The 121,334-nt window shown below is 48.0% G+C and overlaps 1 protein-coding gene across 1 annotated transcript; it reads right to left on the reverse strand.

Moving 5' to 3' along the window:
* Positions 1-28,333: 28,333 nt before the first annotated feature.
* LOC119391740 (nose resistant to fluoxetine protein 6) lies at positions 28,334-91,176 on the reverse strand. The gene is made up of 17 exons (XM_049415380.1): positions 91,050-91,176; positions 82,927-82,997; positions 82,682-82,718; positions 79,725-80,060; positions 68,489-68,709; positions 67,523-67,593; positions 65,841-65,950; positions 63,923-64,096; positions 60,333-60,426; positions 58,962-59,057; positions 56,096-56,261; positions 44,118-44,197; positions 39,448-39,570; positions 36,434-36,554; positions 34,369-34,555; positions 30,389-30,531; positions 28,334-28,644 (listed from the first exon to the last, which is right to left on the reverse strand). The coding sequence occupies exons 1-17, from the start codon at positions 91,174-91,176 to the stop codon at positions 28,342-28,344; spliced, it is 2,460 nt and encodes an 819-aa protein (XP_049271337.1). The 3' UTR covers positions 28,334-28,341.
* Between the last annotated feature and the right edge of the window lie 30,158 nt (positions 91,177-121,334).

Here is a 121,334-nt window from a genome sequence, read left to right on the forward strand (position 1 = left end):
TTCGACAACCAGCAAAGAGCGTGGTGGTCCGTTACGACGTCAAAAGGACGACCGTAAAGATAGGGGCGAAATTTCTGAAGAGCCCATATGATAGCCAAGCACTCTTTTTCTGTGACGGAGTAATTGGTCTCAGGTTTTGTGAGCGCACGACTGGCATAGGCGACCACGTATTCGGTGTTGGCGTCCTTGCGTTGTGCGAGCACAGCACCAAGGCCAACACCACTGGCATCAGTGTGAATTTCTGTCCGTCCGCCGGGATCGAAGTGGCGCAAGATTGGCGGAGATGTAAGCAGGCGGCGAAGAGTCGTAAACGCGTGATCACAGGCTTCCGACCAGGTAGACAGTTCATTGTCGCCGTGGAGAAGTGCATTCAAGGGTGCGATGACATTAGCGAAATTGCGAACGAAGCGTCGAAAATATGAGCATAGGCCAATAAAGCTGCGTAGTGCTTTCAGGGTAGTGGGCTTTGGGAAATCGGATACGGCCCGGAGTTTAGCAGGATCGGGGAGAATGCCTTCTTTGGAGACAACGTGGCCTAATATAGTCAGTTTTCGAGCCGCAAACTGGCACTTTTTCAAGTTAAGCTGGAGGCCAGCATTCTGGAGACAGGTCAAAACTTGATGTAAACGGTGCAGATGAGTCGAAAAATCTGGGGAAAAGACGACAATGTCATCAAGATAGCAGAGACAAGTGCGCCACTTCAGGCCGCGCAGGATGCCGTCCATCATGCGTTCAAAGGTCGCGGGCGCGTTGCAGAGACCGAACGGCATTACAGTAAATTCGTACAATCCGTCTGGTGTTACGAACGCCGTTTTCGAACAGTCAGCGTCAGCCATTGGCACTTGCCAGTATCCAGAGCGGAGATCCAAGGAAGAAAAGAACTCCGCACCCTGCAAACAGTCCAGGGCGTCATCGATACGGGGTAACGGATACACATCCTTTCGGGTAATCTTGTTAAGCCGTCGATAATCGACGCAAAATCGTATGGTACCATCTTTTTTCCGAACCAGGACGACTGGCGAGGCCCAGGGACTGTTGGAAGGTTGAATGACACCACGTTGGAGCATGTCTTTCACCTGCTCATCGATAACGTGCCTTTCGCTCACCGATACTCGGTAAGGACGCTGTCGAATGGGCGCATGGCTTCCAGTATCGATGGTGTGCGACACAGCCGTCGTGCGGCCAAGCGACGTTGCGTGGGAGTCAAACGAGGATGAGAAACCTTCGAGCAAGCGAAGAAGCTGGTCGCGCTGCGTCGTCGTAAGGTCGCTTGCAATAGTTGGCGTGAAAGACCGCGGCAGTGACTGAGGAGGCGAGGTCTCAAGGGCGGCCAGGTCAGAGGAGTCTTCCATGATGTCGAAAATTGAACAAGATGGCAGTGGTTCGGCTCTCCCTAGGCTTTCACGGTGGCGCAGGGTGACTGGTGCGGCCGTTGGGTTTGACACGTACGTCACAGAGGTGCCAGAATTGAACTGAAGGACGGCAAACGGCAGTGGTAATGATCGGCGGCGAAGTAGAAGGTCAGAGGGTGCGAAAAGCAAGGTGCCGTCGGTGATAGAAATACAAGAGATGCTGACAAGAGCAGTAGACCAGGCCGGTATAACGGTGTCTTCGGAAACTGCGATTTTACAAGTGTCTGTGTGGTCATTGATAATATCTGGGGAAAACGGAAACAACTCGATTTCGGCGCGGGCGCAATTGATGATCGCATGGTGCGTAGAGAGAAAATCCCAACCTAATATCACGTCGTGAGAACATGATGGCAACACGATGAATTCGATGACATAGACGACATTCTGAATGACGACACGGGCTGTGCAGGCGCCGGACGGCTCGACGTGCTGTGCGTTGGCGGTACGAAGAGATAGTCCAGAAAGTGGTGTCGTCACTTTTCCGATTCGGCGGCAAATGCGGGCATCAAATGCTGAAAGAGCAGCGCCAGTGTCGACGAGGGCTAGCGTCCGTATTCCTTCTATGGCGACATCAATAACGTTCTTCGGGGAAATTTGAGGCCTTAGACATTTCGCTGGCACCGCAGTTCTTGCCTCCTGAACTGCGCTAGTTAGTTTTTCCTGGCGCAGAGGGCTCTGCCGTCGTTGCATGGGTGAAAGGGAACGGCGGTGAGGAGAAGGCGAGCGGCGGGAAGAGAATGGTGTCTCAGCGACAGGAGCAGATTCGCGGTCGTCCGAATAACTACGGCGGGGCTGACGTGGCGCATACGTGACCCATGGTGGACGCATATTGTTGGAGACGTTCGGTACACGAAAGCGACAGTAACGTGCCACATGTCCAGGAAGACCACAATGAAAACAGATAGGACGGTTGTCTTCTGTGCGCCAAGGATCTTCAGCTCGTGCGTACTGTACTGCTGGTCGAGCGGGTGGAGATACAGGCGGGCGCATATGTGGGCGACGTGGGCCGTAACTTTGTAGCACAGGCCTCGAAGCGACTTCAGCGTACGTCAGAGGAGCAGCAGTTGGAGCCTGAAGGAGAGAAGGTGGAACTTGATCGGCTACCTGATCCCTGATGATGTTTTGGAGAGCGGGCGCCAATGGAGGACTCGACTGGCCGTGCATAAGCGGCATCAGCGAGCGACTTCTTCTCGAACGAAATCCTTAATCTGTTGCAGCAGGGATGTGTGATCGGGAGCAACAGCCAAGCCGGACATTGAAGTCGCGGGTGGTAGAGATTGGCGGGTGGCTGCACGTTGTTTGCGCAGTTCATCGAAGCTTTGGCAAAGGCTGACTAGGTCAGAGACTGTTGATGGGTGCCGCGCCAGCAGCATCTGAAAGGCGTCGTCTTCAATTCCTTTCAAGATATGCCTAATCTTCTCGGCATCGGTCATTGCTGCATCAACGCGGTTACATAGGTCAAGAACGTCTTCTATGTAGCTTGTGAAATTCTCACCGCTCTGCTGCGCACGAGCACGCAAACGTTGCTCAGCTCGAAGCTTGCGAACGGCGGGGCGCCCGAATACCTCCGTCACGTGAGTTTTGAAGGCAGCCCATGTCGGGAGGTCACGTTGGTGGTTTCGATGCCACACGCTGGCGACACCGCTCAAGTAAAATGACAGGTAGTTGAGCTTTCCTGCGTCGTCCCAGCGGTTTATCACGCTCACTCGTTCGTATTCAGCGAGCCAGTCTTCCACATCTTGCTCTTCCGCACAGCTGAAGATTGGTGGGTCGCGTTGAGGGAACGGGCCAGGGCAGAGCACGGTAGTCACCGTGGCACCGGGTTGTTGTTGCTGCATTGGTCCCCCTTCCGTCATTGTAGAGGCGGGCTTGAGTTTCCCGTTGCGTAGTTCCAGATTTGCTTACCCCGCAGCTCCACCACTTGTTACGGGGGGTTTATTGAGGATTCTACGAGAGCGACGATCGTAGCAGCAGCGCGCAGGGCGTAGCCAGAGAGCGAATTGTCGGTGTGTGCCAGCCGATGGCGATGGGCCTTCATGCTTGCCGATCTTCTTCCTCACAGTTCAACGACACGGTAGGGGCCTTCGTATTTGGGCAGTAGTTTTGAAGAGAGGCCAGGTGCAGTGGTAGGGACCGAGAGCCATACGAGCGCTCCAGGGAGGGACGTCGGCTCAGAAGTGATTCTGTCACCGCTAATGCTCCTCTGCCGCTCTTGGTCATGCGTAGTGAAGGTCTTGGCGAGTTCGCGACACTCTTCAGCAAGTCGGGCGGTAGAAGAAATGGGCGCACACTCAGACCGATTCGGCTTGTATGGAAGGATTGTGTCGATTGTGTGCGACGGGTGCCTGCCATACAATAAGAAAAAGGGAGAAAAACCAGTGGTGCTTTGAGCGGCGGTATTGTAGGCGTAGGTGAAGAAGGGCAGAATGGCATCCCAGTTGGTGTGATCGGCGGCTACGTACATGGAGAGCATGTCGCCAAGCGTATGGTTAAAGCGTTCGGTGAGGCCATTCGTCTGCGAGTGGTAAGCAGTAGTTTTGCGGTGAACAACGTTGCACTGTTTTAGAATGGCTTCGACGACTTCCGACAAGAAGACACGGCCTCGATCGCTGAGCAGCTCCTGGGGTGGACCGTGGCGCAGCATGGATCGGTGCAGCAGGAAGGAGGCCACATCGCGCGCTGTAGCCGCTGGGAGGGCGGCAGTTTCGGCGTATCGCGTGAGGGGGTCTACAGCGACAATGGCCCGGCGGTTACCAGCAGACGTCAGAGGAAGTGGCCCATACAAATTGATGCCAACACGCCCAAACGGCCGGTCAGGGCAAGGTAGAGGTTGCAGACCTGCCGGCGACAGGTGCGTTGAAGTTTTGCGGCGCTGACAATCGATGCAGGAGCGAACGAACTTCTGCACGTAGCGGCACATCCCTCGCCAAAAGTACCGTTCGCGGATGCGGTGGTAAGTTTTCGATACCCCAGAATGCGCACACTGCGGACCAGAGTGGAACGATTCGCATATGTCAGAACGCAGACTTCGGGGTATTACTAGTAGCCACTGGCGGCCGTCGCCGCTGTAATTGCGTCGGTGGAGGAGATCGTCGCGAACGGCGAAATGGTGGGCTTGACGACGCAACGCGCGAGTGGATGGTGTTGCCGATGGATCAGTCAGCAAGTCTATCAGTGAGGCAATCCAACGATCTTTGCGCTGTTCGGTAGCGATGGTGTGAATGTCGATGGAAGAAACGGAGAGGGGAGATACTGAGCAGGGGGCATTGTCGTCAGGCAAGGGAGAGCGCGACAGGGCGTCGGCGTCAGCATGCTGGCGTCCGTTGCGGTACAGTACGCGGATGTCGTAGTCTTGCAGGCGACGTGCCCAACGGGCGAGACGGCCTGAGGGATCTTTCAATGACGACAACCAGCACAGCGCATGATGGTCGGTGACGACATCAAACGGGCGACCATACAAATAAGGTCGGAACTTCGTAAGGGCCCAGATGATTTCCAGGCATTGTTTTTCCGTGACGGAGTAATTGGTCTCGGCTTTAGTAAGCGTGCGACTTGCATATGCCACGACATATTCCGGGAACCCAGGTTTGCGCTGTGCAAGGACAGCGCCGAGGCCAACACCGCTGGCGTCCGTGTGTATCTCTCTACGGGCCGTAGGGTCGTAGTGGCGTAGTATCGGAGGAGACGTCAACAAACGACGGAGCTTCGCGAAAGCGGCGTCGCACTGTGACGACCACGTATTGAGGGGCCCGTTGCTGCCAAGGAGCTTTGTCAGCGGCTATATGATAGTCGCGAAGTTTCCTATGAAGCTCCGAACGTAGGAGCATAGTCCTACAAAACTGCACAGTTCTTTGACGGACGTAGGTCTGGGGTACTCTGTCACCGCCCGAAGATTGGCTGGATCGGGGAGAATTCCGTCCTTGGACACGACGTAGCCTAGTATTGTCAGCTGCCGTGCTGCAAATCGGCACTTCTTTAGGTTGAGTTGTAGCCTGGCGTCGCTCAAACGCTTCAAAACAAGCCGCAGGCGTTGAAAATGCGTGAAGTCCGGGGCGAAAACGACGAGGTCGTCGAGGTAGCACAGGCACGTGCGCCATTTCACGTTGCGCAGAACGGTATCCAATCCTGTGCTCAAAGGTCGCGGGCGCATTACACAGCCCAAACGGCATGACGTTGAATTCGTACAAGCCGTCGGGTGTGACAAACGCTGTCTTCGGTCGAGCGTCATCAGCCATGGGGACTTGCCAGTACCCTGAGCGCAAATCGAGCGACGAAAAGAATTCTGCTCCTTGCAGGCTGTCAATGGCGTCGTCTATTCGAGGGAGGGGATAAACGTCCTTACGGGTGATCTTATTGAGTCGTAAGTAGTCCACGCAGAACCTCACAGAGCCGTCCTTCTTCGCCACGAAAAGGACAGGAGACGCCCACGGGCTGTTTGAGGGTCGAATAACATCGCGGCGAAGCATGTCTTTGACTTGCTCGTTAATTTCACGACGGTCTGCTGCAGATACGCGATATGGACGTTGCCGCAGTGGTGGTTGGGAGCCAGTGTCGATGCGATGCGTGACAGCAGACGTGCGGCCGAGAGAAGTTTGCGCGACATCGAACAAAGAACGAAATTCTTCCAACAGGCACAGAAGCTGGGAACGCTGGACCGACGTAAGGTTGTCAGCAATGGAGGAAGCAAATACGTCAGCGGGTGACGAATCAGATGTGGAAACAGCACTGAGCGTATGGGAGCTGGCACAGTGCGTGTCACCCGGTGCGTCCATAACTTGTGCGTCTTCGAGGGCTTCCGCTTTGCCGAGACATTGCCCTCGCACCAACGTAACAATGTACGGGGATGGGTTCGTAACGAAAATATCGGTGTCGCCCTGAGTGACTTGCACGGTCGCAAATGGCACCAGCAAACCTTTCCTGGTGAAAACGCGGTCAGAGGGGGAAAGGAGTGCAACGGTGTCGGAGAGACCGGTGGAATAGACGGACACAGCCGTTGACGAGTCGATGGACTGTTCGCCGGCGTCAAATTGGAGAATGGTGAGAGCTCTATTTCGGCTGGTGCGTAACGAATTACGGCGTCGTGGCGAGCGAGAAAATCCCAACCCAGGACGACGTCGTGAGAGCATGAAGAAATTATGATGAATTCGACGGCGTACAGAGCGTCCTGAATGATGACACGGGCTGTACACACCGCTGTCGGGTGAATACTTTGGGCGTTGGCTGTACGGAGGGAGAGCCCGGAAAGCAGCGTCGTCACTTTTCGTAGTAGTCGGCTAAATTTAGCGTCCATAACGGATACGGCAGCTCCAGTGTCCACAAGGGCCAATGTGCGCACGCCATCTACAAACACGTCTACTACGTTCGATGGGCTTTGCTGAGGGCTTTGGCAGTTCGATAGCGTCGCAGCCCTTGCCTCTTGGACTGCGACGACTAGTTTTCCTGGTTTCGGGCGACCGGACGAGGCCGCATCGGTGACAGTGAGCGGCGTCTTGGGGATGGCGAACGGCGGATAGATGGAGACGGGCGTGAAGTCGATGACATAGGCGGCGGCGGCTCGTAATACGGACGGCTGGACTGGCTGGTGACGGTCGATCCGACACGAGGCAGCTGCATGCGATTGCAATAGCAGGCGACGTGACCGGCGCAACCGCACGCAAAGCACACGGGGCGGTTGTCGGAAGTGCGCCATCGGCTTGCCGGGCTAGGTCCCATCCATGTCGCAGGACGTGAGGGACGGAGTGACTGCTGGTATGACTGCATGGTGGGCTGCAGTCGTGGCGTGTGGATGACATCGGCGTACGCAGCCGGCACACTCTCTTCGAAGGTCTGAGGCCTGGCGACGGCGCCGGCGTAAGTAAGTGGGGGAACCACAGGGATCGCTGGGGGCGGCCTGGCTACAGCTTGCGCGTAATTGAGCGGCGCAGTCGCCCGAGGGTGCTGGTGGTATTCCGGCATGACCTCCGCGATTTCATGCTCAATAGCCCGGCGTAGGGGAGGCAGCAGTGTGGTCGACGGCTGTTCAACAGGCTGCGGGTGAGCGAAGGCCAGTAGAGAGAACTGGCGGGCAATCTCCTCGCGCACGAAGGACTTGATTTTGGCGAGCAAGACGGAGTGGTCTGAAATGGCCGACATGCCAGCGAGATCGGCATCGCGTGATGGAGGTCGACGCGTCATCAGCCGCTGCCGACGCAGCTCCTCGTAGCTTTGGCACAGTGTGATGACCTCAGCCACAGTGCAAGGGTTTTTGGAGAGTAGCATGGTGAAGGCATCGTCGTCGATGCCTTTCATGACGTTCCGGATCTTCTCAGCTTCAGACATGGTCGCGTTGGCTTTCTCGCACAAGTCCAGGACGTCTTCAATGTAACTCGTGAAAGACTCGCCGGACTGCTGGGCTCGTTCCCGTAAACGCTGTTCAGCTTGCAGCTTACGAACCGCAGGGCGGCCAAACACGTCGACGATGGCGGTCCTGAAAGCGGACCACGTAGCGAAATCGGATGCGTGGTTGTTGTACCACAGGCTTGCGACACCCGCGAGGTAGAAAACCAGGTTGCTCAGTTTTCCTGCCTCGTCCCATTTATTGGGTGCGCTGACACGTTCGTAAATCGCGAGCCAGTCCTCGACGTCGGTGCCATCCGCGCCGGTGAAAACAGGAGGGTCGCGGATGCAGGGGACACCTGGACAGGATGTCGGTGCAGGGGGAGGCGTTTGCTGGGCGGCATCTTGAGTCATAGTAGAGGGCACGGCACGGGATCGAAGCTCCGAGGGCATTGAATGCTGACCGTAGTTGTCTGAAGGGCACAGCATTCTCCACCAAATTATAAAGATGTTTATTGGCGGACACTCGGCGAAGATGAAAGACAGCGACAGTCAACGCTGGGCCGACTCTGCACGAGCTGCGTTCTGTCCGAAGAGGGCAACCCACTAGAAGGGGCCGGAGAGGACGACCCACTTCAGAGTTCCAATAAGCTTCGCTACAATATATATATATATATATATATATATATATATATATATATATATATATATATATATATATATATATATCATTAGCCTGTCTACGCCCACTGCAGGGCAAGCAAAGGCCTCTCTCATGTTCCGCCAATCAACCCGGTCCTGTGCTTTCTGCTGCCACGTTATACCTGCAAACTTCTTAATCTCATCTACCCACCTAATTTTCTGTCTCCCCCTCACGCGTTTGCCATCTCTTGGAATCCAGTCAGTTACACTTAATGACCACCGGTTATCCTGCCGACGTGCAACGTGCCCGGCCCATATCCATTTCTTCTTCTTAATTTCAACTATGATATCCTTAACCCCCGTTTGTTCCCTGACCCACTCTGCTCTCTTCCTGTCTCTTAAGGTTACACCTATCATTTTCCTTTCCATCGCTCGCTGCGTCGTCCTCAATTTAACTTGAACCCTCTTTGTAAGTCTCCAGGTTTTTGCTCCGTAGCTAAGTACCGGTAAGATTCAGCTGTTATATACCTTCCTCTTGAGGGATAGTGGTAGACTACCATTCATGATATATATATATATATACATATATATATATATATATATATATATATATATATATATATATATATATATATATATATGTATATATATATATATATATATATATATATATATATATATATATATATATATATATATATATATATGTATATATATATATATATATATATATATATATTATTTTAGGTGATTTTTTATATTCATAGAGCTGATCAGATGACCTGCTTTTCAAAGCTGTTTGTTTTAAATCAAGGAAGAATCTGCACACACAGATTGTGCAGGCGCTGGACCGGCCTATACCGCGACAACACAGCAGTGTTTAATAACATTTCGGAAATATTACCGTGAAGTTTAAAAAGTACACCCAAATTTAACCTGATCATCTGCGCACTGCATCAGCAAACTTCCTAGTATTAGTTTGGCGTTGTAGATACGAGTATGAAGAACCTGCTATGACTCCAGTACCTTAAATTCTCACTTATTAAACAAAACATGCCGCTGACAAAGCAAGGTACTTCGCAGAAGTCTTCAGGATAAGCCGAGTGCCAATTTCTTTATTGTTAGAGCCTTCTAATATAAAGACTTTCTTAAGAAGAAGACCAAGTTCAGTTGCTTAATACTTAAGCAAACCACATTGAGATGGTTGTGTGTAGTTATAAGATAATAAGTGACTACGAATTTATAACTAGGTGTCCCTTGCCCCCCACTTTTCCCAGCTTGGGTTGGGGGTGGACGGGAAAGCGGTGAAGGGGCCCTTCACTCCTCCCCTCCGGTTCCTCCAAGTAAACAGCCTACGTAAACTGCGTAAGCTCAAATTTTCCTTGAAAAATGTGCGATTATAACGTTAAACTACCCGAATTCTTTCCTTCCGTATAGGTCGTAAGCTGCTAATGATTGGTCGAGATTTTCTGGGTCATGCTCACAGCAGCTACTCGTAAAACGACGCAACAAACGACGCGTAAGCAATCCACTGCGTAATTACCATTTACGCGTGACTGTGTAAAGATAATAATAATGAAATACTTTCAATACGGCGTATTGTTTATGACAGGCTCTTCGCTATTCGTCAAAATTTTTTAACGTGCCGTAAAATCGCGTCCTTGTTACTCGACGTCACAAGTCTGCGAAAACTCGCAGCGTTAAAATGAAGTGTGCACAATAAGTAGCACATTACTGTGCTGAACAACAACTCATTTTTTTTTTCGGAATAGCCTGACAGTGTCTCTTTCTGACCGTAATTTAAGAAGGCTGCCCACCAGTCACATTGGCAGCGGCTGCTTATAGCAGCGGGCGAGATGGATTCATATGTGTATAATAGATACTTTGAGTTGTAGTATAACGATGTTGAGCTGTTTTTACGCGTGTACAACTCTCTGTGAACTCAACGTTGCTGACAAAGAGGTAGAGAGAAATAAACATTATTAGGAACAGACACAATTCTTTGCAGGTTGGCAGCCCTCTTAGTCCAGAAAACCGCAGACGCACATCATCTCCCTGGTGAGGTATACTCAAGTAACGGGGCAAACTTGAAAGCTGGGCATCTCAATGAACTCGAGTCCACTACCTTGTTACAAGCCGCCACGATCGCTGCAGGCTACCATGTGATAAGCCAAGTGGAGCAGGCTAATCGGAGACTAAAGTGGGAGTCCAGTTTAGCTGTCCTGGCTAGGCACAACTAAAATACTGGCAGTGCCTCCTCTATGTTTCAGTGCCTGGGCGAACGCTCTCCTCGGGCCGTCGAGCGCGCGCTCCGCGTCTGCTCGCCGCTGCCGCATGGTGGCGCTGTGCAAGTAGACTACGAGAAGCTGGCGCTGAACGGCCGCGCGTATCACGAAGCTCACGAATTCGTGTTTGCATCCGAGTTTAATTGCATTTGTGCTTCTTGCAGGCTTTCACAGGTACAGGGGGATGGAAAGAAACGCGAACATAGCGGCGCGCTGTTTTCACCGCGCTCTAACCGTGGTGTCAATATGAAGATGCTAGATGATCTTTTATTGTTTCATGGATGACGTCGTGTTCTCATTCGTCATCGAGGCTATAACTACTTGAAAATAGATGCGAAACAGCAAAGAATGCAGATGCCGCATGTTCGCGTGTCTTTCCATCCCCGCTGTAAGTATTCCGCAGGCAGACTGTCAGGCTGTGCTGCCGGTTCGATACTTGCACTCGAGTTTGATAGTATTCGCGTTTTATTTTCTATTTCAGGCTATTCCAACCGCACCAGTGCCTTAGTATGTCATACTGTTGTGTTCCACTCTGCAAATGGAACCGAAACAAATCACGATTGTATTTTTTTTATTTCCCTTTATTAATAAAAAAAAATCTCACAGGGTTCCTTATGCACTCATCTAAGACGACTGAAAGGCGAAAGCCATCTTCTTCTTTTTCTTCTAGTCAATGTATTGAATATTCCCTGCCTCCCTCCGAGATATTTCTGCGCCTAACGTGGGTTTCGTACAGCCTCAAGGATCGGAGGCACTGCAAGCTTTCTGCACATCAGCGGAGGCATGCACTGCCTCCGTGATCGGCCCATTTTGACCAAGCGAAGATGTGATATGACGACGTCACGTTATGTGACGTCACGACGATGTCACAAAATTTTATGATCTGTGTCGTCATATTATGACATCATCACGTAATTTTTTGCATCACTCGTGCTGACGCCACGGACGCTCAATTTTCGCGTTTGATGAGGCATCCAAGGCTTTCGCCTTAATACACTGTTCGGCTGTCGTTCCATGAAATTCCAGCTGCCGCTGGTGTTCGGTAGAGGTGGCTTGCAGTAATTTGGCGGGATAATTGGTCTCCTAATACATCTTCAAACTACATTAGAGTATGCAGCCGTCGTTTACGACGCGAAGATTTCATAGAATATAAGAAGCGGCGGCTTAGGAAGGATGCAGTAGCGTCACTCATTACAGACTACCCTTCACGTTTGCAGCCCAAGGTAACAACTGAACCAAGCATGGCAAGTATCCCTCAACGTGACCGTGTTGCGTCCGAACAGTCAACCAATGCATGTAGTACCAGTAGCAACGCTGCCTCGCGATGGCCGCCATGTGCATGCAGCGCTGACATTAGGTCCCGAAGCTGAAGAATCGGAGCCCATGGACAATACGTGCGCTACCGGCGAAACAACCGACAATCATTATGTACATTGTCACTGGAAGCAGCTTAGTGACATTTCATGCTATTTAGAGCATGAACTCATGGCTTGCGTGTAGTGTGCTGCACCAGTAGATGGTAGCATGCATCGGGGAACTTTAAGCGCCCAAGCTTTCAGTATCAGCTCTCGGCAAATGCTGCTTTCGAAAATCGACTTTCAGACAGTCAATAACCAACTCTCAGTCAAGCGAACGTAACGGTGACAAAACAATTTTCCGCGCATCACTGGCATGCGCTCTCTGGAATCGGGCTAGCAGACGACGCGCGAGCGTCTCGATCAAATAGCCGCGAAAGACACATGCCTTCAAAATGGGCTGGTTGCCCAGAACAAGTGCTTCATGATTCCAGTTTACAAGTTTTCATTATACTTTAAACAACGCGAATACAGCCGAAAAGTGAACCATATAGCTGCTTCAAATGCGGCCACGGCATTCATTTCCGCGAGCGACGACGCGACGGCTAGTCTACTACCGTGGCGGCGCCCGGCGGCTAAAAGCCGCACTAAGGCCGACGGTCGGTTCCCATTGCGCTCCGCTCCAACGTTACTAGAACAAACTCAGTTTAAAAGCTCCGCCGGAGAGGCGGTCCGCATGGCGGTCGTGAGAACTAGTGGCGCTGCAGTCACGTCTAGCTCCCGCGGCTGGCGCTTGTTGCGATCGGCGCCGCCGATGTACGAGCGCACGTGGGTTACAGCGACGCCTGCGCTTTGTTAGCTCGTGATTTTTGCGACTGTTCTTGACCAGGCTTAGCGTCCTGTACGAAGACACGTGCATGATGTACGAAGCGTAACGAGGGCGAATAGATTCACAGTGCGGTATGCCGACTTGCTTTGCGGCGGGCTGCTAGAGCGGCTACCGCAACGACGACTCCGCTTCACGACACTTCTTCGGACCTGCAAAAGACCCTACGCCATTCAAGCTTTGTATCGCAAAGACAGAAAGCTTACTGCGAAATGCAAGGTCTGTGACGTTCATTTTGAGAGTGACGACATTGTAAAGCACTATGGTCGTGTCGTTGCGGGACAAGAAGTTTTGATCCCACGTGGAAAGTGGGAACTCGCGCCAGGTGCCGTGCCGCGCTTGTTCCCAGCACTTCCACCCCACATTTCAAAGCCAAAATGTTCGGGGTTTAGGCGCAAATCTCCCCCAAAACGCACGGCGTCCCGCGAAAGCCCAGTGCCCAATTTGGAGGAGCCGCCAGAAATAGAACAGCAAAACAAAAGGCAGGCGATTGCATATATACGCTACCGAGAATGAGAGTTGCATCACACTGACATTCGATCAGTTGTCAGCTGTCGCTATGCCTTCAAAGCAGTGGATTTTCGCGAGATTTTACGACGAGGTATTGAACAAGATGTGCAGAATATTTTACACTCGCCGGCTCGGGAACGGGCAGCTAAGCGCAAGAATTTGACACGGTACACATAGAAAAGACGAGGACCAGCGCTGGTCCTCGTCTTTTTATGTGTACCGTGTCAAATCGTAAACTGTTGCGCGGAAAGACGTAGACGGGGAACACAAAAGACACACACGGAGCGCACACTGTCAACAAATTTTATTAGCAGAGCGACGTGACCTTATACACCTGGCAAAACTCAATGCGCATGGCAGCAAGTACATACTAACAACACGGTCCAATCAATATAGACGTGTTGTGCCACACAGATACGCGATTTCCTTGTCGGAAAGTGAGATGGACGCTTGGCTGACGCATTTTTCTTTTAAGTCCGAGATCTTGTGAGCCTCGATAATGAGACGCGACATTTCGTTGTTGCTATTTGCGATTATGTTGCACTTGTGAAATTCCGGAATACAGCCACAACTATTGCAATGAATTGCAAGCCATCCCCCCGTTTTGTTTTTTACATTGTTGGCGTGCTCACGAAGCCTGTCGTTTATACAACGGCCCGTTTGTCCTACGTAAGAACGGCTGCATGTTAAAGGAATTTCATAGACGAGGCCTTCATTGCATTTCACATATTCAGTTTTATGATTCTTAGTGCAGGTTTTCTTATCTTTACGATTTCGGTTTGTCATCTTGCACACCTTTGCAAGTTTCTGCGGAGCGGAAAACACTAATTTAACATCTGCTCTTTGGGCGATCTTTTTAATGTTGTGGGAAACCTGGTGGACATACGGAATAACCGCGAACTTCTTCCTTTCTTGTCCATCCTCTCGGGAAGTGGGTAGGTTGCACGTGCTAGACGCCCTGAGATTCCTCAGGAGATTCCTTTCCGCGCAACAGTTTACGATTATGACAAACCAACAAGCCCAAGTCGACACCCTCCTCAAGTTCGTGTCAAATGTTTTGCGCTGAGCAGTTTAATAATGGAATACCAACTAGCCCAATCCCACACTTTGCTTCGGGAAGGGAGACTTAATTGTGCAAAAGATAATTGCTGCGTAGTGAACGGCTACAGCACGAAACGCAAACGGCTGTCGTACAGTGTAAAGTGCTGCGGGCATGGAACATCTGCTGGGTGAAGTTGAAAAATTGAAGTTGGATACTGACGACTCTTCTAGTGACAGAGTACGCGCGAATAACTGCTCGGTGCTCACATCACGGCCGATCTGTTCGAATTGTTTAAGGCACCGTAGAAGGATCCGACGTAGAAAGATGAGCCACCGAAAATACAACTATCCGCTGAAAAAATTGCTCAGGGAAGACATCTATTCGATGTAATCGCACACTGAGATTTCATTTACCGAGTTCTCGTAAAATTTTCCGATTTTGGGTCAGTATCCCTTTAACCGTCGCGAAAACGTGTCTTGTAAACATTGCAAAGCATTCGTGATGTTTTTCGAGAAAGTTTTTTTCAATAAATTGTAGAAACATGAGTACTGTTTTTCTAGAACGTTTTTGTATCTCAAGTAAGTACGCTTCTTTGTGCACTAGAAAGGCTTTTACAAATGTGTTGGGTTGTTCTTGGTCTAGATAAGACGGCAGCGGCTAAATGTCAAAGCGTCGTGACGTCGACGAAGGCAGCAGTCAGCAGGTCCGAGATGAAACTCTTTATTTGGCCGAACTTGTGGCCGGGAAACTGAAAGTCGAACTACAGCAATACACTGATAGCGGCGAACAGAGCGTCGACCGTCGATCAACTGACAAGCAGTCAAGCGCGTCGGCTTTTTATACAGGCGCTATCGAACTTTCCAGCGATATCGCTGGTGGCGGCGTTATCTCTCGACAAAGCTGGAACATTCGCGTGCAGCGCGCAATCTTACCAAAACGATCTATTACAATCGCGAAGCTTCTCGAACACTGCTTCACGGACAGCGTCGAGCGTTGATCACCGTCCCTGCCGGTCAAATCCGAATACATCAAAATAAAACAAGAAGTCGGCGTGGCAATATAGACCGAACATCGATTCTTAGCCAATCAATGAACAACGCACGCGGACCAATGCATACAGACGACCTTATGCATATCCACCTAAGCATCCACCTAACTAGTACAAAGAAAGCTGCCGCGAGCAACTGCGCGGCGCACCGCAGCGTTATGCCGTGGCAGCAGACGACGCGCCGATAGTGGCGCAAGACGGAACTGCAGCGCCGCTAGTTCTCGCGACCGCCGTTCGGACCACCCTCCTCCGCTGGCGGAGATACGGAGCTTTGAAACTGAGTTTGTTCTAGTAACGTTGCTCCGCTCCTTCGCCCAGGCACAGAAAAATAGAGGAGGCGCTGATACTGGACACTTCTGCACACTCATCAACTCTCAGCAGCTTGGATATAGAGCATTTTCATAGAAACAAATTGAATTTCCTGAAAAAGGAGAGGGTTTGGTCGGGCTATAAAACTTTTCCTGGCTCCCGCCCATATTTGCGTCGCTGATTACTTAAATTTCAGGCCAGGCAGAGCAACATAAAATCATGACAGATTACTGTATTGTTATAGAGCCCCTGCTGAGCGATAGCCTTCTCTGCAATGCTCGAGCGCAAGGCGCGCAAGCGTGGAATAGCCAGTCCGCACCGCACGTAGCCTACAGTGTGTGGTCACGAGACAAGGAGGACAGTCGTCACAGCAGAATCGTAGGACAAATTTATTACATAAAGCGGTATTGCTGCGCCCACGTAAAACTTTGCCTGAATTGTTACTTTCCCAGTCTGCAGCCGACGATAATCGCTGTCGAAAGTGGGGGGGCTCCGGTCCCCTAAAATTGCTCAATGCGGGTGCTAGCGCCCCCCTTGCCCCACCGGTAGATACGCCTATGTTCACAAGTGTCAACAATGTAAAATGTTACACTTGCCACCAATCGACTAACGTAGTTATTTTTCCGTGAATGTAAAAAAAATGATTAAAATGTCACAAACGTAAACATATTCATTCTAATAATATCTGGGGTTTAACGTCCCAAAACCACGATATGATTATGAGAGACGCCGTAGTGGAGGGCTCCGGAAATTTTGACCACCTGGGGTTCTTTAACGTGCACCTAAATCTAAGTACACGGGCCTCAAACATTTTCGCCTCCATCGAAAATGCAGCCGCCGCGGCCAGGATTCGATCCCGCGACCTTCGGGTCAGCAGTCGAGCTCCATAACCACTAGACCACCGTGGCGGGGCAAACATATTCATTCTATCGGACTATTTATGACAAAAAGACTTTATCAGCGTTACCGAACTCTGCTTTCTTTCGAGTTTTCTTTAATCGTTAGAACGTCATCATTGGTTTAGAGGGTGTTTCACAGCGCATGCAGAGACAAAAAGGACAGGAAGAAGCAAAGAGCGCTGCAGTATAGGCCCGTAATCTACGAATCCTTTTTACTAAGCACGTGTGCGCTGTAGACACCTTCAAAATATATCCACAACTCGACCCCTTGAACTTTTACGTACGAGTCCTTATTTATTATACGCCACTATTTGTGCTTTTGTAACTCTGACGGACTAACGTTTCCGTTGTCATCTGCAAGCTAACAGTTACAGGTAGAAGTGAACTGAAAGCAAATCTGGGTACCAGACTGCAGTTGACCTGGTATTTTATGCTCACATGTGCACGCCTCGTTGACATTCAAAATAGTGTAAAATGTGATATCAAAGGAGTCGCTGCAACACCTTTTGAAGTTATCTTAGAATGAGCTTGGTATTGTACTCTGTTACCTCACGAATATTTTGCCGAAAACTAATAATGGCTTCTTCAAAGATTTCGAATTCATCAAGCGAAGTTATCACACAAACATATGCAGCGATGGTAAAAAGATTACACGTGCTCGGCTGCTGACGCAAACGTCGTGGGTTCGACCCTGGTCGCGGCGGTCGCATTTCGACGGAGGCGAAATGCCAGAGGCCAGTGTACTGTGCGATGTCAGTGCACGTTAAAGAACACCAGATGGTGGAAATTTCCGGAGCCCTCCACTACAGCTCGCCTCATAATCATATTGTCACGGGGTCGTGATGTTGACGAAGGCAGCAGTCGGTGTGTCCAAGAAGAAGCTCTTCATTTGGCCGAACTTGTGGCCGGGAAACAGAAAGTCAAACTACGCCAAAGCACACTGTGTACTGATAGCGGCGAACAGAGCGTCGGCCGTCGTTAATCTGATCTGCGGTAAGGCGCGTCGGCATTTATACATGCGGCATCGAAGGCTGTAGCGTTATTACTGGCCCTTGATAAAGCTCTCGAAAAAACTTCGCTATTCGCGTCCTGCGCGTAATCGTGTCAGAATGATCTCACAATCGTGAGGCTTCACGAACATTGCGACGTGGTCTGTGCCGAGCGTTGCTACCAGCTTTTGTGGGTGAAACTCGAATACATAAAAATAAATCAAGAAGGGGGCGTGGAAATATCGTGGATTTGGCACACAATATTCCATAATTTATTATTACTACGCAAAACAATTGCTTTATGTCTCGTTTCGTCGCAACGAGCGTGCTGAAAGCTGAAAGGGGGAAGGGACGCGGCAAGGAGGCGTGATACGCGGTCACGAAAGTGACGTCGTTGTGCGTCCTCGCCTCGAGCAGTTTTCCTCTTTTTTTTTCTTTTGTTGGACCTAAAGGCTACCCCATCTCGTTGAAACCTGTTTAATGCCGAAATGTGGCCTCACACCACGGGTGGCCATACACGACGCGGATCGTGACCTTCGTGATCGTCCACCGGCGCACGTTCACGAATCCTGCCGATATACCTGTTGCGCTGGCTCGCTCCCGGTTACTGCATATTTAAAAACGGCATTTCCGAGGAGAGCACAAGCGGTTTTCTGTTGTTTTGACAAGATATTGTAAATACCTTGCTAAGTACCGTGCAACAACATTTGGCTCTCACGTTCATAGGAACATCGACTAAAGGTTAGACAGCACTTTATAGCATTCCATGTGGTCTCGAAGGCACCTTAATATAAATAAGTAAATAAATAAATAAATAAATAAATAAGTAAATAAATAAATAAATAAATAAATAAATAAACGCTCAAAAAGTGTTGCAGCGCCCCTTTCGCAATTGCTATTTGAACGCGCAAGGTGCTCTCTGTTTCTGCCCGTCGTGACGCAGGTGAAGGCACATAGTGATCTTCGCTTTGAAAACTACCCTATTGTCCTCACCCCACGTTTCGTGGTCCGCCTCGTGCTCGTCGTAGAAGGTCGTGGGGTAACGGAACCCGATGTCCAGGCCCTTCTTGCCCGGGTTCTCGCCGTCGAAGTAGTGTAGCGTGTATCTCAGCACGGGATCGTGGGCGTGCGTATCGTTGTGGTCTTCCACGTGCACGCACACCGTGAAGTAGACGGACGAGCAAGCGCTCACCAGGCTGGACTCGTCCTCAAACGCATTCCGATCTGCGTCGCCGCCGGTGTGACGTTCAAAGATGAATAGTTATAGGCTTATGGCTTTGCAAATGTGTGTCCCTCCAACAACTAACGAACACTTTGGGCTTCATGCACGTTTAGCGGTTATACACGTATTCAAAGCTACTAGGTTGTGGTAAACGGAGCTTGTATAGCCCAGAGAGAACGTAGATACAAAAGCAGTAAACTCTAACCCTCCAGGTTGCCCGTGTGCCTGCTTAAGATCCACTTTCGAGCGAACGCCTACATTTCAAGTCCTAAGCAGGGCGTAATGTTCAAATTGAACGCAGGGAACGTTTAAATATTTCCTTCGATAAAGAAGGAGGAAAGGAAAGGAATCGTTCACGGACTACGTAAGATATCGGTGGGACGTAACTTGACGCGAATCCTACTAAATATTACGCCTCCTAGCATTACAACGTTATGTGCAAGGTGATGAATTTCGGTAGGGGACACGGGTTTAGAGCATTTATGTTGCTATATTGCGCATACTAGGATATGTTCTTTGAAGAATCTCAGAGCCCACTTTTTGTCTACGATCGTCCCTAGTCCTGCGGGAGGGATCGCAAGGCTTCTCGAATGCGCACGCTCGCCGTGCAATCGGGAACCATGACAAGATTTTACTTTTTTAATTGCGACAGCAATTATATGGACATTGGCGGTGCATTTTTGCCGTCGCCATTGCCGTCGCCGTCATGTCCCGTATAAAGTCCAAATCGATAACATCGCCCCGCGCTTCGTATGTTCTATATGCTAGCGCAAGAGTGCGAGAACTGCTGACGGATGTGGCTCAAGTATAATTAAGCGCCGGCCGCTGCATTGCGCGAAGGAGCATGAAGGGGTGCTGGTGGGAGGGCTGCGTTGCTCGGGCAGCAACTGGTAGCTTTTATCAAACTGGCGCAGTTAGCGCGTTGATGCGCGCACTATATTGACACGGATTAGCAGACGGATAGTACTACTGTAAGTGCTGTACTCTCACCGCTTACTTCGCGTCGTAGCGATAGACAGCACGAAAACCGCTTCGCTCTCTGGAGCGGCCGTATTCCCTTACGCCAGCCTTTTGTAAACTTACACCGGACCGTATCCCAGAGGAATTAGCTGCTAGGCTTACTTCTTAAGACATTCTAATTTTCTGCTCTCGCATTAAATGCGTCGCACTGCGGCGAAACTGAACGTTTTTAAATAGCTGGAATGTGCATATAAAAAACACAGAAAGTTCGTCTCCTTTGAGTGAAGCTGAAAAAATGGACAAAAAAATCACCCTTTCCGTCGGTGGGATCCGAACCCGCAACCTTGGAAATGCGCGTACGATGCCCTGCCAATCCGCCTTTTTCACAGCGCCCCCGCGCATGCGCTATCCCCTAGCGGAAAAGTCGCGAAACGTCTCATCATCTCGGAGCCTTTGCTTCTGGCAATACCGGTTGTCCCGGCCCCTACCAAACCACTACCAAAATGGCAGAGAGCAGCACAGGAAAATAAAAGAGGCGGATTGAGCTACGACTGAAGGTCGTGGGTTCGGACCCCACCGACTGAATAGGTGATTTTTCATCAACTTTAGTTCGCTTAAATTTAAGTGATATTCACTACACTACTGTTAAAGACAACAATTATTGTTCCCAATGTTTTCCCTGGCCTAACAGTGTGTTAGATTCGTTTGGTTATGTCTAACGACGAAGAAACGAGCCCCTGGAGAAAGATTCCTCTTCTTTCGTTCATTCATAGCGAGGGCCTCTCCCCGGCAGGCTTAATGCCTTAAGTTAGCTTGCGAGGGTTTATTGGTCAGCTGCCGCCTCGTGCAAAGATCACGTGCCTTGTGACGTTCTTTGCCAGAAAGGGTGTTCCACACTAGCCGCCTTGGCTACGAGTGGCGCTGGCTAGCACTTCCAGGGAATGGCGCGAACAGAAATAACCAACGAAGTGAACGGTGAAGCTCCTTCCGACGTAGATGAACCCGTAGAGCATCGGTCGCGTAATTCGAAGGTTGTGGTTTCGGATCCCACCGAGAGAAAAAATGATTTTTCGTCCACTGTATTTGATTGAAATTTACGATTGAAAAGAGGCAAATCCAGAAACCGGTACTGGGCAATATTACACGGGAGCGTAAAGCGCGCACAAGTATATTTCACTTTTAAAACAGTTGTAATCAAAATGAGCCATTCCTCAGGGTAACGTGAACCCAAAGAGGCGATTTCGAATAAAAAATGAGCCATACCCCGCACCTGTTTAAGCCAAACTGAGCCAGATCCATTAAACCAACGCTGCGACAACAATCGCAACAACAACAACCAAAATGGCCGCATCCAAACTGTTTCGCTTGTGTCCTAGTTGCTTGTCTACCGTGCTTTTTCCACAATTAGTTTTTCTTACTACTATCTCGGGTTTAACGTACCAAAACCACGATATGATTATGAGTGACGCCGTAGTGGAGGGCTCCGGAAATTTCGACCACATGGGGTTCTTTAACGTGCACGTGAATCTAAGTACACGGGCCTCAAACATTTTCGCCACCATCGAAAATGCAGCCGCCGCGGACGGGATACGATACCGCGACCTTCGGGTCAGCAGTCGAGCGCCATAAACACTAGGCCACCGTGACGGGGCTAATTAGTTCTTCTTGGGTGAGTTGATACTTCAAGACAACCAAAACGAGACGCTGACCACGATCAAAGTAAAAGGCAAGACGTTTCGGCTCGCGTCCGGGAGCCTTGTTCACAAATAAAAATTCAGTGCGTGAGCAGTCCTGTCATGTATGTTTTAAAATGTCACGTAAGCAACGTGTGTACACGTGTGGGAAGTTTCCGTCATTGCGATCGATTGTGTGCGCCGTTGTCTGGACTGTAATAGATTCCAGATGAATCCGAGATGACCAGTTCTTTTCTCGTTCTGTTACCCTGGCATTATCCCAGTCTATTTTGTGTCCAGACGTTTCCGCGTCTTCGGCCAGCGCGTTCGATGAGACCTTCTTCTTTCTTTACGTCATATATATGCTGGTTTAATCTTTGCGGAACATTGCCTGTCTCGCCGATGTAACTGCCACTACAGTCTGCGCACTGAATGCTGTAGACCACGCCTGGAAATTTTCCTTTTGGCAGCTTCTCTTGAGATGGTACTTACCGAAGGACATGATGTTGTAGGGCTAAACTCGACTATAAAAAGTAAGAGGCTGACTTTTGCACTTCTTTCTGCCCTTCGGTGCTTCTTTTCGAGTTTTGCGCTACAGTATCATGGCCTTCTTTCGCTCCAAGACGGTATACTTGAAATAGAAGACAACTAAGATGAAGATATTGGGTGCCGATCTATTCCTTCAAGAAAAAGAGTGATCCGAAACGGCGCGGGCTAAAACGAGCTAACAAGGAGAAGAAGAGCTGGAACATTTTTTGAAGGCTTTCAATAGATGCCAAGAACAAGAAAACGTTGCCGACAGTCCGGAATGGTAAGCCTTTTGCTGGGACGGAACAGGCGCTTTAAAAGTCTAGTCACCGCCACTACGCCCATGCAACGAAGGACGGCACTGGTGGAAGTCCAAGGATGGTGCTAATTTAGTCGCGAAATATTGCTATATCGTTCATTCGTTGCGATTTCGTATTCTATTACGAGCTGACTCGAGCCCGAATGAAATGGTCCAATCAGTAAGAGCCGAATTAAAATTTTACTCCAGAATAACGATGATAGTCAGCTACATAGCTTTTAGCCGCTATATAAATTTGAGGTATTTTGGTGACATAACTACGCAGGCAAAAAATTGCTCGTGCAAGCCCGACTATATTGTCAGTAGCAAAAAAACTGCGTTTTCCTCAGTTTCAGTTAAAGTGGACTTGGCTTTTTTAGAAGAAAAAACAAAGCCACAATCAATGTCCCCTATGTCTTACTTGGTCCTAAGCGTCTGTTGGGCTCAATCGGTTGTGATTCAAGCCGCATCACATACCGCTTTTTGGAAACGCCACATCCATGAGGAGCCCGTTGTAAACGTTGTCGGGGCTGTAAAGCACCACGCTGTGTTCGTAGTCGTCCCCAGCAGAGTCCAGTGCTCTCTGGTAGTCGCCGCTGAAGCCGCTGGGCCGCTGTTCGAGTCCACCGGGCGCCGCGGCAGCGCCGAACCGTAGCCGTTGCGACCGGCTGCCGGTATCGCTGCTCGACAGGGACAGGGTGGCGAGAACTACAACGATAAACAACTCGACGAAGAGTACCACGTATTGCCGCCTGATTCCCTGCACCACCAGCGTCCGCCACAGGACGGCTGCCGTCTGTCGGGACATGTTCTTGTTCACCTCTAACGGTGGCTCACACCCACTGTTGGGGATGGGCCAGGAATTGGGGGGGGGGGGGTATGATGAATTTACATAAAGGTTAAGATAATGGTAACTGACTGAGTAGAAAAATTACTAATTATGGAGGAAATGTTCGCGCACAATCAAATCTACATAAAAACAAACAAGCAAAGCTTTTGTGCGTCGCGGCCTTCCGCCTTCTTGTTCCTCATCGATGGTTCATACCCACCACAGTAAACTGGTCACGAGAGTTTGCAACAAACTTGTAATAAGAATTATACTAACAATAAATCTCGGGGATGCGATAGAAAATGTGTGACGAAATGAAAGGTCTGACTAATTTCAAAGTAAGAACATGAGTTTCCAGGGTGCTCAGACATTTCCGTCCCGGTTGCTGATCAGCGTATTTCCGGTTTCTACGCATTCGATGAAGATTTTTTTCTTTCTTTCCTTTTTATTTTGTGGCCAGCGGCTTTCGGAGTAGACACACATTGCCTCTGTACCACCAGGAAACGAACTTGCAGACAACCTTCACTTCTGGCACTATTAACCACTGTGCTCGGCGATGCGCGTCTTTCTCAGACTCGGCGCGCGTTCCCGATTATTTTGCTTTGCATTGTTTTTGCGGCATCGCGCCCCGCACTCCGAATGAAAAAATTAACGACGTCAACGGGTGAATGTCGCGCAGTGAGTGCGTTGGTGCAGCGACAGAGATGCCAGCGCGAAACGGAACGCCTTCCCGATTTTACGGCTCAAGCTAAGAACTCTGCCTGTAGCGTTCCTGCAAGTCCTGTGTGGTACATGCATGCATGAATGAATTTACACGATCTCCCACGAAAGGGAACCATGTGGGGATGCGAAGCTAGCGCATGGGCGACTTAAAGTTCCGTTCATCACGGGCACCTTGCCCGATGTTAACACGTCCATGCAAGTAGAGCACACCACTGAATTCAGTGTAGTTGCTGTTGCTGTTACTCGTCCCGAACTCTTGTTGGAGCACGCCACGCGGGTGCGTCGCGCGTCTGCAGAATCTCGTTCCCCGAAGCCATCACGTGATTGCCGAAAGAGTGTAAGGGGGAGAGGCCACAGCGTCTTACCTGGTCTTACCCAGCCCCTTACACAGGCACGAACGCGCTAGCACGTGCCAGCACACATGGTTTTGTCTGCGTTACGCCGAGCTAGGACAGCATACGGCAGCCCGGGCCCCTAAAGTGATCTGCACGTATCATCATCAAGGCGGTCGAAGAACAAGAGGAAGAAGACTTCTCCTTGGCGCGAGCGCGCGCTCGGATGCTATAAAAACTAACCGGTTCTTGGCCAATCCCCCAGTGTTTGTATGAGCCACAGCTTCCAGGGTCTACTCTTATCTATTAGGTGGGACGGTCGCCAATGGAACTACGGACACAGCCTGACACAGCCCAGCGCAAAAGCTGCTTCGCATCTAAAATAATAATGAATAATATGAAGACCAGGGAGGGAGAGGTGGAGAAAAGGATAAAAGTAAGGCAGGGAGGTTAACCAAGGCTGATTCTGAGTGACTATCTTACAATGGGGAAGAGGGAAGGGGAGTAAAATATTGATAAGAGAAGAGAAGGGCCACTGATGTTGCCACCGAAGTAACAACTGTTCTGTGTTCGATGTCACAGGCGGTAAATCAATCCCGTAGCCTTTAAAAGTAGTAACAGGCTAGCAGCGCTTTCGTTGCCTTCCGCAGCTGTGATGTGCAGTCCCATTACCCCGAGGTCTTGTCGACGGTGGAGGCGTTTTCATTTAGGTCCTTTATAGTTGCACGTTGTTTACCTGTAGTTCACTATTGCTTAATTCTTTCGTCTTCCAATGTAGATGTCCGATAGTCTCCTCCTCAGCGCAGTCATGACACTCGGCGCTATTGGCCATTTCACCCTTAAATTAAAAATTAAGAATAAGTACGCACGTCTATTCCTATGTTTTCTTGGTAACGATGACTCGAACTATGGCACACACCAGTCAATGGGAATTGGCCAGGAATCCAATGAGCACGCGGGTCAAACTGATTCACTGGAACTGACTTTGTAAACTAAGTAAATTCAATGAAGAATTGCATAGAACGAGGAGCGTAAGCAGTCAGACACGGGTGAGACAGTCATCTGCGCCCTACTTCTTCAACCGCACGTGTTCAGAATTTATGACGGTCGTCATTTACCAAGGATGACCACCTTCACAACTGACCAGTTACTTACCCGCAACTGAGGATGAAGCAACGATCTCGTGGCACGAGCAAGCAGTACATTTCCTCGAGCGCGCAGTTGTCCATCGAAAGAACTGCTTAAGCTGGGAAGTGTGCTTGTAGGGCATGGCTTTTGCTGCAGGGTATGACTCCATGCTGTGGTGTCGAAAGCATGGCTTTCGACTCCGCAACAGTTTTGGCTACGGCACTAGGTAAAGGATGACGCACGCCTTAGGTAAGGATGCTGCATATTTGGCATTTACATCAAAAGACAAGATTGGGATGATAAAGGCTAACATAAATTCTGTCCCAGTGTGACAATTAAGATAAGCGTTATCACGTATTGGTCACTATTTGTTGGCTCATGTGTTTCAAACGGCGTGCATATTCGCCTATCGTTGCCTTTACTTTCTGCTCGCTTCCTGGTTCACTCGTGCATGCATCAGCTCAACTGCAAGTTAGCGCTTTGAAACCTTTGCGGGTTTCTCTTTGCTCAAGCTTGATCCGACTTACTTTATTACGAACGGAGTCGCCAGTCGTGATGAATAGTTACAACGCAGGAAAGACACGGACAAGAACGAAAGGAAGCAACAGCTTTTATTTGGTCAAAGAGGATTTAACAAACACGATTCAGTAACCTGAACTCTAGAAACGCGATACGATAACAAAAAAATACGACACATGTTTCATGCTCATGCGCACACAATGCGGACGGCACTCTGGAATAGGCTCGCTTAAGGACAGGTTTCATCATTCAAAGAAATTTCAAGAAAATGCAATTCTGATAATTATTCACATCTAATAATGACTGACACAGAATCCTTATGCCTTCCATAAATGGCACGCTTTGATTTCTTCCCACCTGAGGCAAAATACTCTGGCGGTGTATGACGGTGCCCTGCTAAAAACGGTGTCATTTGGGTAAACCCACGCCATGTTGTCAGTTCAGCTAAAGGGCCTCTACAAAGTCCCCTTGAAAATTTTGGTTATGCACTGAAAAATGTACGGCACCTTCAACGAAGCGAACCACACATTAATTTTTTTTTAATGCGAATGCCTTGAGTGGCTATGTTAGCGTTTCCCTCAGCAAGATTCCCGCGCGAGACGTTGCGAGGCTTCACGAGACTTCGCGACTTTCGCAAGGACCGTTAAAAAAAAAAAACACGTGATCTTCTGAGAGTGAGCGGCGTGTATAGAGGGAGGGGCTTGTTATGTTGTCATCAAGGGACATTTCATGACGTCATATGGTGACGTCCCTACGTGACATCATCAGGTGACGTGAGCAGTGGTCAGTGGTGGGCCGATCCAGGAGTGCATAAAACTCAATGGGAGAGGGTAAGGGAGGAGAGAGATGCAGGGGACAATTAGAACAATTGAGAACTGTGTCAAGGATATTTTAATGCGTGTCTGATACACTTCGGGTCGTTATATTCTGCAACTCTTCGTGCGAGAGGTCTGGCCTTCATTAATAATAACTGTTGGCGTTGAACGCCCCAAAACCACGATGTGATTATGAGGGACGCCGTAGTGGAGGGCTCCGGATATTTCGACCGCCTGGGGTTCTTTAACGTGCAACTAAATCTCCTAAATCTAAGTACTCAGGCCGCAGGCATTTCCGCCTGCATCGAAAATGCGGCCTCCCCGACCGGGATTTGATCCCGCAACCTTCGTGTCAGCAGTAGAGCACCTTAACCACTAGACCACCGTGGAGGGTAGGTCTGGCCTTTGTCTGTATAACTTAATGCTTTACCGAGTGTACAGCGGGATTTTGCCTTCAAATGTTACAGTGAGCATAACGTGCTGCCTTGTTTAGTATGCGCCAAAACGTTTTCGTCGATTATGACCCCTCTCTTTCTTGCTTTTTTGTCCGATTTTCGCAGCTCAATTCAAGTGGCGCCATTGCACGTTCCCTCATTGGATAATGACTCGAAGTCACGTGCCATGGCCGGTGACTCAGCAAGCTGTGCGCGATGCAAAGGAACGGATCCAACGTCGCTTCAGACAGGTCGAAGGGAGGCCAGACGCAGGGCTGAGCCACGGCGCTGACACGACACTGATTGTTCTCACTTCTTCCTTCCTGAAGCGCTGTTTGGTTCTGTTCAAATAATGTATACCAACCAGCAATGTCCAACGCACGACTGCTGTGTTTCAAAGGTCATTTGTATGCATCACCTTGAATTTCTCGCGAAGCGGGAATTTCGCGAGAAGAGCGCGTGGAATTCTGTTGGAAATTCACAGCGCGTTCGCGACGCCCAGCCGTTTCCCATTTCGCAGGCACGCTTGCCACCGCATCACGAAGCTGCCGTGATTGTTAATTTCAATTGACCAAACGTAGTGAGGAGCTTCTTGATGTCTTCATCCACGCAGGTATTACCTGCAGCAACTTGGCGAATTTTCGCATCAATGTTCGATGACTGCGTTACAAATGTAACCACCTGCAATAATCATGCGCCTGCGCGCAAACTTCCTTGCCTCATTCAATCTAAAAGATGGTTTCTTGGAAAGTTTTAGAAAGATGAAGCGTGACGGACGAAGGCACGATATTGTTTGAAGGCACCAACACAATGACTGCACGAAACCATGCGTTACACGTCGTATCAATAGTATATGGACAGTCGCAGCTCAGAGTTTTCTCAGTGTAGTAATCATGGCAGAAAAAAAATAATTCCGCCCCTTAGCGAAGCTGTGATCATCAAAACCAATCCCGAGTCTCCCATTACGGCGTGCCCCATAATAAAGTCGTGTTTTTTTTTTTTTTTTACTTGGCCGAACCACTACTTGATTGTGAGGCACGCGACTCGGTATTAGTTTTGATCACCATGGAAGGCCTGGTTAAGTGCACCTAAATTGACGTACGCGCGTGTTCTTTGCAGTTCGACCCCATCGAAGTGCGGCCACCATGGGCAAGAATCTAACCCGCGTATTCTAGCTTAGTAGCGTGACATGCACGTTAGCCGATAAGCTGCCGAAGTGGGCGCCAAAAATTCTGAGGACGGGTCCGATTAACGTGTGTTTCGGCAGCAGCCCCCGTAGTCCGTGGCGACGACGCCAGACGCAAGCACCGCTGCGCCTTGTAACTTGCTCGCAGAAGATGCCTCGTCCAGCAGCTCGTTCCTCTGGTTAGCGGTGAGCACCACCATAGACGACGCGCACGAGTCATTGGTTCGTGACTGCTCGCGACCGCGTCGGTTGACGAAGCGGTCGAAGCAGGAACGCTCGATGTTCGAGAAAGGTTTCTCGCAGACCAAGTAGAAGGCCCAGCCAAACAGGTAGCTGAGCACTGCGTTGCCCAGGAAGCCACGGACCTGTACACGCGGGGAAGAAGACACGTGATTGCGATAGCTAGATTACACTTGTTTGCATTACGCAGAAATCGCCAACAAGACTTGGATTGGGAAAATAATAAGAACTTATGTTTCTTTTTACTTTAGTGACATTGCTCGTTTCTAATGCCTGGAATGCAGGGCGCTACGAACGCTATTGCTGCCTATGCTAACCATTGTCAACTTTCAAGAGTTTCTCAACTGGTAGTGAAATTTCAGTAAACTGTCCATTACCTACACAATGCAAATAAGAGTACAGACAAATTATAAAATAGTTTCGAATAGTTATAAATAGTTGTCGAATCGACGATATTGTGCCTGAAATTGAAAGTTTCCATTCGCGCGTAATTTCGTGTGTAATGTACCGATGGCTCACGTCACTAAAGACGTTCTGACGCCACTAAAGACGTCGCATGGTTTGTCGTTCTGCATTAATTGCCTTCGCCTGCGTTTCTTTAACACCAATGTGAAACTCAGTGCAGGAGCATCGCGACTCTCACAGCAGCAGTTCCTCTTGTAGCAAACCAAAAGATCCAGTAGGCGGGGATGTTAGGCATAAGGGTGCGTAGAAGCGCGATTTTGAAAGCGTCGATGACTCGTAACGGTAGAGTACATCGCGAGGAGCCCGCTTCTGCATTTTTTTTTCTCTGTAGGTCCTTGTGGTATGTGCGCCTCCATCGCCGCCGCCGCGTATCCTCTACAAATGGTCGCCTATACATATAGTTAGAGTTGTGGAGCGCAGGCCACACCAAGAAATCGTTTAAAGGCCCTCTTTCAAAATGAGAACTCCCTCCCGCTTCCTCTCTCCCGCGTTGCGTAACTCAGGAAAAAGCCCTAGGCCATCACCACCAACAAGAACAATCAATGGGTTTCCAGCGGCACTGACATTCACATCCCGAACCTCCTGTGTATGAGGCGGATGATCAACGATCCATTATATATCAGCGCTGTTTCGGCATGTAAGTTCCGGCATGTCTTCTGATGCCCCCTGATCCTTATGTCCACCACGCAGGGCTTATCGCAAGCCAAAATTAGTTGGTAATGTGACAATGCGCAGTCACCGTAATTTTCTGCTATAACGCGTTCGCCCATTCATGACGCATGGCAGAAAGATTCACTTCAGAGACACGGACAGTGCATAACCGTCCATAAAAGAAACAATCAAGGCAGATATCCCGGGGAAGACGGAGACTCGAATTGTTAAAGAACTCCGATGAAACTTCGGTTGGGCCTAGTTGGGACATCACTTGTAAAGTGAAGACTCCAGCGCGAACCCGAACTGACCACAAAGTAGAGATGAAACAAGCACTGGCGATGTGCGTGTCTTTCAGTGCGAGAGCTTCTCTTATCTCATCTTTGCGGTACGTCCTGGTTCGGACTGAAGTGTCCACCTTAAAAAATCAAATTGATGAAAAGCCATGAGACAGAGAATGTCGTTGGAGCCGTCCTGACGAAGACAAGTTTCCGTGTCGAAACGTTGCAGCGTCAGGCTCCACTGACATTCTATGTTGTACAGTTTCTCATGACACAAAAAACACGGGTAAGAAAACAGTGTTGACAGAAAACGTTATGTAGGTCAACGGCCTGGAAAAAGACGCGAATAATGTCGCATAAGCTGAGAACACCGTCTCATTCAATTAAGTTCGAGGGAACTTAACGATGCAAGAGGAAATGTAAAATCAAAATGCGGGCGCAGGACCACAGAGCGCTTGTACTTTCGACTTACCAGAAACCAATGCGCGATGTAGATCCTCTCCCGGGCCATTCCGGGCGTAGCGACTAGCACAAAGAAATGCACGAGGTAGACGGAAAAGGTTAATCGTCCAAGCGGCACGAATGCATCCCACGCCAGGAAACGGTTGACCAGGCCTGCGTAAGCGAAAACCCCAACAGATAGTTGCACACAATTGTTGTACAAAGTTGCAAAACAAATACATAGACCTCCCTACTGCTCTGCGTCAGTATTCAGTTCTGTGTGTGTTAATCTAGTAATAATTTCAGTACTATAGCAGCTATAGAAAATACATGTCTCGAAAGTGATTATTTCATGTCATAGTACACCCATGAAGGGTGAAAGTGACTGTCATCGATGTATCACTGCCTTAAGGTAGTCCACAAGACTGCAAGACTGCAAGGGCCCCATTGCAGTCTCATACTTTGGGATCATCGTGTGTATATTTTATGCTCTGTAACCATCCTTTTAAGTCATAATAAAAACTGATTTATTGATTGATTGATTGATTGAAGTCTTGCGCAGTCTTGAATAGAAACGAAAAAAAGAAAGGCGGAAAATGGTTCCCACTACAGTCGCAAGATTTCGGAAGTGTTTGCATGGTTGTATATAACTAACTACATCCATGTAACAAGAGAATAGCTTGCTATCCAAACAAACTCGACTTGGCAAGTTTTGATAGCTTTTTCTCGAGAAAAAATGGTAAAACTACGAAGCAATTTTTCGTGAAGTTCGTAAACTAAGAGTGATGTATCAGCGTTAAGGTGTCGATGCGAATAAATAAGGTTTGTCATTACTACGTTTACCAGTTAATCATGCACTTTTTGCTAGAGGAACACGTCTAGCTTCGAAGCATTATTTACTGGGCTTATCGGTCCCTGCCAGCGGCAAGTTATTTTTTCGTCCACTTTACTTTCTTCACATTTATATCCTAATTACTACAAACAACATACCGTACACTTGCTTTGGCATTATTGTCTGTTAGTTCTCATTAATATGGTGTCTAACAAAGAAAAACGAGCCCTTAAAAGTCATCTTATGGGCTTAATTAGGTGGTTTAACGCAACTTATTCTGTTTCGATAAGGAGGTCATACTAAACTTCTACCCAAATTTGGCAACTTTCGCTAGTAAATTATGGAGAAAGACCACGAAGAACAGTATGGAGGACAAGAAATAACAAATAAATGTGACGCAATAGCTACAATGTAAGTACAGAAAGTTCTTATTTCACTAGCCCATTCTGTCGTTGAGGAACTCGACTCGTGTTGAATTTGTAATAAGAAAGCGCCGCAGCTTTGCCCAATGCAGTTTTCGTTTGAAGTTAATTATAATTTGAGCGAGTACGAAACTGTTTATGGGATTTAACGAAATGATGACTGCACTCCAATTATTTCGTTAAATATTCCCTATTTAACGAAATAATTGGAGTGCAGTGGAAAAAAAGATTCTTCGGTTCATCGAAATCTATAATGCTAACGCAGTGACACCGAAAAGCTACCGGCCGGTTATTGTATTTGCCATTGATTCACGCCAGTACGTGTGAAAAGTTCGCTAAGGTGGCCAGGACAAGGAGGCTCCCACGTAAATCTATCACAGGATGCCGATATGTAAGTACAGGGACAATGAATGCAGTGAATGCGCGACAAGGCCGAGCCAGTAAATTTCGATGTAGCAATCAGCGCCATCTGTCCCATAAGGCATGAATTAACGAAAGCAACCAGCGTAATGTTATTGTGAGAACCCTGACAGGGACTAGTAAAGCACCGCTATCCCTAGCACCATCCGGTTCGTAAGATCCCGACCTAATTAAAACGGCAAGCCTGGCGAGTTGGTAATTGAACATACTTTTCCTATGTGGGCAGCGCGACCCGGACGGAAGACTAAAATGAACGGACACACGCGAGCGCTGCCTAATGAGAAGAAGCCAACCTAGTGTTGAGTTCGTTGTTCCGTGCATGGGCGCGACATGCAGGTCCGTCAAAATAAAACCACAATCGTGACTAGGGCGACCAGATGCTTTACCGCAATAGCGTTAGAGCACACACTCAAAGAAAAGCCCGTCTGTGCCAAAATTAGAAATAACCTCACCAGGTTTTTCTTTTTTCTTTTCTTTTTCAGAAAAAAACTTTGTTAAACCGGGTTGATGACAACATTGAACCCTATGGGTATACCTGACGGGGAATGGAAATTTCTTTGTTACATCAGGCACTTCTTAAAATCGGGTATTGTTAGATCGGGTTTTAACTCTATATGTGCCCTTTAATAATTGTTGGGGTTTAACGTGCCAAAACCACGATGTGAATATGAGAGACGCCGTAGTGGAGGGCTCCGGAAATTTTCGACCACCTGGGTTTCTTTAACGTGCACCTAAGTCTAAGCACACGGGCCCCATGCATTTTCACCTCCATCGAAAATCCGCTCGCCGCGGCCGGGATTCTCTTTATGTGCCTTTACACTGATGTTATTGTGACGACGCGACGATGACCGTAACCGCAGTAAGAAACAAATTAATGGCGGACGAGGTGGAGGAGACGGCAATCGCTATAGCCCCAGGCCAGACCCACGTATGTGCGAAAGTCCCAGCCCGCAACCGTCGTACGGTTCCTGACAAATTATTGGAAAAATTTGCAGTACGAATAAATGATGTCTATAAAAGCTGGTGGAAATTACGAATAATGAAATGAGAACAGCTTCATATGCGCGCTTATTGTCAGTAAGTGTGCCTGCCTAAGCATTTTGCTTAAAGAATGCCGCAAAAATAGTCGGCAACCTTTTTGCCATTTGGAAAAGAAATGGGAAGAGGAAGAATAGCGCGATAACGTTAGACACATACGAAAGAGTCATACCCGAGATCATCTAAGCAAAATCATGCTTATAGTTTTAGCGTACGTGTGCACGTGCTTGTCTGGAAAGTACACATGTTTAATCGAGGAAGGCGAACGACGAAACAAGGGTTGCCTGAAGAGGGAACCTGCGGGGAGAAATCTGTACTTGGCCGGGACAACGTATTGACTGTATTCCAGTGCTAGTTTTTTTGCTGGCCACCTCGGTGGTCCGAACGGCAACCCACCGGCGCCATCAATGAGATTGGGTGGTCATGAGCGGAGGGTGATTGGAAAGGAAATAGGGTTTTGCAAAAAGATCGATACATATGCCAGCCTTCCATGTTAAGCCTCCCACTACAGCATTCGTCATAAACGTACCGTGGTTTTGGCACGTAAAACTCCGTAAATTATTCGAGCGAAACTTGTAACTCAAAGATTTCAGTGGCGGCGTCGCGAAAAACCCTGCGCCGGCATGCATACAGGAATGCGGCCCTCGAAGCTGCGCCCGTTGCATGCCTATTTGTATGCGCCGTTTTCCAGTAATTGACGCTCGCTGGATCATGGACTTCTCGGCGATCACCCATTTGTATAGTATGGCAATGGGATTTTTTTATCGAGGTTAGGTGTCATTAAACGCTGCCATATTTCATTCTTGCCTGGACTCCCGACGTTGTTGCCTGTGGCAACTGAAGTGTTGTGCTGTTAAGTGCGTGTATGACGGTCCAACTCCCGGCATGCAGGAAGGAAACAGCAGGAGGGACCGTTGCCCAATGCAAAAGAAAGAAAGAAAGAAAGAAAGAAAGAAAGAAAGAAAGAAAGAAAGAAAGAAAGAAAGAAAGAAAGAAAGAAAGAAAGAAAGAAAGAAAGAAAGAAAGAAAGAAAGAAAGAAAGAAAGAAAGAAAGAAAGAAAGAAAGAAAGAAAGAAAGAAAGAAAGACAAGCAGTACGTAAGGCATGCACACATCAAAACGTCGCTTGCCCCCATTTTCCCGATGGGGCAAGGATTCCTAAAATATTATTTGTGTCAATCCTTAATGACGTGACGGCACCACACTACATCATTGCTGCTGAGACTCCAATATTTCCGACCACTTAAATCGCACTTGTCCACCATCCGTTACTATATGAGGAATGCGAAAGGAAGCTGACCGGCATGTCCCGACGCGCAGGCGTACAGGACCCAGGCGATGCCCGCTGCGAAGAGCGTCCGGTGAAGCCCGTTGTAGAGCACCACGTCAGCGCCCGTAGGAGGCGCTCCTTTGAGCCACTTGAAGGCACCGAACACTCCGTACACGCAGGCTGCAGTCGAGAACGACCACATGGCCAACTGCGCCACCTGAGAACCAGAATTTTCGGTAAGGTTGAGTCAGCCAAGCTTCATTGACGCAACCTTAAAGGGACACTAGAGTGAGGCAATGAATCGGTTTATATTCTACACTGAGAACTCTAATCTCGGCAATTTCACCTTCGTAACTTTATCAGTAGAAGAGTAAATTAAGGTCAAAGCTTCATTTTTCAAGTTCCCGCCGAAACCTCCGCGTGATGAGTGCTTCGGGGTTGCATGTTAAACAATATTCATAGCGGGCGTTTAATTTTGCGCAAGTAAATATTTCGAGCAACGGAAAACGTCAATGAAGTAATGTTTCCCTCAACAGCTGCGCAAAGTCCACGGCATGGAGGTGCATGTCCGGCTATATCACTCAAGTCCTATACTCCTTGCAAAGCCGCAAGTAAAGCACACAAGGTGAGTGTATTCGAAATTGACATTTCCTTACGATTGATATGATTGCGTTTTACTCCACGAATGCATTTTTGAACTAGAATGCAATGTGTCTATTTTATGTTCATTTTGTCATATGTATAGCACTCTCCTCCCGCGTCCTTTTTTATTTTTGTCGCCTTTTCTCTGTGACATTTTGTCGATGCCGCGCACCGGTCAGCGCCGCCATAAACGTCCTTTTGATTTCTCGACACGTTCAGCATACCAAGAAAATCCGGTACACACGTTCAATTAGTTGAACCGTACTGCTGGTCGTCAAAAGGCTACAGCTAATTTCCAAAATTTTATTTCACTGTTCAGGAGTAATGTCATACAAGCGGCTCTACTAGCTTTGATATGTAGTATTTTAGTACTAGCTTTAGCGTTTTAGTATAAGAGAGTGGCAATTAGGCTTTCACAACTACACGTATTTCATTCCCGTCTTACTGCTCCATCATTGACACAACAAGAGGAGAAGAAAGGCACTTTACTTTTCAAAGTGAGCCTACAGTCGAACCATCCATGCTAAGCGGCATCGCTGGTCCTGGTTGACGCCGATCAGGGCCGATTGTTCGACCCTGTTACCAGAGGGCGCGCCTAAAGTTAACTGATTTTAATGAGGCGTCTGACGACGCGAAGTCACGGCGTTAGACGTACAGCTGATGAACACAAAGACAGGAACTGGAGCGGACACACATGGAGGTGCCTGCTTCTGACCCTGCTAGTCTCGTGCGACCGCGCTGTGCGTCTGATCACAAACGAAGAACTAAGTGAAGAACTGTCCACTCTTTAGAAACACCGCGACACCACTGAGGGTTTGCTCTGTTGTTTCGCGCTACTTCAATGCCAGCGAAAATACTTCGCCATTATACCAATTCGCTTGTACGTACAATAATGCACCTGTGAGGTGTTTGTTACATTGGTGCAAAATGTCTAATGAAACGTGTCTTCGTTGCAACCATATCTCCGACTTCCGTGTGTTAGTGAGAAAACAACAGGGCCCGTATTCACAAAAACGACTTATGCTAAAAATTTTCGTAAGATGATATTTTGACCATTGGCGATGCTGGACATATCATTAGTGAAGCCGGGTGACCGATGAGAAAGCGCAGTTAGAAAAAAAATAGGTTTTTTGAATTTGGCCCCTGCATCCTTGCGTGTCACTGCAACCAACTTTTGGCCCATCTAGTAAGTTTTCAGGAACTCTTGACTTAACATATTCCCTGCAGCGGATTCCTTTGTACGCTTTTGTGAAGCTCTCGCGAAGCCCTTGGTATTCGCGGTTATTCGCTGTCGTCGAAATTGAAGCCAGAGAATTCCCAGGTCTCGCCAGGATTCTATCCAGCATTAAACCCCAGTCTTCCCTAGCTCGCTCGCATGAAGTATCAGTTTTTGGCCTGTTTCATTTCTAATGAGGAAAGTATTCGTTTCTATGACTCCTTGCAACGCACTCACCCTGCCGATGCGCACGTTTCGGAATCGGAGGAAAGCGAATCCCGCCAGGGCTCCGGCGACGTACGATCCAACGTGCGGGTACGGTCGCTGATGGATCAGGTCGAGAGCTTGCATCATCTTCCTACGAGTGAGCCCCGAAAAATTTCATTCAAATCGTGTGAAGTACTTATCGACGCTTGCGACTCAGCAATCCCGTGCAGTAACAGCTACAGTTAACTATTTCCGTCATGATGCTAACGAACTTACAATGTGCATGAATACACACAAACTTTTTCATTCGTTTTTCCAAGGCGTTTGTGGGTTCTCTTGTAAGCTTTCTTCGCGAAGTCATTCCTTCTGTCTTACACGCTTAGCTTCCAATGTTACTACTTGAATACTCTGAGACCTTCAAAGGAATAGTATACCAAGAACATGGGAGAATAATCATATTAAAATGGCAAAGAACTTTGTCCAGAAAGACTGTTACTTCGAATATTCTCGTTATTTTTGGCTAAGCGCAGCGCACACATTAAACGATCCTATATTCTTTGCTAGAGTTAAAATTCTGTGGAAAGCTGAAATAACATTGCGAGTCTTTATTATGAGTTATTGCGAGACGGATGGTTAACCGAAAGCTGAACAAAGTGTGGTTTTAATTCAAGGCCCTGGCTAAAACCGACATCGGGTGCACTAAACGAAGCAGTAAATATGAATGCAGACCTGCAGAATTTACCAATCACAACAACGGTCTTTCTCTTTTACGGTTCACGAACCAATCATGTTTTCTATGTGTAATTATGCCATCATGTGAAATATAAATCGTTCTTGAGGAGACTTCAAAAGTGACACTGACACGCAACAAATCTTCTTTTAGGCCGAACATGAAGCAAACGCCATGCATTAACTACGATTCTAATCGTCATCGAACGGCAGCAGGGTAAGATTTCCTCCTTCTTTTATTCGTTTGATGTTATTCAATTATTTGTTTCTTTTCAGTAAACAACCACATACTGCTAGTAATAACAAAATGAAGAATTCAAGTGGTGCCATTGCTGTAGTGCTAGGGACCGAAGAGGGATAGCAAATATTCTGGCCCAGCCGGTGTGGCTTTTCTCATTCGCCCATTATTTATTCAAAAAGGAGGATGTCCGCTGTTATTAAGACATTGTTGTTCACTCGAACTTGAAGTAGGTTCAATGATAACCTTGCATCAGAAACTGGATCGCTAACTCGCGCTTCTCCACTAAAGGACCCATAATGCGGAGAAGCCGACTTTAAATACCTTCCTTGGTTTCATGGCGGAAACATCTTTCTTACTTGCGCTGGTCTCTCATAGACTAAACTGTGAAATAGTCGCATGAACTAACGCATTCCAAACGGGGCGGTATACTCAACAACCGAAAGTGAAGGTAGCCCAAAGGTTGCTACAAAAGTACACCCTAACAACCAGCTCGCGGCGCGGTAAGCGTTCTTCGTTTCACTGTCACCGCATTTATCTGCCGAGAGTACGTATGAGTATGACGTCGAAAATACATGCGAGTGAGCAAGATAATAACAAATAAAAAGAAGCGTACAAGTGTCGGCGCACGCGCATGATAAATGAAGGAGATTGACAAAGAGAAATGAACACCGTTTTGAAAAAGGCGCGAAATAAGTGAGTTGCGCGTGATCAGCTTAGCATGCGCAGAAAACAAAATAGCAGTTGTTCCGTGTACGAATACAACTGATGAGCCAAGCTCCTTAGAAATGGGACGCACACGGCTGTGCGCCTGATCTCGCTGGTGGCTTTCATAAAGGCGGTAGGGTGGGAAGCGGGTGGGGAGAGCGTCTGCTGTGCTCGGTGGCGGGAACGACTGAGCGATTGAGTGTGCGGCGCGCGTAGCGCAGGGAGAGGGAGACAGGTGGGAGAGGGGTGCGAGCGGTGATGCGACGGGGAGCTTCGACAGCGGCGACGGAACGCCGCGCGCAGCGTTTCATTGTCTTTTTGCGCCGGTGCCGGGTGGGGAGACCGTCTGCTACTACATTCGACAAAGCACCCGTAGTACGCTATAATGATGGTTATCATTTTACAATCCACGATAAAGGTGGTGAAAGTGAAGACGACCATTATAACCAGTTGTGCACAGAGCTTATTTCTTTTAACATTAAATTTATGGTGCGCGAGAACCAAACCGCTCATGGCCTAAACATTTCCTCTGAAACCACCGGCCCCTGCAAACTAAAGCGATGCTTAAGAGAAGGGAGCTTCGACGGCGACGGCGGAGTGCGGGTCGAAGGAGCTTCGCTCCTAAATAATTCTACAGCCTGTTAGACCCTCTCTAACACTTGAAGACGAATGAATGTTGCACACTTGGTAATGCATTAAGTTGTAGAAACGGGGTCCCTACTTATTGCGAGACACAGCGAGTCGCACTGCGAGATAGGATCGAAAGTTGGCCTAGTTGGTAACGTATCACGTTTAGTGCAGCGCAAAACGATTAATACAGAGAAAAACAGCATTGGCGTTTGTACGAATGTTGCATTAAAATTGCAAACAGAGCTAGTTGGCACGAATTTATCTACTTGAGCGAGCAAAACTTGCATTAACAGCATAGGGACCGAAGAAGAAAAGCACAGAGCTAGCTTTGTTCTTTTCTTTATCGGCCCTTGTTTATGTCAGCGTTGCGCAATTAAGATGATGAAACCATAAAGCTTTCTCCATAGTTTCCATCAGGACAAACTGGAAGGCAAAGCACGCGGCTTTCGGGGATAGATTTATAGAAGCACAGCTCTTGGTCTGAGTCTGCAGATAAAGACCGACAGCTCGCTACGTACCACAGGTCGTCCACTATTAATGCATGCTGCGACGCAGTTCACGGAGCATCATAATTTTTGCACAGATCTGGAAGCTTACGCCCCCTAAGCAATCAGCATTGGAGATGTCGCACGACCCCCGTTACTCAGATGCGGAGGTAACGGTCACCAGATCTAAAAAACAACAAAACAAATTTATTCATATCTCCGCTTCGCGAATAAATTACAGAACTTCCACTCACGAAACGTCGCCACCCGAGCTGACACGTGAAGGTCCAATCTGTGCCTTGTGCGTGAAGTAGGCGATGAAGGCGTTGCAGCCAATGGACACGGATACCATGGCGGCGATGCCCAGCCGTGCGTTTCTAAATAACGCAGGAGGAGGAGACAAAGCAAACAAACACTGATATCGTTGGGCGCTTACTACTATTTCGATTGCGTAATATCAGTGCCAACTGACGACCTTATATAGAACGCTACCCTCTAACCGATGCTAGCACAATAAGCGGCATCGTAGCATAATATTAGTACATCGGCCATGGTGTCTTAGTCGCGACAGCATTGATTGAGTACGAGGACGCAAGTGTGATTGCCCGCCGCGGCGATCACATTTAGATGGGGATGAAATAGAAAAAGCACTCATGCATAAGATCAGAAGAAGTACACGTCGCAAAACCCCACAAAGTCAAATTTAATCCGGAGCTCCCCACGACAGCCTTTCTCGTAATCATCGCGGCACGTAAGACTATAGAATTACGTTTCTTTTTGATACAGCCAAGCCGTCACTGCATATGCATAGCTTTAAATTGACGTTGACAGAATTCTTTGCTCTAATGTGCGTGATATGCAAACTGTTACCAGCACAGTTTTTCTGGCGACAGATATACAAACACTGTCTCCTACCTATTACGGCGTTGTGAAACAATTTCCCCATCTGTAACGCACACTTTGTGCCTCACATTTCTTTTTTTAGTCAGCAAATGTCACTATAATTTCAGCACGTGCTCTTACGTGCATGTTCTCACTCTTCGGTGCAGAAGTGTAACCCTTCAAACCGATGTCGTGGGCACCATCAGCCGCGCAGTAACATTCTCGTGTTCACGTCGTTCTCGTCAGCAAATTAGAGCGATTACTAAATGAGTATAGCATTACTAGCTTCCAGCAAATCGCGGCTACACGGCGAGATAGTTCACTGTACATTCATCACATCGTACATTAATCGCCTAGGACAGCTTTTACAAGGCCTGCATTTTATTCCTATTTCTTGCTACATACATTTCTGCCCACATTCTCCTATGGTCTTTTTTTCCCCTCCTCCTCTCTCCCTGCAGGATATGAAGTATTCGAATATATACACTGGCTAATCACTCTCCTTTTCAATAAATAGCTTTCTCCCTCTCTCTCTCGCTTTCGTTCGCTGCGGCAGATGGTCTTAGTTGTTACGTCACCTTGACTGGACGCGACATGGATGCGTCACCACGCAATGCACTGACACTTTTTTAAAGACGATAGCAACGGTCGGAAAGACTGCCGCTCAGGCGTCCCAAAGAATTACGTCATCGCTACATCGTCGCCACCATCCTGAAAATGCGCCTCCAGTCAGAAGTGCGATAACTGAAGGCGAAATTGGCGCTAGAGTCGATGGCGAGTCAAAATGAAAGCAGCCAATGGCAGCCTGCTGCCGTGCCGGCAAAGATGTGCGCCCCGCGCCGGCCGCGGAGGCCGCGCGCGCGCCGCAACGCTAGTTTTGAATTCCGCGATAGTTCCGTTGTAGCATGAAGCGAGCGTTGAGGGCGGGCACCAGGCTGTCCGTGCAGGGAGGCTATGCTTGGGGGACACCCTCAAGTCTCCCGTTGAGGTTGGCGGGTCATTGTTCGCTTTTGAGACTTATTCGAGTGGTCGTTATGGTCAGCCGTGCTCCGCCGCCGCCACATCGGAGCCCTTCCTAGTCGCCGGCCTTGTGAAGTTTCGTGATGCTCCGTTACGTGAAGCGGCCGTTGGCCGCGTGTGCAGTTTTCCGGTGTTTGCGTGTTGTGCGCTCTTGCCGCCGTGATGGTTAACAGCACGCACCATTCGTACATCATGCAGCGGTGCACGGATACTTCAAGACCGAGTTCCGCAAGATTCTTCCATGATCCAAAAAACTATAGGTGAGTATGCGGTTTCCGTTAACAGCCACACATATATAGCTTCATTGCAGTTGCACAACAGTTGTTTTTAAACATGGCTGAATCGTGAAGAGCACGATGTCGCATCGTTGTACCAAGAAGCAACGAAAATAAAGCACTTTAGACTCATAGTTTAACTTTTGCGTCACTGACATGACTGCGTCCTTGGAAGTGCTGTTTGCATCTTTCTGCCTGTTTACCACTCGCCTTCGTTTAAATACGCGTTTCTGAGTCTCTGTGTATCTCAACTTGCACTATACTGACACGACGAAACTACGTTTGCGTGATGCGACTGCGTAGCTTTTCTCGTTGGAATTCACAGTTTGCAACTGCTTTTCTGCAGGACGTAAACGTTTTCTGAATTATGGAGAAGGCCACAAGTCTCGATCCGCAACTTCAAGTGCACCAGCTTTCTACTCTGCCCCCCGTGCTTTCTTTCGGTGCGTAAATGTTCATTATATGTACTTACTGCTGAAAAAGTACTCTTTGTGTTTATGTATTACCTCTGTAATTACCTATAAAAAAACCGTTCGAAGAACCTTCATGTGCAGACATGAGAGTTGTTTTTTTCTGGTGAGCCTTGAGTATTGCAAGTGTCCTATATGCAGAATTTTGTTGTTTGCGTTTATCTCAACGAAGTGCTCAGTGTACACGGCATGACATTCTCACTTCAGTGGCGTTATCTTACAGCTATGCATTGTATTCGCGGTGAAAGAAAAGCTGTGTAGTAGACTTATTTCACCTGGCGATTGGGTAATACGCGTTTATTCGAATGTTATATGTGCTGCTGCATAAACAGACCATCGCCTTCATGCCGTTGCCGCCATCTAACTGTCAAGTTGTGGTCAAGTGCCAAATAATGTGTATTTCCCTTTTTAAAGCGATGTACTGCTTGCTCTGCTAAATCTGCTTTTTCATCTTGTTTATCAGTAGTGGAGGTGTCCAGCATTCCATATATATTTGTGCAACATCTGAGTATATAGATATATATATATATATATATATATATATATATATATATATATATATATATATATATATATAAATATATATATATATATATATATATATATATATATATATATATATATATATATATATATATATATATAGTTGTTTTGTGTTTCGTATTAGTACAGCGGTTATTCAGTAGTTCATTGGATTATTATTTATTATTCCATATTTAGGTACTTTGCACATCTTTATTGTTTCTCCTATGCACTGACATTTCGCCTACATTTCTTTAAATTTCATGACTCTGTCACATCAAAAGCTCCTGTGCACTTTTGTCAGTATTGTACTAAACAAAAATCGTGTTACTTAAATGTGTATACGTCAAAGGGCCCACATATTTAAGTGTGTCCGATTTTTTATTTCCAATTTCTGAACTTTACAATGAACTTTTGTGCTGTTTAATAATGGACACACTGTGCATTTTTTCCTCCTCTTCTTCTACGAAACTTGTATCGTGCCCCATTATGCGTGGATCTTCAGTTTTGGGAACGGAGCAATAAAACAAAGTCACAGATATGTTGTGGGTGGAAGTCATCCCTTATGCTCTGGATCATGCAGGCTGCGTGCATTCAAACGCACTGCGCACCACGAGCGGACAGAAAAACATGAATGCGCGACCAAGCACAGCACGCGCGCACGCGAGAAAAAAAAATCGCGCCACGCACACAAAAAAAGGAAAACGGCGCGCGGCATGAAAGGAGAAAAGGAGGCGCCAAGAAAAAAAAACGGCACCCGGCACAACGAGGCTTAAAAAAAAAACTCCTTGGCCCGGCATGAGAGAGGAGAAAAAGCAAGCGCGCTCCAAAAAAAAAAAGAGAGAAAAAAGAACGGCGCGAGGAGTGCGACGGAGGAAGAGGGGGGATGGGGGCGCGAGAAGAAGCGACCGGCTGTCGTTACTGTTGCCCTGACGGCGTAAACAACGCAATCGTTACGTAACCGCGGCGTCATCGCCGCCATTACAGCGCCGCCGCTCGCCAGGGCCGTAACTCATCGGCTTTCTTGGCGCTCTCGGCGCATGCGTCGGCAGAACGTTTGAATTACGCGCCCCTATGAGAGGTATACGAAGAGACCTACCAGTGACGGTAGTCTTTCTTGGGGTACATAAACGCAGAAGTTTTGGTCTGTCTGTCTGTCTGTCTGTCTGTCTGTCTGTCTGTCTTTCTGTTTGTCTGTCTCTCACCCGATTCAGCGACCTGGCCAAAGTTGAACCACTTGCTTACCGCCCACCCATCTTGGACTGGTGCGGCTGTTCATACTTGTGAACGTTGTCAATCAAAAAGTAAATATTACGCATATCTGAGGCGCAACATCACTAGGTAACTATTAGGTGGTGTGTTCTTTTAATAGTAAATACATAGATACGTAATTCTAAAGACCCTAGTTTCTTAAGCTGCGCTGAACATGCCTATGCGCGCCGACGAACGCCCTCTGCCACGGAGGAAGGAAACCCTCTGCACAAGCTCATGTTTCCCGACGTATTGCCAGATGGCGTCCATATCTCACGCAGCGCCTCCTCTATCGTCTTTACACGGCATTTGCAGCGGAGCACGCAGATACGGGGCCAATTTTTTTATCGAGCCGCCGTGGCACTTACATAAATGTGGAGTGAAAATATTCGTAACGTGCAAATGCACCGATGAGCTGAAAGTTTTCAGGGCAATGAAGAATTATCAAGTGACGTGACCCGATGAATAAGCGTGTAACCTAGAAACGTCCTGCTCAATACTCACATGGAAAGCAGGATGCAGAGGACAGAGACGAGGGTGAATATCTGCATGTCACACGCTATGTACCACAAATGGCCGGAGCACTGCGTGAGAAAGAGCAAGCGAGATGCTTCGTTATTAAATGCGAAGCATTTCTTAGCGAACCTTTGGCACTTTGAGCGTTTCTATCTATCTATCTATCTATCTATCTATCTATCTATCTATCTATCTATCTATCTATCTATCTATCTATCTATCTATCTATCTATCTATCTATCTATCTATCTATCTATCTATCTATCTATCTATCTATCTAGCCGCCTACGTCTGGGTGCTCTCATGACCGCCTCTTTTACTTGGTGTCGACCAAAATTGGCATGGGACGGTAAGAGAATTAGACGAATGTGACTCTCGGGTCATGAAATGAATAACGCGAAAATCCTGTCACGTACGTCGTCAAACCCTTTCCTCCAGACACGTGTGGCACATACCCGTTTACCACGGGCCGCGGTGTACGGATATGTGCCACAGGCGACTGACAGTTTATATCTACCCAGGAGCGGCGAGAACAGACATTGTTAATTTAAGGCTTGTTCACACCGGAGACTAGCAATGGTCGCGCGACCGTTTGCGACTGGCGGTCAAAAAGCGACTCAAGGCGACCGATGTTCACACCTGCGTGCGACCTACGTATGTCGCCACATAAAATTCACGTCTGCTCGTATATAGCTCGCATTGCCATTGCCCCGTAAAATAAGGTGACGTCCTGTTCCTGCGCATCTGATTGGCTCAGAGCATTGCGATTGCAGTCGCGCGACTGAAAAATCGAGCAGCGAACGACTGAGCGACAGCAGTGGCTTTACGACCAAAACGGTCATTTGCGACCATTTGCGACCAGTCGCTTTGCGACTAACTTAGTCGCGCGACCATTTTTAGCCGCCGGTGTGAACGAGCCTTTAAATGAGAGAGCATTAAGAAAAACCGACATCGGCAGAGTTGCTCTGACGAATGGGGAGAATAAGAATTAGGATCCCAGCCAGAATTGAGCCCGAGCATTCTGCGTAGCAGCCAGGTATTCTACCACAGAGCCACGCCAGGTCTATGAACTGGTTTGGAAAAACAGCCTATGTAGGCGTAATGGCGGTGCAACGTCAATTGTGTTTGTGGTGTTGGCTATCTCATTTTACAAGAAACCAATAAACACTACATACATACTCCTACGATACAGGCGTCATGTCAGGTTAACGTTTGTTGTTCCAGTGCTGGCTCTGCTTTTATAGCTGTCTAAAAACATCACATTTTATTGCTATGATTCAGCAAGTTATATTGAAGCATTGCTCGATCCCGGTGGAATACACTAACGAAAGTTACGTGCGATGTTCACATGATTGCACCATGAAGTGCACTTACTTTCGATAATACTGACGTAGGTGCTCTATCGCAAGGCCTGACGTTACGTCGCACCATAAGTTACCTTTACGCGTCATTGTTGTCGACGTGCATTGTAAGCCCACGGTGTGCACATAGCTACTACACTTTCAAAAACTCGTCAATCCACCTCGTAACGCTTGGCTCAAAGCCATAAAGTACAGCATAGAAGTACTCGCTGACTGCTTCGCATTAAAACGATTCCCTCAACGCGTGGGATCTGCCAAACTTTTTAATTACTTATTTTAATGACCAAAAAAAATACTGCTTTTGATAGCTCACCGGACTACGCAATGCGCAACCCTGATATCGTCAGGTGGCAAAATGAAGCAGTTTCGATAAGCTTCAAGTGTTGTGAAAACTTGTTTAATGCTCCTTTATTGTGAAAGTGATTCGGCTCAACCAACAATATAATGACATCATTTGACGCAAATGACATCATGAAGTGATGTCGTTACACGTTTATTTAGTATTATTTTTTTATTGACAACAATAAATCATTACATGTAATTGACGTCGTGACATATGTCATTTCCCTCACGGAAATGAAAATGGAATGTGGAAAATCGCTGCCTAGACAGCGAATTCTTATGTTAACGTCGGTGGAAACGAGCAAGTGGGCGGAAAGAGAGGAATGCCTTAGGAGCTCCCTCAAAATTAGAGAACCATATACGACGTCCCACATCAAGAGGCTTGAAACCAGGACTGGGCAGTATAGCGGATACACATATCTTAGATACTATATTCGATACCATTTGGGTTTCTTGTATCTACATCACACCTTCGGCAGATGTTGCATCAGTATCTGTATTTCTGGTATATCACACGAAGTGTCGTGTATTTTAAGACACAAGATACGCATTTGAACAGGAAACCTCGCAGGAGCCTGCGTTTCGACAAGAGCGCTTCTCTTGGACAAAGCAGCAACTGACGACAGCGAGACAGAAATTGAAAACAGCAACTGAAGACGAAGGCAAGTCCATGATGGCTTCAGCGACATTGCGTGTGAACGATTTCTCATCGCGCCAAGCCTCCATCTTCTGACTTGTTAAGATGCATCTTTGGTTGAAATGACTGATATTATATAGCAAATTGAGACGGTTCAAGTTGAATGCATAAGATCACATATCAGCGCTGAATTCTGTAATGAACAAGTACGACATAAAAATTGGCATATGCGATGGGGCAATAGCAACAACTTTAATAATTGTTAATTATTTTCTTAAGTGCACTTTTTATGTGGAATCTCGAACCTTCAGAAAAATTACCCTCTCCCCCTACGCGCAACAATGGTGGGATGCGAAAGCATCGCGGGGGGTGCGCATCGAGTTTCCGTTTCTCTTATGTGACGTATGAGACGGTGGTTGTCGAGGCGTTTGAATTACCGCTTGCTGACGCTGACGTTTACGTTCGGCTTCCCGGGCCTTCCTCTGCTCCGCGGCGGCGGCGCTGCCACTGCAACTAGCGCCGACGTTGACGTTCTTCATGGCGTTTCGCACACCGTTGCACAGAGAGAAAATGACGGAAGGCCTCGCCGCGGTGGTCTAGTGTTTATGGCGCTCGACGGCTGACCCGAAGGTCGCGGGATCGAATCCCGGCCGCGGCGGCTGCATTTTCGATGGAGGCGAAAATTTTTGAGGCCCGTGTACTTAGCTTTAGGTGCACGTTGAAGAACCCCAAGTGGTCGAAATTTCCGGAGTCCTCCACGACGGCATCTCTCATAATCATATCTTGGCTTTGGGAAGTTAAATCCCTGATATTATTATAATTGTTAAGGTGTTTAATAGACAGCACTGAACGACAATGAGTAATGGCGACAGTCACGGCAAGGCACGAACTCCCTGCGCGAGCGGCGTTCTTCTTCAAGCAACCAAAGAGGACGACCCACTAGAAGGCGCTGGAGAGGGTAACCCATTACCATGTCTCAAGGCTTCTCTACAATTACTCCGGGTACGAAAAGGGAGCCGTCCGGCGACCTAACAGCTCGTCACAATGAGTGGGTCATAGTAGGCCTTGAGGCGCTCCACGTTGACAATGTCGCGCCCTCGACGGCGCATGTCCGAAGCTGGTTCGATGGGTTCGATCAGGTAGTTGACCGGGGATGTGCGCTCGACGACCCGCTATGGGCCTTCGTATTTCGGCAACAGTTTTGAAGAAAGGCCACTTGCAGCGGTAGGGACCGAGAGCCATACGAGCGCTCCAGGGAGGAACGTGGGTTCAGAAGTGGTGGTGCCATCGCGAATGCTCTTCTGCAGCTCTTGTTCCTGCGTTGTAAATGTCTTGGCAAGCTCGCGACACTCTTCAGCGAGCCTGACTGTGTCAGAAATAGGCGCACACTCAGATGGATCCGGCTTGTATGGAAGTATCGTGTCGATGGTGTGCGACGGGTGCCTTCCGTACAGTAAGAAGAAGGGTGAAAAATCAGTAGTTCTCTGAGGGGCGTTGTTATAGGCGTAGGTGACGAAGGGCAGAATGGCATGCCAATTGGTGTGATCGGCGGCGACGTACATTGACAGCATGTCGCCGAGCGTGCGGTTAAAGCGCTCGGTTAGGCCATTCGTCTGCGGGTGGTAAGCAGTAGCTGTGCGGTGAACAGCATGGCACTCTTTCAGAATGGCTTCCACGACTTCCGATAAGAAGACACGGCCTCGATCGCTGAGAAGATCTTGGGGTGGACCGTGACGCAGTATGAAGGAGTAGGAAGGAGGCAACATCGCGCGCTGTAGCCGAAACTGCGCAGTTCTTTGACGGACGTAGGTTTGGGAAATTCGGCCACGGCCCGAAGCTTGGCCGGATCGGGAAGGATTCCGTCTTTGGACACGACGTAGCCGAGGATTGTCAGCTGCCGTGCCGCAAATCGGCACTTCTTCAGATTCGGTTGGAGGCCGGCGTTGCTCAAACGGGTCAAGACATGCCGCAGACGTTGGAGATGCGTGGAGAAGTCCGGAGCGAAGACGACGACGTCGTCCAGGTAACACAGGCACGTGTGCCATTTCAAGTTACGCAGAACGGTGTCCATCATGCGCTCGAAGGTCGCGGGCGCATTACACAGACCGAACGGCATGACGTTGAACTCGTACAAGCCGTCGGGCGTGACAAAGGCTGTCTTTGGTCGAGCGTCATCAGCCATGGGTACTTGCCAGTACCCCGAGCGCAAATCGAGAGATGAAAAGAATTCTGCTCCTTGGAGGCTGTCAATCGCGTCGTCGATTCGCGGCAGTGGATAAACATCCTTGCGGGTGACCTTGTTGAGCCTTCGGTAGTCCACACAGAAGCGCACAGAACCGTCCTTCTTGGCAACGAGAACAACAGGAGACGCCCACGGGCTGTCCGAGGGTCGAATAACGTCGCGTCGAAGCATATCGTCCACTTGCTCATTAATTACCCGACGTTCTGTGGGAGACATGCGATATGGACGTTTACCGCAGTGGTGGTTGGGCGCCGCTATTAGAATGACGGAAGCACAGCGAACGCGCGCTTTCGCAGCCTCGCAGCTTCGATGTTCGCTTGCGGCGTTGCCGTTTACGTTCAGCTTCGCGAGCGTCCATAGCGCCGTTGCGAAGGAGAGTGCAACGGGAGCGAGAGCGCGCCGCATTATATACGAGCGCACAGCTGTGGCGGAAAGAGAGAAATTGGAGAGAGAAACGAAGCGGAGGCAGCGCTCACGCCACCTCCTCCCAACTCCTCGCGCTCACGCGAGGAGAGGGGGGAGAGTTGGCGCATGCGCAGAATGGGTGCGGACGCCGCAGAACGGACACTGCCCCGAGCATAACATGCTCTCGCATCTAAAATCAGAGGAGGCAATTCTCATTGCACACCTCCAGCTTTCCTTGTGCTTCGAAGAATGCGTTGCCAGCCCATGTCACGCAGTGCATTACTGTTGTAGCTAACATACAGGCGTAAAATATATTGCACATTGGAGACACGCCTTATGTGGAACAGCGGTATATATCGCTGCAAATTTGAGTACCTGCATTGAACTTTGCAAGAGCTCTTCCAGTGACTGTTAAAACCCGCTCCCACATATGATACGTAGTACTATTCGAAACACAAAAGCATACGCCTAAAAAGAAGAACGCAATGCATTATTAAATTTATTCGGCTGGCAGCAGCTAACTTGTTGCCGCTTCCCAGATCTGTCTTAGCTCGAGCATGTTGTTTCAAGTCACGTGATTAAAGAAAAGCTATTTGCTAGGTGATGTGATGACAGCTTTCGCTCAACTTTCTGTGCATTAACTTCACGTGCCTAATTGTATTCTACTATATATTTTTATATCGGCAGGTTTCCTGCCTCAATATTACTATTTTTAAACATCAAGGCCTTAGAAAGAGTAACTACATCCTTATTTAAAACTGCAGCAGCGGTTTTGCATAATATAGAAACATGACAAAAGCTTTCTACGCCGTTTGCAGACGCCACAGACAAATAGCCATCGCCGCCAAGTTTTCTACTTTAAAGCCGCATGTCGATAATTAAGCAGCCTTCTGTAGGTTCGAGCAAACTGTATCGTTCGGCGCTTTGAATCATCATAAAGCTTCTCCCCTTGATTTCAGCCTTTGGTGCTTCGTGTTGCTAGATTGCTCCCGATCGCGACTGTGCAGCATGCTTCTTATCTCCGCGTGATATTCACCATTTACACTTTCTTACGCTGTCGCTGACCCATCTGCGAACGTTACGTTAACAGGTTGTTTTATTGCAAGTTTGCACATTTCCTCCACTGCTAACCAGCCTAGCGATTCTGGAGAGTTTGTCAAACTTGGTATCGTAAACGTATGGCACAGGATTGTTTAGAAGAAAGAACTCTTATAAAAACTACCATGTTGAAAGTTACTTTCTTTAACTGTGCATTTACATTTTCACATACTTCGATGTATTGCGCTCTTCTGGCGTCATGTAGCCAATGATCGTCGAAATTTGCTAGTGTTTTTCTATATTTTTTTTCTGATGCTCACACATGAGAATGAGTACGATGCCAAATATGGGTCCTCATCAATATATCCCACACCGTCCTTGAATTTTACCTTTTTGGAAGTTTCTAAGTCGTAGTGGTGAGAGCGGCTAATGATAGCGCTTACTTGGGTCACTTCCTATGGGTAGCGGTATCCGCATTTACGTGTTTGTAGTAAGTCGTTCCCTCTGTAAAGCCTGAGACGATAACAAATAAATAAATAAAAATCGTTTCGTTAATCAGTGCGCTGTGTACACCACTGCGCACTTAAACCTTCAACCACGAAAGGAGGACCGCACTACAATTCTTACGTGGAACGAACACACAAACAGCATACACTGAGACGCCGTTAGTTTGTTATCTGTTGTTCTCTCTGTTCATCCGTTGTTAAAATTCCATTGTGACTTAGCTGTTACGCAAGACTAACTAGTCCGAAATTACATTTTAACGAACCTACAAACATAGCGTGCACATTAAACTATCGCTGTAAACGCAATATACCATATTGTCATAACTATAATACGAGCTCTAGGATCCCCTTTGAGGCTGCCTGGTGGCATATACATTGTGCAGTTTCGTTCTGTAGAATAATATATGTACCATGAGCTGCGTTTAGTGCCGTTTAGTAGTGCCTGTAAATAAAAAGTAAAAAAGAATATGCATTCCATTCATAATGGATTACACAGATGTGGATCTCGTGTCTGCATCTCAAATATTTATCTCGGTATCTTGTACCGTATCTCGATATCTTTGCCCCTGCAGTTCTGCATGCCACCAATAATTTTTTGTCTGCACGGCTTGAATTTAAAGCCGGTCCCTCTAAAGCACATCTGCAACAAAAGCGACTGATACCACTAAACCTTGTAATATTCTTTTGTTCTGTGGTTTATATCCTCTTCTCGGTTTAGCAATGACGTGTCTCCGACTCGAAACAATAAAACTCACGGGGTCCCTTATGTGATTGCCTAAGACGACTCGAAAGCCTTCGAGTCGTCTCAGTCAACGTATCGATCTTCCCCCGCCCCCTTCCGAAGGTTTTCTGCACCAAACGTGGTTTCGCACTGACTCCAGAACCGGATGCATTGCAAGCTTTCTGCATCTCACCTGGCTTTACCCTGCCTCCGTGATCTGCCCACCTTCGACCAAGCGATGTCAGTTGATGACGTCACGTTATGTGACGTCACATAATGGCGTCTCGACGCCACTCTTTGGGCTGTTACCTTTCGGATGTAACCTAGCGCTTCGTATCCTTCCACTTGATTTTCTCCTTCATCTACAACATATAATTGCATTGTGATAGACTATCTACCTAGAGCTTTTATGTGGCTCCAAGATACTCTGGGCGCCACCTTCTTTTTTTTGAAATTGAATGCAGTCAGCGCCTCTGGCGGCGGTGGCACGAAAGAGTGACCTTAAGCCGCCGTCCATTTTCGCAAAGGCGTCGCACTAGCGTTTCGCTGAAGCTCTTCGGCCCGCGTTGCGACTACAAGCGAGGCGCGTGGAACGAAGCACGTGATCAACGCGCTCATACGCTGGGGAAACGTCGGCACGAACTCATCGGCTTAACTTACCTCGAACGCGCCGCTCGGGTCCCTAATCGCCAAACGTGATCCCATGTGGAAAGAGTATTCTTATGAGGGAAAGCCAGCTTCACGGCTGCACGTGCGCTGGGCGAGGGCTGGCAGTATTGCAGGTACATGTATATTAGATACTATTTTAGATACGTCTTCGGTAACCGCCACGGTGGTCTAGTGGTTATAGAGCTCGACTGCTAATCCGAAGGTCGCGGGAACAAATCCTGGGCGCGGCGGCCGCATTTTCGATGGATGCGAAAATGCCTGAGGCCCGTGTACTTAGATTTAGGTGGACGTTAAAGAACCCCAGGTGGTCGAAGCTTCCGAAGCCCTCCACTACGGCGCCCGTCATAATCATATCGTAGGTTTGGGACGTTAAACGCCAACAATTATTAATCATTAGATGCTCCTTGGGTATCTTGTATTTACCTCCTAACACCTTCGGCAGGACGGGTATCAGTATCTGTATTTCCGCTACATCGTACGAAATATCGCTCACAGCATACCCTTTTGCTATCCTTATGATTCGGAAAATACTTTCTCAACCCTTGACATAAAATCTATTGCTCTTCTAGCTAACAGGTTCACATAAAATATATTGCACAGTGGAGACATGTGTGACCGCGAACAGCAACGCACATCGCCGCGAATTGGAGTGCCTAGATTCCACTTACCGCTGAATAGCCGCTCCCACGCTCCGTAGTGCTATTCGAAATGCAAAAGCAGGTGCTAACCAAGAGAGCAATGTTTTATTTAACTTATTCGGCTGACAGCGAGACCTTTGTTGCCACTGCATATCTCTCTTAGCGCCACCATGCTGTTTCAAGTCACGCAACTAAAGAAAACAATTTTGCTGCACTATAATATGACAGCTTTCATTCAAAGTGCCAGCGCATTAGCCTTACGAGTCCAGCCGTTTTCTACAACGTATGTTTTCTGCCACCAGGTTTCTTTCCTTTACTTAAAGATTGTTAAAGCAGGGTTCTTAGAGAGGGTGATTACGTCATGATTTACCCCTGCATGGAAAGCTTGGCGCGATAAGAAAACACGGTGAAAGTTTTCTACGCCATTTGCAGACGCTGCAGACGAATAGTTGTATTTTAAACGCGGATAATAAAACGCCCTTGTGCAGGTTAGAGAATGTAGTACGGCGAAGCGCTTTCAATCAACCTACAACTTCTCTCTCTTTTTTTTTTAAATCTAAGCCTTTGGTGCTTGATGCAGTTGACTTCCCCTCGATCGCGTAACCGGCATGCTCTTTAATCTCTTATTCACATTTGACACTTTAACCCTCCTATGTCGTTGCCGACACATCTGCGAACATTATGCTTGCTGGTTACATATGTGGCAGTTTGCCCTATTTCTGCATACTGCCACGGTCTGACTTTGGTCCCTTGCTTTCCGGAAGTAAGCAGTTATTCGAATGCAACATCAGTGGCACTCGGCTGCAGTTATCGCGCAAGAAGAAGCTATGAATGTCTGAGAAAAAAGATTACGAGCAAACTGCTAACTTGCAACAGTCTCAACAATGAAACAATAACGAATTAGCTAATCTATCGAAGTATCCTAGGATACAAATGGCAACTGAAGAAATTTGACGCAACTCGGCATTCCGTCATTCCATGAGGGTGTAGCGAGAGAGAGAGAGACGTGAAGGCGGCCGACGTGGCCGTGCCGAAGTCTCGCCACTTTATTCGAGGGCCCTAGCACCAGCAGAGCGGCAGCGGCTGCCGGCGTCCAGCCTCCAGGAGCGTGAGCACGTTCTTAACTGCTCGCGCCTCGAGCGCTAGGCATGAGCTGCGCGAGAGGCGCGGCGCGTAAATGGTAAAACGATGATGATGATCGTGAGCGATGATGATGATGCCGCTACAGATTACTCCCCCCCGCAGAAATGAAGCCGAAATGAAAAACTATGGGGGCGTATATACAAGGCTGGTGATGCGAGACAGAATGTCCGTGGGCAGTCCAGGTCGTCAACGGTGAAGGACTATCGGGAACCATTGGGTCTCTGGCGGGCGGCTCTGGGAGAAGCGCAGCGGGCGGAGAACTGGGCGAAAGTACGCTGGGGTCGTGCCCAGGCGGGTCCCACGACGACTTGATTGGGCCTTTCGGTAGCGCACCGGGTGGCGCGAGTGAGCGCGGCTGGCAGAGGTGCCTGCACATGGAGTTGAGGGCGGGTGCACAAGGGCCGGTGTGGGCGATGTGCGCGAAACAATGCGAAATGGCACAGTGAAACCACGACGAGCAACCATCGACGAGTAGCTGCTGCGATGCGTCTTTCCTGTGCGGGCACAGCGCTGACGCGGATGTCGGTACGTGGACATTGTGACCTGAGCGGTGTCCAACTGGTCGACTTCGCCGCTTACGTGGGTAGTGGGGGGGTACTGATGAAGACGTCGGTGGCGGCGCAACGCCGACCTCAGCTTGGTATTGCGGCGGGCGTGTTGGCACGGGTATACAAGTCGACGGACGCGGGCACGTCGTGGTTGCAGAACCATGCCATGCGCAATGCGAGTAGTGATTAGGCGTACGGCACGTGGTAGGTAAGCGCGTCGGGCAGCGGTAGAAGACGCTTGCGCCGTGTCGAAGAGCATGCCTGCACTCAAGGTGCACCGCTGCTGGTTCGCGTCCCCCGTTAAGAACTCCGGAAGAGGGATGTCGTGGAAAACCGCAGGCGTGGGCTCTGCCGGAGGGTCCGACACCGCGCCTGTGCCCGTTGAAGCACCTGGGTTTGGCGGCACACGAGGGCTGCTGCGTAGGTCGGCGTGTAGGATGCCTGCCTTTGCGACAGGCGCGGCATGTGCGGGCTGCTCTGCCATCGGCGAACCACGCAATTCGTCCTCAGACGCTTCCGTCATTGTAGCAGCGTCTCGCAAGTTCGGTAGGTGTTGGTTCGGTGCTCGAACTTCAGCTGCGGTGGACTGCGAGGTCAATGCTGGTCGCTCCTGGCAAGACGCACATAGTGTCGAGGTTGTTGAAACGTGGTGATGATCGATGGACGAGGATGGCGAATCCTCCACAGTTGAGGAGCGAATAGCGGACGGTGCCATGTCCGTGTCCGACTTCAGGGCGTGGTGCAAAGTAGCGGTCGTGGAGTCGGATGGCTCCGAGGAGTTGCGAGCCGTCGAGGTTGGAGCAGACGGGCGGATGGCGGGCATGCCTGATGGACCGTCGGCCGAGGGTGGCGAAGGAACGCACCTCGTGGCGGACTGGTCCAAGGCAGCAGCAACGTTCGCAACCTCGTCGGGCGGGTGGTCGGGCGCAGGAACTGCTGCGCTAGTGGCTGGGCGAGAGCTAGAAAGAGACATGGCCGGGGAAAGTAGGTCGCGGTCATGGGAGGGCTGCGGGCCGGGTGTTACCGCTCGCGTTGGCGGAGGGGAAACCCGGAACTCACGGGTCCCCACGTCCGGGTCACCAATTGTAGCGAGAGAGAGAGAGACGTGAAGGCGGCCGACGTGGCCGTGCCGAAGTCTCGCCACTTTATTCGAGGGCCCTAGTAAAAGCAGAGCGGCAGCGGCTACCGGCGTCCAGCCGCCAGGAGCGTGAGCACGTTCTTAACTGCTCGCGCCTCGAGCGCTAGGCATGAGCTGCGCGAGAGGCGCGGCGCGTAAATGGTAAAACGATGATGATGATCGTGAGCGATGATGATGATGCCGCTACAAGGGAATGCATACCCTTTAGCTTGTTTGTTCTTTCCTATTCCATGAGGGAATGCCAAGTTGCGCCGAGTTTCTTCAATACGATGAGTTACCAGCTAGCCCAACAGCAAGTTCTAATAATACAATGGCAAGTATCGTGTCGGATACATTTCTTCTGCTGGTACCTTGTATCTGTATCTCAGATACTGTACGTCTCTATATATTGTATCGTATGTCTCGACATTAATGCACATGTCCCTGCCCCCTTTTGTGCCTCTATGGTTGCGAGCTCCTATTTCAAGTCACAGTTGCAAAGGGTCTTTGCCCAGACCTGCTTGAAACGTACTGGTGGTTCCGGAGCGTGCGCACGCCCTGGTTCCACCATGTGAAGGCTTAAAGAAGAGTGCACCCACAATGCGAACGTGCGTGAGCCAGTTGTTGTAGTGCAGAATGACGGCTGGCCAACTCTGGTAACAGTTGACCACCTTGCCCGGCAACCACTGGTCGGCAGCGGGACCGCGAACCACCAAGGGCAGGAGGAACACCGAGCCCAACAGGAGGGCCGTGGGCACTGTCAACCTGCGCACCCGCCGGGAGGAAGTGGATGTAGGCTGGTCACGTCAGTATCACTGAGTCAAAATTGTTAAGGCGAAAGCCTTATAAGCCTCATGCAAACGTGACTTTGAACGAAAAGCCGGTGTGAGCGGCGTGACCGAAATAAAGCAAAATGTAAATATGACGTCAGCGCGTGAGCTGCGCGTATACGCTACGTTTCTGCGACGTTCGCGTGATTATGATACAAAAAACAAGGCAGGACAGACAGACAGACAATGAACTTTATTAAGGTAGTCCTGAGGAGCACCGCAGCCGTTTAGGGCGGCAGCGACGCGGGCCGCTCCCACGTGGGGACGGGGAGGCCAAGCCTCACCGCCGCGTCGTGGGCCCTCTGGACGGCCCTTAACTGGTGTAGTAGATTCGAGCTCCTTAGCTCGGAGCACCACTCTTCTTCAGTGAGGCGTTAAGGACACCTTAAGGAGGGATACCGCCAGAGCATGTGATCTAAATTGCTTCTCGCGCCACAATCGGGACAGTCCGGTTCAAAAGCATCCGTGTAAGAACTTAGGATTGATATACTAGGATAAGACCTGGTCTGCAGCATTCGAAGCGTGGCAGCCTGAGGCCTGGAGAGTTTCTCGTGCGGAAGAGGAAGGCAAAAAAAAAGGCAGTTGCAGAAATGTCGGCTCCAGCACATCCCCGTTTACAATTTTTTTATATGAAACAAAAAAAAGCTGTATTCCTCTCAAGCGTTGCCCGAGGCACGTGTTCGCTTCGTCTTCGCGCCGTTCGCGTGACTAAACAAAATTTTAAAAAGCTGCATTCGCGTGATATAATGCGCACGGTAAAATAGCCACACCAGATGGCCTTCGCCTTGCAATCGTCTTAGGCCAATGTTTAAAGGACCCTGTGAGTTTTCAGCCTCTCAGGAGTTATGAACTACAGCGTACTCAAAAAAGCCAATATACTTAAGCTCAGTAAGCGGATATCCGCCATGAAATCTTCACGAGAGGTGACATCAATCTTAAATAAAGCATTATGTATTCTGCTCTTTTGTCCATGTGTATATTATTTCTGCACTATATCAAGCTCCGAGCTGTACTGCACAATAACGAGAGAAACCAATACGCATTACAGCCGCAGACGAACAGCACACACATGACAGCATGGGTGCCACCTTATATGTTGGTTACTCGAGTTTGTTTCGAGCGATTCCTTTATTTTATTGCGATAGCAATCATGTGGACACTCTGGACAGGTTTTTGCCGTCGGCGTCGCCGTTGCCATCGCCGTCATGTTCCGTATAACGCCCACATTGATAACAACCCCCCGCGCATCGTATGTTCTACCCGTGCTAAAAGCGCGCGAGCGGGGGCGACGAAGGCGGCTGACGCAGAGATCGAACTAGCCGTCCCACCTCCGTCGCTCGGAGGGCGCATGCGATAACATGACCCTACGTGCGAGGGGTGATGTTATCGGTTAACCTCCTGCATACAAGACCTGCCATCGAATGCTGGTCAAGAAAAGAGGAAATGTCCCGCCCGTTTTGAAGGAGCATCGAGCAGCAACTGTGAACTTTGACCCTAAGGGCGCGTCGCGATCGCTGGCGCGCGCGCTATCTCGGCAGTCATCAGCAGACGGCTCGTATACCCTTCTACGTGCTGTGTTCTCAACGCAAAGAGAATGCGAAATCCGCTTCTCTCCCAGGAGTGGCCGTAACTCTAAAAAACACCAGCGTTTTGTAGAGTTACGCGAGACCGGATCCAAAAGAGTTAGCTGCCAGCCTCACTTCGTATAACATTTTGTTGCTATCGCATTCGTTGCTTCGCCCTTGCGGTGAAACTGCGATTTTTAGATGCGAAGCAGCTTTTTGCGCTCGGCTGTGTCCGTAGTTCCATTGGCGACCGTCCCACCTAGCATAGCCACCTGAGCGCGCGCTCGCGCCAAGGAGAAGTCTTCTTCCTCTTGTTCTTCGACCACCTTGATGATGATACGCGCAGAGCAATTTAGGGACCTGGGCTGCCGTATGCTGTCCTAGCTTGGCATAGCGCAGACAAAAGCATGTGTGCTGGCACGCGCTAGCGCGTTCGGGCCTCTGTAAGGGTCTGGGTAAGACGCTGTGGCCTAAGGGCCACAGGGCCCTTAAACTCTCTCGGCAATCATGTGATGGCGTCGGGGAACGAGATTCTGCAGACGCGCGATGAACCCGCGCGGCGTGCTCCAACAGGAGTTCTGGACGAGTAACAGCAGCAGCAACTACAGTGAATTCATAGTGTGCTCCACTTGCAAGCGCGCGTTAACATCGGGCAAGGTGCCCGTGATGAACGGAACTTTAAGTCGACCCATGCGCTGCTTCGCATCCCTACATGGTTCCCTTTAGTGGGAGATGGTGTAATTTTTTATAGATGACGCGTCAGTGAGTTGACCTTTTCTTCTTTCCCTCCCCCCTCTCTCATCTTCCTATCCCCCTTTCCCATTCCTCCCGTGCAGTGTACTCAACCAGGTAATTTTCTTCCCTCCCTACCCTTTTGTCTTTCTGTTTCGTTTTCGATTTCAAAATATAGACGCACGGGTCCTCTCTCGACTGTATAGAGGAGCGCATGCAAAGGGACGATATCCTTAAATTGTTCCGCTAGAGCAATTTGGCCCAACGCCGAGGTTACACCATTACTTCATTGAATAGAATAGAGCAAAAAAACAAGAAAGTAATGAGCGCTTACGCACCTGATGTACCGCCTTATCTCAGCCGTCAAGAAAACCATTATTCTTGAGCGAACGTCCTTGAGCTTGGGATACATTTGGTACACTAGAAGAAATCCGCTAGAAGGGAACGCAAAGTAAGAAGACGAGATATTGGTGTTTGTACAAAAACAACCATGCCAGCATCCGTAAGCACGTACGATTATTATAAATGTGTGTTTTTTAAAGGACGCTCGCGAGAAATTTAAACTTCGATTGAAACGGCCTGTAAGTATACAGCGAGAGAGATAGAATGCTGTTTAGTCAAAATCAGAGTTGTTAGGCACTATACATTGTACCTGTAACCGCGGGAATAGGTCACTTTTAAATGTAACCGAGGACAGAAAGGACAAAAACAAACTACAAAAAGTAAAGTGTTTTCTCGTATACTCATTGATTTATACAGCATCTGCTCAACTTCACTGCTAGGCCATAAATATTATTGAAGTGCACAAGAAGTAAGCAAATATCAAAGCGGGCAACTTTTCGTAAGTTTACTTGTAATGTAACAAATTAAACAAGAGAAACTACACCAAAAACTGTGACGTAAACCCCACGTTATCGAAGTCGTTGTCCTAGCTCAATATTGAAATTGAAATTTGACCGTCGTAGTCATCGTTTATGACAAAACTTATCCAAGTAAACGGGTACGTTGAGTTTCGAACAAGAATGCTCGTAGGTTTAGGTACTTTAGTGAGTTTTTTTTTTATTGCGATAGCAATTATATGGACACTCATGGCAAGTTTTTGCCGTTGCCGTCGGCGGCATGCTCCGTATAAAGTCCAAATAGATATCATCGCCCCACGCATCGTAAGTTCTACGCGCTGGTAAAAGAGCACGAGCGCCGGGGGCGAGCGCGGCTGGAGCAGATATGAAAAGAGCCGGCCATCTCCGTCGCACGAAGGGCGCATGTGATAACGTCGCTCCGTGTGCGAGGCGTGGCGTCGATGGCTTGTCAAACAGACAGGAGACACCCCGCCCGTTTTTGGTCGGGCGAAGGAGCGTGAAGGGGCGCCGTTCGGGGGGAGGGGAGGACTGCGTCGCGCGAGCAGCAACTGCGAACTTTGATCATAAGGGCGCGGTGGCGAGCGCTGTCTCGATATACATCACTAGATGGCTTGTATACGTGGTATGCTCTCAGCATTTACATTGTGTTGGGGTGACAGAGCGCACGAAAACCGTTTCGCTCCCTGGAGCGGCCGCAGTTGCTTTAACCAACATTTTGTAAAGTTACTCAGCGTCGCATTGAAAAGAGTTAACTGCTAGCTTTACTTCGTATAGCGTTCCAATTTGTTGCTATCGCATTCATTACTTCGCCCTTGCGGAGAAACTGTAATTTTTTTTCATACATCTCACCTGAGAACGAAGAATGATTCGACACTGGGATAGGCATTCGCGATAATGCAAAAGAAAAATTCGTTCGTCATCTCGAAGATTCCAAGGCCTCTTCCTAAAGGAAGAAATAAAAAAAGCCAGTAGCGTAATGAGGGGCAGTGCTGGCGCCTTGCACAATCACGTACACATGGCATCTACTTGCGTTCAAAGACAACGACAAGGAGGGGATGTAGAAAACAGCAAGAACAAAAAGAGAGAGATAGAGAGGAAAGCGTCAGGCATGATCGTGAAGAATAATTTGAAGATGCATAGGTATGTCCTTGCATTCCTTGCTGCAGAAAGAAGTTTATTACTATTATTATTATTATTATTATTATTATTTTATTATTATTATTATTATTATTATTATTATTATTATTATTATTATTATTATTATTATTATTATTATTATTATTATTATTATTATTATTATTATTACAACAAATCCGCGAACTATATTTAGGCCGAGCTCTGTCGAACGCACACCCGCATTGTGTCCTACCCCCACGAGCAGTGCTGGGCAGTATCGAAGATACATGTATCTTCGATACTATCTTAGATGCTTCTTGGGTATCTTGTATCTGTTCGCGATACGTCTCGCAAAACAAGTATCAGTATCTGTATTTCCGATACAATGAAGAATGTATCGTGTATCTTAAGATACAAGATACTGCGATCGTACCACCACCGTGCGAAGCAATAAACGTTGGCTGACCTCGAGCTTCTCAAGCTTCCACTAAGTCACCGGAATAAAACTAAAGGCAGTGACATTATTTTATCTTTCCGCAAGACTTTTCCATCGAGGATAGGCGATAAGCTCCGAACGTCACTATATATTGGTTGAGCAGAGTTACGAGGTGGCGCTCGCGTCGTCTCGACAGACAAGCGCGCGAACGTGTGCGCCCAGCCGAATTTTTGTTTAATCGTTTCTTTAGTTTTGTCAGTGCCATGACACTCGGCACTTAGCCACTCTCCTGTGCCGCGTACTACAATGCGTGCGGCGTCTTTCGCACGCATGCTGATGCCGCTATAAAGTCATTATTGAAGTTCCTCTTGTGCGGTGCTTCGTTACGAAGTCTGAAGAATGCAATAATGGCGGGTTGCTTTGCCTCTCGTGGCTTTCACACTTCGGCGATTTGAAGGATCTCGTGAATGTAAGTTTGCATTACATGCAGTGAGATTGACTTATATGCAAATAAGATTATAACAGCTATGGCACCAACGGTACCGATGCTGAATTTAACAGAACAAGCATTCACCTAACAGCTAGACACTATCTTGGCGTACGTCTGTTTTTCTTTTATTCAAGTAGTTTTTAAAATCATAATTTGATTGTTTGCAGAAGGTATTTCTTAGCTGTCCTTCTTTTCCATCCCGTACATTACCTATGTCTCTATATTGTTTTTTTTTTCTGCCGGTCTGCTTACTGCAATATGCCTTTAACGTGCTGCCAATGTAAACTCTCTGCTTTATTCCCCCCCCCCCCTAGTTTAACTGTCTGTGTCATTTCTGCTTCTGTTCTTCTTCAAGTGGAATATAAGTTTCTATACTTATGTTCCACTTGAATTTACTGTTATGTAAAGGTGATGTTGAGAACAAATATATAATAATCCGGGCGCTCCTGGAGTGTACAGTAACGATAATTCTGCTTACTGCTAAGTAAATTAGCAAATTTTAGTTTGCATTATAATAACGTAAATTATTAGGCGCCATATTAAATACGTTGGCAAAGATATTCGAGAAACACTGTTATACCATATGCTCCGTTTTTCTCATGAGCGTCCCGAAGAGTCGTTTTACGCCATTTTCCATAGGCACTGAATTTAATTGTCGTAACTATTAGTGGTTACCCGCTGCGGTGGTCCAGTGCACGCTTATGGCGCTTGACTGCTGGCCCGAAGGTCGCGGTAGCCGGATTTCGATGGAGGGAAAATGTTTGAGGCCCGTGTGATTGCATGTAGGTTTTAGAACGCCAGGTGGTCAAAATTTCCGGACCCCTCCATACAGCGTCTTTCATAATCATATCGTGGTTTTTCGACGTAAAACGCAACAATTATTATTAGCTCTTGGGGGTGCCTCCTGTATCGTGCTTCTATACTTATTCGCTGTGTTTGATACGGAACCGCTTTTCTATTTTACTTTTCTATTTTACTTAGATATATTTGTTTTCGTTGTTTAGGCTTCCTTGAATCCTTTTACTGTTGCTAATCACCAGGTAATCGGATCTATAAGTGTCAATAACGTGAATAGCGGCGGTGTCCTGCAGCGCTTTGCGCAACTGTACAATTCGTCTGAAACGTTTCTGGGCTGCACATGTTCTTGGTGACGTAAACCTGTCCGGTGATCCGTTATTGCGAAAATCGTAATATGTTTACCGGCAAGGTAGAACTCCACAGCGGTATTTGCACCATCGTGCGGAGCCTTCTTATTGAAATTCATATGGTTACTTGGCAACCCACTTGCTGGTCAGCAAGCAGAGCAGCGACTAGCTCCCATCAGTTACAAAAGCTACAAGCAAGAACCGCTATCAGCGAAATGTAAAAAGAGCTGTCGTATTAAGCAGCTAAAACAGCACCAATAAGTTGTTTCGGAATGAAACAGATATACCTTGAACAAGAAGTACAAATCTTTTGAGATACTAACAGAGTTTTCATTCAAATGAAACACAATTGGTGGCAGTTAATAAATTTTCAAGCGAACGTCTATGTGCATATATATTAACAAATTTGAGAATGTATCGAAGTATCTTAAGATACAATTGGAATGTATCGTATCGGATACAATCAGTGTTGCAGTATCTTGTATCTGTATCTCAAATACTTCTTGCCTGAGTATCTTGTATCGTATCGCGATACAATTTCAAAGTATCTTTGCCCAGCCCTGCCCACGAGTACAACACGGAAAACAAGCATAAGAGTGCCACGACTAAGCGCCAACCAAATTTTATCTCACACAAAAATTCTTGTTGACATTCAAAGACACTTCTTAAAAGGTATGATGAATACAAAAAAGTAGTAATTTTCATGTTTATCAGAGGAAAGACACACACACACACACACACACACACAATGAGCGCGAATGAAATATCATACGGGCATCAGTCACGTGTTTTTTTGTGAAATAAAAATTCTTTTTTCCGCTAGGTCAAGCTTGCGCGTGTCGGCATATTTACCTTCAGATTTTCATATACTATTCTCTTCGTATAAATTATTTTTCAGTGTTTGTTTCTACTTTGGCTCTTTCAATAATATTTTGCTGTCACTCACCGATTTCCTTGCTGAGCTTTAATATTATTTTTATTGAAATGATGAATAGGAGTGGTTGGTGCCTTTATGGCGGCACCGGCTACTATTTCCCGTTTAGCAAATGAAACATACAATAGTAAAAAATGATAAAAAGGGCACAAAATATGTCATAGAGTAGAACATAAGATGTGCTAGCACAGTACAACCCAACAGTACATGAGCCCCAAGTGCTGGAGCACGATTTGTTTTACGTATTGTCTTCAATCATTGCAGATTTGTCTAATTCTTCGTCCTTTGAAGGTACGTACGGCTTGCAAGTGGACTCACCGAGGATATGCGGGTCCAGTATGTTGTAGCTGTGTCCCAATATGACCCACAGGGCAGTGAAGAAGCGCAGCCCGTTCAGGCACTTCAGGCTCTCGTGCTCGGGAGGGGTCTCCTTGAGCAGCGATTCCGTGTTTTTTGCAGCAGAAAACGCCTTCCACGCTACCGTCCATACCCCTGCAGAAGGCCAAATGGTTTAAGGGATAGTGGAGCGAGAAAGTAGAGAGCTAAACGAGACTTCCGCATTCGCCGGCTTGTAAGAGCTCCGGGTGTCGCTGAATACGCTCTGAGAAAGAAAGAGTCACTTGACTCTCTTTTTGCGAGTCCTGACTTGCCGAGTATGTGACTCTCTTTTAAGAGACTCATGGACTCTCTTTGTAGATCATTGCACTCTCATCGGAGAGTCGGGGCACCCAAACGACATTTAACATGTTTTTGGGTGCCACGTCATATAATACGTGACAGGTCAGAACTCATCGAAAAGAATAACACAGTCTTTCTTTATTTCTTAGGGTGTATTGGTCACTGAGACCATAGGTAAGCAAATAAAAAATTGGAGCTCATTCAGACTCACTCAAGAAATATATTTTGCTCTGAGGACTCACTCGGACTCAGACTCACCAAAATTTTCATCAACCGAATTCACTCGGACTCAGACTCACTAAACTTTTTCCCAACCGGACTCACTCGGGCATGAAACTCACAAGCACATTACTCAGCCGGATTCACTCAGACTCAGACTCATGGCTTGACCTGAGTCTGAGTGAGACTGAGTTAGTCAATTCATGAGTCCATTAGCGTAAAATTTCCTTTTTCGATCACGGTGTCAATGCTCTTTAACGCAAATATCTCACATAATCGGTGGTCTACGATAGCCATTTGATCTTGTACCGTCTTATACGAGTTATCAGTGGTTTCAATCTAGTAAGGACATTTTTTTTTTAAATACGCGACTCACACGAGATATTTATATCATGAAACTTCCCGTAGAAGTGTTTGCGGGGGAAGTCATGCGCCCCCCCCCCCCTCCCACCTCGAATTCATGCCTCTAATCAATAAATATTGGGATGGCGCATGAACGCTATAAGTGTGTTGAGATATATGTGAACAGACTAGAGTATAAACTTAAGCCTGTATATAAGGCTTATAGTAATACTGAACATGAGTAGATATGAGTCTGAGACTGATGGCCCCTATTTTTCTTCCCATGCTCTCTACTTCAATAGACGCGTCACTTAGTCCCGCTTAACTTCTACACAGTCTGTTGGTCAGCAGAGACCTTACGTGATGGCTGGGCGTCGGGTTCAGCTGATTATAAATTTATTAACCTATCAAGGCCTCAGCTTCGTAGCAGTTAAGCCCGGGCGACAAGCCTGTATTCTACTTAAGCTTGTGAATTCACTTTGAGCTAACCACAAACAAGCAAGCAACAAACGAAAAATATTCTGAGAGAATTCGTTGCTGGGCTAATCGGTTCATAATTGTGAACTACACAGCGCAAATTACGTACGGGAGGAGAAGAACACAAACACACGTTCTTCGATGCCCCGTACCTAATTTGCACTCTGCAGTTCACAAATAAATACCGCTGCTTTAAACAGTATCCATTTAGGTTAGACCCGCTGAGACAGGCCCATTAGACAGGTTAGAACACAAATTCATCCACACTGCGGCACTACACTATGTGCGTCCGAACTTCAAGGCGTAATACCCGAGGAACTCCGATATCGAAATAAGTTCGCCTTCGCCGTGACATTCCAGATAAGAGCGAACATATTCGACTGGCGCATTTACGCAAATTATCTTGGAGCTCGTGAACTGCACGAAAATTTGTAGAAAATGTAAACAGCGTTGCGGGAGGCTAGGGGGGGGGGGAAGCTGATTAAACAGCTTTTTAACCAAACTAGCTCGTGTGTCTCACCTGCCTTTTTGTCCTTACGCAATAGAGAAGGCTCGTTCTTCTTAAGCCTTTCTAGCACGTCAAGTATCGTTCCCAGAAGGACGCAGAATGCCAGTGCAGAGTATATGACACTGAAAAAAGACATCAGTGCATCTTGAATGAACACCAACTTGCCCAGTTAACCGTTCTAATGCAAGACATCATTGGACGTTATTTATTTATTTACTTTATAACATCTTTTTTTTTTCGTGAGTAGAAAAAGGGGTATCTTAGGTGCATGGTAATCTAGAAGATTTGAAAGCTAGGCCAGCTGGTGAAAGTCCTTGAACATATTCGAAAACCAACGAAATAATTGACACGGGCACAGGCGCTGTGGTGTGCTCTTTCTACTTGTTTTAGAATATATTCAAGATGGTGACTCTATTTATCTTAACGTCAAACACTGTATACAAGAGGAAATAACGTGACAAATAATATACGAATGAGGTAAAGGAAATATTTAAGTATATTTTCCCAACTCAAGAAATGGGCATCGAGTGTACGCGACATTCAATGTAAACGCTATGAGTACTTACACGAAAGCGATTTGAGTACCATTCAACTCTTTACTCTCATCGGTTCGACAACTGGCCACCGCTGAGGTCAAGCTGACGAGCTGAGTAACTGCGATGGAAAGCGAGAGACGGGAAAGGTTATGTCTTGTTGGTTTCGCTGTTTAGATGTAACGTCCGTTCCAAAAACCAAAGAAATTCGCACTGTCGTTCAAGGAGCGCTACTCTTGCACAAGCGTTTAAGCTGCGACTCAAAGTGGCGGCGCTATATAGAGTATAGAATTTAATCTCTGATAGTTTCTCGCGAAATTCACAGCGTCCTCAGTAAGATAAGCCGACACACGCTGTGGAAGCAAGTCTAGCGTTGTAACACGGAAATTTCGGCCACTTGGTGAAGTATATCTTACGAACTGTCTAAAATAGAAAGAATTGCTCTAGTGTACGATCAGCCTGGGCTTGTTCATGGCTAATTCTCCCTCACGTCTACTAACATTCACTATAGGAGTACACTGCGAGCTACCCAGTTGAGCGTACTAAAAATTGTGAAGTCTTCGATCAAATTTCCATTTCAGTATTGTAATCACGCCTATTCACGCATATATAATCTGCATCAGAATCATCCTCTGCCTACTCTATGTCCACTGCTCACGCATGCAAACTGTGCTAAATGTGGGATGCTGTACTAGTCATTGAGGTCTACCGCGGCATCACGGCAGGCGAGGTAGCGTTTTGAAGATGGATGAATGTACGCTAAATACGGGTGAGTGATGAGAATAGGGAACCTAGATTCAGGCCTGGTGTTTTAATCGGAATTCTCTCGCTTGGCTAAGCGGCTTTGCACCGTGCCAATAAAGGGCTTCTTGGGTACCACCATGTTTCCCTGTGGGGTGTTGTAAATATCCGTGGCCCCCCAAAAAATGCACTGACGAGGCAGCGACTCCCGTGCAACAAACCAGAAATTGCGTGCTCCCTCTCTCCGATGGAAAGCTCTATCTTCCTGACAGTGTCCCTCGATTGACACGTTCCGTTTCTGGGCCCGTGTCTGGGCTGTCTCTAAAAGACCACACACACTTGGAAGTATGATGAGACATGTATTTACGTGATCCGAGGATGGACTCCACTTCGGCGGCCGAGCAGGAGGAGGGAACGCACAGTCCGAAGCGCAGGCCGCGGACACGCCCTTTCCTGATTGCCTTGCGCGCCATGGTCAAGTTGAACCGCTTCTGCATGTAATAACCGCACCAAACAAATTTCTGAGCTCTGATTCCTATGGCTTTCGCACTTCGCAACACTTTTTTGTTAAGAATGAAAATGAAAGTTGGCTTTGCTTCAGGCCCCTAAGTGCAAGCTATGCAGTGGTGACAGAACGGTCAATAAAAGATCATTGTTGTAATAATAATATCTGGGGTTTAACGTCCCAAAACCACCATATGATTATGAGAGACGCCGTAGTGGAGGGCTCCGGAAATTTCGACCACCTGGGGTTCTTTAACGTGCACCTAAAGCTAAGTACACGGGCCTCAGACATTTTCGCCTCCATCGAAAATGCAGCCGCCACGGCCGGGATTCGATCCCGCGACCTTCGGGTCAGCAGTCGAGCGCCATAACCACTAGACCACCGTGGCGGGGCAAGATCATTGTTGTAAGCAGGATCTCTCATGACGTCGTTCCTATGCCACAGCTTAGAAACTGCCTGAGGTGAAACGTATCTTCCCAGCTAGCACAAAAGCGATAGAAAACTGATACGGAGCGGATTGGCCAATCAGAAACGAACGTCTTCCAATGGGTGCTTAAACTCCGTTCATCCGACTGTATTGGTCTTATTTCTCCGCTAATGTCCAGCCAGTATAACATTTTAAGGGGTTCTACAATTCTGTTTTTAAAAGGTCCCAAAAAACCGTTCTTATGCGTGCGAGAAAGGAGATCTTTTGCTGCGCTCGCTCGCTCGGTTGCGGCGGTGAACAACGACGTTCAACCCAGGAACGAGTGCCCGCGAGCTGCGCTCTAAGAAACTATAATTACGGGCCATAAGCAAATCAACGTTCCCAGCTGCACAAGGTGAGGCAAAGTAGTCAGTTGACGCAGCTGTACGTATAGATGCACCGAATGCGTTCGTACCTTGATGACGGGGTAGCGCGTCAGCTGTGAGATGAGCTTGTCCATTGCCCGCGACTGCTTCGGCTTGAGAAACACGCTGCAGTACTGGCCACGGGAGGAGAGTGAGGACTTGACTTCGGAGGCCGGCTCGAGTCTCGAAGCCAGGCATTCGTCGTAAGCACCCAGATCCCCCGTGGTGCCTTCCAGGATGCCGGAAGGAAATTTGCCCGTCGCGTCCAGAACTGCGCACGTGCCGGCAGCAGACCAACACGTGTGACATTAGGTCTTACATTAAGAACCATCTGAACTTGGTCTCTGTATGTGTGATGTGTAGCAGCGGCAATTCTCTTTTTCCCTTTTCCTTGGTCGCTTGTTCAGGCCGCCCTTCTTATCTACCCCACGAAGATAAGAAAGGGTAACCCGCTTGCCTACGGCGGCCCCCCTTCTTTCCTCCCGCTGTTCTTTCCCTCCCTCGTTCTGCAGCCGCTGACGAATGCCCCAGCAAAGCAATTGTCGCTGTTGCTTTCTGCGTTACATCTCTCTTTTTTTTCCTTTTTTTGTAATTCTCGTTTGGCCCCCAAACTGAGTGGGCAGCCTTGTGGTGCGGGTTATACCACGTCATTTCAGTTACATCCTCCGAAGAATCCTGGACCGCCAGCCGAAAGTGTTAGGATAAAATAAATATTTGTTTTCTTTTCTATATTGTAGTACTATGAAGTTTTCACTATATATATATATATATATATATATATATATATATATATATATATTAACTAATTAATGAAGACTTAGTAATGAAAAATATTACGTGTTGTAACTACACACAACTCAAACTAATATAGAGCAGATACGTACAACTTTCCTAGAGGGCACTTTTTTTTAAAGGTTCGTCAGAGCTATAGCAGGGACACCATATATATATATATATATATATATATATATATATATATATATATATATATATATATATATATATATATATATATATATATGGTGTCCCTGCTATAGCTCTGACGAACCTTTAAAAAAAGTGCCCTCTAGGAAAGTTGTATGTATCTGCTCTATATTAGTTTGAGTTGTGTGTAGTTACAACACGTAATATTTTTCATTACTAACTCTTCATTAATTAGTTAACTTTACTTGGACCCGCCACGGTGGTCTAGTGGTTATGGTGCTCGACTACTGACCAGCAGGTCGCGGAATCGAATCCCGGCCGCGGCGGCTGCATTTTCGGTGGAGGCGAAAATGCTTGAGGCCCGTGTGTTTAGATTTATGTGCACGTTAAAGAACCCCAGGTGGTCAAAATTTCCGGAGCCCTCTCCTACGGCGTCTCTCATAATCATATCATGGTTTTTTGGACGTTAAACCCCAACAATTATTACTAACTTTACTTAGTGAACTTTTTAATTCTTGCTTGAATCTGTAAAATATTAACTTCAAGTTGTAGGCCGCCACAAATACCCTCAGAACCAAACATTTATTTTGCTTTGAAATCAACGTGGTTTTTTCTGAGAAAGAACAGCCACGTACATTTTAAAACAAAATAAATGCTTGAGTATTAGGTTATTTGAGACAGTCTACAAATTAAAGGTAATGTTTTACCGATTAGAGCAATACTTTTCAAGAAATGGATCGTTCTAATTAGTTACGTAATTAATACTTCGTAATGAAACACTTAGGACGTAATTACACGACTACCACATGCTGTACGCCGCTACAACTTTTCGAGAGCGCATGTCTTCTCTCTTTTTTTTTTAAATTTTAGTCCGAGTTGGCTGGGATACCCAGTAAATATATTTATTTATTTATACTTTACCTACATCGCCATAAGAGATTTCTTATAGGGGAAGTACACATTGGTCACAGCATAACACAATAAGCAATAGATATAACAAGACATAAGATACTTCAAAGAAAGACGACAACGGGTGCATTTTATTGAATTATACAAAATATAAGAAACATCCCATTCATACATGTTAAATATCAGAACGCTTCGAGATGATAAGCCATTCTTAACGACCGTAATAATTTGGGCGTTGTCACAGGGAAGACAAAAGTTTACTGTCACTTTCGTTGACGATATCGTCTGAGAGACGGTTCCATTCGTGTATTGTTTTTACAAAGAACGAACCGTCAAAATTGTGTGTTTCGTATGGGTATTCTAACATTTTTCGTGAATTATCTCGTCGAATTGAGGCGTACGTCGGTGCTAATATACATTCGTGGCGATGAGTGGCACTTCTGTTATAGTAAATACTGTGAGGAAATTTAAGCCGCAGTTTCTGCCTTCTTACCGTTAGTGGCTCCCCATCCCAATGTTCGTTTTATTTCTGTAATACTTCCAAAGGAATTACAGTTGTTGCTGTTCTACCTGGCTGTTTGATTTCGAACGTTTTCCAATTTCATTATGATGGTAATAAAAGCAAAGTGTTAGAGTTAATCGCTCGGTGATAACGAAATTAAATTAACTGAGTGCTGAGCTAATTAGTGAATGCTGGACGTCGACATACTGTGCGCAAGAACTCACAGGGTCCCTTAAGCATTCACCTAAGACGACTCGAAGGCGACAGCCGTTTCTTTCCCTTCTCAGTCAATGTATTAATCCTCTCCCGCCCCCCTCCGAAAGCTCTCTGTACCTAACGTGGTTTTGCACTGCCTCCGTGATCGGCCCATCCTTTTGGCCAAACGACGATGTCATGCAGTAGCGTTAGACGGTTAGAGTGCACTCGTCAGCGTACCAAGAGTTTTTCTCTTTTTTTCTGGGGGGAGGAGTCCTACCATACTTTATTTATATTTGTGCGTGTGTTTGTATGTGTGCGTGTGTATATTCACACGCAGGAGTGAATTTTTTCTGGGGGGAGGAAGTTTGAACACCCCAATCCCCCTGGCTACGTCAGTGCCATGTCATGGCGTCATCAGGTGAGGTCCCGTTACGTGACGTCACAAATTTAACTGATCTGTGACGTCATCAAATGATGATTTTTTTTCATCACTCCTGTTGACGTCACCGTCGGTTAATTTACGCGTTTGATAAGGCATCTATGACTTTCGCCTTAAAGGGACACTAAAGAGAAACAATGAATAGGTTTAGATTGATAAATTTTACTCGAATGCCGTTATTTCACCATCATAGGTTTATTAATAGAGGAGGAAATCAAGTTCAAAGTTTCATTTTTATATTTCGTGCCGGAATCTACGTGCGTGACGTCACGAATTTCAAAGTGTATTTATCGTATTTTGACGCCATTGGCTCAACAGAATTTCCTCAAATCTGGTATGTTAAGTCTATCGCCCCCTCAGAGGACAATGTACTTAATTTTTACCGATTAGGAACTACGTAGGCCCTAGTAGGCACCGTCAAAATATCTGACGTCACGGCGAATGGTGCGGAAACTTCTAGGTGGCTTCGCCACCCACATTTTTCTTTTGTGCGTTTTCTCGCTTACTAAGCGTCTTCTCGCAGTAAGCGTGGTGTTTTTGTAGCGTTAGCTACACTTGCCTAGCCGGAGCCGATTTCGCGTGGATCGTCATGAGCCGTGCTGCGCATGCGCGAGGATCACTGATGTCACACAGCTGGCTCAACGGAGCCGGCATCTCACGCGCTCTCCGCCACCACCGCGCGCGGCTCACCACTGCTTGTCTGCCCGTTCGGGAGGAGTGGCGTCGTAGCCGCGGCAGACAAACTGGCGCCGGCGCGCGCAAACTCCGCCACCGCCGGTCTGCGCTTTCCAGAGGAGTGACGTCGTAGCCTTGGCAGACGTATTGGCTCCAGCGCGCGCGCAGCTCTTCGCTTTCGCTGTGCAGTCTTCGTCTGACACTGTGCTGGAGCCTCTTGATAGCGCCTCTGACTCGTTTGCAGGTGGGTAACGCCATGGAGAAGGAGAGCGCAAATGCTGCTCAACGGCGCAGAAGATCCGAGAAGCTTATTCCATCGGATCCCGAAGTAGTTGCCTGGCAATTAGCGGTTCAGCGTACGAAGAATGTACAGAAGAAGGCTAATAATCCTGGACAATCTGGAAAGCTAAGAATAATCAGCTGAACGTTTGGCTAACGCTACGTATATCCTGGCATAGCCGAGCTAAACCACTGCAATTTTTTTTTGGTATCCTTAAAGAGTAGTTTACTAATACAAGAAAAATCGTTTTGCTCTTTAGTGTCCCTTTAAAATATAGCCATATAAACCCGCTAGCTAGCTTTCGCCTTCGAGTTGTTATAGGAGAATGCGTAAGGGACCCTTCCCTCATTAGGCCTTACCCGAGCAGGTGTTGCCTTTCTGATATTTGGTTATCACCAAATCCGCGGAAGTGTCCTCACGAGGCAACCTTTAAACAGGTGAATTACGGATAATGCCCAGCGAACAACAGGATAAGAAATGACCGCTGCCAGTTCAGACATACGGTGGCCTTCATTTTGTTGCCGTGAAAATGGTCCTGGTTTATTGGTCAAGGATACACACAGGTTGTGTTAGATTTCGAACTTTAGTCCTCATTGATTTGGTTCTGATAAAAAAAAATGTTGGTTTAGTTTTCTTTCTCACATATACTTTTTAATAAGACAGTATCGAATATTGAAATGTTCTTGTTTACAAACTAGAAATGAATATACAAATTGCGTAACTTCTTTACTCCACATGGCTTCCGTTTTGATGAGTAGCAGTCTCCATCTGATGTAGAACATCGCTTGCTGTAAACATGCCTGTAGGCACGGGTCACCGTGCTGTGCCACTGAAGATGGGCTGGATTATTAAGGCGAAAGACTTATATGGCTCATGAGTAAAAATAATTCTGCAGCTCGTGACACTGTCTACACCACTTGAAGGCGAAAGCCCGCTTAACACTTGGTAACGCATTAAGTGATACAATCGGTGGCCAGACCTCTTGCAGGACATAGCAAGAGCCGCAGTGTGAGAAACACGCACTAAATTACTTTGATCGCTCTGAGTCGTTTGCATTCATCCTCCCCCCCCCCCACCTCCCCCTCCCCCCCTCCCTGAAGCTTTCTGCACCTCACAGTGTTGCACTTCCTCCAGCTTCGTCCCACCTTTAACCACGCGACGATGTCAACTGATGACGTCACATCATGATATCACCTCACGACGTCATATTGATATCGCAACTTTTGAAAATCTGTGATGACGTGATGACGTCACAGCACGGCGTTAATCAGCGACGCAGGTCATGTGGGTTTCTTTGTACCACTTCACTTGCCTGCCGTGTTTGGGTGAACAGCGCTACAACGGGATAAAGAAAGAAGGGACAGGACCAAGCGCTTACTGGCAACAACGAGTTTTTATTTCGCCGCAGCGGAATATAGACTCTCGGAAAAACGAATTCAATGAACAAAAATATATGATGATAGCTCTCTTGCTCGCATAGAGTTTCCTACAATACTTACTAGAGGGAACTCTGGCGCTAGTGTCTATGGGAGCTGCAACGCATGACGCTTCAGCCAGCATGGGAATGATGGGTAGTACACAAATTTGTCTAACTTCGTACTTTCGGCTCCGTTTGGCTCCGCGTCGGCTGCATCCGCTTTGTCGCAAAACGAAGTTCAGCAAAAGTCAGCAGTTTCACTTCGCCACTTTAACTTCTTTTGGCTCAGCGATTCAAACCTGGTCACGAAGTTCACAACGGTCTATTCTTTTATCCGAAACAAACGCCAAAACACAGCAATAAACAAAGCCACAAGTACGTTTGAAGCCGCAAGCACGAAGACTAGGCAAATTTGTGTACTACCCATCATTCCCATGGTAGCTGAACGATCGCAGCGCCAGAGTCCCCTCTAGTTAATTTTAGGAAACTCTATGCTTGCTCGTACATGCGCTCATTTTTCCCGCGCACAATTAATGAGTGGAACTCGCTGCCAATATCATCAGTGCAATGTATAAAAATAACTGAAAGTCTTCAAGATTGATGTTAGGTTATTTTACTTATGTTCCTTTTTCGTGTGAATATTGCTTTTTTTTTTCTCTTTTCTTTTTCTTACACTTTTTGAGATGTTCAAAGTGTTATTACTTCCATGCTTTGCTGTACAAATTAGACAGTGTTTTTCTTTTGTTTTCAATGCACTGTATGTAAATGTGTCTATGTATTGCCTTTTCGAGTACACTTTAGCCCCTCCTGCTAGTGTCCAAATCTGGCCTGCAGTATCTTGTAAATAGAAATAAAAATAAAAATGCTAACAGATGATTCATTGCGCGTGTGGATCACGTGGGCCTCATAGATTTCCCTGGTGCACTGATTCTTGTGTCTTTTTAGACTTGTTTTTTTTTTTGTCGAAGCGTGCCGTGCACCCGCACCCCCAAAGACACAAGAACATCTGTTAATCATCTGTTAGCATGGCTTCTATAGACCTGCTCAAGAAAGCGCATGATTATCTAGACCATTGAATGTAATCTCCAGGCATGTACGAGCAAGCGAGCTATGATCATATGTTTTTGTTCATTGAATTCGTTTTTCCGAGAGTATATATTCCGTTGCGGCGAAAATAAAAACCCGTTGTTGCCAGTCAGCGCTTCGTCCTGTCCCTTATTTCTTTGTCCCGTTGTAGCGCTGTTTAACCGTAGTTCGGCACGTACCAACAAGCTCGCATTAACACTCTGCATCAGTTTACTCAAGGGCCCGCGCAACGAGACACTCGAGGCTTAATATCTGGCGTCCGGCGGCGTGAACGCGAATGATACCAAACGTCAGGTGGGCCGATCCCGAAGTATAGTGCAACACCGGGAGAAGTGCGGAATGCTTCGAGGGCATGCCAAGTAACTAGAAGCGATAATTAGCGCATCAGGTGAATCAAATGTGAGTTAAGGTGAATTAAGGTTAATTATATTAGATTCAGCCGCGAACTGGTATGAATTGAGAGTGTGAAGGGCATGCAAGTTCTAGACATTGCTCCCGAAGAAACTTCAAGCAGAAGCTCTAATTCGCGCGCTGCTCATGTTTGTGAGGAGTACTGGCCCTCGCTTTGACAGTACCGCCTTCCATGGGGCTGTTCAGTGCACGCGGTAACATTGCTTGATGTCAATTCTCTCTCTCACTCTCTTTCTCCTCTTCCAATATATTTCTGTTTCTTCTTGAAGGCAATGCCTTCCCTGCCTTCCTTCACCCGCATACAGAAACAATGTTGAAATTTGCAGCTCAGTTAAGTCTATATAAGTACGCTATATACACAATAACTACTCGACAGAGGTATTCGTATATCCTAAAAGAACATCGCTTTCGTACTAATTTTGCTTTAAATACACTTTTTTTCCCGCTAGCCATGAGGGTCTATATCGACGTCTGTACCTATACCGCTATTACCAAATAAAACCTTGGCGCTAACTCTTTGTCCAAAGTGCGCATAGTTGGGCTTGTTGGTTGTACACATTTCAAGGAAGAGCGCATGAAAAACGACAGGACATGCGGAAGAAGACGCACGCAGATTTCAAGGAACAGTGCAGAAAGCGAGAGGATATACAGAAGACGCGCATAGATGAGTGCGCCTTCTTTTGTATGCCCCGTCGTTTTCTGCGCTGTTCCCTGAAATAACCGTTTGCACCTACTTAAATATTACTCGCAGGATTCACAATTATAAGTTACACACATTGTGCGTATCTTTACATTGTACGTATTATGTATTGTTAGCGCTCACTGGAAGGCTTCTAATACCACTAGAGTTTACATCCCTTTTATTTTATAACGCTCAATTTTATACTGATTGTTAATTGTTCAAAAAGTCTGTATTGATAGTTCGCATAATTCTCTTGGTTTTTCTTTTTCGATCTGTCACGTTACTATATTTACTACTTTACCGTGTTACTAAACTTCTGTCCGTCCTGCAATAATCCCTAATGGGATGGGCAGTATGTCCTGAATAAATAAAATAAACATGGTGCCATATCTGGTTATTTCTGTCCGAAATAAACACCAAGGAAAGAAAAAGAAGTAAACAAACAAAAATGAAAAAAATAAAAACAGAATAAAAATTTAAGAATAAAACTAAATAAATGACAAAGAAACGAAATATGAGCATAGATAATAACACGCGGCAGACAATCTCTCAAAAAGACTGAAGATCGAAACAATGTGTTAGGAGCTGGCTCGCCAGGTTCTTAAGCTGGGGCGAAGTCCCGCGCCGTAACCTGCATCCATCCATTGAAAGCGTCGTGGAACGCAATGGGGAACGCTACGCGCGTCGTGTCTTCCCTCTAGCCTGGACGAGAACAGGGCGAGCGGGGAACGCGGTCGACAGCCAGGCGAGCGTCGGAAAGCTATTTTTAGGGCCACTTTGTCGTGCGCGTCTCGAAGGCAGTTTTCAAATTGAAAGCACATTAGGAGCGTTGCGTCTGCAAGTATCGACAATGGAGAATCAGACGCTCTTAGATACTTCTTGTATATATACTTCATCAATGTGTATATAATTGTAAATTGTGTATATAGTTAATCAAAATTGTAAATTAATAAAACATTGTGTATATATGTATATATAACAACGTGTGTCACGTCTTCATATGATGGTAGAAGACTTGTACGGAAGATTCACTGGTTTTCCCGATCTTCTCCGAGCCAGCTCCTCAATCATCATTCACTTCGTAGATATGGCGTGATTTTGTTTATTCAGAGTCAGGTCATATGACCGAGTTTGCAAAATTTTTCTGTCAGCACGCCTCACCCCCCCCCCCCCGCCCACCCTAAAACCATTGCCGTCCCACCCAGAGAAACTTTGCATAGACGCCCTATCCAATCGCACTTGCTCATTTTCGTGACGTCAAGCACCTTCCCCCGTATATCACATAGGTGATTTTCTTATGCTTACACATGTTCGTGTCGCTGGTTTCCGGTCGGAAACATAAACTTCTTGCCCAATTTCAGCAAACATTGCGACATCACTGGTCAGGCACACTTACTGTTTTAAGTATGCACGACGAACTTTTGTTTCCTAATATGCGCAGTGTTTCGATTGCCAGCGAAAAAGTACTCATGGTTAGAAAGAAAACCACCTAGAACGACTCACTGAATGACAGGCACATCGAAGTACTGGGGACAGAGCTTGCATTTATTCTTAGGCCGTAAACGACTGTACTTCGTTTCACACATCAGGTGCAACCCCGTGAAGGCTAGCGAGACTTCTAGCAGTATACGCGTTGGCATTATAAAATAGTTCAATGTATTCACCACCTAGAATAGACGTTTTTTTCTTTTCGTTTTAAGGGCGTAGCTCCTCTTAGTCTAACCTTGTCACGTCTCCGTTGTCCGGCGTTAAACGGATCTCCTGTATGATGCAATAGATGGCGCTGTCTCATAAAAATACGTAGTGAGTACAAGTACTCACTACGTGCGTACTGAGTACAAGTACCTCGGAGTATGGGTAAATGAGGGGGATAGATATATGGAGGTACAAGAGAAACCATCGGTAGCAAAGGGAAAGAGTAATGCTGCAATTATGAGCACAGAGCTTTATGGAGATACAATACAATTTCTATTGTTACGAGGGTGCTTCGAGGGCTGTGGAAGGGTGTGGTGGTCCCGGGGCTTACATTTGGGAACTCAGTGGTGTGCATGAAGTCTGAGGTACAATCAGGAATGGATGTAAATCAAAGGACGGGCCGGCCGCCTCGCGTTGGGCGCTCACGGGAAGACGACAAATGAGGCTGTAAAGGGTGATATGGGATGGACAGGCTTTGAAGTCAGGGAAGCTCAGAGCAAAATGAGATTCGAAGAGAGCTGAGGAAATGAAGAAGAGTAGATGGGCAGAGAAGGTTTTCAGGTATTTGTATAGAAAAAGCGTTGACACGCAGTGGAGAAAAAGAACTAGGAGGCTCACCAGTAATATACGGCTAGCAGTGCGGGCGATATGGCAACAAGGAGCATTAAGCGGAAGGTCAGAGAGGCGGAGAGGACGTATTGGATGACAGCGATGGAAAAGAAGCCGGCTCTGAGTAACTACCGAAATGGAAAAAACGAAATAAGGAGGGAAAGGTTTTATGATAATTCAAGGGGAAGCGCTTTACTGTTTGAAGCAAGGTCGGGCTGCCTTAGAACGCGTAGTTATAAAGCGAGATTCAGTAACGAAGAACAATGTACCTGCTGCGGGGAACTAAGGAAACGATGGAACATGTACTGATTGAATGTGGCGATATTCACCACAGGATCAACGTGTGGGCATGAGTCTAACAGGACCGCCCCCCCCCCCCCCTTTATGGGTTTTAGGGACAACAATGGAAAGTCTGAACATGTCCGCCGACAGAAATAGTAAGATACGGTTTAGAGTATTGGTGGCAGAAAAGTAGGAAATAAATTACAAAAATAATAATGGGGGAAAAAATAAGGTCATTCTGCCTTAAGAGGCAGAGAGATCAGACCGTGAATTTATAATTTTTTGGTATAATAACATAGCTTTAATCAATGTAGATAAGTTATTAGGCCAGCATGAAACAAGGACGTTTTTTCTTTTTCTTCGAGCATGGTGGCAGACATGTCACCGCCCCTTTATAAAGGGGACGCTCATAGCATCCATCCATCCACCACGTACAAACTGCAGTTCAGGGACGATATTCTAGATGGCGCTATACACAATCTGTGTCGTCATCACCATTTCTCATCTCATTTCCTAGTTGGCGTTGGGCCAATATAATTGTGTGCAATATGGCGCTTGTGTGAATCGACACTAGATGGCGCTGGAAGTGCCGCTGCTCTCCGATTGGCTGCTGCGCGGGCTGCGCGGAGATGCGCGGGGAGCGAGCGCCTCTCTCATTCTCCTGGATCGTCACCGTACGTGTCGGATCATTGGCGAAGCATGGACGATGCGCAGCGGCGGGCGCTCGCTCGGCGGCAGCCAGGCGGATCCCGTGACGGTGCGCGCCAAGGACGCCGCTGCGAAACGGGCTCAACGAGAAGCGAATCCCGAGACCATGATTGCTTCAGGAGCTTCGCCCAAGCTCTTCATCATTCACCCGTGGATATGCTGTAATTTTTAGGCTGAGTAATAATCGAACAGGCTCAGCGCTCTACAAATAACAAAACCTCTTATACAGCTGTCGTTATACGGCTGGATCGCTTAGCGTTTTATGGTTTTTTTTTTTTGGGGGGGGGGGGGGGGGAGTATTTTATTTGCAGCTTGACGCGACGCGTCACGCGGAGGCTCGCGCTCGACTCGTGCGAGCGTTCACAACGACAAAAACCGACCACGAGACACACGCAAGCTCATGTGTTAAACAGAGTATATATGTATTATACCTCTCATCATTGGCTAATAGTTTCGTATGCATGCTTACACCTCCAGGCTGCGATGTCCATCCTGAGTATCCTCCTGGAGAAGTCCATGAGCGCTTCCGTGCACAATGCGGACACGTTGGCACGAGCGAAGGACCGCTGCAGCACGGGAACCACGCTGGCCACGAGGCCCCGGAGTAAGGACGACGTCGCACCTTCGGAAGGGCCGCCTCTCTTGCCGCCTTCGTCCTCCGTCGAGGACAGACCTTGAGACGCGCTTGCCGCGCGCGCGATCACACAGACGCGATCGAGATTCCACAGATCGCGACTCGCGCGGGCCACATCGTTTGGCTTTCGTAGTGACGCTCGTGTCCCGAAATATACTGTTCGTGGAAGAACTGTAACATAAGAAAAAAAAAGGTTAGCCGTAGTCGCACGTTGTCTGTAATATGAAATGGCATACCGCCAGAACTACAGGAAGGTGTGCAACAGTTGCGCAAGACTACATATTCCGTGCCAAAAAACTCATTTTTACCCTTGCTAATAATAATATTTGGTGTTTTACGCGTTAAAATCACGGTATGATTTTGAGACACGCCGTAGTGGAGGGCTCCGGAAATTTCTACGACCTGGTGTTAGCGTGCGCTGGCATCGCGCAGTACACGGGCCTCTAGCATTACGCCTCCGTCTGAAATACAGCCGCTACGGCCGGGATCGAACCCGAGACTTTTGGGTGAGCAGCCGAGCACCGTAACCATTGTTCCACCCAGGCGGACTCATTTCTAACCTTAGTCATGTCTTGCATGTAATGTATTCACTTGTGTAATGATGTTAGCTAATGCTTATAAGCATTTTAGTATTTTGACAGCGTAGCTCTGTAAGCTCGGTGAAACTCCGTGGATACCCCACGAGACGTTAGCATCGTCATGAACGGCGCGCGCTCTTCGTCCTCTCCTTCATCTTCTGGGGAGTTATTCTAGATTTGTCCACCTGGTGGACTATCCGTGTCGGCCGCCGCCGATTGGCTGGAGCTGGGCGAGCAGCGTGTCGCCCGTTTCTCGTCCTTCTTCCGCAACGTTATCTTGACGTCACAAGGCTTTCACGACTCTCGACACAAATGAGGGGGACGGAAAGCGCTTCAACGCAGCGAACGCAGCCTCCAGAGATCCGCTTCTGGGCGCACATGTCGGAGGCCGTGCATGAAATCTTATAACCTTAGCCCTCGAATTAGGTTTAATGCAGCCGCCCGTCTAACGCGCCTGTGAAGTGGTACGCATTCCCTGCATCGTTCTCAAACATCTGACACGTTCATACGCGTTCAGACTTGTCAAGTTTGTTTAAGTGTCCCGTCACTGTGCATTTCGTCCACTTTCTTTTTTCTTACGCTGGGGATGTGCTGGCGGGTTCGGTGCTTCGACGTGGTCAAGAGCACGATGAAGTGGCAGCTCGCCGCTTTTTCGAATAACTGAATGCGCTCCGCCGAATGGACATGTCCACTAGGTGGACACATCGGGGGCAGCACCCCTGCTTCGCTCCCCGTACACGTGCGCCCGGCGCGCGCTCTCCCGCTGCGTCGAATTGTACGGCGTGGGAGGCAATATAACTCGGATGGAAAGAGAATGAGTACAAAGAAAGAGAGAGAAACAAAACGATAGAAAGAAAGAGAAAGAGACATAGAGAGAAACGGAAGAAAGAGAAAAGTATAGAAAGCCAGAGAAAGAAAGACACAAAAAAAGAGATAGAAAAAGCAGAGATCAGACAGAAAGAGAAAGGAAAAGAGAGAGAAAGAAATAGAAAGAAAGGGAAGCGGAACAGAAAGAGCGAGAAATGGAAGAAGAGAAAAAGTAGAAAGAGGAAGAAATAGATAGAGAAAAAAAAGAAATATAAATAAACAGAGAAAAAAAAAATAGGGAAGGCCGCCCATCTCCGCTGTTCCTTCGGGCTCAGGCACCAGTGGTGCGAAAGTGCCTTAATGTTCTCTTTAACAAATATGCGGATCGCACAAGTATATTGCCAGACGTATATGCATTGTCGGTATAGTAGTTACATCAATCTGTTTGTCTCGGCGATGTCGTTTTTTTATTCTCGTATAATGCTCATCAAGGTACAATATAAACGTACTCTTAAACTTCATCAGTTGCCGGTACGTCCGTACGTAAACTAATACTTGTGCTGCAGGTGAACTTTTATGGTTGAGCTTTACCTGCTGGTCTAGATAGCTTTTGCATCTTCTTGATGTCAAGTATTATCATGTCGCTTTCGTCTCCTTGCGACACCATGAATATGGACACCACTAAGATCAGTTTATTACGGGCTCGGCAAGGTTGACATTAGGGTGAGTCGTTGAGTATGGTTTGAAACAAAGGTCATGGTGATACCAGTGGTTTCATATGACCGAGATGTATGCGTCCCTCCGGTCTGAAGTATATGCTATCTAACCTTGCCGTGCTTCATAGCGCAATGAATACGAATCAAGTTAATTAGGCGATGAAAAATGAAAACAGTATGCTCGCTAACGAATACAGTACAAAAAGCTTAAAACGACAGAACGAAGTGAACGGCCTTTTTTTCAAACGCGCAACGAACTGGCTTCTTGATCACAAAATTAAGGTTTAATACTCAAAGCTAAAAAAAAAAACTCTTCGGCTGGAAATAAATGGTTCTGTTACAGCGGAATCTATTGCAATGCGTATTGAATAGGTGTGCCCACCGAGACGCTTGTATCATATGACAACTTCGCTTTTCATCTGTCATAATGGTTCAGCAGAACGTCGTTGCGGTGCCAAGCACGAGGGAGGGCGCGGGTTATATTCTCGGCCATGGCAACCGCATTTCGACGGGGCAAAATGCAAAAATGCCTTTGTACTTAGGTTTCGGTACACGTTAAAGAAACCCAGGTCGACAAAATTAAGCCGAAGACTTCCACTGCGTCGTGCGTCGTGATTATATTAGGTTTTTGGCGCGTAAGACCTTAGAACATTATTCGAATCGAAGGTAACTGAGGCACCGGAACACTCACCTGTTTGGACACACGGTGACGGTTTGAAGCGCAGCTCCTGCAAAACCACCAATGCTGCCGAAACAACTGGAGGTTTACCCCTTTATAACCTAGCGCAGTTACGGACGTCGGCTTCATGCTCCGACTCGCAAGACTGCGCGCTCTGGAAAAATATCAACGCTCTCCGCCTCGGGGCTCACGAGCGTCGTATGGATGGCGCGTCGCAGCTACTCAAACACAGCCGCGTATGACCGATGGTCGCTGACGTGGGAGGCTCGCAGCGCGTCGTACGTGGCAAGGGCCAGCTTCTCGGCCACTCGATGCAAGGTCAGCTCCGCTAAAACACATGAGCAGCATTCGGAAAGTATGCACTGTCAGAATAGCAGTACGTCGCACAAAATAACACGCATGAGAATTTCAGGAGAATTGCCTGAAGAGGTGAAAAAATTGTAGTGGCTTAGCTAGGCTATGCCAGGATATACGTAACGTGAGCTAAGGTTCAGCTCTCCTGGTTGTCTAGGAATAGCTTCATTATCATGCTACTGCTGCTTCAACGACACACACATGTGTACGCATTATGTGACACATGTATTTATTTTTTGCTCAACGCCATTTCTCTATTGCCAAAGACGTCTCGGTGGTAAGCGCAGCAATACGCCGCCGTCTCTATGGCCCCAAAGCCCGGCGCAGCGCCGGCTTAGGGACCGGGTAACGCTGCCACGGCTATGACGTCACTCCTCTGGAATGCGCAGATCGGCGAGGCGCGCGCGGCGGCTCCGGTGCACCAGCTGTGCACCGTGTGACGTCACTGCTCCTCGCGCATGCGCAGTACGGCTCTTGTACGTGCACGCCAAACCGCTCCGGCTCGGCCAGTGTAGCTTACGCTACAATATCCTTGCACGGGGCATTGGCTGTAGTAAACGTTTGGACGAGCGGTCTTGTCTTCTTCAATGCAACGACTACCTACCTTAGCGCGCGTGTATGTTGATCGGGTGTACGAAGCAACACATACACTCGCTAATGTAGGCATTTGCTGCATGCTCTAAAAGACAGACCGCTTGTAGAAACGCTAGCTACAGCGCCACGCCCTGTTCGAGGATTTTGCATCTCCTCAAGAATCGGAATCAGGGATTCCTGACATATAGCGCTGTACAGTCAGTGGCAAATCAGTCCCGCTATGTTCGCAAGGTGGAGAAAGACACGGAAAAAGGAAAAATTGTCATCTGTTCATTTGTAGCACTAATACACCAAGAAATTCTTAAGAACTTTTTCAGAAAGAAATCGTTCTAATTGAAGAATTCCACCTGTTCCTGGTTTTAGAAAGGTTTCTCAGAGTGATCTTCAGTTAAATTTTTCCAAAGAAACTTTTTCAGAAGTCCGTGTGAATGCCTGGACAGAAGGACATTTCGTCGACTATACAAAGATTTATATCTCAAAAAGTTCCTGTGAATTTTCTTGGTATGTAGTGCTACAAACTGACGAATGACAATATTTTCATTTCACGCACAAGGGAGTAGTTTTTAAATGCGAAGGATTTCTTAGCGAACTTCTGCGACTTTGAGCGTATCTATCTATCTATCTATCTATCTATCTATCTATCTATCTATCTATCTATCTATCTATCTATCTCTATCTATCTATCTATCTATCTATCTATCTATCTATCTATCATCTATCTATCTATCTATCTATCTATCTACTATCTATCTAGCCGCCTACGACTTTGAGCTCTCCTGGCCGTTTCATTAATGGGAGCATACCAAATTGGTATGACCCAATAATCCGTATTACGAACATAAATGCCAGGTCAAAGCATGACAATCATGATATGCGTGTCATGAACAGCATTATCTACATGCCACGGTCTTGGGGATCTTGCGGCCGTTTCGTTGATTTTATATACTATACCAAAATTGGTATGGCGTGACAACAGTGTATGACGAACACAAGCGGCAGGTCCTAATGTGCAAATCATGACAAGCATGTCATGTACAGCATGGTTTACATTATGGTCTCGGGCGCCCGTGGCCGTTTAAATCAATGGATACATACCAAAACTGGTATGATGAGACATTTCTGTATCACGAACACAACTGACACATGGTAACATGAAAATCATGATATGCAAATCATGTACGACATGATTTACATTCCACGCTCATGGTGCCCTCGCGGCCATTTCGCTCGCTTGATATACACCAAAATTGATGTTGCGCAACGAGACTGTATGATGAACGTAAGTCAGTAGTGATAACGTGAAAATTATGACATGCAAGTCATGTACGACATGATTTACATTGCACACTCATTGTCCGATCGTTGCCGTTTCGCTAGCGTATATATGCATCAAAATTGGTATTGCGCGACGCGACTGTATGATGAACGTAAATGAGAGGTGGAAACTTGGAAATTATGACAGGCAAGTCATGTACGACGTAATTTACATGCGGCGCTCATGGTGCCCTCGCGGCCATTTCGCTCGCTTGATATACACCAAAATTGATGTTGCGCAACGAGACTGTTGATGAACGTAAGTCAGTAGTGATAACGTGAAAATTAGACATGCAAGTCATGTACGACATGATTTACATTGCACACTCATTGTCCGATCGTTGCCGTTTCGCTAGCGTATTATGCATCAAAATTGGTATTGCGCGACGCGACTGTATGAACGTAAAGAGGTGGAAACTTGGAAATTATGACAGGCAAGTCATGTACGACGTAATTTACATGCGGCGCTCATGGTGCCCTCGCGGCCATTTCGCACGCTTGATATACATCAAAATTGGTATTGCGCGACGGGACTGTATGGCGAACATAAATGAGAGGTGGTAACATGAATTAGAGCACTGCACGGGCCTGATTTTTCGGCCCGGGCCCGGCCCGGGCCCGCTTTATCAAGTCCTAGCACAGCCCGAGCCCGTTGTTCCAAGCCCGGGCCCGGCCCGGGCGTACATGACCGAACCCACCCAAGCCCGGCCGGGGCCCGTGGTTCCAAGCCCGGGCCCGGCCCGCGCGTTCATTACTAAACTTATCCAGGGCGCGCGTGTTCATGACCAGGCCTGGCCCGGGTCCGCTAGAGGATGTTAGTTGTTGATGATGATCAATAATGATGCCTTGCGCTTTGCAGTGGGCGAATGCACGGAAAATCCGGTGTGTACATGCATCGAAATGTTGCTTTGCCCGCGGTGGCAGCTCAGCGTTAAGCTGTTTCGTCGTTAAGGCCTAGGATGCGGGTGCGATTCCCGCGGCCACGGCGGCCGCATTTCGATGGGGGCGAAATGCAAGAACACCCGTGTACTTATCTATAGGTGCACGTTGAAAACTCCAGGTGGTCGAAATTAATCCGGTCCCCATTACGGCGTGCCTCGTAATCATATTATGGTTTTGGCACGTATACCAAGGAATATCAATGAAATGTTGCCTATAGCACATGGCAAGCCATTGCAGTAACACTTAAGTGAAATAAACATCGCAACAAACATGAAAAACGGCGATAAGCAAACCCGGGACATTTTCTTTAATGCTATTTCTACACTCGCGTTGGAAACATTAAACAATTTTTTAAAAGAGGCTCCTGATTAATAATTTGTTGCGCAAGATAAAAAACGTTAACGTTACATATGAAGAACAACCACCAAAGCAGATGAAATATAAATCGTTCATATTCTAACTTCGTCACGGAAACGTATCGCTATGTACAATATAATTATTAACCAAGCTGCTACACAGCATACTTGATGCTATTCCAGATAAAAGGTTTCACCCTTCTAAGCTCTACTAAGACCCAGATCTTGCACGTGTCACTTCAGCTTGGCACAGAATGCCTAAGACCATGCAGTGCACAATGTTCGCTTTTGCTCGAAGGCCCGACTTAGGCCTTATGAGTGGGCCCGAGTCCGGCCCGGCCCGCAGCCTCAAGCCCGGACCCGGCCGGGCCCGCACTTTCAAGCCCGAGCCCAGCCCGGGCCTGCCGGAAAACGCTTCGGACAGCCCGGTCCGGCCGCGGCAGGGCCGGGCCCGTGCAGTGCTCTAACATGAAACATGCATGCATGACATGTACGACATAATTTACATAACACTGTCATGGTGCGCTTCCGGCCGTTTTGTTAACTGGATATATACCAAAATTGGCATGGCGTGACACTAGTGCGTCATGATCATAATGACAGGTCATGCATTGTGTATTCCAGAGCATACGTTTCATTAGCATGGCATATACCGGATTGTATATGCATGCATGCATGTCAAACATGCGATTATATGAACTAGATGCCATGACATGGTTGACTTCGCTTGCCTCCAAGACGAACAAGGCGATGTCGCAGATCTCTGCCGGCTGCTTCGCATTAAATCGATTCCCACAGTGCGTGCGATCTGCCGTATTTTTTTCTGTGTCGGACACCCTGGTTGCAAGTCGTATTATCTATGCATGGAGAGAGAAAATACAGAATACAATAAGAAATGAGACGCATGCTTTTCGACCTCTTTGGGGATGTGCGTGGTGAACTTTTTCATCACCGAAGGTATAAAGCCGTTGTAATTGAGAGGATATTGGGTAGCTCTGTTGTTGAAGAGGACATATCACTCCGATCTCCGTTATTGAGAGCAATCATTCTCCTATGCCATGGAGTACAGGCTGGTTTGCAACGTTTTGCTAGTATTGCTCCTAGAAAAAGTCTTACTCGTCGGTTGAGGACTGCTCGGTGAGAGTTTCTATGTGGAAGGCGAAATTGGTAACATAAAACTATCTGAAAATGTAATTGGGATCTGTAACAACATGTTGCTTGCCAGTCTTGCTGTTCCAGTTTTCTGCCTCTTGAGTGCCATGTGTTAATCTTGAACCACTCCTCGCGGTTGGTAAAAAAACACATCCTGCGGAAAGCAAACAGTGCTATCACAGCTGAGACAAATCTTGCAGTCGTGCGTAGCCAGAGTGTTTAGAAGCAGGGGGTTAATTTGACAGTGGAAGCACATAATAGGTTGCATAAACGGCACTATTTCGCTTTTACCTGCACCTAAAAAGCAGGCTGAAACATTTTAATGAAAAGCGAAATGTTTGCCTGAAGAGCTGCTGTGCAGGTTTGTTTTCAGCCCCATGCAAACAGAAAACTATCTGCAAGGCCACCACTGCTACACGTGAAGAGGGTGAAGCATGCAAAAGCAGTATATATAGAACGCGTTTTGTAGTTTGCAAAGAATCGTTTGTCAACCATTCCTCTGTCTTGTGGTAAGCAGTATGTCAGAAAAAAAAAGCCGTTGCCTCAACGACCGGCTACGATAGTAGAGAAACAACGTAAACGAATGATGCGATGAAACTAGCACTGCACTGCAGCTCGTGTACATGTAACCTTTTCTTTTTCTTCAAAATATGCTCTGTGGTTCGTCACACAAATGCATGAACAAGACATCATAAAGCAGCCAAATAGCAGCTTGGGTACTGTGTAAGCCCCATCCCTCGCCTTAACAGAAAAATAAATGTCATATCTGCGTGTTGCATAACTGCACTTGATTATGCCACTGTCATTCATGTTGGACTGCAGGGCTTTGAATATATATTTGTATGATCAGCAAAACTACCCAGTTACAACCCAGTTAGCACCAGGGCTGCGATGAGGGCTCTGGTGGCGATGTTTTTCGCTGCGCCGCCAGGGGGATGAAACTTCGCGGTTTTTGGGGCGAAACAGAAAAGTTTTATTTCTTCAAAATACATTCTACCGGGTTTCAGGTCGGGCCGAACAGACTCTGAAAAGGCTAGTTTTCTTCACAATACATACAGCCAATACAGAAAAGGCCTGAGGCATACACTACACCAACTGCTTTTATGGGCTAACACAACACATGACCAGCTAGGACAGTTCTCTTTGCTGCCTAGTTCACCTGACCAATTAAATTAACGTATACAGTAACCAGTGACAAAACGTCATAGTGTGCATGCTTCAACGGCGGCCGTGACTCGGCCTGGTAAGTACACAGGCGTCACGTTAAAGGGAACATCGGAGCGTGTGGCGGCAGCTCGGCGCCACCGCCGGCCGTCCGCTGCAACGAGATTCGCGCAAACGCAGTGGGCACCGTGCCCGGTGCTTTTATCGCGTCAGCGGTTCGCTTCGCGACGATTCGCAGCGGCGGAAGCAGGCGGCAGCAGACGACGAAAGAGCACGACTCACAGCGCGCACTGCGCCTGCGCTAAACTCGTTGCAGCCGCTCGCCGCGGTGGCGCCGAGCTGCCGCCCCACACGCTCGATGTTCCCTTAACAGTGGACGCTGTGTAGTCAATACACCTCGAGGTCGGGGAAAGCCACCGTGAGGCGCACTCTTTTGTTTACCACGGTCAAAAACGGACACGACCAGTGTCGCAGGAATTCAGCTTCGCCGTGGTTCCAATTGGGACTCCAGATAGCTCAGCAATGTTTTCCTAAACTGCGCTAACAGCGGCCACTGTAGCCGCAGACGTTGCCGACGGATGCGTGCTCTGCAGCGGTTCCGCCAAAGGACGTACTCGCCCGAGGCGATCACTAACCTACCAATGGCTCCCCGGGGGCACCGGCCCCTTGTGTAGTAGTGAGCGATCCGTAAACCGGGCAAACACCTGTGTATTAGTCTCCAAAAGTCTTAGCGACAACACACGTTGCCACGCATGAGCCGCGGTCTCGGTACTGCCACAGTTGGGGCACCTCGCATACTGCACGATCCCCCAGCTCTGTAAGCGGTCTAGAGTCGGCAAAATTCGCCACGCTCGTTGCCATTGTACGTCGGCTACCTCCTTGGGTAGCCTTCCCGATGTTAGTTCTATCCAGGGGAACGTTGGTGGCGGGCTCCTTTGTGCCGATCTGGCAGACACTAGTAGTTCGCACATCCGTGCTGGCGCTACTTCTTTGGTTCTAAGTCTGGATCCACGGTTGTGAGCTCCCGGAACAGTGCTACGAGCGCTTTGTAGTACGGCGGGGTGTTTTCCGCGCTCGGGTACAGGTTTCCTAGTGCTCGGGGAACCAGTGCTCTACGCAATGGACCTAGAAAAAACATCGCAAGTGGCCTTGCGGGTGCCGCTACGTCATCTAGCACTCCTAGCACTGTCTTCAGAGCGAGAAGCTGCGCCGTCGTTGCTAAACACGGGAGGCCATAGCCTCCGAGACGCCGGGGTAGTCGTAGTACGTCTCTACGAAGCCGCTCCGTGCTCCCGTCCCAAAAGAAAAACGGCTCGGCTGAGAACCTTTAGCACTGGTGCCGAGGGAAAACTAACCGCGCTACATAGAAGAAGCGAGCCAAAAAAATACATTGATCAGATAAGCCTTTTCGACAAACGAAAACTTGCATCTGATCGCCTTCTGCGTCGAGTCAACAACTTCCTGGGTTATCTGGTCCCAGACATCTGCCGCAACTCCCGTACGCTCGAAAACCACCCCGAGTATCTTTATCTTTCTTCTATATTCAGATTGTTCGGCAAGCTAACTTGCTGCTGTGCGCCAAGAACTAGGGCGCTACTTTTGCTCATATTTAATTTCGCTCCCGAGAGCCTGCTGTACTCTTCAAACCGTCTCAAAACATGGAAATACTATCCCCGTCTCGGATAAAACCGTGACGTCGTCCGCATACGCAGACACTTTCACTGTCGCGGACCCCGGTAGGGAAGTCCGCGTATGTTCGTGTCCGCCAAGATCAAACGGATGAATGGGTCGATACACAAGACGAACAGCATGGGGCTCAAGGCGCACCCCTGCCGCACGCCTCTGGTTAGCCTTATCGTCTCCTTAGCAACACCATTTATGACCAAGGTGCTCGTCATACTGCCGTATATGTTTCGAAACAGGTCGATCACACTAGGTTGGAAGCCATAAAGACCTAACACGGCAAAGAGGTATTCATGACGGACCCTGTCGAATGCATGCTCTTGATCGAGCGAAACGCAGAACCCTGATATTTTGGTGTGTTCCGTGTAGGCCAGAAGATCACGGGTGAGCGTTAAAGCGTTAAAAATATTTCTCCCGATGACCGAGCCTGTTTGTTGACTACAAATGATTTCTGGCCACCAGTGCTTGAGTCTGCTGACCAGAACCGCGGCGAGTATTTTGTAGTCAGCGTTTAGTACTGTTATCGGGCGCCATGCCCCAGGTTGTCGGATGTCTTTACCTTCTTTAGGAATCAAGATTAACTTCCCCTCTGCCAATGACTCCGGAATTTTATCAGTTTAGAACACGATTGATCATCCCTACCAGTCCTGTGCCGATTTCCCGCCAGAATTCTTTATAAAATTCAATGGGCAGGCCATCTGGGCCTGGGGCTGAGCCCACTTTCATCGAGCGTAGTGTCACGAATACTTCAGCTGCTGACACTGCCTTCAACAGGTTGCCGCTCGCTTCTGCAGGCAGTTTCGGAACTGTGCCACACAGACGTTCCAACTCCCTAATTGACACATCCGCGCCTGTATCCGGGTCGCCCTCGGAGAACAAGTTCGTGAAGTACTCCGAGAATGTCCTGTCTATGTCTGCGACGTTTTCGGACTCCGACCCGTCTGGCATGTAGACCGACGTAACATATCTGTGGGGACTATCCTGTGTACGCCGCGTACGCAAAAATCGAGTTAGCTCAGGGGCGTCTCGGAGAACCGAGTCCTGGGCATATGTGATCGCCTTTTGCGTACTCCTCAAAAATATACGATCATACCGTGTCCTTAATAATTCTAAATACTCCTCGTGGTAGGGGTCAGGGGGGCACCTGCCTTGACAATCCTTATTCTTCTCAGTGTTTCGTTTAGCTCACATGTGAGCCTCAGTCTTGCGTTCCGACCGCTCTCTCTCGCCCAGTACTGCCACTGCGATTTTAGGCTATCCCATTCCAGGGAGGGATCCCCGCGTTAGCCAGAGTACTACTTATCCCCGCGCGCAGGGTTTCTTTTGCCTCGTTGTCTGCCAGTACTGCGAGGTCCAGTTTCCAAAAACGCCTCCCTTCCAGTCGACGGTCTGGCAAGGCCATGGCTAGAACCACGGGGAAGTGGTCCGATATATGGCCCGCTTCGTCTGGAAACGCGTGCACTTACGTCAGATACCAGCGGAACTAAGGCCTCGCTAACATAGAATCTATCCAGCCTAGTTTCAGATAAACCTCTTTTCCACGTCGGGGTGAAGATTCCGCCTTTCAATAGAACCCAGGCGTCCTGAAGACCGAAGTCGCGGGTCAGGCTGGCTAGTTCCCGTGCTTTCGCTATATTCCTGCCTTGGCCTGGGCCCCGCACGTCGCGACCACTATCAAGGACACAATTAAAGTCCCCGCAAAGGACTGTGGCATAATCATCTAGTAGGTAGGGCGTCAGCGAGCGGAAAAAGCCGTTCGATATCTTTTCCGAGTGGGCGCGTACACTGAAACGAAGCGCATGCGCAAGCCTCCCACCACGCATTTCAGCATCAACACGCGCCCGTCGCTATCTACTGTGTTAAACACGGATGAAAAGGGGGCGGGGTTCACTATCACTACCCCGACCCCGCAGCTGCGTGCGGATGCCAGGGAAAAGAAACACGGTAGATTAAATCGCCTCTGAAAGGCGGCTACCTCCGAAGACGAAACGAAGTTCACTTCTTGTAGGAACAACAGATCAACGAAATGTTCTCTAGCGAAATGAATCACTTCCATCTGTTTATCGGGTTTACAAAAGCCCTGAACATTTAAAGTGAGTAAGTTAAGCATGGCGCTAGTAAAAGAGGGAACCGAGACGGTACCTTCCCGCCGACGAACGACGGGTCCCACCGCGTCCGTTACGAGTCTGGGGCTGCAGACCCGGTTGGGTCCGCGGGGCGCGACTGTTCCGTCGCCTGCTGCTTGCGGGGGTTTCCGAGCTCGTCGGCACTTGACGACGACGAATGGTGTGGCCGCTTCAAGTCCGGTTTCCCTGTTTCCATCTCGTCGTCTTGTCCAAGGCTGTCCGTTAATAGGTACAGAGGGTTGCGGAGGCTGGGGTCACGGGCTTGCTTGACGATCCGAGATATCGGGCTCGATGGCGACTGGTCGTGAGGTGGGCTCGACGTTTCCGCGGCGGCCCGCCTATTTGGGGGGTCCACCGTGTGTTTTCGGTGCCCTCGCCCGGCGGCCACCTGGCTGCCGATTGGCTTCGCGCCCGGGTCTTGCCAGGCGTGCTTTCTGCGCTTGAAGTGGAGGGTGACTGTGGCTCCTTCTCGATGTGACTCGCTGGTGCTCCTGAGTAGTCCGACGCCGTTGAGGTGGCTTGGCTCGCTCCTGACTGTGACTCGGCGTCTGCGGACGGTGAGGTGTCCTTCTCCGCTAGTGGGCCGAAGGATGAGTCTTCGGCCCACGAGCTCCAGTCCTTGTCGGTTGCTTCCTCCCGAAGGTTGTCCGGCCGTCCGGCTTGGGCCACTTCGGCTTCGACTTGTATCCCCGCGGTCTGAGCTCGTGTTTCGTCATCCGCCGCGACAGGGATGGTGCGACCGGGTGCTGGTTTCGCGCTTGCGGCTGCGGCATAGGACCTTGGCTGCAGGCAGTCTGCCGTGGCGTGTACCCCGGCGCAACGGCGGCACGGGGCTGAGCATCCCGTTGTATCGTGGCCAAAAGCCTCGCATCTCGCACATCGTGGCGTGTGGCAGTCTTTACCGACATGGCCTTCTTGCGAGCACCTGGAACAAACCTTTGTGACGCCCCGGTAGTCGCACATGACGCGATGTCCTTGAACTGTCATAAAGTTGGGCACTGGTTTTGACATTTCAAGTCGTACTACTCGCAGACTGTTGCCGACGTGTTGACGTCCTTTGAAAGTCTGCTCGAAGATGTCCAGAACTTTCCCGTATTGCGAAAACGCCGCCGCCAGGGATGCGTCGCCCAGGTACAGGGGGCACCTGAAGACCGTCACTGCTATGACTTGAGGGCCTACCGGGGCTACCGGCACTGCGACTCCATTCAACACAAAGGAGCCACGTGTTGTAAGCTTCGCTGCGGCCGCGGACGAGGTTACCGCGATGCAGAACTTCGTGCCGCCCTGGTGCTGTAGAGACTTCAGTCCTTTCGGTCCGGTGACTTCTTCTATTGCATCGATGATATCGTCCGCAGTTGAATCAGACGGCGCATTAAAACAGAAGCAATGCGCTTTGGGGGGTGGGGCCCGGAACCATCCTCACGCTGCAGGCAACCGGCCGAGCCGATCGCGGCACCGGGGATGACTCGACTTTGATAACTGCAATCGCCTCTTGACTAAAACTTTGATCTTAGCCAAAAGGCCGAGAAGCGATCGGGCGAAGCTCTTAAAGCGGCACCCGTTCGTCCCGTCGTAGTGCGTAACCAGTGTAACGCTAGTACCAGATCTTGACCTCCAAGGTGGTGCCGGTGGGAGATTTTCCTGTGCGTTGTTGAACAATAAAAAATTCGCAGCGTGCGCGTTAACTAAAAGGCCGAATTCTTCTGTATCTCATTCCCCATTAGCAGCCATTCGCATGTTCCAGTAGGAACGTTAGTAGAAGTAGAAGTGTAAGTGTTAGCTAAAAGCCGACTTCTTCTGTCTCTCTTCCCATTAGCAGCCATTGTTTACCTCCAAGGTAGTGCCTGGTGAGATTTATCCTGTGCGGGATTAAACATAAAAATTTTGTTCAAAAACGCCGTTGATTGATGAAATAAACCAACGAAGAAGCAACGAGGTTTTCTAAACAACGAAAAGACGCCAGCTGCTTAACGAAAGACGCCAGTGTTTTCTAAAGCAATGGTTTCTAACAATGAAAATTCACAGCGTACATGTAAAATTAAAGTGAGCTGCAAGTCGTCATAACTCTCATCGAACCTTTAGTATAAACGCGCCCGATCTCACGTGATGATGTACTGGGCAGAATTCACGGAAGATTCACGGTTTACCGATGAACCTCCGCAGCTTCGCCCACTCATCATCATCCTCGTGGATATGCTGTGATTTTTTTTCTGTCCCGTGACCGCCGCGTCCTAATGTTGGGGGCTGTACTACATACGAACATAAATGAGCGTTGTTGTTCCATTTTATATTTATTACCTGGTTACTTAACTCCGGAGTTTTTAATGCAAGTGAACCTAAAGGTTGCAGTTCGAGTTGCGAAAATACGAGCGCCACCCGGAGTGTAAAACGGAACTGCGCCGTCCGATCTCTCACGGCGAAAAAGGGGCGTTTCTTTTCGCGCGCCCATGTGTGCTACGGTCTACGGTGCCCAAAGGCGCCTTTACCACCGTAAGGTTTGTTTCAAGGATACTGGTGAAACCTTTGCAAGCCTCAGCGAAACAGACGCATGAATGGATTCGCGCCGTTATCACAAACCGTGCTCTGCTGAGGTGTCGAAATTCTTCACGCCACACCGGCATAAAATTCTTTAGGATCCCGGCGGACGAAAGGTACGATCTGCAGGCTGCTTTCCTTGTTTTTCTACGCTTGCACGGCATATCAGGATGCGGTTGCAACAGTAGCGTAAAATATTCAAGTTGTGTTTTTACTGCACGAATGGTATGTTTAGGCAATAAATCATTCAAACAAACTCTGCTCTTTATTCTTGTCTAATTTATGTGTACACGTAACAAAAACAAAGTCTTACTTAGAATAAGTGGTGCAAAAATAGGTGGATGGGCAAACGTTCATCCATTAGAACGCAACGATTGCCGTTTTGTTCATGTGGCGGGTTGCGCAACAGGAGAAGGTCGCTCGCTCGCCATCTGCATACCTTCCACTCGCTCAATTTGGCTTGATGGTGCATTCCAATTGAATTTGCCCTCCCCCCTCCCCAACAAGTCGGATCCTCAGTCCTCATCAAGATGGCGTCCCCCAGTTACCCCAGTGCGCGTCTGCAATGAGCCGCCATGTTTTAGTACCGCCCCCAAACACCAGGCGTTCATCCGGCGCTGCGAGCGAATCGCGTTCCATGGATGGTATAGGAAGTTTCACCCCCCTGGCGCCGCCTGCAGTCTGACGTCAGGCCACGACTGCGCGTGTATACGCACCACTGCCGTTACATATGGCCGTTTTTTGGAGCCTTTGTGATGACGCGGGATAAAGATCGTCGTCGGTAAAATAGGTGTCAGGATCGCTAGTTTTCTTAAGGAGTTTCCGTGCTCGTACTTGACGGCGCTTTTGTTGTAGAGCGGGTGCATGTTCTTTGGAACTGGTTAGCTTAAAATGTAAACGAGTGAGAGTACTACGTACTATCCTGCGTTAACTAGGGCAGTAAGCTATTCCTGTATTTCATCATCTGCAACAAAACCTCAAGTCTGTTTAGAATAACTTATACACGTCACCAGTGGCATAGTGGGAACAAACGGCGAATCAGCGACAAATGCAGCGCATCAAGCCCCACTATAGCGCAATGAGGGGTTCAAGTGCAGAAGGAAACAAGTTTGTAAATATTCCCTGAGGTTAACGTTGGTAGTTTCTGAACAGCCATGCCGGTTGTACTTAAAGGGGAAAGCATGGCTTTTATGTTTTCTTTCTCTTTCTCGAAGAGCAGTGCCTGTGTGAGCGCATTCAATTGCCGGGACTTAAACAAGCAAACTCAATCAGTCCCTGTGTTCCTGGTTTTTCAGGAAGAGAGAGAGAGATGAGGTGAGGAAAAGTGTTGACAAATAGAAGCGGCGAGGACGAAGAGGTGGTGTGGAAAATACGCTATTTCTGCAGCTCTATACTCCATCTCACAAGCTGGTTGCAGCAGTGTGGAAGCTACGGGGCTGCTCAGTCAATAGGAAGAGCGAGCACATCTCACGGTGTATTCATCCACGCCGCGCCGAATAGAGCGAGCACACGGGAGCAACCAACGCTCTTAGCGTTGGGCAGCAACGGCAGCGCCGAAAAAAAGAGAAACATGCGTTGGGCAGGCGCTGTGTAGGGCGAGTAAAACGAACAATTGGTAGCAATCAACGCTGTTAGCGTTGAGCAGCAGCGGTAGCGCCGGAAAAAAAAATCACAGCATATCCACGGAGTGAATGATGATGAGTGGGCGAAGCTGCGGAGGTTCATCGGTAAACCGTGAATCTTCCGTGAATTCTGCCCAGTACATCATCACCGACGTGAGATCGGGCGCGTTTATACTAAAGGTTCCATGAGTTATGACGACTTGCAGCGCACTTTAATTTTACATGTACGCTGTGAATTTTCATTGTTTAGAAAACTATTGCTTAGAAAACATCTGGCGTCTTTCGTTAAGCAGCTGGCGTCTTTTCGTTTTGCTTTAGAAACATCTGGCGTTCTTTCGTTTTGCTTTTACAAAACATCGGCGTCTTTTGTTGGTTTATTTCATCAATCAACGGCGTTTTGAACAAAATTTTTATTGTTTAATCACGCACAGGAGAAATCTCACCAGGCACTACCTTGGAGGTAAAGAATGGCTGCTAATGGGAATGAGAGACAGAAGAAGTCGGCTTTTAGCTAACGCTGCGAATTTTTTATTGTTCAACAACGCACAGGAAAAATCTCCCACCGGCACCACCTTGCAGGTCAAAGCGTAAGACTGGTTACATACTACGCTACGAGGGACGAGCGGGTGCCGCTATAAGGAGCTTCGGCCCTTAAAGGGCCCCTCACCAGGTGACATAACGAATTTTAGTTAGACATAGGAAGTTGTTGCGAGACCAATTAAGAACATTATGCTACAAGAATTTTTCTAATCGGTCCGTTAGAAGCTGAGAAAAACAATAATTTATAGCGGCGCGAAACCATGATGCGAGGAGGCGAGCTGCAAACCCTTGCCGCTCGCCCCGTGTAGCCTTCGCAAGCCAAATCCCTTCCCTGCCCTCTTCGGCACGCGAGCGGAAGGATCACATAACGCATACGCATGAACACGTCATACGCACAGAATGTCACGAGCGCATGACGCGCCCGAACCAGCCCGAGCCCCCGAGACGCGAGCGGTGTTGTGGCGGCGTTCTTTGCGCTTCATCTCTGCAAGTTATGCCGAATGCGCCCTCGCCGATCACTTGGCTTTCAACCTATTACTGAGCACGAAAGCTGCAACATTTGTACGGACGCGAGACTAGCGGTGTGCCGCATGAACATCTAGTTAGACGCGGGAGGATAAATGAGCCTAATGAGCGCTGGAACGCAGTAGAATATTAGTTTCGTTGTAAAGGGTGGCGTCTGCACGATGCGCAAAGCGCGAGAACACGAACGCGTGCGAAACGGAGGTAGATTAGTCTCGAATCTCGCTGCGATTCGCAGTAAAAATTAAAAAAAAAACGCACACATTCCGTTTGTGTGTTTTATTATTGCTCTCAAGTTTTTATTCATCCATTCAAGCAACAAATTACAAAAACTACGCGTCGTGTCAATAATTATCGCTGTGTCACGTGCTACTGTTGGCGACGTCAGAGCACACTCGTCTACGTAGAGGAGCGACGTCACAGCGCTACCATCTACGTAGGGCCATTCTCTCATGCACGTCATCCCCTCATTCTCTGGGCGCGTGGACGCGAGAAGGGCAAGCAGCGTTCAGCTTGAAATTTGACCCATTTACGCGGCGCGTAGCGTTGCAAATTTTGGCAGACGTAATGGTGAACGCCTAGTGCATGGATTGCGCTCGTCAGCTCAAAATTGTCAAAACTGGTGAGGGGCCCTTTAAAAGAAAGAAAGAATAACATGGCAGCACACGTCGACGCTGGTTCCTTGCGCCTCGAAATTAAGAATCTCCGTCGAGAGCTGTGCGGCCCGTAAGTTCTAAACCGACGCTTGTGTTTGCGTTGTATTTGCGTCCCGGTGCTTCCACAGCAATGTATTCATCTTAACACCTATAGCGCACCGAAGGGACAGAGACACAAAGAAACGACGTGGACGCAGCGCTAACTTCCAACAAAAGTTTTATTTACGAAGCAGACACATGAAAATATAGGAAAACCAAGCAACGCACGCAGGCGCATAACTACGAGATTTTAAATTATCATGACACATGTTGAAGACGTGTAGACAACGATAACATGAGAGTACAAAAATATATTTACAAGATTACCAGGCCATGTGGACGCAACCATCCCCCTCAGGTCACCCTTCCTATCACCGTTAAGAAATCAAATTCCTTTCTTGTCAGCTCGATTGACGGCGCGCTCATACACATGTCCCCCAAACTCGCGATCGAGCTGACATCGAGCTGACAAGAAAGGAATTTGATTTCTTAACGGTGATAGGAAGGGTGACCTGAGGGGATGGTTGCGTCCCATGGCCTGGTAATCTTGTAAATATTTTTTGTACTCTCATGTTATCGTTGTCTACACGTCTTCAACATGTGTCATGATAATTTAAAATCTCGTAGTTATGCGCCTGCGTGCGTTGCTTGGTTTTCCTATATTTCATGAGTGTGCTTCGTAAATAAACTTTTGTTGGAAGTTAGCGCTGCGTCCACGTCGTATTCATGTCTATTTTCCAACTGTTTCCAAGATACATTCTCAAATTCTCGGCGACAAGGTTTAGCAGGCATGGCTGACAAAACCGCTAATATCGATATCAAGGACAAAACACGCCTGATACTTTGTCCTCAGCCTCAGATGGCTACAAAGCGATAGCAGATTCCACCGTTTACTTGTTGGTGTAAGGACAGTGTGCAAGTAGCAAGCGCCAGTTTGGATCGAAGCGGGCGATCACGTCCGCATGGGCGCGGCCTTGTTGGTTCGTCATCACAATATCGGAAGTTACCGAAGCAATCATTAATGCTCGTGACGTACATGCGAATCCTGCTCAGCGCATCACGTATTGCCGTGACACGTAGCACCTTCTCCAATTATAAAGCATTACAAACGGAAACTACGTTTTGCTGCGCAAGCGTGTGACTTGCTTAACCCTCGTAGCTTCCACCCTGCTGCAACCAGCTTGTGCGATGGACTTAAAGTTGGGAGCATTGCTCATCGTAGGCGCAGACGCTTGCAAACGGTTTAATTAATGGCTTGAGTTGGTGCACACCGCATGTTTAAAGTAATGTCTCCAGTCTATTATAAGGGTAATGAAGACACGTACATATATATTGTCACGGGGGTCGTGACGTTGACGAAGGATAGGCGGTCGGCGTGTCCCAGATGAAACTCTTTACTTGGCAGAACTTGTGGGCCGCGAAAAGGAAAGTCAACTACAATGCGATACACAGCTGTGCACTGGTAGCGGGCGAACAGAGCGTCGGGCCGTCGATAATCTGGCAGCGGTAAAGCGTGTCGGCTTTTTATACGTGTGCTATCGAGATTCCGCGTTATCGCTGGTGGCCGCGTATTCTCTCGAAGAAACCTAGACTATTCGCCTCCTGCACGCCAATCTTAAAAAACCAGTCGTGAAGCTTCTGAAACATCACGGCGCGGTCTGCGCGGAGCGCTGCAGACAGTCTTTGCGGGGACGCCGCCCTAATACATCAAAATAACACGCGTGGCAATATATGTGTGTGTGTGTGTGGGGGGGGCCCGGGGGGGTGGGGGTGTGCGTGGGCGTGTTCTTTTCCCCCTCTTAGCTGTCTTGTGCATATTTTGTTGTATATTACAGCAGAGCTGTTATGGTCGAGGTCGCCGTGCGTCGTACAAATAAAATTATCATCGTCATGAAACGGCCCGCACTCAATCACCGCCCGAACACTATGTACAGATGGTTAACAATAGAAGCTGAAACGTGCAGACCCGAGGTTTATCAGTGATTTAATCCAGTGGTAAATACCAGTGTTCCCACGATCCGAAGGCGAGCGTCGTAACCACATCGGCTATCCAGACACGCTAGCAGAGTATAGTGTAGCCTTGTATAGTATAGTATGGCAAGGGTGGGAAAGGGAAGGGAAGGTGAGCAGGATGGATGTGAGGGTGAGGGGAGAACGAGTACAGAGTGAGAGATAGAAAGAGAGAAATAGAAAGAAATGGAAGAAATAGTGAAAAGGTATAAGTAGAGAGAACGACTACCAAAGAGAGAGAAAAAGAAAAACTTGGAAAGAAAGAGGAAAAAAAGAGAGAAAGAAATGGAAGAAAAGGCAGGAGAACGATAGAAAGGCAGAGAAACAAATAGACATAAGGAGAAATATATAGGAAAGGCACAGACTGAAAAAAAAAAAGACAAAGGAAGAGGGCAAGAATAAGCATTATAGTATAGTATAGCAGGGGTGGCAAACAGACAGGTGAAAGGGAAAAAACCTAGCCCAGACAGGACACGCTAGGTGCCCAACAGCTCTGCTGTGACCCAGCCTCGCGCGACTTAGTGCAAGCTGCGCTAACTTTGTATGGAACTGCCACTAGCCACTTTAGGCTGTCGGTCCAAATAATGCTTAATTGTATGTAATTTTTATTGTTAATGGGAATAATGCTCCACTGATTGATTGATTGAGTTATTGGATTAAACGAATTTTATCTCTGTCTCTCTCTCTCTTGCATGATTTCGCTTGTGACGTCACCCGATTACGTTCTCACGGATGAAAATCATTCCAGAATAACCATTCGCCATCAATTGTAAGGTTAATCAATTTTTGACGCGAAACCCTTAGATGCCTCATCAAACGCGAAAATTGACCGCTATCCCGCGCGGGCGTCCCCCTTCGGCGGCGTCAACATGAGCGATGCAAAAAATCATCATCACATTATGACGTCACCACATGACGTCATCATGACGCCACAGATCCTCAAATTAGTGACGGCATTATGACGTCACGTGACGTAACGTCACATGAAAACGTAGCTTGGTCAAAGGTGAACCGATCACGGAGGCACTACAAAACCAGGTGAGTTGTAGCAAGCTTTCGGAGGGTGGCGGGGCATGATCAATACATCCACCAATAGTCGGATACAACGGAAGAAAGACAGGAGATGCCCTGCCCCAGACGACCGAAGCCAGCAGCAGCCGATCGCCTCCGCGACTAAAGAAATAGTCCCGCTCGTGCACGCGCCGATGTTCTCTGAAGGCGAAGCCACCGGCCGTCCCGCTCATGACGTCAGTCCCGAGTACGCGCCCATTGGCGCAGGCCCATTGGTTCATCCGCCTTTGAGGAGGAAATGCCGCTGCCTTCTAAAGTTGTATCCGACCATAGAAGAAAGAGATGGCTTCCGCCTTCCAGTCGTCTTAGGTGAGTGCACAAGGACCCTGTGAATTTTCGCCCACTCCCTAATGTATAGTGCCACCGCCACATATGTGTCAGCCGCATTTATTGACCATTTCCGTTGTTTTTTTTTTCCTTGCTCCCCCCTCTCTCTGTCTCCTCCCATCTTCCATTCCCCTTCCCTTTCCCCCGGCGTAGGGTAGCCAACCGGACTCTGTCTGGTTAACCTCCCTGCCTTCTCCCTCTTGTATTCCTTCCTTCCTCCCCAGCTAGCGCAAAAGAGATATAATCCGTCTTATTAAGGGATATATCGTCGAAACCGTGAGCACGCCAGATTATAGAAGTCAACTTCAGGACGAATTTAAACAAGACAGGAAATCTCGCTGTAAGGCGGACTTTTAAAGACACTTACAAGCGCCTCCTTCTTTGTAATTTGTATTGTTCAGGAATATAAATTATTTCCTTAGGCGTCAGCAATTAAGGCGGATCGAAGAAGTCAAATTCGGTAAGGAAACTAAGGATATAACTCGAACTTGAAATCCCGCTTTAAGACAGTTTTTTAAGATCCGTTTTCTCGCCAAGCCGCAGATGGCACGTCATTTGATCAGTGCATGCACGTACATGCATAGACCGCCGCAAAGTGAAATTTCAACTCGAGCCTGCCAGTACTCCACGCCCTGTCACCACCGGTCTTCCAGCTTTTCGCTGTGACTGTGGTGCGCTTTCCGCGCAGGCTTGCGCGGAAAGCGCAGCACAGTCACAGCGAAAATCTGGAAGAGCGGCATTCTAGAGCACGTTATAAACTCTCTTGTGTCTAGTAATACAACTACACTAGCATGTACCCACTACGCCACAAATGATAATTTTTGTGAAGTTGGAAGCACCCACCACAACATTACTCGTCATTCTGCGGAGAAGCGATGTACCATATGTAAGGCATTATGCGCAGTTTCTTGATGCGACGGCTGATGACGATGAAGAATTGACTGAGCCTTTTGTAATGGGTTGGAAGCTTTAAATGACCCACTAGTTACGTAATTCGCATTGCGTGACGCCCGGTCGTTGTTTCATTCTCACACCACGCTTTATAACATACGCTATGTGAGAAAGAGAGAGAGAGAGAGGCGAATTAACTTTATTGATACCCTGAGGAAATGGATCATGGGAGCCTTATAGGCTTCCTTGGCAACCAATAGAGGTTGCACTTGCGAGGAACCCACTACGCTTTAATCAATTTTTGTGAAGGAAGGAAGCAGCCACTACGCAATTTTCGTCATTCTGCGCAGAACCGTTTTTTTTTTTAATTAAATGTGCTTAAGGAGAGGTTGGTGCCTATACATGGCTCCGGCTACTCCTTTCTTCTATACTGGATAGATGGACATGGGCACCTTCATGTGCGATTACTTTTCTTTGGAGTTACAGATTTTATATAGACCAAAGGCGTCTGTCATTTTTAAGGTAAGTTAATTTTCGTTGCGTTGCAGTCTGTTTTCGAGAACCATAAAAAAAAATGAACAAAAAAATGTGTTGCGTTGTATCACGAATTACATATGCGCCATATTTCAGCAATTCGTGACTGCGTAATTCATGCAGAATAAATGATTAAGCTGTTCAAACATAAATGTAGGCTATGGTTTTCGTTTATGTTTGAACGCACATGAACGGAACTACTTTTATTACTTGACCTGATTTCAGTAAACTGACCGTATATGCTCTTTATTGGCCGCTTGATGGGGCTAAAGTTTGAAGACATAAATTAGCTGAAGTTGCGTGTGCCACGTAAAAAAACTCGAAGTTACACATGTGTCACTTGCTTTCTCGTGTCACTGCAACAAAGTTGTTGGTAAGACAATCTTCATAATGACAATGTACTAGTTCGTCGTTTTCCGCACGGTACTATATGCACGTGACGAGAGCCTGGGCGCGCTTTTCTATTGATTTCGAATTTCTAATGGCATGATAGTCAAAGGCGCGTTTTAAGGGGAGCAGTTCGGCGTTTTTTTTCTCAGTGCCTGATGACACCTTGCCTTTACTGTTCGACGCGCGCGCTGAAACTTGTGGATTATATTTTCGCTTCTCTGTTAACCACCTCCTTCATCTATAAGCCCGGCACCAGTGGCGTAGCCAGGGGGGGGAGGGGGACACACCGGGCCCGTGTCCCCCCCCCCCCCCCGAAATTTTTCTTTGCCATAGCATACAGAGCAGAAAATGACACTGGACCACATCTGCCTGCCCGGCCCCACTACAGATCAAGGAGGTGGCCTCCCCCCGAAAAAAATTTCTGCCTACGCCCCTGCCCGGCACCTGTTAGCAGAATGATCGAAACGTTCTCTAGCACGTCACTTGCGCCTGCTTAATTATAACATGCTCGCTCTCGGTCGCCGTACAGTGTTAACGAGTTTTCGTCTTTTCACGCCGTCCCCTAAGGTATTGATGCATATAACAAAATTCCCTGCTTTCCTATTTTTTGCAGGTGGTACTTGCCCTAGATGTTTAGCCCTTTCGTGACCGCGGAAAAATCGGTTGTTTTTGGGTAGTCCAGGAAATATTTTCTTTCCTGCCACAGGATATAATTGATCCTAAAGTATAGGGTAGCAAATGATAGAGGAAGAATTGGTATGAATTCCAAACAACGGATTTATTTCGAATCTAATAAAAAATTATCAAAGAAAAATGCATCAAAAAGAAAGAAAGATTAATAAAAACATCAATGCTACTCTGCAAAGGTTAAATATTTAAAAAAAATCGAAATATACGTTTTGAGCGCAAGGCCCTCGTAGAATAATAGTGGAAATATAAGCTCTGTAAGTACAAAGATTATTTACATAAATACAAGAATATAGGCACTAGTGCCTATCATGCCACCGCGCGATGCAGGTTCTCGACGCGGTGACACAAAGGCTGGCTGCGCATGTTTCTGGGAAAAAAAGTTTTTTTTTTCTGTTCAACTTTCATAGCATAGTTTGCAGTTCCGGTATTTTCAATTTTCCTGTGTATTTGTTGAAATGAACAGTGTAGCCTGTTCCAAATCTGCAAAAATCCATAATTGTACCCTTATTGGGCCTCTTACTCGCTCATATACTGCCGAATACCATACCGACCTTCACATTTCACCATTTTCTCATCCACTGAAAGGTTCCGACGGGGTTAAAAGATAGCGTAGAAAAATCGTTCATGTGTTGCAATAGAGAAAACACGTGGTGAAGATTCTCGTGAGATGTGACGGTCGTCTTCTTCAGATCAGAGACACTCAAGAAGCCTTGAACTTTTTCCGTGGCATCACTGACGGTGGACGAAGGCGTGGAAATATGTGTCGTCGACACCAACACCAATGCAAGCGCGGGACTTCAACGATTACCATGTACACATGGAGTGAGACGAACTTGCTCATCTTCTCTTCAGTAACCTCCCTCCGTGCATCCGTCCCTCTCACTGTATGTTGGCTTTTCGATAGTATGCATCCACACATACTTATCTATGTGGTTGCATAACTCTCTGACGATTTCTGCGGTAAAAAGCAACACGAAGACGCTGCCGCGCAGCACACCGCAGCGTTGGGTGAAAGTCCGCTCCGCGCCGTATTCGCGAAGAGAACTGCGCTCTTTCTGCAGCCGGCGCCAAATGCTCCCGCCCGAATGAAGTTAACACCTTGCAGATAAGATCTGTTATTTTTAGAACGCACCGGATACGTTTACATCGACGCGCGGCAGCGATAAAACGACCCAAGAAGAAGACGAAACTTACCGGCGGATAGCTGCTGATGTTCCGGGGAGGTTTGACGCACTTTCGCCTTTTCGCCGTCCGTACTGAAGCCTGGAGAATCGAAGTCGTCTTCCGTGTCTGTGGTGCTACCATCATCCAGAGATTCCCGCTCATATTAATCGGAATCCGCCGAAATTCGACGTTTCTGTGGAGCACCCGCGAGCGGTGTCGACGCGAAGTCTGAAACAACAAGCGCTCACCTAGCCAACTGCGAACGAGCTTTAAAAATCTCCCCGCGGTGGAAAAAACAAACTCGCAAACAAAACTGATAAAAAACATGTTATTTTATGCTTTGTATTGCGTTAGCTGTCCAGAACCGCTCAGAGAGTGCCAAAACTTGATCTTGAAGTCATCGATAACATACTATCGATGGGAATAGGTGCGGTCAGAGCCGTATATTCCCTTTGGGAGAGTTCGGCGCTCTTTTGATCTCGCCGCCAGTCTGGGAACTGCTGCACTACAGTCTGGCAACAGCGCGCTTCCGCGCCGCCGACGCCATTTCGTGCCGAGGTTTCTCGTGATGCTGTGCCCGTGACGTCGCTGTCGGCATTTATGCTTCCTCTGTGACCGACCTGGTGTGTCTTTGCTGCTGTTCATGCACGTGTCCGCTGCGTGGAACATCGTGGACCTGCACGGACGTCGCAATGGGGGCTTGCCGCGCAGTAGGCTGCTCTAAAGGCTCTGTTATACTCCGACGTGCGTTCGCGTCAGCCCGCGGCGGCGGGAGTTGGCGACGCTAGGTTCGTCATGTTACGTTGACGCGAAAACAGAGCACTCTATACTCCCACTTGCGCGACGCACTACGTCGCCTTGACGCATGCGCAATTGAGCGCACTCGGCGTCCCTTCTTCACGTAGAGAGACAGACGCAGTTCAGTCTGGATAACGTCGCCGGCGTGGAATGCAGCATGTCGCAGCCGGCGCGCGTTGACGGACGCTGGGCGCGTCAGTCGCATCGTGCGTTGGCCTATAGACGTCAGACTCTGCCCAGGCGGCGCTGCGAAAAACACCGCCACCAGCGCCCTCATCGTAGCCCTGGCACTAACTGGGTAGTGCAAAGAGAGCCGCCCGCAAGCGAATGTGCATAGGCCGCAATATAACCCTCCTCTTTCGTTGGTGTCGAGGCGCGGTTTCCTGAAAATCAAGGACCTGGAAAGCTTCTTCCGCCAATCCACGCTTCAGAAACAAGGGAAGCTGATCAAAGCGAACTGCGAGTACAATGCAAAATAAGTTTTAGTTATTTCCGCGCGCTGCAACTCGCAAGTACAAGCGAGCATCACACGACACCGAGTTCGAGGCAAGCCCTCCGACATCCGTTCTCTAGAGGCCAAATGCGTTAAAATCGGGTATATACTGTCGCGTAAACCTTGATGTAGCTATTTTCTTTCAACTTTTGGCTCGTTGCAATGTCGCGGGTCAGCCTAAGAGCCGGGTTTGCGGTAGTGTCCTTGAGTGGCTCACCGACTTTGTTGTACGAGCGCATTATCTTCCTTCCTACGAGGGGATCCGGTCCCCATTTAGGAGACCGCAGACGGCTTTGCATCCGCGGCGCCGGAAGGTATGCGGGGTGAGTTGTACGGTGGAAGCCTAACGGATGTCGCGGTAGCTTCCTGTGTGTTTTTACTTTAGTTAGGTCATTATTCTTTAGGATGACGGTGGTCATCGAGTTCAAACTCGGTGGAGACCGCCAGCGATTGGGTGTACCTCTTTGAATTCGTGACACCCGATTGGGTGTCGTCAACGGAGACTTCTGAGTGGCCCTTTTTTGTTTGGTCTCTGCGGTGGCCTCGGGACGCTTCCAGGGGGAGCCGAGAAGGAGTCGCACCGGAGACGCCACGAGAGCAGGATGCAGCGAGCGCTGCTCAGGGTTGTCAAGAGTTATGTAGCGTACAAGTGTGTGCAACCTCTAATTAGGAAACTTAAGCCAAATAAATCAGTTTAGGAGAAAGTATATGGATATGCTGTTTGTACGTGTCATCTCTCCGGCGGCGACCAAGTAGCGACCAGAACACTACGCTACAAAGTGGTGGAGGCTGCGCGGTAGCGAAAACCCCCCGTACGGTGATGCCCACTCTGAGGAGCCAGAACGGCGTGGACGACGTTGCGAGAATGGCCCACCTTCCAGCTGCTGCAACCTCGAGACCCTTCATCGGGCCCCCGATCTTCAAAGGTACACCTGAGGAATCCGTATCGGAGTGGGTGACCTGCTACGAACATGTATCTTCACTCAACTCATGGGACGACGATACAAAGGTGAAATTTCTTTATTTGGCTTTGGAGGGCGACGCAAAAAAATGGTATACTACGAAAGTTATGACCGGCGCTCCTAATACGTGGGAAGAGTGGGCCACGTTGCTTAAGTCTAGCTTCACTGGCCGCCACGCAGCAGAGATAACCCGCCTGAGGCTAGAGAATCGAGTGCAACTGCCGTCTGAGAGCCCGGAGCAGTATTACTACGACGTACTGCAGCTCTGCGCCCGCGTAGACCCAGCTATAAAAGAGGAAGACCGCGTACGTCATCTTTTGCGCGGACTCCGTGCCGATGCTCTAGAGAAAATGGTCCTCGCCAACCCGACAAGTTCTGGAAAATTTTTACAAATTCTGCAGCGGATAAACCATGCCGCGTTGATGGCCCGTGCCCATTTGACTCCTTTGAACAGTTACCTCCCAACCAACGTCACGCAGCCGTGGTTAGCGGCCGTTCCTGGGGAATCAATCACGACACAGCCTTCTCTGGTGAGCGCCCCCGTTCGCGATCAGCGCCAGGACGCTGTGCCAACATGCATTTCGGACGCCCAACAGCACCGACGCGACGCGGCGAGCAATCTGGAATTGAAGGCCCTCACCGAATCGATTAAATCACTTGCCGACAGGTTGAAAGCTGTAGAGGACGAGGTTTGCCGGCCGCCTGCCCAGTGGCCTCCTAGGACATCCCGCGGCGGCGATGGGCGCCCCCGGTGCTACTACTGCCATCGCCTCGGCCACATCGCGCGACAGTGTCACAAGCAGTACGAGGACCAGCAGCGACAGAGAAGGGACGAACAAAGCGGCAACGGTGAGCGGCATTTTGACTCGGGAAACGGGAATGGCCAGGCATAGGGGGCCAGCCTGGCCGTTCAGTCTGCACATTGGCGGTAAACCAATTAATATTTCTACCGGTCAAGGCGAACGGAAGAAGTGACAGACTAATCGTCGACACCGGCTCTTCTGTAAATGTTGTCTCCCTTGATTTCGCGCAGAAGATCACTTCAGTTCGAGAATTGAGAGAAAATAGAAGTTTGACTAGAGGAATTGGAGGAAATATCCTATCGCCCATGGGGGAAGCGGAAATACTTCTTGAATTCGGCACCGTGCAAATAAGTCAGAAATTTCTAATTGTCAAGGAATGCCCTTACGAGCTGCTGGGTGGGCTACCATTTTGCCGAGCAGCTCGGTTAGTTATCGATTTTTCTGCGGAGAAATTGCAGATTGGGGGACAGGCGTTTGATCTTCAAGTAGGGCCGAAGAATGTCACTCATGGCGATGTCCCAGTGAGGTGCCAGGAGCAGATCCGCATAGAGCCACGCACCGAGGCGATTGTGCCTGTACAGGTTCCCATAGACGGCGTCCACATTATCGAGCCAAATGTTAATTTGAGAAACGGGTTGCGTGTGGCACGAACCGTGACGAATGTGTTGAGTGGTGTCGGCATTGTCCGTGTGGCTAACCCTACTATGTCGCCAGTAACTTTGAACTGCGGCACGAAGCTTGGCTGGGCTGCGTCTATTTATGATGCGCAGCTCGGCATCGCCGCGCCGCACTGCACAGCGGGTAGCGGCGACTTCGAAGTGGACACTGGGGACCACTTGCAACCTACCGAAAGAGCTGAGCTGCTCTCACTTTTGAATAAGTTCCGCCATTTGTTTACGGGAGAACATAACCCAATTCAGAGAACTGACGTCGCGGAGCATGTCATAGACACAGGTGATTCGGCTCCCATTCATCAACATCCCTACCGACATTCCACCTTCGAAAGGGAGGTTATTGGCCAGCAGATTGATGAGATGCTTCATGACGGAGTGATCAGAGAGTCCAACAGCCCATGGTCGTCCCCTGTGGTTCTGGTAAAGAAGCCGAACGGCGGCTGGCGCTTCTGCGTAGATTTCAGAAGAGTCAATGCCGTCACAAAGAGAGACGTGCACCCTTTGCCGAGAATCGACGACATTCTTGATGTGCTGCAGGGATCCCGTTACTTCACCACATTGGATTTGACATCAGGCTACTGGCAAATTGGAATTCGAGAGGAGGATAAGCCTAAGACAGCATTTACATGTGGGCGGGGACTCTACGAATTCAACGTTGTCCCATTCGGTCTGTGTAACGCACCCGCCACATTTCAGAGAATGATCAACAAAGTTCTCAGCGGCCTGCTCTGGAGGGTGTGTTTTGCCTACTTGGACGACATTGTGATTTTCTCTAAGACCATGGCAGCCCATTTGAAAGACTTGGAAAGCGTACTAACGGCTTTGGACGCGGCGAACTTAAGACTAAAGCCCGAGAAGTGCAGTTTCGCGCGAAGGGAAATCAAGTATCTCGGACACATTCTTACGGGCGAAAACATCCGGCCGGATCCCGACAAAGTGGCAGCGATCGAAAAATTTCCCCAGCCACGAAACAAGAAAGGTGTGCAGAGCTTTCTGGGAATCTGCAACTACTATCGGCGATTCATTAAGGATTTTTCTAGTATTTCTCGACCCCTGACCAACCTGACCAAAAAAGATGCCCCTTTCGTCTGGGATGCGGCCTGCGAAGTAGCGATGCAATCCCTCAAGGACAAGCTTATCACAGCCCCCGTCCTGCGTCAGTTTGAGCCGGGACGGCCAATAGAGGTGCACACGGATGCTTGCGATTACGGCATTGGAGCCGTGCTCGTTCAGAAAATCGCATCTCAGGAAAGAGTCATCGCATATGCTAGCCGGCACCTTAATAAAGCTGAGATTAATTACAGCACCACTGAGAAGGAATGTCTCGCCGTCGTGTACGCCTGTGCACAGTTTCGGCCGTACGTTTTCGGGGCTAAATTCACAGTCGTGACCGACCAAGCTAGCCTTGCTTGGCTTATGAAAGTCCGGAATCCGAATGGTCGTCTCATGCGGTGGTCTTTGTTGCTGCAGGAATTCGACATAACGCTGAGACACCGCCCAGGCCGGAAGAATGGAAATGCCGATACGCTTTCTCGCCTTCCTCATGATCCTGCGCCGGCAAGCGAAGAAAATCAATTACCGTTGCTGGCTCTGGATCGAGTGGATGTTGGGGAACGGCAGAGGGCAGATCCATGGATGAGAGAAATTATCCAGCACCTCGAGCGGCCGAATGCGCCCGTTGTCAGGAAAACTAAAAGGACGGCACGGAGCTTTCGGTTGATCGATGGTGTTCTGTATCGGAGGGCAAAAGGGTTTCAGGAAGACCGCGCGGCACTTGTTGTCCCCAGGTGTCTGAGACCGGACATCCTAAAGCACTGCCATGAAGACACCACTGCAGGCCACCTTGGTGTCAAGCGCACATGGGAAAAAGTACGCTGCCGGTATTTCTGGCCAAAGATGTTTGCATACGTGAGCAAGTATGTCCTCACCTGCCCAGACTGCCAGACGAGAAAGCCACCACCCGGCAAACCTGTCGGTTTCCTTCAACCTATACCCCCCGTGGGGCGGCCATTCGAGCAAATCGGGATGGATTTTCTCGTACCCTTCGTGAAAAGTAAACGCGGCCATCGCTACGTGCTTGTGATGACTGACTATCACACAAATTGGGTAGAAGCGGTCGCCTGCCCCGCTGCAACGGCCGCTGAGGCAGCCCAAGCTTTTGTGGAGCAAGTGGTTCTACGACATGGAGCCCCGGCGAAGATAATCACTGACCGAGGAAAGCATTTTGTCAGTAACTTCATTGAAGAGGTATTCCGAGCAATGGGGAGCAACCACGTCACAACCACCGCCTACCACCCGCAAACGAATGGCCTGTGCGAGAGGTTCAACCGTACGCTTGCAGACATGCTCAGTATGTATGTTTCGACAAACCACCGGGATTGGGACGAATTCCTCCCTTATGTCGTCTTCGGTTACAACTCTTCGCAGCAAGAGACAACCGGCTTCACGCCATTTTTCTTGTTGCATGGCCGCGAGCCGACCTTGCCGATTGATGCGAGCCTCAACATGCAACGTGACAATGAGGGTGCTTTCAATGCGTATGCAGTGGCGCGCAGGCTTCGCCAAGCTCGGGAGCTCGTGGCTCAGCGCGAGAGGGACCAGCAAACAAAAAACAAGAGAGCGTACGATGCCCGACGACGGGGTGCTGTGTTTCGACCGGGGCAATTCGTGTACGTGTGGACGCCCTCACGAACGAGGGGCAAAACAACAAAGCTCCTCCACCGCTACCATGGACCATTTCGCCTCCTTCGACAAGTAGCGGAGAACAACTGGGAGGTCGTGGACCGCAGCGGAAGGAAGAGGCACATTGTGAATGTAGCGCGTTTGAAACTGTGTCGCCCCCGTTCATGTCTCGACGACGACGCGGATGACGAGAGTGAGAGTGAACGCGAGTGTTCGGTCCGTGTTGACACCACAGTGCCGCAGGGTGGTGCCGCAGTTCCGCCCGCGAGTGATCACGGTCAAAGTGAACATTCGAATAGTGACACCGAGGTCTACTTTGATCCGCGGACACAATATAGGGACCAGTCATCCGACACCGAACCGAAAAGACTATGGGCTTATGAGAGTGACACCGAGATTTACTACACAGCCAGTGATGTTGAGTGAGTGAATTGAAGGACTCCTTTTGTAACTCTCTGTGTCTCCGTGTGTGCTTTCGTACTGAGATGTGTGCGTCAGAACTGTAGTTAGCAATTTATCTTTTCCTTGTTTCACTGTTTTAAACCAAGTTTATTTTTGAGCATGTGTACTTCGTCATCATGTATTAGTGTTTTAGCGTCTTGCAGATGTAAAATGTTTTGTGCATTTATTTGGTCGCGGGTCACCTTTTTCGCATGTTATAGTTATGTGTCGTTTTCTTTTAAATGTACGTGAAATGTTTTTTTCTTTTGGGAGGGCGCGAAGCACATTATGTCCTTGTTTGTGGTTTTTTGTTTACTTGCAGCTCATCCAGAGTGGGGACACTCTTAGTTCGTATAGGGGAGGTGTCGCGTAAACCTTGATGTAGCTATTTTCTTTCAACTTTTGGCTCGTTGCAATGTCGCGGGTCAGCCTAAGAGCCGGGTTTGCGGTAGTGTCCTTGAGTGGCTCACCGGCTTTGTTGTACGAGCGCATTACCTTGCTTCCTACGAGGGGATCCGGTCCCCATTTAGGAGACCGCAGACGGCTTTGCATCCGCGGCGCCGGAAGGTATGCGGGGTGAGTTGTACGGTGGAAGCCTAACGGATGTCGCGGTAGCTTCCTGTGTGTTTTTACTTTAGTTAGGTCATTATTCTTTAGGATGACGGTGGTCATCGAGTTCAAACTCGGTGGAGACCGCCAGCGATTGGGTGTACCTGTTTGAATTCGTGACACCCGATTGGGTGTCGTCAACGGAGACTTCTGAGTGGCCCTTTTTTGTTTGGTCTCTGCGGTGGCCTCGGGACGCTTCCAGGGGGAGCCGAGAAGGAGTCGCACCGGAGACGCCACGAGAGCAGGTTGCAGCGAGCGCTGCTCAGGGTTGTCAAGAGTTATGTAGCGTACAAGTGTGTGCAACCTCTAATTAGGAAACTTAAGCCAAATAAATCAGTTTAGGAGAAAGTATATGGATATGCTGTTTGTACGTGTCATCTCTCCGGCGGCGACCAAGTAGCGACCAGAACACTACGCTACAATACGTATGCCACGGCGAGACGGCGATAAAGTACCTACATACACGATCAATTTACTTAGCTATGCATCTTACGATCAGTGGTGCAAAACTCGGTTCATCAGGGGCGAATGGCTCCGGCGATTTTCGCCTTTTCAGTTGCATTCTCCCTTAATTCATCTCTCGCTTCCTGTGCATTGGAGTGTTTTATTACGCATCCTCAAATGGTCTCTTGATGGTCGTCTTCCGTTTGTATGTACTGCAAATGGGGATACGTGCGCGTCCACTTTCGCGGGGTACAACCAAAGGCAAAACCGTGGCCTCCGAGATAGCTACGGCAACCGCGGAGGACACGGGCGAATAAACAAACCTGAAGGGGGTCACGACCAACATTCTGCGATTTACTTGTATGACGCACGTGGTGTTAGCTAGTTAGAACCAGAACTCTGAGCCTTCAAAACGTACGTACGTCCGCGATGCTGTGTTGTGACGACCAACTCGTCGCGGTGTGCGTATCACGCGTCTCCAGTCTGCCTCTAGCTGCTCACTTCGTGTTACACGACAAGCACCGCGGTCAGAGCCTCTGCTGAGCTTCATAGTCAAGGTTACCATGGTTTTGCCTGAGGGCTACGCAAAACAACAGCAGAGCCACACATTCATGCCACCGGCTGTGGAGAACGCGGGTGCTTCGCTTACCCAACACACTCGCAACGGCCCGTCTCCAGCGCTCTCGCCTTTCTTCTTCGTACGTCAACCATAGGCGGAGAGTACGGGGGGGGGGGGGGGGGGGGGGCTGGGGGGCTTGGGCCCCCCCGGACTGCCTCATGGGGGGGCATAGCCCCCCCTGGCGCCGGCCCAGGGTATTTTTTAAGAGCTTAGCTTAGGTCCCCGGGTCGTCCTGTCTGGCAGCTATTTCACAGGAGGCTGTTTATGCCCGCTTCTTTTTCATTTCCGCCATTTAAAGTTCGCCACATGGGCCAGTGACAAGTCAAACATTCAATGGAAAAGTGTCCCTCAAACGGATTTTTACGTGCAGAATATGTTGTGCTGATAAACAACTGAAATGACGACTTAAGCTATGACAAATTAAAAAATTCACCGGCGATTACGATACTGCCTAATTCGCTGAGCGCAGCCTCGTGTTCGGGCAACGCCAGCTGTGTTTGAAGTTTTGACTATCCGCAGTTGTAGCAATGTAACATTCGTTGCATATTGCCACAAAAACCGCCAGCGCTCGAGTGCTACGCACACTATATACTCTGTGCATTGCAGCTGTCGCGAACCAAGTGAAACGCCCACAGCCCCGTTATGACAAGCGAAGCCAGCCGCAGTGCACGTGCCAGCCCTGCATGCGCACGAGCGACAGAGGAAGAAAGCGAGGTTAGAGGCCAGTATCTCGTGATATCGACAGACTCCGCGTTCGCTCTCTTTCGTCCTCGTTCGCGCTATGGGTTACGCCACTGACGCCAACGGCGATGCCGCTCAACGCAGGAACGGATGCCTAAGGGCTGCGCTCTAATTGTCTTGAACCCCGTAGTGAAGGGTTTTGAGAACACAAAAATGATACTGAGAATACAAAGCAATCCCGACACATTCAGTCAGTGAACGCTTTCGCACAAACTTACTCGCCAATAAAAAAACGGGTAATTTCTTGGTTGCCTATATATTGGTACCCTTCGACATGCCTGCTTATAAAAGTGCCGAGAAAAGATTGTACGCAGTTTTGATTTATCAGTAAAGGGTTTTACTAAAAGTTCGGCCACCAATGAGCAACTCCATTACTCGTCCAGATTCATAACCGCAGCTTCGCACAAGGTGTAGTGGTAGCAAATGGTGTTAGCTACCATAGGCGTGCGCACAGGGGGGGCAGGGGGGGGGGGGGGTGGCGGCTGCCCCCCTAATCATCTAGGAGGGGGGGCGCAAAATCTGCCCTATACATGGACTTAGTAGGGGGGGGGGCGCTGCGATGAACCTTCGCCCTCCCTAATAAGGAACTCTGCGCACGCCTATGTTTGCTACCATCTCAGAATTACTTTCGGTCATCTTGAATTGAACTCACTGGCATATAATTAAAGCTTCCCGTGATAGCGTTGGCCTACTCTCTCCTGTGTGGGGCGCGCATGTTTTAACAAAGTAAAGCCTAACCCCACGCATTGCGTGAATCGATTTTACGCGACGCAGTCATCGAGTCAACGAAAAAGGTCACCTACGCGACCTTTTTCGCTTCGAGCCCAGAGTTACGAAGGTCAATCGATGTCTTTGTGTAAACTGAAAAATATATCTAGGGTCTTCCACTTACATATCTTCATTGTGATATCGCGAGCACCTAAGAGACTAAAGTTACATTAAATTCTTTAATTTGGAAGTTGCAACACTTCTCTCTCGCTATCTTTGTCTTTCTCTCTCTCTCTCTCTCTCTCTCTCTCTCTCTCTATATATATATATATATATATATATATATATATATATATATATATATATATATATATATATATATATATATATATATATATATATATATATATATATATAGGGAGAGTGAGAAAGAAATGTGGAAGAGCAAGTCGGGCCCCCGCCCCCTCCGGTAAAATGAAAACTCTCCGCCTATGACGTCAACTATGGAAATCGGTAAAACTGAACGTTGTTATTCAGTCTTTTACGTCCGTGGCAATTCACAACGCAACAGTGCGTCTTTTGCGGAGTTTCTTCGTAGCGTGCGGAGGGCTCTCGTCTGCTGCTGTTTTCGCCGTCGTTCAGGCGAGTGATCCAGCAAGCACTTCACGACGGCTCGGTGGCGCGTCCGACTAGCGGAGAGCAATTCACAGCTCTCGTTCTGAGTGCTAAATGCGCAAACACACTCGATATTAAGCTCAATCGTTGTTTCGCACTCGCTAGTTGCACCTGGTCCCATAGCAAACTGTGCGAGAGAGTCGCTCTATGCACTACTCAATACTTCTCCGACAGGTGGCGCCACACATCTTGGAAAACAAATAACAAATATAGCCGCAAGAGTCGAGGAAAAAGTAGACGAACTACCAGGCAAAGACTGGAAGTATAGTGAGCTGCTACATGTAATCACGAAAGAAATGGAAATAGAGAAGAAAACTATTTGTTGGAAAGGAAAGAAAAAGCCAAAAAGTTGGTGGAACAAAGAAATCCGGGAAGCGATCGAGATGCGACGTCAGGCATCACGGGAGCACAGACAGGCAAAAAAGGAGAAGCGGCCACAGGACGAAGTCAACCAAATATGGGAAATATATTTAGAGCAAAAATCCATTGTGCAGAAATTAGTCGAGGCAAAAATTAAAGGTGAAAGTGAACGCTGGATGACAGAGATTCGCGAAAAGAAGAAGGCCGCGCCTAGGATTTTTTGGAGCCACCTAAAAGCGCTGGGTAGGAAGTCTGTCACAATGCAACAACATATGGTAGATGAAGGAGGAAATAAATTGGAAGGATATGAAGCGCTAGGTTACATCCGAAAGATAACAGCCGATTCATTTAAAAAGGTCCCCCAGGGGATTCCCCCGGTGAGTAAAAGTACGCAAAGGAGTGCAACCGAAGAAGATGTAGTACTAGAGAATTTCAATTGGAAGAAGGCCGAAGGAAAAATTCCTAAGCGCACTACTCCGGGCTTAGATGGGGTTCCCGTCAGCCTCATTAACGAACTCGGACATAACACTAAAGAAACACTGCTGAAAGCCGTAGAAAAGTGCTTACAGGAGAGGGAAATACCAGACAGTTGGAGAAAAAGTAGAATGAACTTAATCTATAAAGGCAAGGGAGAAAAGGATAACATTCGCTCGTATAGACCGCTAACAATTACATCGGTGCTATACAGGTTGGCGATGCAGGCAGTAAAATTAAAAATAGAAGCGTGGGTAGAACAAAATGATATTTTGGGAGAACTTCAGAATGGATTTCGAATCGACAGGCGGTTAGACGATAATCTGTTTGTTCTTACCCAGTGTATAGAAATATCTAAAATAGAAAACAGGCCCTTATACGTAGCTTATCTAGATATCACCGGGGCGTATGACAACGTTAATCAGGAAATTTTGTGGGATATATTGAAGGAAGTGGGCATAGGTGACGACTGTGTACAGCTTTTGAGGGAAATATACCGAGGAAATACAGTTGTATAGAATGGGAAGGAATAAGTAGCAAGGACAGCGTTGAAATTAGCAAGGGGCTGAGACAGGGATGCCCTTTGTCCCCGCTGTTATTCATGCTGTACATGGCGAGGATGGAAAAAGCGCTAGAAGGTAGCAACATTGGATTTAATTTGTCACACAAACAGGTCGGAGCGATGGTTGAGCAGAAGCTTCCAGGTCTATTTTATGCTGATGATATTGTCTTATTTGCGGACAGTCAAGATGATATACAGCGACTGGCAGATATATGCGGAAGGGAGTGTGAGGCTCTAGGACTAGGATTTAGTGCAACAAAATGTGGATTGATGGTATTCAATGATCACGGAGACCATACGGTATTAATACAGGGCCAAAAAATACCGAGAGTAAGCGAGTACAAGTACCTCGGAGTATGGGTAAATGAGGGGGATAGATATATGGAGGTACAAGAGAAAGCATCGGTAGCAAAGGGAAAGAGGAATGCTGCAATTATGAAGCACAGAGCTTTATGGGGATACAATAGGTACGAGGTGCTTCGAGGGCTGTGGAAGGGTGTGATGGTTCCGGGGCTTACATTTGGGAACTCAGTGGTGTGCATGAAGTCAGAGGTGCAATCAGGAATGGATGTAAATCAAAGGACGGTGGGCCGCCTCGCGTTGGGCGCTCACGGGAAGACGACAAATGAGGCGGTAAAGGGTGATATGGGATGGACAGGCTTTGAAGTGAGGGAAGCGCAGAGCAAAATGAGATTCGAAGAGAGGCTGAGGAAAATGAAGGAGAGTAGATGGGCAGAGAAGGTTTTCAGGTATTTGTATAGAAAAAGCGTTGACACGCAGTGGAGAAAAAGAACTAGGAGGCTCACCAGTAAATATACGGCTAGCAGTGCGGGCGATATGGCAACAAGGAGCATTAAGCGGAAGGTCAGAGAGGCGGAGAAGACTTATTGGATGAGAGCGATGGAAAAGAAGCCGGCTCTGAGTAACTACCGAATAGGAAAAAACGAAATAAGGAGGGAAAGGTTTTATGATAATTCAAGGGGAAGCGCTTTACTGTTTGAAGCAAGGTCGGGCTGCCTTAGAACGCGTAGTTATAAAGCGAGATTTAGTAACGAAGAAGAACAATGTACATGCTGCGGGGGAACTAAGGAAACGATGGAACATGTACTGATTGAATGTGGCGATATTCACCCAGGTATACGTGTGGGCACGAGTCTACATGAAGCCTTGGGTTTTAGGGACAACAATGGAAAGCTGAACACGTCCGCGATAGAAATAAGTAAGAGACGGTTAGAGTATTGGTGGCAGAAAAGTAGAGATAAAGAACAAAAATAAATAATGGGGGAAAAATAAGGTCATTCTGCCTTAAGAGGCAGAGAGATGGACCGTGAATTTATATTTTTTGGTATAATAACATAGATTTAATCAATGTAGATAAGGTATTCGGCCAACATGAAACAAGGAAGTTTTTTTTTTTTTTCTTCTTCGAGCCTGGTGGCAGACATGTCACCGCCCCGTTTTAAAGGGGACGCTCATAGCATCCATCCATCCATCCATCCACTCCAGAGTCTGACGTCTATAGAGTGCTGCACGTTTGTTAGCGTAGCGTCACTGTGCCGAGCGTGCGCGCGCGTCGACGTTACGCTGGAGGATATCAGCCCCTTAACTCGCTGAAGAAAGGGTTCGCCAGAGACGGAGCGTTGCGGGCGCACGCCAACGCGAGCTTACAGTGCCGCGGCACAAAATGGCGGACAGCGCCGCCGCTAAATTTGGATGGTTGTTGGCTCCGCCCCTCCGCCGAACTCTCCGAAGGAATATACGGCTCTGGGTGCGGTCACGAAAGTGTTAGAAACAAGGACTACGCCAACCGTAAATTATGACTTTTCTACTGATGGGGTTATTGCTTTTTTCGTATGCGTACAGATAGATAGATAGATAGATAGATAGATAGATAGATAGATAGATAGATAGATAGATAGATAGATAGATAGATAGATAGATAGATAGATAGATAGATAGATAGATAGATAGATAGATAGATAGATAGATAGATAGATAGATAGATAGATAGGTAGGTAGGTAGGTAGGTAGGTAGGTAGGTAGGTAGGTAGGTAGGTAGGTAGGTAGGCAAGCAGGCAGGCAGGCAGGCAGGCAGGCAGGTAGGTAGGTAGGTAGATAGATAGATAGATTTGGGCATAAACAACAGATGGCCGTCTATGACTATAAGGGAGCATATGAACTCCGACAAACATGCACACTATATACCGTATTTTCTCCCATATAACCCGCACCACAAAACGGAAAAATGGGCTTAAAAAGTGGGGATGCGGGCTATATGCAGGGGTTATATGCATAGCTTCTTTTTTCTTGCTGCAGAGTTAAAGTTAGGGGTGTCGGTTATATGCGATAAAATACGGTATTATTAAAGGCACCTTATCCTTTTGGTTTATTTTGACCCTAGGCTTATAATGGAGTCTACAGTGAACACCAGGTAAGAGGTAGACTGGTTTAATTAATACCTTAATTAACTAAATGCGTTAATCAACGTTTCTCATTTTTATTTTGGGGGGTATGTGGCATTAGCATAATTGGAGACCATCCTCCAAATAGTCTAGCCAAGAAAAAAAATAATAAATCTTTAGCGCGTTAAAAGGCGACAAGTCACCAGGCATTTTCGCACCCTAACTCAGCGGCAGTGAGCGCCACTGACGTATTCCCTCCGCCTGGTGCTTTGCATCGCACGGTTGACGTCACCTGAGGCCCAGACGTGCGGCCTGCGGTGCCGCCGCCTCGTAGATTGCCGCGCATCAGTAATGCGGAATGGGCGCCTTCATTCCATTCCAATTCCATTCCGGGGAATTAGAACTTGCCGTAATTCCATTCCTTTCAATTCCTCGGAATGAAAAAAACTTGACCCATCCCCACTCCGGGAATGGCCGGGGAGTTCAATTCCATTCCTGTAATTCCTCAACGTAGGAAAGGCACCTTGATAGTTTTGATGGAGTTAAGAATGAACGCCCCATAAAGCTGATGTCATCAGATGCATTAATGACTGCAAAAGTACGCAAAACACGTTACCAAGGTCGAGGGATATGATCCCACCTAGCTTGGTGACACATCTCGTGCAGTACAACCACTCCTATGGGGGAGTTCTCCCGCTACCTATAGTATTTGCATGGTCAGCATGTTTCAACAAATGGTGATGTTTTAATATTGTGTAAGCTTAAATGCGTTAATGCTAAAATACGACATGGCGTCATTTTTTGCTGACAAAGGTAGCGTTCAAGAAGACTAAGCAGTTTTGTCACGCGTCTGGAGCGGTCCTGAATATGGAGAAATAGATCTGCTGGTATTAGTTGAAACAGTGCACCGCTCGGGCACCTTGTGTCTTTGCATCGAATACGGAACACTGGGCCGCACTGCTCGTAAGCGCTCACACTTGTCAAGCGCACCTCGCAAGCATAGATGGGGTGAGGTGAACTTTCTGCGTTCGCCTGTGCGCAGGTATGCAATGTCCTTCTTGTCACAAAAGTTATTTACGTGTGTCGGGTACTAAACTGCTCGTGAGATAAAGATCAGGCTGTGCATATAGAGTATTCGCCACTTTCGCGGGGGGGGGGTATCAATGGAAACCAACACGCAGGGATAATTTGTTTCTCCCTATCTGCGGGTATAATGCATTTGTTTGTACACTAACTTATGCATCGGTTTCTCTTTTACAAATTGGCAGATCGTTCACACTTTACACCACGCCCACCCTTGGCTATGGCTAACTAAAGGTGGACCTAGACAATGCGTTGTGGCCTTCGACTTCGAAAAAACATGTACTCAAGCCTACATGACTAATTTGAGCATGATATTACAGTAGTAGCAATTAAGGGTGTAGCAAAATACGTTCCTCCCCAATACCCTCCTTGCTTGGCGATGCGAACACGGGTATGTGCCGAGTCGTAGCAACCCAGTGAAGAAAAGATGCAAAGAAAAATTATAACGATAATAATGAA

This window comes from Rhipicephalus sanguineus, chromosome 4 (genome assembly GCF_013339695.2).
Source record: "Rhipicephalus sanguineus isolate Rsan-2018 chromosome 4, BIME_Rsan_1.4, whole genome shotgun sequence".
Taxonomy (NCBI): domain Eukaryota; kingdom Metazoa; phylum Arthropoda; class Arachnida; order Ixodida; family Ixodidae; genus Rhipicephalus; species Rhipicephalus sanguineus.

Excerpts from the sequence above, each read along its gene's own strand:
- LOC119391740 (XM_049415380.1), bottom strand. The coding sequence starts at position 91,176 with ATGCCAGACGGGTCGGAGTCCGAAAACGTCGCAGACATAGACAGGACA. Across the intron at positions 39,571-44,117 it reads CTCTGCATCCTGCTTTCCAT|AAACGCACGGCTGGGCATCG; the intron begins GTGAGTATTGAG and ends TGCGTTATTTAG. Across the intron at positions 36,555-39,447 it reads AGCTCGGGTGGCGACGTTTC|GAAGATGATGCAAGCTCTCG; the intron begins GTGAGTGGAAGT and ends GCTCACTCGTAG.